This window comes from Ovis canadensis, chromosome 2, assembly GCF_042477335.2.
Source record: "Ovis canadensis isolate MfBH-ARS-UI-01 breed Bighorn chromosome 2, ARS-UI_OviCan_v2, whole genome shotgun sequence".
Taxonomy (NCBI): Eukaryota; Metazoa; Chordata; class Mammalia; order Artiodactyla; family Bovidae; genus Ovis; species Ovis canadensis.
Window position 1 is genome coordinate 35852391 of NC_091246.1, and position 107135 is coordinate 35959525.

A 107135-nucleotide genomic window follows, 5' to 3' on the forward strand; every position below is an offset into this window, starting at 1 on the left:
ATACCTGAAGCTGTAGTAACCACTGTGTGAAGCCAGAGCCCTCCAGTACTTGCCCTGCCTGAGTCAAACTTAGCTCTGGCTTTCATCCCTGAGATGAGGAACACAGCACCTTATTATTGCCATCATTTTGAATTAGTGTTCTGTAGAAAGTATCATAGTTAATAATTTCCAATGAAACCTGCTCTTTTAAGGCTCTAGGAACAACAAGCAAAAGAGTTGCTTAGACCTTGGGACTAACCCAACTCTTCATCCTGTCCCTTCCTACTCCTTTCCTTCTCCTGAGCAATGTGGTACCCTTTTCTTTCTTTCCTGTCTTTCCCCTTTTCTCCTTCCTCCCCACTCTCTTCCTCCAGGTTCAGTCAGCTCTAGACTTCCTGCTTTCCGCATTTACTTCATCATGTAAAAGACAGGGAAGGCAGTTCAGGCACTGTATGGTGCTCTTTCATGTCCAAGACACAGCTGTCTTTTCTCTTGTTCCACTGAGGGTAGCCTGGACTCATGATCTAAGATGTCTGAATTCTAGGCAACAGGATTGAAGAAGATATGAAGTTGAAGAGTGCAAGAGTTGACAGAAAGGCTCTAGCAGCTTTTCCTTTGGCTATCTCAAATCTTACCTATAAGGAGGGCAGACTAGAGCAAGGAAAAGCTGAAATTGGTTAAGAAGCAGCAATCACTCATTTTAACCAAGATAGCAGGTTGTTTGGTACTGTGTGTGTGGCACAGTGGCCTAGGCCAAACTAACAGGTGGCCTTATTTTGCTCACTTTAAGGTCTCCTGAGATTGTGTGTATATATATATACACACATACAGGAGAATACCCTGGCATAGCTGTGAATGCCAGGCCAGCTTGTGTCAGGGGCTGCTTTTGTTCCTTTTTCAACCTTTAACTTTCCCCTGATTAGCACTAAAGAAATGAATGGATTTCATTAATTTCAATCTAGAAATCAGTTAGTGAACTCCTTCACTGGTCCTCTGAAGCTGAATGGGTAGTGGTTTAATAATTTGGTTGAGGAGGTACAGGTTTAATGAGCCACAGTATGTGGACTGAGGCAACTACACCTTCTCCTTCCTTGTAACTCTGGGACCCAGCTGTCTCCCCATGTGTTTAGACCCCTTTTTCCCTTTTTTCTTACTTATTTGGTTGCCCTGATCTCATATGGCATGTGGGATCTAGTTCCCTGACTAGGGATCAAACCTGGGTCCCCTGCATTGGGAGCACAGAGTCTTAACTGCTTGACCACCAGGGAAGTCCCTCTTTTTTTTTTTTTTTTAAATTCTCAACCCTCTGATGGATGTTATTGCCAAAGACAAAACCTGAACAAGTAAGGAAATTGATCTCATCCAATTAATTACAATATGGAGAACACCCCAGATGCCAAGATTAGAGCTTCTTGGCAGGTGGTATTACCCTACTGTTTTATGGGGAGGAGTACACAAGTGAGGGATTCATAGGCGGTTGTTCTGCAGTCATGAGGCATCTCAGTAAATTGGCTGAACAGGAAATGTTTACCTTTGTGTCTAGCTAATTTGAGGCAGACCAACAGTTCTGATCTCAGCTAATCATTCATGAGACAAGGAGGAATTGGAGAGTTTGTGTCTGGCCTTGTCAGCAGGTTTAGGTGAAAGGGGAAAGATCTATGTTTGGTCTTGTCATGGTCAAGTCAACAAGGGAGACATGAGACAGAGTTGCCAGTCCTATCTAAGTCATACAAAGAAGGGTTATCCTGTTGGGTGTACTGTTTCCCAGAACACAAAAGGTAGGGGGTTTCATAAAATAAAGTTCAGGGAGTTTCTTATTGTCATTATTTTTCAAAAGTACAGAGCTCAGCCAAAATTCAACATTTTCATCATCAGCCCTTTCTTGTGCTTGTGCTTGTGTGTTTACTGGGAACAAAAAAGGCTGTCATGGCATAGGTCACATTTTTATTTGCTCTCAAACCGTGGGAGGTAGTCACCCTCAAAGTAAGGAAGTCCAGAATTGTGAGTTCTCAACAGTATAAAATGCCTAGTGTTAAGATCCAGGGTCTGGGCTGTCCTAAGGAGAATCATCATATGCTCATTGTCTTGGTTCTATCATCAACTTTTGAACAAATCACTTAAAATCTTTATGCCTATTTAATTTACATAGGCAGGAGGATAGTCTGAGTCTCTGGTTCTGGTTCTAATTTTATTTTTGTATCGTTTTATGATACATGCATGTCTCTAGTTATTTACCGGTTGAGGTAGGACAACACTGTGGTGGTTAATTTTATGTCAGCTTGATTAGGCAAGGGTGCCCAGCTGGTTGGTCAAACATTAGTCTAGATGTTGCTGTGAAGATATTTTTCAGATATAATTAATAATCAATAGACTTGAGTAAAGCAATTACACTCCATAATGCGGGGGCTTCAACCAATCAGTTGAAGGCCTTCAGGGCAAAGACTGAGCTTTCCAGAGGAAGGAACAACTTTGCCTCAAGGCTAAAACATAGAAACTCTGTCTGCCTCAAGGCTAAAACATAGAAACCCTGTCAAGGCTGAAACATAGAAACCACTGGCTGTTCTGCCCTGAAGATTTTAGATTCAAGACATCAATTCATCTGAAGTTCCGATTTGCTAGTCTGCCCTATGAATTTCAGACTTTTTAGCCCCCACAATCACATGAGCCTATTCTTTAAAATACATCTCTCTCTCTCTGTAGATAGATGAATGGATGGATGAGTGATTGGATGGATGGATGGACAGACAGATATAGATTATAGGTCTAAATTTCTATCTACATCTATCTCTATATATATATCATATTGGCTCTGTTTCTCTGGAGGACCTTAATACAAGCATGAATAAATAATATGGCAAAGTAATTTTTGTCTGACTTAGGGATATCAAATATAAAGTAAGAAATTAATAAAATATAATGAGGCTAAGTAATTTGTATGATTCCTTTCAGGTATAAGACTCACTGACTAAAGCAATTGGAAGTTTGGAGAATTTGTTATAGTGGCATTCATCTAAGTTTCTCTTTTTTCCCATTCACTATACCCCTTCTTTTCCTTTTTATTTTCTTTTCCTTTCTGTTTTGATTTCTCCCATTGGGTTAAGGATGTTTTAGTTTTGAGTGAAAAAAACCAGACTCAAACTAGTTTAATGAAAAAGGAAATGTGATGATTAAAAAAAATAAATAAATCCAGGGAAAGAGCTGGCCTTAGCAATGCCCAGTTAACAGTCAATAGATTAAAATGCACAAAGATTACACATTTTTGCTCTGTTGGAAGAGATGACTCTAATAGCTAGTGATTACAGGCAACAGAGTACAAATCTTTGCCAATAGTCCAGACAAAAAACTCTGTAGCTTGGCTAATTAGCCTGGCTTGAGTCCCAGGTCCCCTGCCTGGGGCCTGGGGTAGGAGCCAAGTGATTGCCTGGCCTGGCAGGTGGAGCAGGGGTACATTCAGTTCAGTTCCATTCAGTCACTCAGTCGTGTCCGACTCTTTGTGACCTCAAGGACTGCAGCACACCAGGCTTCCCTGTGCATCACCAACTCCTGGAGGCTACTTAAACTCATGTCCATCGAGTCAGTGATGCCATCCAAGCAACTCATCCTCTGTTGTCCTCTTCTCCTCCCACCTTCAATCTTTCCCAGCATCAGGGTCTTTTCTAATGAGTCAGTTCTCCGAATCAGGTGGCCAAAGTATTGGAGTTTCAGCTTCAGCATCAGTCCTTCCAATGAATTTGCAGGGGTACATGTGTGTGTGCTAAGTCGCTTCTGTTGTGTCTGACTTTGTGCAACCCTCTGGACTGTAGCTGCCAGGCTCCTCTGTCCATGGGATTCTCCAGGCAAGAGTACTGGAGTGGGTTTCCATGATCTTCTCTAACCCTGGGTCTCCTGTATTGCAGGCAGATTCTTTACCGTCTGAGCCAAGGAATAGGGGTAGTTCTTGAATAAATAAAGGAGATCTGCTTATAGAAAGGAAAAGGGATGGTAGGCAGTCCAAACAACTTTATCTTCTATACCTTTGTGTAATCAGAATTCTTCACCAGGTGGGGATCATTTCAATTTGGGAACCATCGAAGAGCTAGCTGAGTTGGTCTAAGGAAAGAACTGACTGAATTTCCTAATGGAGTTGGAAAAAATCTAGTAACTCTCTCCCTTCCCTTGCCATTTCTATTTCAACATTCTCAGGAAGACTGAGGGTTGGTTGGCATATGAATTAATCAGTATTCTTTGGTTGTAGGAATGGAATTCAATGATTAAAACTTGACAATATTCATGAATCCTGGATTAAAATGAAAAGAAACAGTAAGTCACAGTGGTACTTATAAGTCTAGAAATACTTTGAAGGGTGAAAATGGTATTTGGAAAGCAAATAAAAAGTATAAAATTCTATGAGTTCATAATCACTCCTACTGAATCCAAAAAAAGAAACCCTGTTGTTCAACTTTGATAGGGACCAATTCATTATTCTCAAAATGGATAAATAGAAGAGAAAAAAAAATCAAGCATGGGTCCTCTACTAACTGCATTTTAGGATAATTTAATAGAGGGAAACTTCTTTATAGAACAATTCTAGCTAATAAATGCAAAAAAGAATATTAGAACATTACCATTTTGGAATTCCTAATGAACTCCTAATAATGGATCTGTAAAATAATCATCAATGGTTGTTAAAACCATTAGGTAAAATATTGACGGGGAAATTTTAAATGGATAGATTAGGCTGAAAACACCTGAACTCACTAGTAATCTTAACATCAGCAGAAGTGGGAAACTCAGACATTATATGCTTCCTGGTGTGTTGAATAGGGAATTACACAGCCCTGTCTATGAACTATTCTTGCCAGAAAAATTGAGCCTGAATCTAATCAAGAATCTAGATCTACAGGAAATGTAGTTTACAGAAGATGTAGGAAAGAGAGGAACCTGTTAAATGGTAACACAAAGATGCAATTGCCAAATCTAGAATGTAAGACATTCTAAAGGACAAATGGCACAGTTTCTTCAACAGATAAGTGATTTTTAAAAGTGGGGTGGCAGGGTTGGTGAGGATGTGGAGAAATTGGATCCCTTGTGCACTGTTGATGGGATTGTAAAATGGTAGAGCTGCTATAAAACAATTTGATAGTTCCTCAAAAAATTAAAGATAGGACTACCACACAATCCAGCAATTCCATTCAGAGTGTATACCCCAAAGAACTGAAAGCAGGATCTTGAAGAAATAGTTGTACGTTTTTGTTCTTAGCAGCATTATTTACAATAGCCAAAAACTGGAAGCAACATGTGTCCAACAAGAGATGAATGTATTAACAAAATATGCTACATCCATACAAGGGAATATTAGCCTTAAAAAGGAAAGAAATTCTGACATGTGCTACAACATGGGTAAAGCTTGAGGATATGATGCTAAGTTAATAAGCCAGTCACAAAAGAACAACTACTATAAGATTCCACATATATGAAGTACCTAGGGTAGTCAAATTCATATAGACAGAAGTAGAACGGTGGTTTCCAGAGGCGAAAGGGGTGAATGGGGAATTGTTTACTGGCTATAGCGTTTCAATTTTGCAAGATATAAAGTTCTGGAGATTGTTGAACAACGATGTGAATGGACTTAAGACTACTCAAGTGCATACTTAAAAATGGTCAAGATGATAAATTTTATGTTATTGTGTGAAGAAGTGAAGTTGCTTAGTCATGTGTGACTCTTTGTGATCCCATGGACTGTAGCCTACCAGGCTCCTCCTTCCGTGGAATTTTCCAGGCAAGAGTACTGGAATGGGTTGCCATTTCCGTCTCCAGGGAATCTTCCCAACCCAGGGATCAGACCCAGGTCTCCTGCATTGCAGGCAGACACTTTACCCTGTGAGCCACCAGCGAAGCCCAATGTTATTGTGTATTTTACCATAAGTTTTAAAAAGGTGGCAAATGACTTACTAAAAGAGAATTAAGGAACATGTCAACCAAATACTACATGTGGATCATATTTGGATCCTGATTTGAGTAAATAAGGGGAGAGAGAAAGACACAGAGAGAAAGAGGCGTGCAATGCATTATGCAGAAAGCTCTAGCTGACCTCAGTCTCTGAGGAGGCAGTGATGACTTTATCAACTGACACATATAGACTTCAGTCTCGCTTCTGCCACTTACTGGCCATGTAGCCTTGAGCAAATTAGTTGTTCTCTGTTGTTGTTTTTTTTTTTTAATTCCCATAAATATTTACTGCGTGTCTGAGATGAACTTAGTATTTATTGTGTATTGAATGCTGACTATGCTCAACAAGTAGGAAGTCAAGAAACACCTGGAGTAACAGGCAAATTTGGCCTTGGAATGCGGAATGAAGCAGGGCAAAGACTAATAGAGTTTTGCCAAGAAAATGTACTGGTCATAGCTAACACCCTCTTCCAACAACACAAGAGAAGACTCTACACATGGACATCACCAGATGGTCAATACCGAAATCAGATTGATTATATTCTTTGCAGCCAGAGATGCAGAAGCTCTATACAGTCAATGAAAACAAGACCAGGAACTGACTGTGGCTCAGATCATGAACTCCTTATTGCCAAATTCAGACTTAAATTGAAGAAAGTAGGGAAAACCACTAGACCATTCAGGTATGACCTAAATCAAATCCCTTATGATTATACAGTGGAAGTGAGAAATAGATTTAAGGGCCTAGATCTGATAGATAGAGTGCCTGATGAACTATGGAATGAGGTTCCTGACATTGTACAGGAGACAGGGATCAAAACCATCCCCATGGAAAAGAAATGCAAAAAAGCAAAATGGCTGTCTGGGGAGCCTTACAAATAGCTGTGAAAAGAAGAGAGGCTAAAAGCAAAGGAGAAAAGGAAAGATATAAGTATCTGAATGCAGAGTTCCAAAGAATAGCGAGAAGAGATAAGAAAGCCTTCTTCAGTGATCAATGCAAAGAAATAGAGGAAAACAACAGAATGGGAAAGACTAGAGATCTCTTCAAGAAAATTAGAGATACCAAGGGAACATTTCATGCAAAGATGGGCTCGATAAAGGACAGAAATGGTATGGACCTAACAGAAGCAGAAGATATTAAGAAGAGGTGGCAAGAATACATGGAAGAACTGTACAAAAAAGATCTTCACGACCCAGATAATCATGATGATGTGATCACTAATCTAGAGCCAGACATCTTGGAATGTGAAGTCAAGTGGGTCTTAGAAAGGATCACTATGAACAAAGCTAGTGGAGGTGATGGAATTCCAGTTGAGCTGTTTCAAACCCTGAAAGATGATGCTGTGAAAGTGCTGCACTCAATATGCCAGCAAATTTGGAAAACTCGGCAGTGGCCACAGGACTGGAAAAGGTCAGTTTTCATTCCAATTCCAAAGAAAGGCAATGCCAAAGAATGCTCAAACTACCGCACAATTGCACTCATCTCACATGCTAGTAAAGTAATGCTCAAAATTCTCCAAGCCAGGCTTCAGCAATATGTGAACCATGAACTCCCTGATGTTCAAGCTGGTTTTAGAAAAGGCAGAGGAACCAGAGATCAAATTGCCAAAATCTGCTGGATCATGGAAAAAGCAAGAGAGTTCCAGAAAAACATCTATTTCTGCTTTATTGACTATGCCAAAGCCTTTGATTCTGTGGATCACAATAAACTGTGGAAAATTCTGAAAGAGATGGGAATACCAGACCACCTGACCTGCCTCTTGAGAAATCTGTATGCAGGTCAGGAAGCAACAGTTAGAACTGGACATGGAACAACAGACTGGTTCCAAATAGGAAAAGGAGTACGTCAAGGCTGTGTATTGTCACCCTACTGATTTAACTTATATGCAGAGTACATCATGAGAAACGCTGGACTGGAAGAAACACAAGCTGGAATCAAGATTGCGGGGAAAAATCTCAATAACCTCAGATATGCAGATGACACCATCCTTATGGCAGAAAGTGAGGAGGAGCTAAAAAGCCTCTTGATGAAAGTGAAAGAGGAGAGTGAAAAAGTTGGCTTAAAGCTCAACATTCAGAAAACAAAGATCATGGCATCTGGTCCCATCACTTCATGGGAAATAGATGGGGAAACAGTAGAAACAGTGTCAGACTTTATTTTTTTAGGCTCCAAAATCACTGCAGATGGTGACTGCAGCCATGAAATTAAAAGACGCTTACTCCTTGGAAGAAAAGTTATGACCAACCTAGACAGTATATTCAAAAGCAGAGACATTACTTTGCTGACTAAGGTCCATCTAGTCAAGGCCATGGTTTTTCCTGTGGTCATGTATGGATGTGAGAGTTGGACTGTGAAGAAGGCTGAGCGCCGAAGAATTGATGCTTTTGAACTGTGGTGTTGGAGAAGACTCTTGAGAGTCCCTTGGACTGCAAGGAGATCCAACCAGTCCATTCTGAAGGAGATCAGCCCTGGGTGTTCTTTAGAAGGAATGATGCTAAAGCTGAAGCTCCAGTACTTTGGCCACCTCATGCGACAAGTTGACTCACTGGAAAAGACTCTGATGCTGGGAGGAATTGGGGGCAGGATGAGAAGGGGACGACCAAGGATGAGATGGCTGGATGGCATCACAGACTCGATGGACGTGAGTCTGAGTGAACTGCGGGAGTTGGTGATGGACAGGGAGGCCTGGCGCGCTGCGATTCATGGGGTTGCAAAGAGTCGGACTCGACTGATCGACTGAACTGATGCTCAACAATGATAAAATATAAATAAATGATAAAAATAAAAAATAAATGCCATAGAAATGAATGATATATAGTCTCTGCTGATGCTGGAGAATTAAAATGTGAGGCAAGAAATAGCAGGGGGACTTCCCTGGTGACCCAGTGGTTAAGAATCTACCTTCCAATGAAAGGGATGCAGGTTTGATCCTTGGCTGGGGAACTAAGATCTCACATGCTGAGAGGGAAGTGAGTTCCTGTGCTGCAACTAGAGAAGCCTGAGTGCTACAACAGGAGACCCAGCGCCGCCAAAATTTTAAAAATAAAAATAAATAAGTTACTATATCTTCTTGAAAGAAATTTAGAAATAGCAGGGCATCTAGAAAGGTAAGAAAAAAGTAGATTATGAAAGGCCTTGTATATGATGTCAAGAAGAGTGGACTTTATCATGAGAAGCATTTTATCTTTTCCATAAAGAGCCATTTATAAAAGTAAACTTAGGTTTTTAAAATTTAATTGCAATTCCAATTAAAATCTCGATGGAACTTTCTTCTGGAAATTGTCAAACTGATTCAAAAGTTCTTCTGGAAGAGAAATGCTAAGAATAGTCAAAAAAAGTTAGAATAATGAGGAACAGCTTGCCCTATCAGTAAAGTATAGGGCAAAGCTATAGTAATTAAAGCAGTACAGTATTGGTGCAGAAATAATAAATTAATGCCACAGAATAGAGGCCCTCATGAATATGTAGGAGTATGTTCTATTTTACCAATTCTAAGACTGATTTTTCAGATTTCATTTCAAGTTATATGAACTGAAATATATTTTCTTAGTCAAAATATGACTTGGCATTGCCACTACTTGTAACATAAAGCATTTTAATGATACACTTTTCAATGAAGTCTTTTTTTTATCTTAAGTATTCCAGAATTGGGTTTTGTTCATTGAATAAAGACCCTAGCTGATTAAATTATAAAATGACCTTTAACTCAGTTTTAATGATGGTTATTTTGATGAACTTTGTTGAACATTTTAACTATTTCTTGCTTTTACATATATATATATGTGTGTGTGTGTTTCTCCCCTGAACAAGTTTGAGAAAGATGCCACCATCATTCTAGGTACCTAATAATTTTTGAGTCCTTGCTTTACAATTAGTTCTGCCTTTCAAACTATAACAACTCTATGAAGTAGGGATGACTTCTATTCCAATTCTTCATATGAGAACACTAGATAGTATTTTATATGCTTAATTTGTAGGCATTTTCCTATACCAAATTCTTGTAAAATTGAATTTCAATATGTACATAACATTCTCTTTTATAAATGTACTATTGTTAATTTAGGGATACCTTTCATAGAACATACATGTAACTTCAAAGTTTTGCTGTTACACATAATACCATAATGAATATCCTTCTACATGATTCTTTATTTATATTTTTATTTTCTTTGGAGAGATGACAAGAGGTGGGATTGTGTATAAAAATCCATCTTGGGGACTTCCCTGGTGGTTCAGTGGTTAAGACTGTTCACTGCCAATCCAGGGGACATGGGTTTGATCCTTGGTGGGGAACTAAGATCACACATGTCGAGTGGGGCAGCCATGCGGCATAGACAAAGGTTTAAAAAAAAGTCTGTCTCATTGAATGCTTGCCTGTTACATTATAAAAAGTTGTCACCAATTTTATAGGTAAAATGGTTTATTATTTTAATTTACATTGCTTTGGTTTATTAGTGAAGTAAAACATCATTGACATGTAAGCCAGATTTCAGCTTTCTTCTCTGCCTTCTAGGTTCATGTGGTTTTTGTCCAGCACCAGACTTGACTTAGAGGCTGGCAGATCTTCAAGTTGTTACAAACAATTTGTGTCACAAATACTTTGGTTAGTGATGTAGACTTTACTGAATATTTTGCAGGGGAGAGTGAGGAAGGGGTTATACAACCTAAAGATCCCCTTTAGCTAACATGTCTGTTCTCCCTGGAATTCCTTTATCAGCTAGCCTTTCCTTCCTCTCTGATTCATCCTCTCAGCCTCTTCCTGACACTTCAGGCTTCCTCTGTCTTCCTCATTCCTTCTCAAGAACAGTCAAATAATTCCTCTCTAGGTTCATATGAGCATCACCATCCTCTTCTCTGAAGCCTGAATACCTACCAAGTCACTCTCAGGAGGCTTAACTTCCACCTGGGTGTAGGCTAACAAAGCATCTTCTCAGCAAAATTGTGCCTTTTCATACATGGATTTCTCATTCCAGCTGCTAAGTAGTAATATTCTCCATAACATTGCAAAAACAGTATAGGCAAAAGGCAGATTTGTGGTCAGGTTTGTGTCCTGCATAGCAGATGTACAGGATGGATTTGTGAGGGCAAGATGGAAACCAGGAAAATCACAGGTTCTTACCCTAGCAGATGGTGGTAGTGTAGGCTGTTCCACTGCAGGGCCCTCCCTGTGCTGCCATTCAATTACTTTGTTTCAGGCTAGAGATACAGACAGCTTCCTCCTCCAGTCATGTCCAACCAGAAGGCCGCTTTCCACTTGGTGCCATTTCCCTAGACTCTCTGGGTCACTCTTACAGCCTCTTGAGAGAGAAGGTCGTAAGAGGCCTCTTAAGACCTCACCTCTTATTGTGAGGTCTATACCTTAAAGAACTGAAAAAAAGACATTAAACAGATACCTGTATATCATGTTCATAGAATCATTTATAGTATTCCTGAAGTGGAAATAAACCATGTCTCCATTAATTGATAAATGGATACATAAAATGTAGTATGTCTTCATGATGGGATATTATTCAGCCATAATAAGGAACTAAAGTCCTGTTTATTACAGGAGTAAATCTGGGAATTGTTTTTTAGGAAGAAAAAAAAAAAAAAGCCAGCACAAGTCCACAAATTGTATGATTCTATGACTATGAAATGCCCAAATCAGGTAAATCCTTAGAAAGGTGATTAGTGGTCTCCAGTGGCTGGGGGAGAGAGGAATAGGAGGAATGTTGCTAACCAGTATGGGGTTTCCCTTTTGGAACGATGTAAATGTTTTGGAAATAGGGGTGATGGTTGTACAACACTGTGAATGTCTAAAATGCCATTGAATTGTACACCTTAAAATTGTTCTTTGTGAACTTAATTAACTTCAATAAAAATAAATAGAATTGGTAGCTAAAATACTGAAAGCAATGTGAATCTTTCTCATAATCACTTTACAAACTCGTGGAGGGTTACTTCGGCTGAGCACTACGAGAGGGTTCCGGGGGTTTTACTTTGGAGTGAATCTGGCGGCCGGTTCTGGGCTCCTCCCTCACGGGGCGGGTCCAGGAGCGGACCTTGGCAGGCAGGGGTGGGGCCTGGGAGCCGCCAGACGCCCTGACGGGCGGGGGCACGTCAGCACGAGCTTCGCCGGTTGCCCGGAGAACCCATAACAACAAAAGGCGCGGGCGGCGGCGGTGGCTGCGGCGCGGCGGAGTGAAGTGAAGCCGAGAAGTCCTGCGCTGCGCTGGCCGCCTGTGACGGGCTTTCTCGAACCGGTCTGTGAGTGGCAGGCGGTCCGGGCCGGGCTGGAGGTCCGGGTCTGGTGCGGCGACAGCGCGTCCTCTGCGCCGGCGTCCTCGGCAGGCCGTTGGGAGGAGAGGGTGCGGGCCGGGGGACTGGGACCCGCCGAGGCTTGGCTGGCGGGGTGGGCGGTTGGGGCGTCAGCAGGACGGAGGAGGGAGCCCGAGGGGCCTGAGGTCGTTGCTGGGGTCCCCCGGCGAGTGGCCGGGAAGTTGGGTGCCCCATGAGATAGAGGAGCTTGAGGAATAGGGACGCGCGGGAACCCCGGACCGAGCCGCACGAAGTCGATCTTGTGTATCATCTTGTGTTCATACTTCCAGCTGTGGGATCTGAAGAGGGACGGGAAAGGCCCACCCTCCTTGGGGGTTTCGTTTTGTCACAGGCCTCCTTTTTCCATTGCGGATGTTGGAACTTTGCTGCATTCTAAACTCTGCAGAAGTCTGAAAGCCCTCTCCCTCACAGCAGGAGATAATTGAGAGAGTAAGGGTGCCCAAATTCTTTCTTTGAAACATTTTTTAAAATAAAACTTCGCCCCCTCCCAGTTTGAAAAGCTTCGTAGTTTCCCTATCTTTGCTTCCTGTCTTCTTCGTCTAGTTCTTTATGCATTTGGGGCTCACTACTCGTTTGCCAGAAAGTTTCTTACGAAAATATTTATTACTTACAAACTACAATTTTTAGATAGTCACTACTATTGAAAAGCCAGCGGCCCAAGATGACTTCGGTATTTGGGATACTTTTCTAATCAGTAATGGCATCAGTAATCAAACATTTCTCCTTCCTTTCCTCAGATTTCAAACCTCCTTTGAGTGGGCGTAAATATCACCAACCAATCATATTTTACCTTTCTTCAAATTTATTGGTTAGATAATATATATGCTTCTGATGGCTGTATTTAATCAGTATCTAAAGAAGTATAAGTACTATGGATTAAAAAAAGAGAAAAATAAATTCTTTTATACTGATTTTTTTTTTTGCTAGCTATATGTTTATGGGCCCTTATTGGTTTTTAGTGATTAGAGTAGGTGGATTTCTGTTGCCTTTGTATTCAGATTGTTTATAGATACTCCTATTTTAAAAATCAGTAATGTGAAAACATCTCAATTACACTTGTACCTTTTGTTAGCAATTTTATTGGAAGTAGTTAGGTTTAGCTTAACATAGACTGTTTTGTTTTAATGTGATGGTATTAAAAAAAACTAATCTGTGTGATAGAAACTCCTAATATAGGTGTTCAGGGACGTTTGGAAGAACTAAATCATACTACATCCCTGTGGTTTCTTTGGAAAAGTTTCCAATACCAAATGTTGTATAGTCCTTTATTATCCAAGAAAAGATTCACCAAATTTATGAGTATTTGTTTTTTCAGTGCAGAATTTCACTAGAATGATTAAAACTGCCAAGGTTAAGTGCATCTCTTTGGCCATTAAAGATAGTTTGTTGACTCTGTTTTGGGATTTTACAGCCCAGGGGAGCTGCTATTTTTTTAACTCTCACTGGGCTCTTAGTACAGTGAAGCAAATGTTTTTGTTACTATGATCCTTTTCAGACTGTCCACTCCCCAAATTATAAATGCACAGTACTACTGCAGAGTTCTTTTTAAAGGCTAGTGAATACTAAATGTGTCTTAATTAACATTTTCATTTCATGTAGTGCTGAAAATATTATTTTAGTCCATTAGTCTGCTCAGTTACTAGAGAGCCCTTCTCCATAGGGCTCAGCCCCACCCCAAACTGATTACTTTTCATCTGCATTTACTTGTTACTGATTACTTGTTTGTTACTTCCTTTTTCTCTTAACTTTTATAGGAACAAGACTGTGAACATTCATTTACAACTTTTTATGTCAACATATATTTTTGTTTCTTTGGGAAATATACTTGAGAGTAGCATTGCTGGGTGAAGTGATAACTGTGTTTTTAACATTTTGAGGTACTACCAGCCTGTTCCCAATGGAGGAGGGCATGGCAACCGACTCCAGTATTCTTGCCTGGAGAATCTCATGGACAGAGGAGCCTGGCAGGCTACAGTCCATGGAGTCGAAAAGAGCCAAACACAACTGAAGCAACTTTGCACACGCACACAGGCTGTTCCAAAGTGGCTGTATCATTGTATATTCCCATAAGGGTTCCATATTCTCTACCTTCTTGCCAACACTTATGTGATCTTTTTTATAGCTATGTCAGTGGGTATAAAGTGATATGATTGTGTTTATGTATATATGATTTTATATAAATAAAATTTATTTATTATGGGCTTCCCTGGTCACTGAGATAGTAAAGAATCTGCCCGCAAAACTGGAGACCCAGGTTTGATCCCTGGGTAGGGAAGATCCCCTGGAGAAGAAAACAGCAACCTGCTCCGATATTCTTGCCAGGAAAATGCCATGGACGGAGGAGCCTGGTGGGCTACAGTCCTTGGGGTCACAAAGAGTCGGACACTACTGAGCAACTAACCACTACACTACATGATTTTATTTATTTATTATTTCTTTATTTTTTGCTTGGTCTTTGTAGATTTACCCTGGCTATCTCTAGTTGCGGTGAGCTGGGGCTACTTACTCTTTGTTGTAGTGCACGGGCTTCTCACTGCGGTGGCTTCTCTTGTTGTGGGCTCTAGGCCAAGGGCTCAGTAGTTGTGGCACATGGGCTTAGTTGCCCCGCAGCATGTGGGGTCTTCCTGGACCAGGGATTGAACCTGCGTACCTTGCATTCCAAGGCAGATTCTTAACCACCGGACCACGAGGGAAGCCCCCTGGGCATTTTTATATCATCGTTGAAACTCTCTTTTCAGATCTTTTGCCCACTTAAAAAATTTTTTTTTCCTTCTGAATTGTAGTAGTTCTTTATGTATTCTGGACACAAATCGTTAATAGATGTATGACTTGCAAGTATTTTCTCCTGTGGCTCAGCAGTATAGCATCTCCTGCCAATGCAGGAGATGCAGGTTCGACCCTTGGGTCAGGAAGATCCCTTGGAGAAAGAAATGGCAACTCAATCCAGTATTCTTGCCTGGAGAATCCCAATTCATGGGGTCACAGAAGAGTCAGACATGACTGAGCAACTAAATAACAGTAGCATTCAGTGAATTGTCTTTTCACTTTTTTTCTGTTATCAATATTGTATTTTTTATTTTTTATATTCCTTTAAAAAATTTTTATTGGAGTATAGTTGATTTACAATGTTATGTTAATTTCTGCTATATAGCAAAGTGATTCATATATATATATATATATACACACACACACATTCTTTTCCATTATGATTTATCACAGGATATTGAATACAGTTCCAGTGCTATATACAGTAGGACCTTGTTTATCCATTCTATATATAATAGTTTGCATCTACTAACCCTAAACTCCCACTCTGTTCTTCCGTCATCCTTTCTCCAGCTTGACTTGCAGATCTGTTCTCTATGTCCATGAGTCTTTATCTGTTTTGTAGATGAGTTAATTTGTGTCATATTTTAGATTCCACATACAAGTGATACCATATGTACTTGTATTTGTCTAACTTACTTCATTTTGTATGATAATCTCTAAGTCTATCTATGTTGCTGCAAACGGCATTATTTTCCATTTTTGTGGCTGAGTAGTATTCCATTGTCTATACATACCACATCTTCTTTATCCATTTATCTGTTGATGAACATTTGGGTTATTTCCATGTCTTGATTGTTGTGAATAGTGCCACTATCTTTTCATTTTCTTGGTAGTATCCTTTGCGGTACAAACTTTTAATTTGATTGAGTTCATTTTATCTACTTTTCCTTTTACCGCTTATTGCTTTTGCTTTTGGTGACATAAATGAGAAACCATTGCTAAATTCAATTCAACAATGAATTACCCTTGTGTTTTCTTTTAAGACTTTTGTAGTATATACTTGCTTTACAATGTTATATTAGTTTCTGCTGTATAGCAAAATGAATCAGCTACTTTTTTGTTGAGTCGCTACCTTGTGTCCAACCCTTTCCTGACCCAATGGACTGTAGCCTGCCAAACTCCTCTGCCTGTGGGATTTCCTAGGTGAGAATAGTGGAGTGGGTTGCCAATTCCTTCTCCAGGAGATCTTCTTAACTCAGGGATTGAACCCGCATCTCCTGCATTACAGGCAGATTTTTTACCACTGAGTCATCAAGGAAGCCATATATCCCCTCTTTTTTAGCTTTCCTTCCCATTTTGGTCACCACAGATCATTGAGTAGAGTTCCTTGTGCTGTACAGTAGGGTCTCATTAATTATCTATTTTATACATAGTTTCAGTAGTGTATATATATATGTCAATCACAATCTCAGTCTCCCAATTCATCCCACACACCCCTCTTCCCCCTGGTATCTATATGTTTGTTCTCTTTGTCTGTGTCTCTGTTTCTGCTTTGTAAATAAGATTGTCTATACCAATTTTTTCAGATTCCACATATATGTATTAATATATGATATTTATTTTTCTGACTTGCTTCACTCTATAGGTCTCTAGGTCCATACATGTCTATGGAAATGTCCCAATTTTGTTCCTTTTTATGTCTGAGTAATATTCCATTGTATTTTGTATGTACCATATCTTCTTTATCCATCCCTCTGTTGATGAACATTTAGATTGCTTCCATATCCTGGCTGTTGTAAATAGTGCTGCAGTGAACATAGGGGTGCGTATATCGTTTTGAATTATGGTTTTGTCCAAGTGTATGGGATTGCTGGATCACGTATGGTACTTCTGTTTTTAGTTTTTTAAGAAACCTCCATACTGTGCTCCATAGTGACCATATCAATTTACATTCCCACCAACAGTGCAAAAACATTCTCTTTTTCTTCACACCCTCTCCAGCATTTATTGTTTGTAGATTTTTTGATGATGGCCATTCTGACAGTGTGAGGCACAACAGTGATACCTTGTAGTTTTTGATTTGCACTTCCCTAATTAGCAATGTTTAGCATCCTTTATGTGTTTTTTAGCCATCTGTATATCTTCCTTGGAGAAATGTTTGTTTAGATTTTCTTCCCATTTTTTGGTTGGGTTGTGTGTGTTTTTTAATTGAGCCGCAGGAACTGTTTGTATACAGTTTTGGAGATTAATCCTTTGTCAGTTGCTTCACTTGCAGATACTTTCTCCCTTTCTGCGGGTTGTTTTTTCTGTCTTGTTTATGGTTTCTTTTGCTGTGCAAAAGCTTTTAAGTTTAATTAGGTCTCATTTCTTTATTTTTGTTTTTATTTTCATTACTCTGGGAGGTGAGTCAGAAAAGATCTTATGTCATAGTGTTCTGCCTATGTTTTCCTTTAATAAGAGTTGCATTGTGTCCGACCTTACGTTTAGGTCTTTAATCCATTTTGAGTTTATTTTTGTGTATGGTGTTAGGGAGTGTTCTAATTTCATTCTTTTACATTAGATGTCCAGTTTTCCCCGCACCACTTGTTGAAGAGTCTGTCTTTCTCCATTGTATGTTTTTGCCCTCTTTGTCATGAAATTAGGTGACCATAGGTGGGTGAGTTTATCTCTGAGCAGTCTATCCAGTTATTGATCTATATTTCTGTTTCTGTGCCTGTACCATACTGTCTTGAATACTGTTGCCTGGTTATGAAATTGGGGAAGTATATCCTCCAACTTTGTCCTTTTTCAGTATTTTATTTGCTATTCTGTGTCCCTTGAATTTCCATGTGAATTTTAGAATCAGCTTTTCAATTTCTACAAAGAAGTCAGCTGGGATTTTGATAGGCGTTCTGTTTAATCTTGCGAGCAGTTTGAGGAACATTGCCATTTTAAGCTTTCCAGTCCATGAACATGAGATGTTTTTCCATTTATTTAGATCTTCTTTAGTTTCAACAATATTTTGTAGTTTTCAGAGTGTAAGTTTTACATGTCTTTTGTTAAATATATTCCTGAGCATTTGATTCTTTGTAATGTTATTGTAAATGGAATTGTTTTCTTCATTTATTTTTCAGGTTGTTCATTGTAAATATAGCTACCAATTTAATTTTTAGTGTATTAATCCCACCAGAGAATTTTAGAAAAAGTGCCACATAATTTATGAATGAAACAACAGTTTTTCTGTTAGTTTTGGTTATCTTTGAATAAAAAGTTTCATTTTAAATTTACATTGACTTATAGAAATCCTTTAAACTGTTTTCATGGATTAATTTCTAACATTTGTGACAAATGGGAGATGTTATTTTTCAGTACATAGCTGTAAAGTCTAATATAAGGGCTTGCTTTGTACTACTTGTGTACATATGTACAATTACCAGTTATTTCCTTGCTGTATGTTTCTAACTCCCCAGTTATTCAATATTTAAATAAATGAGCTGGGAAACATATTACCGTTATAGAAAGAATGGCATGATTGAATCCCATTCACTTGTCACTTTGCTTTATCATTTACTAACTCATGGCTCCCACCCCCTAAATTATTTTGCTACAAAGCTGGACATTGTATTGTTTCATCTATAAATTATATAGGTATACTTTTTCTAGACAGATTTACTCTTTGTAGCTATCTTATATTGGAATAAAGCCTGCTCTAATTGACTTCGCTTTAGAAGATGGTAAGTTTATTAGGAAAGAAGAGTCAGTAACTAAATTTTGTTTTTATTTTGATACACAGGGGTCCAGATCTTACGTAAAATGGATGTGTCTCACACTAGATGATGGATATTAAGTAGAAAATCTATTTAGTAAAATCTAAGCTGCCATGGAAGAAATACCAGTTAAAGTTGCTATAAGAATTAGACCTCTGCTGTGCAAAGAAGTTCTTCATAATCATCAAGCTTGTGTGAGAGTTATTCCAAACACCCAACAAATTATCATTGGGAGAGATAGAATCTTTACTTTTGATTTTGTTTTTGGCAAAAATTCCACTCAAGATGAAGTTTATAATACCTGTATAAAGCCATTAGTGTTGTCACTCATTGAGGGCTATAATGCAACCGTTTTTGCCTATGGACAGACTGGATCTGGGAAGACATACACCATCGGAGGAGGCCATGTTGGTAAGATTCTCATACTCTGACTTTTATTTGAGATAATAGAAAGAAGTTGAAATACTACAGTGCCCGACACATAGTAGGTGCTTAGCATATTGATTGAATGAAATAATGAATAGGATAATTAGATGTGTTCATAAGATCATTTTTGAAAGATTTGTTTTTAAATATTGAAGTTTCATTAAACAGTTTAATTTATCATGATGTTTGCTTGAGAAAAGACCTTTAAGACAATATTCAGTGTTCAGCTCTTTGTCATTTTTTCACAGTTCTGAGATATAATTGACTTGTAACATGGTGTTAGTCCAGAGTATATAGCGTAATGATTTGCTATATCTATATATTGCAGAATGATATAGCTTAACATTAGTCACCTCACATAACTGCATGTTTTTCTTGTGATGTGAACTTGTAAATTCTACTGTCTTAACAGTTTTCAAATATACAATACATATTGTTAAGTATAATCACCATGCTGTACATTACATCCCCAGAACTTAATTATCTCATAGCTGAAAGTTTTTACCTTTTGAGCACCTTCACCCATTCTGCCACCTCCCAACCCTGGCCTCTGGCAACACTTTCTCATTTTGAACAGAACTTCAAATAAGAGAGAAATGAGTCAACATGATCAGATTTTGCATCTTTTAGTATTATAAATGTTGAGAGCCCTGCAACTAAGACATAGAGGCAGTAGCAGAAACATATTATGTAAAGTGTTTTTAAACATTTTCTAGCCAGATTTCTATTTTATTTTTCTAGCTTTAATGAGGTGTAATTGACAAATACAGTTGTAAAATATTTAAAGTGTACAAAACTTAGAGGCAGTAGGAGAAATGTATTATGTAAAGTGTTTTTTAAACATTTTCTAGCCAGATTTCTATTTTATTTTTCTAGCTTTATTGAGGTATAATTGACAAATACAGTTGTAAAATATTTAAAGTGTACAGCGTCATTATTAGATAAACGTATACAGTATGAAAGGATTCCTCCCATCCAGTTAACATATCCATCACCTCATGTATAAGCAAATTTTTACTTTTATAACAATATTTTTGGATAGAAATTCTGTTGTTTGTAATTCTAGTTGAGAAAGGCGGGATCATAGGATTTTCTTTAGAGCTGGAAGGACCCTTGAAAGCAGTTTCTCTTCCTTTCTTTGGCTCCAGCCAAAGAGCAATGAAGGGCTTGTTCAGTTAGGTGGCTCGTGATGGAGCTGAGATTGAGAGCTAGGTTCTCTGCTGAGATCGTTTACTGTATTGGTTCCACCCCCCCCCCCCCCCACTAAAAACAAGCTTTGAATGTTGTGCATATGTATCATGGTCTAAAATTATTGTTAATATTCTGTATATGTGTAATGATTCTCAGTGTGTTTGCTTTGATGCTTCTCAAACACTAAATACGTGACTTTCAGGAACATCTCTTTTTATAAGCAGGGATTGGTAGGGAGTTAGAGGGCAGCTGTGTTGTCTGATGCAGCTCTCATTCCAAGATTAAATGGAGGAGTCATAAGTAACCAATATCTCCTACCCCTTCCCGTTTTTTAGAATCACAGTGATAAACAATTAAGAGATTAAAGATACTAGATTATTTTAGGGTCTCATGATAAATAGTTCAGTTTTTTCCTACTACAAGTTGTGGGTTTTCTTGAGCACTTAGCTTTGTTTTTTTGATTGGCAAATGTTTTATGTTCTTTAAGACTCAGTATATGCCTTATACTAATAAGAGTTATAAAATTTTCACAGCTTGGTGACATACAGCTAAATTGTTTTTTAAAAGGCTATGAATCCAATCTTAATTCCTTAAGGGAAAAAGTTATTAAAGTTATCTATTGTCCTGAAACATTTTAATTGGTCTAAATACTTCATTCCAAAAGAAATATCACCATTAGGAATAATTTTTGATTCCCCCCTACCCAGTTAAAAAAATTAATGTGAATTATAAAAAGAATTGCATATGATGCTTAAGAAATAAAATTGAACAAATGAAAGCTTTTTTCATTCCTAGGAAATAACAGCTTGCTGTGTACATTACTGTCTAGAGTCCTCTAGACATTTTCTAGGCTTACTACAAGTATTCACACATGTAGTTTTTGTTTTTTTGTTATTTGTCTATTTAATGAGGTATTTTATACCTGTAATTCTGTAACTTTTTTTTATTTAACAGTATAAAATATCATTTCATTTCTTCCCATTTAGGTCATAGGATCTCACCTTTTTTTTTTTTTTTGACTGCACATATAATATTCCATAGTTTAAATGGATCATAGTTCATTCATTTCAGCATTAAGGGACAGTATTAATGATTAGGTTTGATTTTTACTGTTATAAAAAGTTGCAAGGGGTTTCCTGGTGGTCTAGTGGTTATGATTTGGTGTTTTCACCACCATGGCCTAGGTTCAGTCCCTGGTCAGGGAACTTAGATCCCACAAGCTTCGGAGTGCCCCCCCCCCCCCAAAAAAGTTGCAGTGTGTATCTTGGTACATTTAACTTTGGATCCATGTGCTAGTATTTCTGTAGAATAGATTCCAAAAAGTAAATTTGTTGAGTAATGGGTGTGCTAATTTGCTTCAGTCGTGTCCAATTCTGTGCAACCCTGTGGACTGCATACTGCCAGGCTCCTCTGTCCATGGGATTTTCCAGGCAGGAGTACTAAAGTGGGTTGCCATGCCCTCTTCCAGGGGATCTTCCCAACCCAGGGATCGTCTCTTATGTCTCCTGCATTGGCAGGCCGATTCTTTACCACTAGTGCTACGTGTGTGCACATTTAAAATGTGAATAGATAGTGACAAATTATTCTCCAGAAACAGTGTACCTGTGTATATTTCCACTACCAATATATGAAAGCCATTTATTTGCTCTTATCCTTGCCAGTCACAGGAACTCATAAATTCAAAATATTTCTCTCACCATCTGGTAGGTGAAAAATTACACTTTGTTTGAAGTTGCATTTCTTGATGTATTTGTGAAAATAGCATTTTCAATTTCCCAGGCTACCTATAGAGCACCAATTCTAGGTCAGCCATCTACTGTTTGATTATTGACCATGCAAATAATGTTTTCTTCTCCAGTAAACGATTGCATTTGCAGTGGCTAGGGCTTCCCTGGTGGCTCAGATGGTAAAGAATCCGCTTGCTATGTGGGACACCTGGATTCAATCCCTGGGTTGGGAAGGTCCCCTGGAGGAGGGGATGGCGACTTACTCCAGTATTCTTGTCTGGAGAATCCCCATGGACAGAGGAGCCTGGAGGGCTATATAGTCCATGGGGTAGCAAAGAGTCGGACAGGACTAAGCGACTAAGCACAGCACAAAGCGACTAAGCACAGCACAGGGTACCATGTTAGGCACTGGGGTAAAATGAAAAAAATAATTTTTTTTCAGTGTAATACTTATTGAAAGTCACACTCATTTTCCTTCTTTTCAGAACCTTGAATTTACCAACTTTTACCAAGCATAATGTCTAAAAACTTTCATTTGCATACTCTTTAAATAGTATATAAAAGCTAAATGATGGCTGTTGAAGTATAAAACTTTATAGTTTCTTTCTGAAATAGTCTGTTTCAGGAATATAAGTGTGACATTGATTATGGGTGTTAGGTAAAAGACGACCAGGTACACCAAAAAATGTTTAACAGGCTTTAATGGCAAAGCGCTCCCGGGTGGGGTTCCTGGACCGAACCGGGCAGGTCGAGGAAATCCGCGCGCCGGGCGTGTTGGAAGTTTGGTTATATACGCACGCTGTGAGGGATGGCTGGGCTGGCGGAAGGGGGTTTGGATAGGTTGCCGGTTCGCGGCGTCGGGAGCTGATAAGTTTCTCTATGCGGCTGGGGCGGGGTGGCTTAGGCTTTAGCTGGCGGAGTGTGCTGTCATTGGTCCCCGGGATCTGGGAGGCTCCCTCCGTTAGGGACTTCCCCCACAGGCAGGGGAGAGGAGGGGGCGGCTCGTCATGGCAACCGGCGAAGTGTGCTGTCATTGGTCCCTGGGATCTGGGAGGATCCTCCATTAGGGACTTTCTCGCCGGCGGGAGGGAGAAGAGGGGCGGCCAATCATGGCCCCCGGGGTCCGACCTTACAATGGGATCTTTTGGTTACCAGAATACAGTTTGAAGCTTTAATTATAAATATTATTTGTAATTCAGCTTTTTGTTACATCTTTTGAATTGCTGTGCTTTATCTGTTGAAATGGGAAATGAATGAGCTGTTTCTGATCAGCCTCATATTCTGACTAAGCTAGAATGCATATATAATACTGGAGTGCTATTGGCTAGTTCCTGGAAACTCTAGAAGGCATTTTCACTTTCTTGTACTGGGAAAACCTGCAGCTTCCTTCACTTGCCACACGATGGTGATCTTGCATCTTTTTTGGTTTTTTTTGGTGGTGCCCTGGGCAGTGAAAGTGCAGTCCTAACCACTGAACCACCAGGGAGTTCCCCTGTCTTGCATCTTGAATTAAGTGAATGACTGTCCAGGTTAATAAGGCTCAGGTTTTCAGAATGTCTGTTGCCTAAAATTTGAACTTTGATAATCTTCAACTTGAAAGCGAGTTGTTTTTAAGGTTCATTTGTAAGCCATTTTTTTGTAGCTTGGAATGTATTTTCCATGAAAGTGAAGGTGTTAGTTCCTCAGTTGTGTCCAACTCTTTGCGATCCCATGGACTATAGCATGCCAGGCTCCTCTGTCCATGGAATTCTCCAGGCAAGAATACCGGAGTCGGTTGCCATTTTCCTGCTCCAGGGGATCTTCCCAACCCAGGGATCGAAGCCAGGTCTCCTGCATTGCAGGTGGATTCTGAACCACCAGGGGAAAAAAGCTCAAGCTTTTTTCAAAATGTGCTTTTTGGCTAAGTGTCAAGAAATATGACACCAATATATTTTTTTAAGGGTTCTTGCTAACATAAATGAGTTGCATTCCATTGATTTGGAATACAATAATAGTCTACCTGCATTGTAGTAAATGGTCTAAAGAGAGATATTTTAGTGCATAGGACTGTGAGATAAGTTGACCTAACCTGGGCTCAGTTTCTACTACCTCTCTCTGTTTTGAACTTCATTGGTACCAGTAATGCCTGTTGCATTCCTGGGGCTTTTAGTGTTTCTTTATAAATCTTTTATTTTTGCCTTAAACTGTTTTGTTGTTGTCGTCTTGTCATTTGATTGTCAGCATTTTTTGTTTTGTGCTTTTTCCAATTCTATACAGCATATTTAGTTTATTTTTGTAATCTATATTTAAAACTTTTAGACTATATATGTATTTCTGAAGGTGAAAATTCAAGTATTACAACTGTGAAAGTTTTCCTTTCTTTTCTCTCCCTGTCCTAACTCCCCAGAGGTAACCATTTTTTTGTGAATTTTTTCAGAAGTACCCTTTACATAGATCTATATGTATGTTTTCTTTTACCCAAGTGAAATTTGCTCTGCAGTTTTTTTTTTTTTTCACTTTATGGATCTTAGACATCTGTTTAAAAATAGATGCATGATATACCATTGTTAACCATTCTCCTACTAATGGATTTGTTAGTGTTTGGAATTTTTTCTCAATTACAAGACATCTTCCAGTTCAGTTCAGTTGCTCATTTGTGTCCGACCTTTGTGACCCCATGAACTGCAGCATGCAGGCCTCCCTGTCCATCACCAACTCCCAGAGTTTACCCAAACTCATGTTCATTGAGTCAGTGAAGCCATCCAACCACCTCATCTGCTGTCATCCCCTTCTCCTCCTGCCCTCAGTCTTTCCCAGCATCAGGGTCTTTTCAAATGAGTCAGCTCTTCGCATCAGGTGGCCGAAGTATTGGAGTTACAGCTTCAACATCAGTCCTTCCAATGAACATCCAGGGCTGATCTCCTTAAGGATGGACTGGGTGGATCTTCTTGCAGTCCGAGGGATTCTCAAGAGTCTTCAACACCACAGTTCAAAAGCATCAATTCTTTGGCGCTCAGCTTTCTTTATAGTCCAACTCTCACACCCATACGTGACTACTGGAAAAACCATAGCCTTGACTAGACAGACCTTTGTTGGCAAAGTAATGTCTCTGCTTTTTAATATACTGTCTGCTGCTGCGGCTGCTAAGTCGCTTCAGTCATGTCCGACTCTGTGCGACCCCATAGACGGCAGCCCACCAGGCTCCCCCGTCCCTGGGATTCTCCAGGCAAGAACACTGGAGTGGGTTGCCATTTCCTTCTCCAACGCATGAAAGTGAAAAGTGAAAGTGAAATCGCTTAGTCATGTACGACTCATAGCAACCCCATGGACTGCAGCCTTCCAGGCTCCTTTGTCCATGGGATTTTCCAGGCAAGAGTACTGGAGTGGGTTGCTATTCCCTTCTCTGAATATGCTATTTAGATTGGTCATAACTTTCCTTCCAAGGAATGTCTTTTAATTTCATGGCTGCAGTCACCATCTGCAGTGATTTGGAGCCCCCCAAATAAAGTCTGACACTGTTTCCACTGTTTCTCCATCTATTTCCCATGAAGTGATGGGACCAGATGCCATGATCTTCGTTTTCTGAATGTTGGGCTTTAAGCCAAATTTTTCACTCTCCTCTTTCACTTTCATTAAGAGGCTTTTTACTTCCTCTTCACTTTCTGCCATAAGGGTGGTGTCATCTGCATATCTCAGGTTATTGATATTTCTCCCAACAATCTTGATTCCAGCTTGTGCTTCTTCCAGCCCAGCGTTTCTCATGATGTACTCTGCATAGAAGTTAAATAAGCAGGGTGACAATATACAGCCTTGACGTACTCCTTTTCCTATTTGGAACCAGTCTGTTGTTCCATGTCCAGTTCTAACTGTTGCTTCCTGACCTGCATATAGGTTTCTCTAGAGGCAGGTCGGGTGGTCTGGTATCCCCATCTCTTTCAAAATTTTCCACAGTTTATTGTGATCCCTACATTCAAAGGCTTTGGCATAGTCAGTAAAGCAGAAACAAAACATCTTTGCTGATCCTTATATAACATATTTGGTTGTATGTGCATGTATTTCCATAGAACTATCTCTGAGTCAGAGAGTGATTATGGTTTCAACTTTTGATACTATCGAAACTAATGGTTCTCCAAAAAAGCTGTCCGAGTTTACATTCTCATTGTGTTTTAGAGGACCAATTTGCTCACCTTGAGGAAATGGGGCATAATCAATTTTAAAAATCTTTGCTTACATGGTATTTTAAACAGTGAATAATCATAGTGCTCAGATCATTGTGAACACAGTCTTTCATCAGTTACAACAGTGTGATTTTAATAGTATTTTAGTGTTAATAATTGAGAGAATGCTGGTTAATTCAGTCTTTACTGTATCTTAATTAATAGCATTGCCCACTTCCCCTTTCTCTACCCACTCCACGTGCCATCCACCATCCCACGTCTCTGCTCCTCTCTGTAGCAGAACTTTGAAAGTGTCATTCATCTGTGACTCATGGTGTCAGTTCTCTCCATCTGACACGGCAGTTGTCAAGATATCACAGATGACCTTCACTTTATTAAATGTGTTGGTCATTCCAGTCAAACTGGCCTTTCAGCAAACTTGGTACATACTCTTCACTTGGATTTCAGGTCACCACATTCATAGTTTTCCTCCTACTCTCTTGCTAGTAGTTCCTCTTAAGTGAACCCACAAATGGTTAAATGCCCAGAGCTCACTCTTTGGTGCTCTTCTCTTCTGACTCTTAACGGTTCCTCTTGATCTCAACCAGCCCCATGATATTAAATACTGTTAGGTAAAAGACGACCAGGTACACCCCAAAAATGTTTAACGGGCTTTAATGGCGAAGCGCTCCGGGCGGGGTTCCCGGACCCGACCCGAAAGGGGCAGGTCGAGGAAATCCGGGCGCCCGACCGCGTTGAAAGTTTGTTTATATATGCAAGTTGGGAGGGATGGCTGGGCTAGCGGATGGAGGTTTGGATAGGCTGCTGGTTCCTGGCGTCGCGAGCTGATAGGTTTCTCTATGCGGCTGGGGCGGGGCGGCTTTAGCTGGCAGAGTGTGCTGTCATTGGTCCCTGGCATCTGGGAGGCTCCCTCCGTTAGGGACTGAGGAGGGGGTAGCTCGTCATGGCAACCGGCGAAGTGTGCTGTCATTGGTCCCTGGGATCTGGGAGGATCCTCCGTTAGGGATTTTCTCGCCGCTGGAAGGGAGAGGAGGGGTGGCCCATCATGGCCCCCGGGGTCCGACCTTACAAATACCATCTATATGTAGCTACCTGACTTCCAATTTTTAACCTCCAGTCCAGACTACTGTCTTGAACTCTGATCTCGTATATCCAACCACACCCTCTTAGTTGTATCCTTAGTAGATATCTCACACTTAATAAATCAAAAAATGAACTTCTGCCATTTTTCCCTTAAATTAACTCAACACACACTCTTCCCCTTATCAGTTGATGACAGCTCCACTTGCTCAAAGCAAAACCTTAGAGTTGTCCTTGACTCATCACTTTCCCTCACATTCTGCATCCAGCCTGTCAGGGCATCTTAATGGCTCTCCCTTCAACATAAATCTAGAATCTGGTCACTTGTTATCTTTCTCTGCTGCCAACTTTGTGTCATCATCATGTCCTCTTCTCCCTTGAACTCTCTAGATTCCTGGGTTAGCGGATGGTCTTCTAAGTGGTCTCCCACTTCTACCCCTGCCCTTCTATGATCGATGTAAAACCCAGCAGATAGAGTGGTCTCTTAAATTCCAGCTTACTGCTCTGCTCCAGTGAGACTCATGTCGCTCAGAATATGACCTAAAGCCTATCGTGGTCTACAGGCACCTGCATGCTCTGATTTGTCACCTCTCTGACCTTGTACCCTGCCTCTCTCCCCTTGGCCCCTCTGCTCCAGCTACACTGGCTTCCTTTGTTTCTGGACCACACTATTTTAGCACATTTGCCCTTGCTGTTCTGTCTGGGACACTCAGATATATACATGGCTCCTCTGCCACCTCATTCAAGTTTCTCCTCAAATGTCAGCTTTTCTGTGATGCCCACATTATGACTTTCCAATTTAAAGTTGCAATCGCCTTCCACCCAAATACCCTTACACCTCCAGTCCCCCTTACCTTGCCGTATTTTTTTCTCCAGGCATACCTAATGCCTTTTAATATATGATATAATTCACTTATTCTTCTTTTGCTGTTGTCTGTCTCTCCTAGTACAGTTCCATAAGGGCAGGGATCTTTTCCCTGATTTGTTCACTGATGGTTCCTGGGGTCCTAGAATACTGCCTGGCACATAGTAGGTACTATATAAATATTTAATGAATGCATGAATGAAGTTTGAGTAAGCACACGCATGTGAAAACTTTTGCTCCTGAATTTTATAGTTACGGTTTTTAAAAATTTGTAATAGAAATTTGAGAAAGTAAATTTATTGATGGTAATTTTTTTAATCTTTAAAAATTTATTTTGAATGGGAGGATAATTGCTTTACAGTGTTGTGTTGGTTTCTGCCATACAGCAGTGTGAATCAGCCATAAGTATTCATATGTCCCTTCCCTCTTGAATTTCCCTCCCACTCTCCCCACCCTATTCCCACCCCTCTAGGTTGTTACAGAGCTCTAGATTGAGCTCCCTGATTGTAAATTTATTGCTTGTAGCTTTTCTTATATCTTAAGTTTCAGATGGGCTTTCTTTTTCTAAATTTTCAGCTTCAGTTGTGGAGGGTCAAAAAGGTATCATTCCTCGTGCTATCCAAGAAATATTTCAAAACATCTCTGGAAAGCCTAGCATTGACTTTAATATAAAAGTGTCTTATATAGAAGTATACAAGGAAGACCTAAGAGATCTTCTAGAATTGGAGACATCAGTAAAAGATCTTCACATCCGAGAAGATGAAAAGGGAAACACAGGTGAAGTAGCCTACTTAATTAATAGCCTTCATTAGCAAATGAATATGATCTAGTTCAGTTTCTGGACATTTTCCAAGGATTCTTTAAAAATAGACATAGAAACAAAATGAATTTGTTTTTACTTTTAAATGGAGTAACTTACTGATTACCAGTAACAGCTAATTCACCTAGGTAAAAAGTAGAAGTTCAGACCACTTGGTATGATGAAGTTATTAAGTTGTAATTCAAAATATAGCTGACGCTTGAACAATGTGGAGGGGGTTGGCAGTTAGGGGTGTTGACCCCCAATGCAGTCAGAAATCCAAGCATAACTTACAGTCGGCTTCTGTATCAATGGTACTGCATCAGTGGATTCAACCAGTCTCAGATCGTGTATTACTGTAGTATGTTACTATTGAAAAAAAAAAAAGCCATGTGTAAGTGGACCTGCACGGTTCAAACCCATGTTGCTGAAGGATCAACTGTATTTATTTCCAATAATCTGCCCCCTTCCTGGTCTGACCTTAAGAAAGACTATGACATAGGCTAAATTAGTTTTGCACTCTTTTTTTTCTCGCAGAGTTACCCTGAGATGGGGATGGCTTCTCCCTTTTGTGTTCATCCAAGTTGATCCAGAACTGTCCTTTCTGCCTTTCTGATTTGGTCCCAGCACACCTGTTGCTTCCTCTTTTTTTAAAAGAATTTAATTTAGAGTTTTTGTGTTTGCTCCTTCATACTGACATTTAATATCTGTCCTCTGTTGTGCTTCTCAAGGTTTGACTTTTTGTCCTGTCAACTTGTTAATATCATTAAATGTCTGTTTGGAAATAGGAGAAGGTGAGAATGGGAAGGTCAAAATACAAGTATTTTAAAGAATAACACTTTCCACTTTTTTGTTTTAAAAGATAATAGGTTCAACATAAAACATTTAGAAAACATAGTAAAGTATAAGGAAGAAAGTTAAAGTTCAGAACTCAATTTTGGCGTGTTTTCTTCCAGATTTCTTTCTCTATTTCTTTCTCTGATTTTAAAAAATTAGACTTGCAACTCCACGTATCATATTATATCTTATATTTTTACTTAATATTTATATTGTAAGAATTTCCACATCATTAAATATTTTTCAAATTTATGACTTTATGTGGTAATTTTATCTTCTGAATATATAATCTATTTGACTAACAGTCCGTTGTTGGACCTTACATTTAGGTTTTGGATTTTCCCGATTATTAGTAACAGTGACTGTTATTGCATGTCTTCTGCTAGAAAACTCATTTAGCAGAATCTTGCTGGAGATAAAGGATCCTGCCAGAGGAATGATCATGCCTGAGGCGTTTCCTAGCGGTTAGGAAAATAAGATTGTTAGCTCCTTCATTGGCCTGCAAGGGGCAGTAAAGCTTGTCTCCTTGTAGGCCCTGTCTTTGCATTCCTGAGTGTTCGAAGGAATTGGGTTTTGGGGTTTTTTTTTAGAAAGAAAACATACATGGTACTCTGTGGCCTCATTAGATAATTTTGTATAGTTTATCTTTTCTAGACAAAATTCAGACTGATGTTTTGAGCTTCTGTATCTTATAAAATGTAATTATTGAATGTTTTTATCTTTTATTAAAAGTTACAAAAGTAATACGTTTGTTGTAAAATAGAAAGTACAGAAGTGTACACTGTCACTCCTGATAAGCTTAATGATCAAAATACTTCATAACTGATAGCAATCCTGCAAAAATTTTAGTAGAATGGAAGTCTTAAGACAAATTGCTGCTTACCTTATAAAATGTCCCACTCACAACCCACATGCACTTGTTTGACATATGTATTGAGTTTCTCTGTGTCAAGTGGTAGTTGGTATCCAGCCTGGATGCTACACAATTAGCATCACCTTGGAAGTTTTCTTTTTTTTAAGCATTTTTATTTTTTTGGACTGTGCTGGATCTTCGTTGCAGCATGCAATCTTCTCTAGTCATGGTGCAAGGGTGACATGTGGGATCTAGTTCCCTGCCCAGGGATTGAACCCGGACCCCTTGCATTGGGCATGCAGAGTCTTAGCCACTGGACCACCAGGGAAGTCCCACCTTGGAAGTTTTTAAAGAAATATTGATTTCTGTGCCCCACTTTTCATAAATTCTGATGAAGTAGTATAGGATAGGGCATGGGTGTTGGTACTTTCCCTTTTATAAAGGTCCTAGGTGATTTTCAACTGGGTTTGAGGACCATAGTTAGTGCCAAGCTATAGCCTAGCATTAGAAAACTTTTTAAAAGTCATGCTATGATTTATGTTTACATTGTCATATTTTATAATCACCATAATTTAGCACTCCCTGTTGTAGTACAGGTACTTTAGAAATTTAAATGAACTGGGCTGTTAAGAGTTGTCATGTTGAAAACAAGGCAAAAAAGTGAATATTGTTTCAAGAAAGTGACATGTTAGGATATGATTAAAGAGGAGGCATGATGCTGTAACTTGAGCACAGATTTATTGCTGTGATTCAAATCCCAAATCTACCTACTGCTTTTTGAAATATTTTTGGATATAAATGGATAATGCATGTAGTAAGCTTCAGTTTTTTTTTGTTCTATTCTGCCATTGAAATAGAAGCTTTTTTGCTTTTTTTGAGTTGCCTTGCACTCTGATGTTACATAGGGGAAACCTGTTTTTTGGAATGAATAGCCAGCTTTATTTATACTGAAATATTCATTTATCACTGGGTATGTGGTAAAAAAAACCTTATTAGGATGGCTTGAATATTAAAGAAACTCAAAAGAGGCTAACTTCTTTCAATTAATTTACTACTTACTAATTCTTTTGAGTTATATAGATAATTAATCTATAATCTTTTAATCAGTATGTTAGGCTCTACAAATCAAAATACTGGAATCAAGAATTTTTCTTTTATCAACCATCTTAAAGAATTGAATGTGATTCCAAAAAAAAACCCCTAAATTGTTTAAAACATATATGCATATATTACATCTTTTAGAATTTAAACATCAAAATGAATGCCATCTATTAAAATAATCCTGTTAGAAGGTTATCTAAAATTATTTAATGATGTTGCTGATGTTACTTTTTTCTTTTAATGCTATTGATAGAAAAGCTTTGTATTGGAGTATAACTGATTAATAAACAATGTTACGATAGTTTTAGGTGAACAAGGAAGGAACTCAGCCATACATATACATGTATCTGTTCTCTCCCCTGGATCCCATCCAGGCTGCCATATAAATTGATCAGAGTTCCATCTGCTACAGTAGGTCCTTGTTGATTATCCATTTTAAATACAGATACTGATTTTTTTTTTTTTTCAAAGGGCCTGTCTTAGCTGGGCAGCTTAGCAAATGAAAATTGTTGTGTGGTTAACTTAACTCTACTGTATTTTGATTAAAACTTGTTTTACAAACTTGCCGTTGCTATTTTAAGTGATTGTTGGGGCCAAGGAATGCCAGGTGGAGAGTGCAGATGAAGTGATGAGTCTCCTGGAGATGGGAAATGCAGCCAGGCATACGGGTACGACCCAAATGAATGAGCACTCCAGTAGATCACACGCAATTTTCACCATCAGCCTTTGTCAAGTGGACAAAAATAGAAAGGCAGCTGAAGATGGATCATGGCATTCCCATCGGCATATTGTCTCAAAGTTCCACTTTGTGGATTTGGCTGGATCAGAAAGAGTAACCAAAACGGGAAATACTGGCGAACGTTTCAAAGAATCCATTCAGATCAACAGTGGGTTGCTGGCTTTAGGAAATGTAATAAGTGCTCTTGGAGACCCACGCAAGAAGAGTTCACATATTCCATACAGGGATGCTAAAATTACCCGGCTTCTGAAAGACTCCTTGGGAGGCAGTGCCAAGACTGTCATGATCACTTGTGTGAGTCCATCCTCCTCAGATTTTGACGAGTCCTTAAATTCTCTCAAATATGCTAACAGAGCACGCAACATTAGAAACAAACCCACCTTAAACTTTAGCCCTGAGTCAGACCGTATGGACGAAATGGAATTTGAGATTAAGTTGCTTCGAGAAGCTTTGCAAAGCCAGCAGGCTAGTAGCAGCCAAACTAGCCAGATCCATCAGGAGGGAACTCCTGATAAAAATAAGATCCATTCTCTTGAGGAGCAAGTCACTCAGCTACAAGGAGAATGTCTGGGTTACCAAAACTGTTTAGAGGAAGCCTTTACCTTCCTGGTGGATTTAAAAGATTCTGTGAGACTAAACGAAAAGCAGCAACACAAACTGCAGGAATGGTTTAACATGACCCAGGAGGTCACCTTGTTCAGAGGACACCGGGCCGTTGGAAACCTGGAAGAAGGACCACAGCATATTACAGTTCTCCAGCTGAAGCGAGAGCTTAAGAAATGCCAGGTACTTAGACACCACCTTAGTAGGTAACTTGTTTAAAGACTAAATTTATTTGGGCAAGTAAGAGTCATTTTGGGGTTTCAGAAGTTTTAGTCTTTTTTTTTTAAAGAGTTATATGTAAAATCTCATTTGCCTTTACTGTTTTTTTCTCCCTTTTCTTTTCCTGTTGCTTTTCCTGTTACCCTGTTTTTTTCTCTGTTTTCTTCTCCTCGTTTTCTTAGCTCCTTCTCTTTTCTCCTGATATTTTAATTTGTTGTATTTATTAAGTAGACTCTTGTGAACCTGGTTATTAATTTTAGAGAATGAAAAGAAACACAGTTTCAGAAACAATATTAAGTTAAATTTTATTGTTTTTAATCCCTCTTTAGGTCAGTGCTTTTTGAAAGAAAAATACTTCATCTCTTGAGATTGGAGTTTTGATTCTTTAGAGAAATCATCATGTTTGATAATATTTAAGGAATGTAGCTATGTACATGTATACATATTATATATATGTTAAACTAAGAGTTACATTTCTCTACTTGTCATTCATAAAGACATTTATTATTTAAAGATGATGTGTCATTGGGGAAATAATGGAGAACAGACATACCTATTTATGCTTATGTGGCATTTGCATTCTGGTAGGCAAATGGATCGGAGAAGGCAGTGGCACCCCACTCCAGTACTCTTGCCTGGAAAATCCCATGGACAGAGGAGTCTGGAAGGCTGCAGTCCATGGGGTCGCTGAGGGTTGGACACGACTGAGCGACTTCACTTTTCACTTTCATGCATTGGAGAAGGAAATGGCAACCTACTCCAGTGTTCTTGCCTTGGAGAATCCCAGGGATGGGGGAGCCTGGTGGGCTGCCATCAATGGGGTCGCACAGAGTCGGACACGACTGAAGCAACTTAGCAGCAGCAGCAGCAGGCAAATGGTTATTCCACCATTTTTTTAAACATAGGAAAACATATAGGTAATAAGATAGCTTTCTAGTTAGAAATCTTTCTTCAGTATCTTTTTTAATGTGTATTAGAAAGAAACCTCTATTACAGCAATTCTCAAACTTTTTTCTCACAAGGCTACTTTCTTCAAATTGAGGTCCCCTAAAGATCTTTTGTTGATGTAGTTTGTATCTATTCATATTTACTGTATTAGAATTAAAACAGAAAATGTAAACTGCTAGTTCACTCAGAACTAACAATAATAACCCGATTAATGTTAACATGAGGAGCATTTTTTCATGAAAAATAACTATTTTCCAAAACACAAAATTTAGTAAGGGTGGAATTGTTTTATATTTTTGTGAGTCTTTTCATGTCTGACTTAATAGAAGACAGGTGGATTCTCATATCTCTCAGCATTCAGTTTGTTGCAATATATTTAGTTGAAGTGTGTGAAGAAAATCCAGACTCATCTAGACTTGTAGTTGGAGCGAAGAATATATTAGTGATTTTTTCAGGTAATTGTGAATATCCTTTGATATTACATCAAAACTCAACAAGTAGAAATTTCCTAATGGTTACTTGTGTGGGATTTGAAACCATTTTGTTACATTACAGTTCACTGATTTTTATCTTACATTTTGAATGGATCTTTTATCCACATGTGATTTTTGAATCAGCATGCATTGGATACTTGAGAAATATTTGTTTACTAAGTTATGAAGATTTTTCAGTGTTAACATATTCACAATATAATATTAAAAAATCACATTTATTAATATCACCTCTGATCTCACCTCCTGCAAAATCTTTAAGTATTAGGAGCTGTCAAGTTTATGGTAGCAGAAATGTTTTCCAAAATTCTGATTTTTGTATGAAACTTGAATTTTATCATTTGCAGTAAATACTGTTAGTTGGTTTCCTTGAAATGATGTCACACACCCAAATGTGAATAGCTTATCTGTTGTTCTTTAGAGTAAAAATAGCACCCTATGAAAAATGTGGCTACTTTAGCTTGTAACTCAACAATTGCACAAGATTTTTTGCACCAGGTAACTCTCCTCCTTCAGTATACAGAAGAACTACTTTATGCCTGCCCATTTTGACACATAGAATACTAAAAAGAAATGCTCATGTGCTGAGATTTAATAAAATCATTTTTATTGCTTCATCAGAATATTCTTAAGTGGTTCTCCATCCTCTCATAAATACCTCTTAAGGGACTTTGTTGCTTTTTTCCTCCATGATTTGAACACAGGAGCAGTATGTGAACATGAATATACTCTACAGATAAACACTTTTTAAAAACACTTTTAAATAAAAAATAAACAATAAAGCTGTAGTTTAAAAAGTACATGTAACAACACTATATGCAGCACTGGGAGAACAATCACGTTGTAAGCTCTCAGACTGACAGTTAATTGCCCAGAGCAGAGGATATGGGCTAATGAATATTTTATTTTAAAAAGAGAAAAGTCGTAAAGGTCACGTAGACAGGGTTATAAGGACCATCAGGGTCATGCATCCTGTCCTATGTGGTCATTCAACATCCCAAGCAGAAAAAAGAAGAAACTCTCCCAAAGCCCCAAGGGAAGGCTGTGGCAAAATCAAGGCTGGCCTCAGTCCATGGGTTCCCAGTGGAGAGGCCTGTCCATCTCCATGCCACCACCTGAGGAGTCATGTGCATGCTGTGTTTTTGAGAATGCAATTTTGTTTGCAAATCAGCTACTCATTCTTCTCTTTTCCTGTGTCTTAGTGGAAAGAGCACAGGCTTTGGATCCAGATAGGCCCTGAGGTTGACTGTCAGGAGTTTGGTTTATCCACTGTGTTGTCCTGGAATGGTGTTCACTCACTAAACTTCAGTTTCTTCATGAAAATGTTTAATTTCTTCAATGAGATATTTTTAAAATCCCATGTTACAATCTAGTATAAAGTAAGCCCTTGACCAATGTTGATTTTCTATTTATTTAGCTCAAAATTTAAAAGTATTTGCATATTCCAAGTTTATTTGGTGACAGGAATAATTCACCAGGAACTAAGAAAACTATATGTTTAACCATATTTCCAAACATCTTCAAGATATATCTCTTTGTAGTGAAAGGGTGCAAAGTTAGCAAATGTTCTTCTTTTAAATATCCATTATAAATATAGAGCATTCTTATACTATATAGGTCAATTTGGGAAATGTGACCTTTTTGATTTCTGAAGACCCACATTAAAAAACTCATGGCAGTTCTAGAAAACTTGTAAACACCTTATTGAATGTACTATAGACTTTGAATAACTGGCTTCAGTCTTAAAATACAAGAAATAAAAATAAGGACTGTCTTCCTATCTCTTTGGTGACTAATTATTACATTATACCAGTGATAGGTCCTCTCAGCTGTTTCTGCCTTCCTTATAATAGAGAAACAAGAAAAAAAAGGTAAGAAGATTTTAAGAGTTATTGTCAGGCTATCATTAAACCACAGTTTTTGTGGTATTAGGTAATTTCTCTTGAATATTTTCCATGGTGACTCTCTCTTGTGCTTTCTTTCCCCCCTCCCAGTGTGCTCTTGCTGCTGATGAAGTAGTATTTAATCAGAAGGACTTGGAGGTGAAGGAGCTAAAGAATCAAGTGCAAATGATGGTGCAGGAAAACAAAGGACATGTTGTTTCTTTGAAAGAAGCACAAAAAGTGAATAGATTACAGGTAGAGTTAATGTACCTTGCTCTGTGTATTTCATTGGAACAGTACCTGACTAAAATAGCATTCTAAATGATAAGTAGGAATGTTTGCAAAAATAGGTTTCAGTTGAAGAGTTCTGAACACAAGCACCTGAAAGAGTTATTACAGTTTTCCCCTAAATTGGTGTGAAGGGAAAACATTTTTATTGTTAGCTTGAGTTATATTTCACAAATATAGAGCCTAATACCCAGGAATTTAATTTGCAAGTCATGTTGTAGTTATCCTTTCTTTATACTTTCCCTTCTGTTTTTTGCCAGAGTAATAGGCAGTGGGATATTGTTAAGTGCTGGAAGGTAAATACATCATTTAAAATTTTGATTTGTTAGATTACTGTTTTATTCTCCATCAATGATTTGCTCATTCGATTTGGCCAAATCTTTCAAAGTCTATATCTTAGGTTTTCTGTATTAACATGGATGTGCCTTCAGTGTAACATGGTATGTCCCTAAGTATTGGATTGGCTAGAAATTTAGTTTGGGTTTTTCCATAAGATATTTTGGGCCAACCCAATATTATACACCCTGGCTGTGAACCCTCCCGTCCCCCATACAGTTCATTTAATTTAAAGCCTTTAGCTTCCTATCAGGGAGTAACTACTGTCCTGAATAATGATCTGATCCAGGAAAAATTAGACTTTGATTTTGACATTACTTTCTTCTTTTTTTTAACCATTCTATCTCTGTATTAATGGAAAAACATAGGGAAAGTAGTGTTAGTCTTTCAGTTGTGTCTGACTCTGCAACCCATGTACTAGAGTCTGCCAGGCTCCTCTGTCCATGGGATTCTCCAGGTAAGGATACTGAAGTGGGTTGCCATTCACTTCTCCAGGGGATCTTCCCAACCCAGGGATCAAACCCAAGTGTCCTGCATTGAAGGCGGATTCTTTACTGTCTGAAAACATATATAAAGCAGCCCCAGAAGCCCTTAGTCTCTCCTCGGAGAGATCTGCTCTCCTAACTTTGATAGTGATAATTTCCTTGCTTTACTTTGTATCCTTGAATTCTGCAATCTAAGTTTTGGAATTTTTATAAATTTAATCATTCAATATACATTCTTTAGTATCTGGTTGCTTTTACTGAACATTTTGTCTATTCTGCTTCATCCACGTTTTTGTGTGAAGCTGTAGCTTGGTTAGTTTATAGCTGTATAGGATATCATTGTATGACTATTTCACAATTTATTTTTCTTTTTACTGTTGATAAATTTTTTTTCCTATGAATTTTCTCATACATGTCCCCTGGTGCACACACATGCATTTCTTTTGCATTTGTGCCTGAATTGCTAGGTCATACATAGGGTAGGCAAATCTTCAACTTTAGTAAATAATACCAAACTCGTTTTCCAGTTTAAACTTGCACCAGCACTGTATGAGCATTCCTGCTATTCCACTTGCTTGCCAGCATTTGTTATTGTGAATTTTTTAGATCTTAGGCAATCTGGTATGTATGTAAGGTTATTTTATTGTGTTTTTAAAAATGTATTTCTTGATTTAAAAAATTTATTTATTTATGTATGGCTGGGCTGGGTCTTTTTTGCTGTGCACAGGCTTCTCTAGTTGTGGAGAGTGGGGGCTACTCTCTAGTTGCAGTGTGTGGGCTTCTTATTTGCAGTAGCTTCTCTTTTTGCAGAGCCTGGGCTCTTGGGTGCATGGGCTCAGTAGTTGTGTATGGCAGGTATGTAATGTTATTTTATTGTGGTTTTAATTTTCATTTCCCTGATGGCTAGTGAAGTTGAGCACTTTTTCATGTTTTTTCTTTTTTTTTTTTTTTGGTCTTTGGGTACCTTCTTTTTTTTTAAATTATTTTTGGCCGCACTGGGTCTTTGTTGCTGCACCTGGGCTTTCTCTAGTTGCGGCAGGAGCTACTCTTCATTGCAGTGAGGGCTGTTCTTTGTTGCAGTGAGCAGGCTTCTCATTGCAGTGGCTTCCCTTGTTGCAGAGCATCGGCTCTAGGCACTTGGGATTAGTAGTTGTGGCACACGTTCTTAGTGTGAGATGTGATGTGAGATCTTCCCAGACCAGGGATCGAACCTGTATCCCCTGCGTTATGAAGTGGATTCTTAACCGCTGGACCACCAGGGAAGTCCTTGGGTACCTTCTTTTGTGAAATGCTCTTTCAAGTCTCCTGCTTGTTTTCCTATTGGACTAAGTCTTCCATTATTATGTTTGCCTTTCACATTTAAGCTCTATAGTCCTAAAACTGATTTTTGTATGTGGAAAAAGTAAAGGTCAAATTTCAGTTTTTTTCCAGGTAGATATCCATTTGTTCCAGCATTATTTATTGAAAAGGCCATCTTTTCACCGCTATTCTGAGTGCTGTTTGTCACAAGTCAGGGTTCCTTCATGCATGACTGTATGGTGTATTTCTGGGACTTCTGTTGTACCCCATTGGCTTGCCTGTCTTTGGACCAGTGTCACATTTCTTATTTATTGTAGGTTCCTGATAAGTCTAGGTGTATCAATAACCCATGAACTTGGTATATTCCTCCATTTACTCACGTTTTCTTTGGTTTTTCTCAGTAATGACTTTTTTGGGTTTATGTTTATATATTGAACATCTTTTGTTAGATTCATTCCCAGATGCTGTATTTTTTTATGTGACTATGAATGGAATCTCTTCAGATTTCCATTTTCTTAATTGTTTGTTGGTATGTGTAACTGTATTGGTTTGTGAATATTGATAGCTTATACCAAGCAACTTGATAAAATTCATTTTTAAATTCTGATATTTTATGTAAATTCTTTTGGATTTCCGTTTATGATTATGTCATCTGCAAATGATGACATTTTTATTCCTTCATGATCTTTATGCTGCCTTTTTTTTTTAACCATTCTTCATTGACTTTGATCTTCAATACAGTATTGAATACAAGTGGTGATAGGAAATGTTCTTATCTTGTTTCCAACTATAAAGGAAAAGCTTTCACTGTTTCACTATAAGTATCATGTTTGCTGTAGGTATTTTTTAATTTATTCTTTATCAAACCAAGGAAACATTCTTTGCTGAGAATTTTTATTATGAATGGATATTACATTTTATCAAATGATTTTTCTTTATCATGATTTTCCCACTTTATTCTGTTAATGTGGTGAATTGTACTGATTTTTCCAATTTTTACACCAATCCTATTCCTGAAGTAAACCTTTTTTTGGTGGGGGGGTTATGATGTACTGTTATGCTGTTATACTGTTATACTGTTATGTATGCAGCATACAATTGTGCTCATCAGTTCAGTTCAGTCTCGCAGTCGTGTCCAACTCTTTGTGACCCCATGAACTGTAGCACGCCAGGCTTCCCTGTCTATCACCAACGCCTGGAGTCCATCCCAACCCATGTCCATTGAGTCGGTGATGCCATCCAACCATCTCATCCTCTGCTGTCCCCTTCTCCTCCTGCCATCAATCTTGCCCAGCATCAGGGTCTTTTCAAATGAGTCAGCTCTTCGCATCAGGTGGCCAAAGTATTGGAGTTTCAGCTTCATCATTAGTCCTTCCAATGAATACCCAGGACTGATCTTCTTTAGGATGGACTGGTTGGATCTCCTTGCAGTCCAAGGGACTCCCAAGAATCTTCTCCAATACCACAGTTCAAAAGCATCAGTTCTTCGGTGCTCAGCTTTATTTATGGTCAACTCTCACATCCATACATGACCACTGGAAAAACCATAGCCTTGACTAGACTTACTAGGCATGGACCTAATAAAAGAAAGCAAATGGAACAGGGACATAGAGTGAAGTCCAGAATAAATCAGGCACAGGCTTCCAAGAACTGTCTCCCAGTGGAGTCACCCACATGTACTTAACTCCCCCAGCAAAGGCAACTCATGTGAAGTGTTGTCTACTGAGGAGACTCAGGTTTTATTGAGAACTGGCCATGAAGGCATTCTCTGACCACCATATACCAGAATTCCAGACTAGCAGAAGGAAAGGAAAGTAGGTGTTCAACATAAACCACCTTGTCTGCACAAACACTTTGAGCACAGTGAGCCACTCTTACTTGATAGGGTATTGGGAACCCTGTTAGGATCCGAGTTCCCAGACACCAGCCAATGAACAACCTCGTATGCAGGTCCTTCAAAGGATAGCAGTCAAGTCTTCTGTGTTAATTTACTCTTTTCTACAAATGTCCTTGATTTGGGTTGTAATTATTTTGTTTAGGATTTTAGCATGTCTATTCATGTGTATATTTTCTTTTCTCAAAATACTCTTGTCAGATACTGTAACAAATTAGGTTAACCTAATAATTATTAGTACTCTTGCCTGGAAAACCCCATGGATGGAGGAGCCTGGAAGGCTGCAGTCCATGGGGTCACTAAGTTGGACAGGACCGAGCAACTTCACTTTCACTTTTCACTTCATGCATTGGAGAAGGAAATGGCAACCCACTCTAGTGTTCTTGCCTGGAGGATCCCAGGGACCGGGGAGCCTGGTGGGCTGCCGTCTATGGGGTCACACAGAGTCGGACACGACTGAAGTGACTTAGCAATAGCAATAATTATTAGGTTAACCTAATAATATAGTTTAGGTAGCATTCCTTCTTTTTCTATACTTGGGAAGAGTGTATGAAGAATTGGTATTATTTCTTCCTTAAATATTGGTTGAATTCACTTGAAAAATATTTGGGCCTGGAAAATTTCTCTGTGGAATGTTTAATTATGAATTCAGTCACATTTTCCTTTTGCCCCCTTGTTGGCAAGGTCTGTTTTTCTAAGAATGTAACAGTTGTTTCATATTTCAATAAATATGTTGAAATGTTTATAACAGTCTCACCTCTTTAATGCTTTTAGACATGTAATGATATCCCGTTTTTCATTCCTGGTTATTTGTGCCTTCTCTCTCTCTTTTTTTTTTTTTTTGCTTGATCAACTTCACCAGAGGTTTATCAATTTTTTTTAGTCTCTTCAGAGACTAAATTCTTTTAAAAAAATTATAATTTTGTTTATTTACTTATTTGTGGCTGTGCTGGGTCTTTGTTGCTTTGCTCCAGCATTTCAATCTAGTTGTGGCAAGTGGGGGTTACTCTCTAGTGCACAGACCTCTCATTGCAGTGGCTTCTTTTGTTTTCGAGCATAGGCTGTAGACCACATGGGCTTCAGTAGTTGCAGCACCTGGGCTTAGTAGTTGCAGTTGCCGGGTTCTAGAGCACAGGCTCAGTAGTTACGTTGCATGTGCTTAGTTGCTCCCCAGCATGTGGGATCTTCCCAGATCAGGGATCAAAGCTGTTATCTCCTGCATTGGCTGGCAGATTTGTTCCCATGGAGCCGCTGGGGAAGCCCACAGAGGGCCATTCTTGACTTTGATGATCTTCTCTGGTATATGTTTGTTTATTCTTTAATTAGTTTCCACCCATATCTTTATTATTTAGTTTTTTTCTGCTTTTTTTAGGGGCATAGAATCTTTCTAAATTGTTTAGATGGGTGCCCAGTTCATTGAATTTTAGCCTTTCTATATATTTTTAACCATCTATAATATATGCATTTAAAATTATATGTTTCTTCCTAAGCTTATCTTTGTCTGCATTCCTCATTTGGCTCAAATTTTTCCTGATTTTTATTGTGAGTTTTTTCTTTGACCTGTGGGTTATATAGTTAGTTATTTTATTTCCAACACATGAAGGATTTCTTTTTATTAATTTTTAGCTTAATTGCATTGTTGTCCGTATAACTTCAGTTCTTTGTGTTGAGGCTTGTTTTATGGCTCAGCATAAGGCCAGTTTTTGTAGATATTACAGATATGCTTGAAAAGAATTTGTATTCTGTAATCATTGAGTTCTCCTAATTCTGTTAATCCTCTTATTCAAATCTATATTTTTACTCACTTTTTTGGTCTTTTTTTTTTGTCCTATCAGTATTTTAGAGGGATGTTAAGATCTCTTACTATAATTTTTGGATTTGTCTTGCAAATACAATTTTTGCATTTTATATATATTGAAGTTGGGTTATTAAGTACCTAGAAATGTAGAATTGTTACAGCATCCTGGTGAATTGACCTTTTTTTTTAAAAATCTTTTTTTAACTTCATTTTATCTCCCAACGGTTCTTGTATTTAAGTCTGTTTTATATTAACATAGCTATACCAGCTTTCTTTTGATTAATATTTACATGGTATCTCTTTTTCCATCTTCCCTTTAATCTTTCTTTATTGATTTTAGTTATGTTTCTTGCAATTAGCAGGTTAGACAATTTTATAGTTCTTTCTGGTAGTCTTTATCCTTTAATTGGATTGCGAGTTCATTTCTGAATTTAATATAATTACTATTATATTCTGATTATAATCCCACCATTATGGTTTTTACTTATCCTATCTGCTCTATATTCATTTTTCTCTCCTTCTTACATTTTTTGGATTTAATTGCTTTAAAAGTTGTACTTTCACTGTTTTTAGTGGTTATCCTGGAGAGTATATGCCATGCACTCTTGACTTAAAACAGTTAAACTGGTATTCTTACCCTTTCCCTGGAGAATAAAAGGACTCCATTTAGTATCCCCCTTCAACTTATATGCTATTGTTTTATATTTTAATTATCTTAATATGTGGTTTTTAAAATAAAGTTACATTTTATAGTTCAGCATTAACACAGTGAAACTTTAGGGTTTGCTTTTTTTTCCCCTATCTAAGCATTATAGTACATGTGAAGTATTTAAAATGAATGACCTTTCTTTTTTATATAATTTTGTGCTTATAAAACAAAGCTTATGTACTTCAAATTTTTTCTTTAGAGGATACACAGAAAGCTAAACCACACAGTGTCTCTCTCTCCCCCAAGCACCCATAAACAACACATTCTGCCTTTGATTTCCGAGTTCGTTCTCCCACGGCTCTCAATTGCTTGTCTTCTATCTCTGTGTTTGTGGCTTTCTTTTTCACTGAGTAAAGGCTTTCACTTCACTGCACCTGTTACCACTTTCTATCTCCTTTGCTGTCATCTTAGCTGTTTGCCGTTTTCTATACTTTCCAACTTTCTAGTCTTTTGCTACTTCTTGGATTTCACTCTGAAAGTTCAGACTTCTATAAGGATCAGCTAATCATAGTGCTTCAGGTGGGCAAGCTAACCAATCACAGTGTATGGGGCAGTGTCTTGTACTAACTCATTAGCTGTATTTGTTCCTGCTTACTATTCAAAAGCTTTTAACACTCAGGACAATCCTAAATTCTTGTGAACAGCAGGCTAGTCTTTGGGGTTTCTTTTTGTTTGTTTGTTTGGTTGGTTTTTAGAATTTTTTTTTTTTTTGGCTGCACCTTACAGCATGTGGGATCTTAGTTTATTGACCAGGGATTGAACCCATGCCCTCTGCAGTGGAATTGTGAAATCTTAGCCACTGAACCACCAGGGAAGTCCCAGAAGGCTAGTCTCTGGATAAGTTAGGTTTTATTGTTTTGTTAAGGTAGTTGTGATTTTGTGATCAATGTACAATTTATTTTTAATCCTTAACCCATACTGAGTCTCTCCATTTTTTAAATTCTTCTCTTTCTTCTATAAAGAATGAAAAAATAATAGAACAACAACTTCTTGTGGATCAACTGAGTGACGAACTAACAAAACTTAACCTGTCAATGACTTCTTCAGTAAAGGAAACTTGTGGAGATGGGCCAGATACCAGGATACTTGAAAAGAGACCATACACTGTACCATTTGATACTCGTTTGGGGCATTATATTTATAGTCCAGCAAGATTGGATTCCAGGAAGGTAAAGTCTAAGCATTAGTTTCTTTCTTTTGAGGTTGTATACAATATAATATCACAGTGTATTTATATAGTCTTAGCAGGCTTTTTTTTTTTCTGTTTGGTTTCATAGACTTTTGTGTATACTCTTTTTCTGTTATGTATACCCTCTTTAAAATCATGCTTCTTTTCAATAAAATTAATGACTATGAGAAGGTATAGTTGTATTTGAAAGGAAGAGTTGAAGATAATGCTTAGATTTATCAAGGAGAAAAAAAGCTACTCTTTGCCATCATATTAATATTTTCAGATATGACTCTGATATCTTCATAAATTTTTTCTTTCTTTAATCACACCAAGTTGATGAGGTTGGAGATATTTATTTTGACTTATTTGGTCTATTTTCAAAATGATATCCATGTATTAGTCAATCTTGTCTGATATAATTGCTGCTGCTGCTGCTGCTAAGTCGCTTCAGTTGTATCCGACTCTATGCGACCCCATAGATGGCAGCCCACCAGGCTCCTCTCTCCCTGGGACTCTCCAGGCAAGAATACTGAAGTGGGTTGCCATTTCCTTCTCCCTCTGACAATTAATTAAGACTGTATAAAAATCAGTATGAAGTTTCATTTAATTTTTAAATTTTACTTTATAAATTTTATTTATAAAATGTGTATACATACATGCGGATGCACAGATTTCTCTTGAAAAATCAAAATCAAGGAGTCTCCACCATGGAAAAGACTAATTAACAGACTCATGAATTTTGGTTTCTATTTATTAATTTTAGGAAAGGAAATGATTTATTTGAGATATGTTGGATACAATCCAAGGGATAAGAAATGTGAGAGGTGTCATAGACTTTGCAGTCAGGCAAGCTTGAGTGTGAACACCAGCTCTATGATGTAGGCCTGGAGGGATGACTAAACCTGTGTGAACCCCAGGCTTCTTATCTGTCAGGGGGGACCTGTGAGGGGTATAGGGAGGACTTACATGAGATGGTGACTCCAAAAGTGCCTGGCACACTGAGTCCTGTAACATACATGTTTATGGGATACCTCTCCTGTGTCCCAGGCTCTGTGCCTCAGAGTGAGTAAGACAGATGCTACTATTACTGTATAGTTTTCAGTTTTGACTGGTTGGATTTAAAATTTAAACTTTTGCTGCTATTAATTTCAGTTGAACTTTCTAGAGTTATTGATATTTTCTTTTGGTTGAATGTATGGTAAATTTTCATACAACATTTAAGAAGAAAGATAAGTTCTTTATAGAGTTGAAATTAGATATCTATTAATTCTACTTAATTTTTTTACTCTTGGTTAGTAATGTGAATTTCCGGTTTCTGTGCATTCTCTTTATTTTATAAAAATAACATTTTTTTCTGATCATAAAAGTTAGACATTTACTATCTCTCTCAGTGTCTGTTTCTTTCTCTTTTTTACTAGACTTTCACACACACACACTCGCACACATATTCTTTGAGGAGACAGCTCCACAGGGTATTGAGAAGGAGCTAGGCCCCTCTGTTCTTATCTCTAGTTGTTTGATTAGATCTGAAACAGCCATGATTGGAATAAAGATTTCCACAGTTATTGTTTCAAATTAGCAAATTCTTTTTTTTTTTAATTTTAATTAATTTTATTACCCCTGTTCACTTTCAAGGGTTCTAGTTTGGAAAACATATTATGTGATTACCATAGCTTAGAAGAGGGCAGATACACTATAAGACTTGTAGCTCCTGTGTGGTTACAGGTGATCTCCAAGTTTGCTTGTAACCAAGTGGAATTAAAATGTAACAGGAAGAAAGAACCAGTGAATTTTCCAAAAGATTGCTATGACACAGAAGGAAAAGATCCTGACCGGAGACAGGCCCTTATGTTGATAAAGGGAAACCCTTATTCCCAGTGCTGTTTCCTTCTCTATGGATGGACATATGTATTCAAATGAGCAAATTCTTTGTTTTGCTTTTAAAATTTAGTGGCTTCCAGCCATTAAAAGAAGGGGAAAAGGGAGAAAATGCAAAGGTAATATAACCAGCAGTTTTGAGAGTTCTCTTTCTCCTGTTGTGTATCCAGAACTCTTGGCCCCTCTCTTGCTTAGACTGTTGCAGCAGACACAAAGGCTTGTATGGGAAGATACAAAGCACACCAAGCCTTGTTCAAGTATTGTTTCCTGTTACATTGTTCTAGAGTGAGAGGAGGATTTCATATTAAATACCAAAACTAGCTAAATTAAGCCAAAGAAGACATCTGAAATACCATTTCATTTTTTTCCCCGAATTTCTGTCTCCTTGGCAGAAGGTGGGTTAATATTTTCCAGCTCTTATATTTTATTTTGAAATTCAGCTCTAATATTTTCTCGAAGTAAAAACAATCTAACAAGGGAAATATTTCCTCAACTTAAAATTCTCTCAAAGACAAAGGGGGACAATGGCTTAATCAGTTTTTTAAAAATATTTGGTTTTGGTTATATTGGGTCTTCATTGTTGTACTTGCTGCTGCTGCTGCTGCTGCTGCTAAGTCACTTTCTCTAATTGCGGTGAGCAGGGTTTCTCTTACTGCAGAGCACAGGTTCTTGGCACATGGTCTTCAATAGTTGCAGCGTGCAGGCTCAGTAGCTGAGGTTCGTGGGCTCCAGAGTGTGCGCTCAGTGGTTATGGTGCAGAGGCTTAGTTGCTCCCTGGCATGTGGAGTCTTCCCAGACCAGGGATTAAACCCATATCCCCTGCATTAGCAGGTGGATTCTTATCCACTGTACCGCCAGGGAAGTCCTTGAATAAGTTTTTAAATTGATTACAAAAAAAGTTTGATTTTATTTCCTATGCTTTAGTCGCTAAATTGTGTCCAACTCTTGGATCCCATGGACTGTAGCCCTCCAGGCTCTCCTGTGCATGGGATTCTCCAGGCAAGAATACTGGAGCGGGTTGCCATTTCCTTCTCCAGGGGATCTTTTCGACCCAGGAATCGAACCTGGGTCTACTGTGTTGCAGGGAGATTCTTTTCCAACTGAGCTGTGCTGTGCTGTGCTGTGCTTAGTTGCTCAGTTGTGTCTGACTCTGCGACCCCATGGGATGTAGTTCATCAGGCTCCTCTGTCCATGGGAATTCTCCAGGCAAGAATCCTGGAGTGGATTACCATGCCTTCCTCCAGGGGATCTTCCCAACCCAGGGATCAAACCCAGGTCTCCCTCATTGGAGATGGATTCTTTACTGTCTGAGCCACCAGGGAAGCCTACCGACTGAGCTACAAGGGGTATATTGGAGGGAAACAGTGAAAGGATCTTATTTATTTTAAAAGCATATTACTGAGACTTCCTTGGTGGTCCAGTGGCTAAGATTCTGAGGCCCCCTGGCCTGGGTTCGATCCCTGGTCAGGGAACTAGATCCCACATGCCACATCTAAGACCCAATGCAACCAAATAAATAAATATTTCTTTAAAAAACATACTACTTATGTGTGTATGTATACGTATATATGTACTTTTTACATTTATTTTTAATTGGAGGAAAATTGCTTTACAATGTTGTGTTGGTTTCTGCCGTTCAACAATGCAAAGCAGCCATAACTATACATATATCACCTCCCTCTTAAACCTCCCTCCACTCCCTTGATCCCACCCCTCTTAGGTCATCACAGAGCACCAAGCTGGGCTCTCTGTGTTACGTAGTAATTTCTCACCAGCTATCTATTTTACACATGGCAGTGTATATATGTCAATGCTATTTTATATATATATATATATATATATATATATATATATATATATATACACACACACACATTTTTTGTTTGTTAATACTTAATTGCTATTTAGATCCAGCTACTTTAGACACTTTTTAAATTTTATTTTTTAATTGAAGGATGATTGTATATATACTTTTATAGCTAGCTTTTCTTACCTATTGTATCATGAACACTTGACAATCATTAAATATTCTGGAATATATCATGATTTAGATGGGTAATAACATTCTAAGTGAATGTCATTTTGTACTTTTTCCTGTTGTCACACATTTGTTTTCAACTGTCTCTTAATCTAAAAGGTTTAACACCAAAATGGAATTTTGGGATTTATCTACTTAAGTAGAAATCCTAAAGAAATTGCCCCTCACAACTAAATATAATAATATAACTTATCAAATTAATAGAAAAAAAGAGTAAGGGGCTCATTTGTTTTAACAGATACTGGAAACTCATCTAATGAAATGTAAAATTGACCTTGATTTAAACTTAAGGCAAAAATGTAACAGAGGTTTCTGTTTTCTTAATGTTATAATTAAAGCCAAATGCTACTGTTATACACACCAAAATGGTACTTTGGAAGGAAAAAATTATGAAGCTGGTACCAGTCATTACGTAAGTTTAAAATAACACCACATATGCTGATGATGCTACCATTTTTCATTGATTATAAGCCTCACATTTTTTTTCACATTTTATCAACTATGATGGTAGGATATGTTTTACAGTTGATGGTATTTCATAGATGATAGCTTTTCTTCTTTCTTGATGGTATGGTTAATGACATTTTAGATTTGATGAAATATGGCATTATGAAAAGGAAATAAAAGCAGTAGGTAAATCACTTTCAGTACTTGACATTATTGTATAGTAAGAAAACCAACTGGAATGTTCTTAAGGGATATATTTTTAAAACCTTATGGAATCTTCAAATTCACAAAAGTGGTAATACCTGTATAATCTTTTCTTTTTCCTGAATGAATTACATTTTTATTGAGTCACAAAATTCTTGTGCATTAAATCCCTTACATTGAAGTCAGCTGCCTTTTTAGTTTTCACTAAGATTTTATCTTTCACACAATGGCCATTTCCTCCCCCCCAAATAATTAATTTTGCTTTTTAATCACTTTTTTGCATACATGGTTGCTCATGATGAAGCAGAGCTTTGTGAGATGTGTCTGCAGAGGTTCTCTTGGAAGGTTCCCTTGCCAACCAAACACTCATTCCAACAAAACACACCAACTTCATAGTAGCAAAACGACAAATTGCATCTCATGAACCTTTGTGGAACTTTCAAATTCAACTACAAAATTAAATATGTGAAAGCTACAATCTATGGTAAATGAGTTGCAGCACATCTAATGAAACAAAATCAAATGTATCACTAGTGAGAAGAGATTATCTTAATGTATGATGATTGAGAATATTACCTTCAAGTCTGGGTATAACACCTTAAGTCAAATTAGATGATTTTTGGAAAACAACCAAGTTATTATAGAACCTTGGGGAAAATCTTGAAGTAGCTCTAGATTTAGTCTGAATTATAGGGGACATAATGACTGTGTTTAGGTATTTGAAGGCTTAATCATTATTGTTAGACTTTGTCTCTAGAACTAGGACCAGTGAGAAGCAGTGCTAAGGGAATATAAAGAGGGATTTATTAGTGAAAATTCTCAAAATAATATTAGAGGTCTCAGGGCTTAATAGGGTCCCCACAGTGAATTTGTTTAAGCAGAGGCTAAATGATAATTTGCAGTATTACAGAGAAGAGTTAAACCTGGGATGAGTTGAACTCTAATCTTTAAAGTTCTGTCCAGTCCTCTTGCTATGTAATTCTCAGAAAACACAATTAGAATAAAAAAATTGTTTTTTAGTTGGATACACCTCAATTATCTGAATTATTACCCAGCTTATTGAGTACTTACATTATGACCAGTGTTATTTAGGATATGGTTGAAAATGCAAGCGTATTCTCTGGGGAGCAGGGAGTGCAGAAGCAACTAAAGAAGGCAGGACCCAACACTTAAGGTAGCAAGGGGACAGATTATAGAAGGCTTTATGAGCCAGAAGAGGTTAAAAGCCATTCTTTTGTGTGGAATGACTGCTAAGGAATTAATTTTCTGAATGTTTACTCATTGTGGCAAAACGTGTTTCATTATTAAGCTGGGTCATTTGATTTTCTTTGTAAAAAGAACATTTGAAAGCAAGTTGAAATCCTGGAGAACAAAACTTGATTCTAAACAGAAAGTTTTATTTGCTCCTGAAATAAACCCCTCCTCAGCCCCCTACCCACACCGCCAGCAAAGAGAAACCTTGAATTCTGTTGGTTATAATGCAAATGGCCATGCTTGGTACAATGTGCTTGTTAGATAAATACTTCTTGAGTTGGTTCTTCTGTAAATAAACTCCCTTGCCCTCCCCCATATTCCAGAATTGGGAGGCCACCTAGAAAACTTTACCCTATTCGTCATGGTGCTGATACGACACATGGCCTTATTAGGTGACCAACAGTGGAGGCACAAAAATCAGTTATTGAGAAATATCCAGTATCAGATAGGCTTTTCTGGGAGGGGATGTGAAGAAACCTCCATCAATTGAATCTTGAACACCATATGGTATATACATTTTTACTATATGTTGTAATTTAGTAGCTTATAATAATTTATATTAATAAATTGAATGCTTCCCCTGAGATCTTATTGTTTACCCTTTTCGGTAAATTACCTTGAGGTTTGGTTATAGAGACAGATAGGTGGCTCAGATGGTAAAGAATCTGCCTGCAATGCAGGAGACCTGGGTTTGATCCCTGGGTCAGGAAGATCCCTGGCGAAGGGAATGGCAAACCCATTCCAGTATTCTTGCCTGGAGAATTCCCTGGACAGGAGAGCCTGGTGGGCTACAGTCCATGGTGTCACAAAGAGTCAGACATGACTGAATAACTAACACTTTCCCTTACAGAGACATGGCTAGAAAGGAAACATTTGGTAATAGAAATGAAAATAAAGGCAATTTCTAATTCATAGTTGTTTTCCAAGGTAAATTTTTGAGAACTTAAGGCCAATAGAAGCATGTTATAATATAGAAAGTTTGCAGGCAGCCCATGAAAATCTCCTTATCCCATGATACATATTAAGTATGTTACTAGGGCATTAATCAACTATCCCTGACTACCACAGGTGAAGCCTGAGTTACTTTTGAATTTCCAAATCAGGAATATCTTACCCTGGCAGAGCGAGTGGCAGTGGTTCTGGATTTCTTCATGTGGTGGGATTTTGATTAGGGGAAAATTACAGATCCTTAACAACACTGCAATTCTCCAAGTGTTCAGAACTGGGAAGGCTTGGGGCAGGGCAACAGTTGTGCCCTATTACACTGTGTATGGGCTTCACATGGGTTGGGGAGTGCCTGAGCTATGTTCAAGAGCTGTGATGTTTTCACTCATGATTCTTTTGAGTGCTGTTTTTCTCTGAAGCTATAACTGAAACCAGAAGAGCTTTCTAGAAGAGGGAGAACTGTGTAGATTCTGAAAGAAATGTATATCCATGAGACACAATAGTATTGTGAAATGAGTTTTGACTTTTTTGTAGGCAGTGCGGGGAGGGAAATGTACGTTTTGAGTGATTGGCTCTTTTAAGAGTACCTGTCTAATAACCTCTTAGAAAACACATTTTGAGCAATATGATAAAAATAGACCCTTTAAAAAATCACTTTTTTTTTGTTGTTGTTGGGTGGGGGAATCACTTGTAAGGTCCACACAAGTCCGTCTGTATACTCTCTGGATCGACTAGTTGCGGGATTTCGAACACAAAGTCAGATGCTGCTGGGTCACTTAGAAGAACAGGATGAAGTCCTCCAGTGCCAATTTTCTGATAACAGTGATGATGAAGAGTCAGAAGGCCAAGAGAAATCTGAAATTAGGTATGTTAATATATATATTAATATTGACTGATTTAATAAGCATAATTACATGATACAGTAAATATATACAGAAATAGAGGGGTTTTTACATTAAAAAAATTTTAGTAGAAGAGTTAAGTGGTTTTTGCTACATGTACTATCAACTAATGTGTTACAAAACCAGTATTTGAACACGTCAGTCTAACATCTGTAAAATAATTGTGTTTTTAGAATGTTTATGGTGATTGTAGTTTAATTTTCAGAGAAAAAGATTTTGGATTTCCTAATTCTGCTGCCACAGTGGCAAAAAACATGATGAATTTTCCACTGGGTCCAACATGGTGGGGGGTATCTCTTTACTTGCTGAAATATTAGTAAATTCCATTTATTTTATGTAAGCCATAATTTAAAGAGTAATTTGGAGGAAAACTAATTTGAGGGCAGATTAAAAATGACTAACAGACAAGTTACCTTTGGTCCTGGCCTTTTCCTTTTTTAGACGTAGAAGTTGCTCATGGATTCAGAAGCCAGGCTCTGTTTGTTCACTTGTTGAATTGAATGATATTCAGGATCAAACACAAAAGTCAGGATTGGAGAATGAAGGTACACAGACTCTCTCGAGTACTTTAGATCTAATATTTATAAGACACTTCTCTTTTTCTTCAAGCAATAATTTAAGAAGCATCTAGGGATTCTCAGAGACAGAAACTTGGTTTGGAGTGCCTTCCTGGCTTTTCCTTTATGTTCTCTGCTCTGTGCCCTGATTTCTTGTTCTTTCCTTAGTAAAGCTTTTTCACCAGTCAGTTCTAGATAGAGTTATAGGCTAAATCTCTCAGAATGGGGATTTTATATTCAAACTTGAGTTTGACTTCCCTCTCTTGCTTTCTTTAAAATCCATCTTAAGTAATTTACTGGGTGTTTCTTCACTGCTTCACTGGCACCCATGCCTGCCATTAGTGATGTATTTGACATTAGAGCCAATTAGTCTAGCAGATGCTTGTAATGTTCACAACTGATGAAAATTTTATGCATTAAAAAATGGCATAAAAGATGTTTATGTTGCAAAAATTGTATGAGGAGATTTTAGCTCATTTCTCTTGGCTTATGAGTGGTAAAAACACAGAGTACAGAGAATATAAATAACATGGTAAATAAGTCCTACACTGGAAAATAGCATATTTTTTAAGAGCTTATGAATGTAATATTAAAACATGAAATGAAAATAGATTTTAAAAGTATATAATAGTATAGATAAGTGCCACAGTCACCATCCTTGAACCGTTTGTTACTGGTCTACAACCAGGTAAGAAACTTTTGTCAGAATGTGATTCATCAGTGCACCAGTTCCTTCATTGAGGAAGTCTCACTATGAAAAATGTCTCAGCTGAACTAAAACAGTGAGGTAATCGATTTATATGCTGGTACAAGACAGTAACAAACAGTATGGGGCCATGTTCTGATTAGTCTGGGATAGAATGCATTCTCTGATTACAGTAAAACTACAACTTAGTAGGAAAAAAATGAAAACCTCTACCCATCTGGAGATTTAATAGCTTTTTTAAGTATCTCAGATTAGAGAAAAAGTCAAATTGCAGAATATCTAAGAGCAATGAGAAACTGTGTCAGAACCTGCAGGAAATGACTAGAGCATATACATGTTTTAAGGAAAGGAAAACTCACTGTAAGCTGGAAAACTAAAATCACAGTTGGCATTTTTTTCCTTCTCTGTTTGTCCCTTCCTCTGGTACTTCTAGACTGCTTCTGTGTCTGCTTTTTTTTATTTTTAAACTCTACTTCTGTTAAATGTTTCTGAGCAGATAGTTTTATTTCTCAGCTTTGTTTCTTTTATTTTTCAAGATTTAAAGATTGAATGTCTCCAGGAGAGTCAAGAGTTGAATTTGCAAAAATTAAGAAATTCAGAACTCATACTTACTGAAGCTAAACAAAAAATGAGAGAACTTACTATTAACATCAAGATGAAGGAAGATCTGATTAAAGAATTAATTAAAACAGGTAATAGTATCTTGTGAACCAGCTTATAGGAGAAAGAAAAGGTTCTAAAGGTGCTTATGTTGTAACATTTACTTTAATTTCTGATGCTCAGGACTATCCACGTCAGTCTGGAATTTGGTATAGCAAGGTGTGCTCTAAAGCCAATTTGTGGAGGTTAATTATCAAAAGGACTTTATTATGTTTGCTTTTATCTATGAATTGTCCTAACCAACCTCTGTGGTCTTTAATGGTTTTTGTCACTTTTTAAAGAAACATTATACTTGGCTTCTGGAAATAAGATGTCCGAGATGTTTTCCTAACTCATTTTAGTAAATACCTATTTTAAATTATTGGTCTTTACTTTCTTGAATAATTTGTTTTTAACATTAATTACAAGCTTTGTATTTTAACTGTAGATAACTTTTGTTTTTCTGAAGATGTAAGGATTAGTCCTTGAGAGCTGTCCTCTTGAGTGAGCCAGGCTTTCGGCTCCTCCCCTTAGTCTCAAATTCTACCAGGTTGGGTGTATATACCACCACCTTTCCTCACCATCCAGCTCCATTAGGCTTACTCTAAAATGCACGCCTCAAGTTTTTTGGTTCCCCCAACTAGTATACTCAAAGTATAAGCCTTGACTACTATGAAATTCAGTAAAGAATTGAAGGAATAAGACCACTAACATTTCTTTTCCCCAGTTCCAATTCAGAACAACTCTCTGGTCTCTTGGGGGAACTGAAGGAAATACTGTTAATACCTTCCTCTTCTTCAAGCCCAGGACTATAATCACACTCGGACTACGCAGTTGTGGGTACCAGATCCTCTGCCAGCGAGGAGAAACTTGCCTTCCCTCTCCCACTTCTTTCTTGCAGTCTAGCTTTCTAGCTGTCAGTCTCCTTTCTCAACTTCCTTTCCCCTATAGTCAGACATGACTGAGCACGTGCACACACACACACACACACACACACACACACAGATGCTGTCCAAAGCATTTTCATTTCTCATTCCTGGCAGTGCATCCTTCTAGCTCCAGTTATCCCATGTGTTTGATTTTGATTGTGCTCCTTCCTCGTAGGCAGGATCGATGCCAATAAACCTCCCTTAGGTGAATCTAGGAAACAGTTTAGGGGTTTAAATAGCTTCTGCATTCCCATGATTTCAGGGTAGTGTGCATAGAACTTGAGGATATTTACTGCTCTAAAATAAATGATTTTCTTTCAGATAGGTTATCCCACCATGGGATATCTAGCAAGCACACTTTTGTAGCCTGGTATACCCATCCTGGTTGCCTTAAAATAGAGGATATCTGCACTTAAACTGAGCAGGTTCTCTTCTTGCTCATTAGAATGGAGGACAATTTGGAGCTTACTGAAGACCCTTAGAGATGATGTTTAGCAGAAGGGTCAATGTGTACTTCCTTTTCAAAGCCCTTTCACTGAAGACTTCCCCAAACAGTAGCTACTTCAGCCAAAATGAATAACAATGACAATTATACTGTATTTCATCAGTTTTAATATATACTTTTTTCACATTTTAATATCTCTGAAATCAGAATGCATCTTAAAAATCAGTGGCATTTTAGCATTTTATCATGGTGTAATTGGTACTGTAGTTTTTCTTAGTGGTTCATAAAATATTGGTGTATTAAACAATTTTGGGATCTTAGAGTCACTAAAACATTTACAGTTAGTCAGAATCAGAATTGTAGAGCTAGAAAACAACTTACATGTACTAATTTATAATTAATTAATTGAGATTTTTAAATTAAAAGATTTTTATTAAAAATTTTTACTTTAAAAATAAATTAATAAAAAATTAAAAGATTTTATTAGAAAGTTAAAGAATTTTAAAATTCAGAGATTTTTTAAATTAAAAGATTTTAATTTATTAAAATTAACAAACTTTTATTAAAAATTAAGAGACTTTCAGTATACCAGTATAACAACTGGACCCTATGATTATTCCTCCTATGAGCTCTAGACTCTTACTTTCCACTGCCATGGGTTTGCTAGTCCAGGGATAGCTGACTATTCAGAATAAATCAGAACCAAGTTTTCAGGGTCAGTAGCTGGGCTTAGAATGAAAAGAGATACAGAAACAATATTTATATTCTGTTTTTCTCTATGTTCTAAATATAAGAAAAGCATTTCAAAAAAATTTATCTTTAACAAGTTCAAATATCTCTGATTTCAGAGATATTAAAATGTGAAAAAAGGAGATGAAAAAGGAGAGGGAACCAGCTCTACATTAAAGGCTTCTTAAGAAACATGACAATAAGATATATTGTGACCTTGTTTGGATTGTGATTAAAATAGACTAATTGAAAAAACATAGGCTAATTGTAAGACATTTTGAGACCATTGGGAAAGTCTGAATAGGGACTGGTAGATATTAACATTGTTAGGTATGATAATGACTTTTGGTTATTTCCATATTCTGTATAAATGCTTATTAAAGTATTAATATACATAGGTAATGTTATACATCTGGAATTGTCTTAAAGTTTTTAAGTAAATAAAAGAAGAAAAAAGGCATAGATGAAAAAGCAGTGGCAAAATCTTGGTAACTCTTGAATCTGGGTGATGGAGATTCATTATAAGGATTATTTCCCTACATTTGGTATGTTGAAAAATTTTCATAATAGTGAAAAAAAGAGAATTCAGAGATAGATTATGGGTAGTAGGAAGACAAATTATAGTAAGCCAGGGGCCAGAGAGTCATCCCACATACCTTTCTAACTAGAGTTTGATGCCTGCAAAGGTAAACTGCAAATTCAGAACAAAAGATGAACCAGAAAGAAGACTGAATGACACCAGATGGGGACAGTCATTAAGGATCTCATTCTCAAGAGCCCAGATGACAAGTTGTGTTTGACTGGGATGTGAAGGGACAGCTGGGTTTTTAATGCCATGCCTTAAATAGTTACATGGCCAGCATTTTAAGAGTAGGGAAATTTTATGTTTTTGGTGTTTTACTTACTTTTTAAACATAATTTATAATTGTTATTACTATTATTATTATTATGAAGGTAATGATGCCAAGTCAGTAAGCAAGCAGTATTCTCTGAAAGTAACAAAACTTGAACATGAAGCAGAACAGGCAAAAGTGGAATTAACTGAAACAGAAAAGCAACTACAGGAGCTGGAAAACAAAGATCTTTCTGATGTTGCTTTGAAGGTAAAATTACAGAAGGAATTCCGTAGAAAAATGGACGCCGCTAAGCTAAGAATCCAGGTAATTTAAAAAATGTAATTGAGAAAACTTATATAAGGCTTCCTGCTTTTGAGGATTCTTATACCTAGTTAGGAAAGAAGTAGGATTCAGTTTTTATTAGAAGAACTGGAAGGCAAGTTTTCTTTTCCAGTATGCTGGTGGGTTTGCATGGTTTTAGTCTGTGTAGTATATTTCTTCATTCAAGAAGTGTATTTTAACCTTTTTATCAAAACCATATGATTATAAATGAAGATAACCACAGAAATAGTGTTATTTTCTGAAGGATGAAAGAGTAACTAATGATTAAATAATCATATATAAAACATCTGGTATGTATATAGCACTTTCTTGACGTTCAACAATGATAACTTTCAGATAGTTTTCTGAAATTATAACTGATTGGTTTAAGAAAGGTTAGTAACTGAGCACTACTGCATCTTATTCTTAATTCCCTAATGCTGGACTTCGCTATAACCCCAAATATAGCTAGAGTTAAAAACTTACATTCTATGAGAAATACTCCATTACAGGGAGTTACTGTATATGAAGTTACTCCCAAATGCTTTTGGTATGGTCAGAGTGCTTTGTTAGTCTGCTTATAGTGAATTTGCTAAAATGCCTTTTCCATTTCTTTTGATTCATAATCTTTTGCTTTCATATTGTTTCCACTGTAGGTGGAATGAAATTGTAGTTAACCTAGTCAGCGCATTAGTTGTCTGTTTTTTAACTATGCCACAGTTATTTTCTTTAAACAAGATAAGAGTTCATTGCACACCTCCTGTGTACCAGGTTCTATTCTAGATGGGGATGCAAAAGTGAATAGAGCAAGAGTCCCTCCTTGTAGAGTTTTTAATGCTACCTAAAATATATGGATGTCACCATTAAAGGTTCTTTTTACTTAAGTAGCCCTCAAGTCAACACCAAGTTAAAATAACATGATTTGACACTTTGCACTTTCCTTCTGAATACATATTTTCCCTTAGCAATTCACCTCAGAGAGTCTTGGGATCAATTCTTTTTTATTTCTCAACCATTTAAATTAAGGCTATGATATCTAACAAAGTACTCATTTTAACAAAACATTAGTAGAACAAAACAATTAAGAATTTTCTTTTGTGATTATTATGAAATTAATAATTTCATAGGTTTATATCCTAGTTTTAGTCCTGATAGTAATTCTTATACTCAGAATCAATAAGAACCAGTCTCGTGGTAATCAGTCTGTTCAGATTCTCTTATTTCTTCATGATTCAGTCCTGGAAGATTGTAGGTATGTAGGAATTGATCCATTTCTTCTAGGTTATCCAATTTTTTGGTTTATAATTATTAATCATAGTCCGTTATGATACTTTGTATTTCTGTGGTTCAGATCAGTTCAGTTGCTCAGTCGTATCTGACTCTTTGCGACCCCATGGACTGCAGCATGCCACGCCTCCCTGTCTATCACCAACTCCTGGCATTTACTCAAACTCATGTTCATTGAGTCGGTGATGCTATCCAACCATCTCATCTATTGTCCCCTTCTCCTCCAACCTTCAGTCTTTCCCAGCATCAGGGTCTTTTCCAACGAGTCAGTTCTTCGCATCAGGTAGGCACAGTATTGGAGTTTCAGCTTCAGCATCAGGCCTTCCAATGAATATTCAGGACTGATTGCCTTTAGGATGAACTGCTTGGCTCTCCTTGCTGTCTGAGGGACTCTGAAGACTCTTCACACCACAGCATTTCTGTGGCATCAGAATACAAATCCAGAAACAAATTCTCTTTCATTTCTGATTTTATTTTATCTCTTTTTTTCTTGCTGAGCCTGGCTAACTTGTCAATTTTATTTATCTTTTCAAAGAACCAGCTCTTAGTATTGATCTTTTCTGTTGTGTTCTTTTAGTCTCTATTTTATTTATTTCTACTGTGATCTTTATTGTTTTCTTTCTTCTACTAACTCTGGGCTTTGGTTGCTATTCTTTTCTTAGTTTCTTTAGGTGTAATGTTAGAAGATTGTTTATTTGAGATTTTCTTGTCTCTTGATGTAAGCCTGTATCGCTGTCCACTTTCCTCTTACAACTGCTTTTGCTGTGTCCCATAGATTTTGGACAGTTGTGTTTCCATTTTCATTTGTCTCAAGGTATTTTTGATTCTTTTCTTTGTGAACCCATTGGTTGCTTAGTAGCACATTGTTTAGTCTTCACGTGTCTGTGTTTTTTCCCAATTTCCTTGAGATAGCCAAAATTATTATTTTTCTAAGTAGGTTACAGCCAAAATTATTATTTTTCTATGGAGGTTATTATGTTTGCCATATAAATCTATACCTTAAGCCTTATTTGTGGATTTAGCAAAGATTATTTTTATGATTGAGATTAAAAGATTACATGAAGGATTATTTATAGTGTTTGTGAATTATCATGTCCTTTTTTGTTTTCCATGTTTCTTGCTGTGTAACTTTTTCTGCTGAAAGTACTGATAAGGAAAGGAAAGAATTTACTTAAGTTCAAAAGAAATTCTGATAGGCCAAGGACCTAAATAAGTTTCCCTTGTAGTTTTAGAAATTTCTGTACCTTTGCTATATACATGCATAGCTGGGGATGCTCAAGAGGACAAGGATGGTGGTAGGGAGAAGAAGGATGGTGATAGTTAAGTGTCTACAAAGTGCTCTATACACACAAGATGTTTTGTATATATTATTTAATCCTTTAAAGTGTGTATTTTTACATGCTTACAAATGAGGAAACAGGTTTATGAAGGTAGAATAACTTACTCATAGTCATATAATTGTGATGATAAAAGTGGTTTTTGGTACACTAACAGTTCATACCATTTAAAAATATTGAAATACTAGTTGTTTTATTGGTAAAATGAAGTTATTTTAGTTTTTAAAACTTAAATTTGTTTTAATTAAAAAATCTGAAATCTGTGTTCTTTGCCTTTATATATATATATATAGCATTATATGTTGTATTAATATTTTAATGCTAACAGAGTGCACATTCCACATTTGAGCATCTGTGGAATAAGCACAAGACGATGACAACCTATCTCACTTTTAAATAAGATTATCAGTACTTAGACTGATGTTTTCAATATCATGTGGAAAAGACACTACAGTACTAATATTAACATTTTTGCTCCAATATTGCAATTACTGTCAAAAATAAGTGACAAAACCAGGGTCCAAATTCAGGCTTGGGAAACTGCAGAGTTCTGTGGCATCCAAGCTAGTAGTACTCAAAGTAGTCCACTGCAGATTGTTCATTATTGGTCTACAGCGGGATAAAGGTAAATATGAGCACAGCTTCCCTCATCAAAAAAAGTCTTGTATAGAAACACCATCAGCTGAGTCTAATAATGTCCTTCATGGTGCAGGCTGACAGCAGTCTGTGACTGGTACTGGTCCACAGACCACCCTTTGAATAGCCCTGCTCCTAAGCTACAATGCATCTGTGAATACTTAATTAAAACAAAATTTTTTCCCCCAGCAGTTTATTGCCAAGATAAAGGAAATAATTAATTGTAGTTTGCATAACTTACAAATAACCTCACCTTAACTTTATTTCATGTGAGATATACTTAGTGTAATGCTAAAGTACGTAATACAAATCTATGTTTGTTTGATCAAGATTAAATTGAAACACTGGTATTTTATATTAGTACAGTAAGCTCTTCACAGATGTTCACAGATTTTTAGTGCTGTCTATGGATAACTTTTGCTAGAGAGGAAAACTTTATTTATGATAATTAAAATAATTATAATGGTTACTGTCTGGGAAAATGGTATCATTTCTGATCATTTTAACTCAGGGATTAATGATTTAGGCTATAGCTGGATTTTAAATATGAGTACAATAGAATACTATACAGTCACATAGAAAGAACAAGATAAATTATATAGAAAAAAAGGAGGTGGAGAATAGTCTACCTAGAATATATATACATAAAGTTATTTATATGCATATAAATTATTTCTCAAAGAATACTGTTTCAGGAAGCAGGACAGGTAGATTAGCCATCTGAGATGTGTCTTTTTAAATGTAAGTTCAGTTTTGTATTGTTTTAATTTTTATTATGTACATAAAGTATATTTAAATTAAAACACTCAAAAAAAGAAGCAGCGATGTTGGTTTTGTTCTTTTTGGCTGCCAGCACCAGGAAGGTTCATCATTCTTTACATCTTGTGAAAATTATGATAGTTGACTGATTGTAAAAGTAGAAATATAGAAAACAATTGTGAAACTGTCAAGAATAAATTAAAATCTAGGAAGAAATGCCAACATGTGTAATTAAATGAAAAGTTTTAAGTTCACTGAAAGGATATGAGAAATGCACTTTTTCATTTTTAAATATTCCATGTGATCCAGGTCTTACAGAGAAAGCATCAAAATAGTAAGAAATTGGCATCACTGTCAATCCAAAATGAGAAACGTGCTAATGAACTAGAGCAGAATGTAGATCACATGAAATATCAAAAGGTACAGCTGCAAAAAAGACTTCGAGAAGAAAACGAAAAAAGGAAGCAACTGGATGCAGAAATTAAGCGGGATCAACAAAAAATCAAAGTAATATTGTCATACTTTCCTGCTAAGCATAATATGAAATGTTCAATGGCTCAGAGCTAATGAAACCAAGGTCTTGATTCAGTTGGCTTGTGAAGTATCTAACCTTGGCCTGTCCTTGGCTGCTGTTCCCATTCACCTTAAAACTTTGTTGATCTACATAGTAAAAGCTATTTATTGAATTCTGAGTACTGTCTTGAAGGCTTTGACTTCACGAAAGAAAGTGCAATGATAATTTCTCTAACTAGGACCTTAACTTCAGTTGAGGCTGTCAAAAACATAAATTTATGAAGCTGACTTTCTAAAAAATATCTAACATTTGACTAGGATTTCCCATTTTCAAAGTGCTTTGACATGCCTTGTCCAGGTATCAGCATAGGAAAAAGTACGAGGTAAAAATGATGGTACCATTTCATTCCTAGTGTGCAGAAAAGTGATCAGACCTCTGTGCCTAGCAGTTGTAGGCTGGGAGGAACTAGTGGTATCAGCCCAGGCTCTGGAGCTTGGCTAGTGTGTGTTCAAATCCCAACTCTCTCATTCTTGGCTGGACCATTTATTGGGAAAATCACTTACCCTCTCTGTGTCTGTTAATTCTTAAATATCCTTATCATACTTGCCTCAGTAGGGCTCTTCTGAAGAAAAGGAGGCTGATAATAATCATAATAACAACAATAACGAACACTTATCTAGCACTGTGTACCAGGCTCTGTTCTATTGAAATGTTAAGCCGAACCCAAGGTTTGGGACATAATTGGAGGTTTCCTAGATTTTAAACTTAGGAAAGTAACATATTCTCAGACCTTAGAAAAAAGAATGACAGAATTTAGACATGAAAGGGAACTTAAAGAGCATTTAAGCCAAGTTACTGATTCTTTATTTTTTTTTTTAAACACTATTGAGATATACTTCACATATCATACAGTTTACCAGTGTAAAGTGTATACATAGTTCAGTGAGTTTTGGTATATTACATCATTGATTTTTATAAACTGTGGTAAAATATAATATGAAATTGAACATTTTTACCTTGTTTAAGCATATAATTCAATGGCATTAATTACATTCACAGTGTTGTGCAACCATTGTCTCTATCTTTTTTTAAACTTTTTCATCACCCTCAGTAACCATTAAGCAGTGAGTCCCTTTTCCGCCCTCTTTCCCCCAGCGCCTGGTAATCTTAATCTACTTCTATATTTATGAATTTTCCTATTCTCAACATTTTATAAAAGTGAAATCATGCAATATTTGTCCTGTGTCTGGCTTATTTCATTTTAGCATAAAGTTTTCAAGGTTCAGCCATGTTGTTGTATATATCAGAACTGCATTCCTTTATAAAAAGGACTGGGTAATATTCCATTACATACATACACAACATTTTTTTTCTACATTTATCTGATAGACACTTGGGTTGTTTCCACCTTTTGGCTGTTGAATAGTGCTGTGATAAACATTGGCATAGAAGTAACTGTTCATGTCCCTGCTTTCAATTTGGACTTGAAATACCTTGATGTGGAATCCCTGGGTCATATGCTAATGCTATGCTTAGCTTTTTCAGGAACCACCAACTGTTTCTGATAGTGACAGCACGATTTTACATTCTCACCAACAATGTTTGAGGGGCCTGATTTCTCATCTTCATCCACACTTATTTTCTCTTTCTTTTTTGTTATAGTCACCCAAGTACATGTGAAGTGGAATGTCATTATGATTTTGATTTGTATTTCCATATTGACTAATGATATTGAACATCTTTTCATATGCTTATTGGCCATTTGTGTATCTTGTTTGGAGAAAAGTCTTTTGAAGTTGTCTTTTTAAATTGGATTGTCTTTTGTAACTAGTTGTGGGAATTCACTCTGTTCTGGACATTAAACTTTGATACATGACTTCCAAATAGGTTTCTGCATTCTGTAGATTATCTTTGCATTTTCTTGATAATATTCTTTGATGTGCCAAAGTTTTACATTTTTATGATGTTCCGGTTTATCTATATTTCCTTTTTTTCACTTGTGCTTTTAGTGTCATATCTAAGAATTAATTTCCAGATCTAAGGTCATAAGGACTTAACCACCCCTGTGTTGTCTTCTGGAGTTTTATGGTTTTAGCTCTTGTGTTTAGGTCCTTGGGCCATTTTGAGTTAATTTTTGTATGTGTTGTGAGGTAGGGGACTACCTTCATTCTTTTGCATGTGGAATTCTAGCACCATCTATTGAAAGACAGTTATTTTTCTGTTGAATGGACTTGGTACCCTTGTCAAAAATCAGTTGACTATAGATCTATGAATTTGTTTCTAAACATTTAGTTCTATTCCATTTGTTTCTGTGTCTGTCCTTGTGCCAGTACACACTGTTTTGATTACAGTAGCTTTGCAGTAGATTTTGAAATTGGGAATTAAGTCCTCCAACTTTGTACTTTTCCAGCATTGTTTTGGCTATTCAAGGACCTTTGCAATTCCATATGAATTTAAGGGTCAGCTTTTCCATTTTGGCAAAAAGGTCATTGGAATTTTGATACAGATTGTGTTGACTGTGTAGGTCTCAGATGTATTGGCATACACGATGTATTGGCATCGTGGCAATATTAAGTTTTCTTATCCAGGAGCATGGGGTGTCTTTTTTTATTTTTAATATTTTCTCCATTTTATTTATTTATTTATTTCATTTTCTGGCTATGCTGAGTCTTAATTGGTCTGGAGTTTTTTCTGTAGTTGTGGTAAGTGAAGGGCTACTCGTCATTGCAGTGAGCAGGTGTCTCATTGCAGTGGCTTCTCTTATTGGGGAGCATGGGCTCTTGGCACAAGGGCTTATTAGTTGCAATGTGTGGGCTCAGTTGTTGTAGTTTCTGGGATCTAGAACAAGGGCTCAGTAGCTGTTTTTCAGGGGCTTCATTGCTCCACAGCATGTCAGATCTTCCTGAATCAGGGATTGCACCGGTGTCTACTGCATTGGCAGGTGGACTCTACCACCTAGTCACGGAAGAATCCCTGGGGTGGTCTTTTCATTTCTTCTTTAATTTCTTTCATAGTATTTTAAAATTTTTAGTGTGCTAGTCTTTTACCTTCTTGGCTAAATTTATTCCCAGATATTTTATTCTTTTAGATGTTACTGTAAATGGAATTGCTTTCTTAATATTCTTGAGTTACTCATTCTTAATATTGTGATACTTATTATTATAGAAAATAAATAACATTTATTATTTATCTTCATTCAATACTGTGCTAAGCACTTAGTGCTTTATCTCATTTATGTCTTTTTCTGTTCCTATATTTCCGGCTTTTCTTTTTCTGCTAGATTCTTTCTTTAAACAGCTTAGATTTTTCTCATCCGAAAATTATTCTTCATCAACTTTATACTTCTGTCTCTCTCTTCTTCCCTTTATAACCAAACTGCTTGGAAAAGTTTACTATATTTGATTCTGTTTCTTTTCTTTTCATTTGTTCTCTTGTCTTCTCCAGTCTGATTTCTGGGTCTTGGTGGTGCCATTCACTTCAAGCTCTTGAGAAGTACATCAGTGCTCTCTCTGTGACTGAAGTCCTTAACACTGCATTCAACATAGTTAACCACTTCCTCCATCTTGAGATATTTTCCCCTTTGCATTTGTAAACTTATATTTACCTTGTTATTTTTTCTTCTCTAATTGCTTGTTCTTTGTCTTTGCTAGCTTATCCTACACTATTGTTTCTTTGCTTATGGGAATTACTCCAGACTCTAGCCTATGTCCTCTTTTTCTTCCATACTTTGGCCTGGGTGACATCTCATCTCTTTTCCCATGACTGCAGTTTAACTCTGACAACTCCCAGGTTTAATCCTTAATACCAGATTTGCCGTTAGAGCTATGGATTCACATATCCAACCATTGGCATCTTTATTGGGTTGTCTTATAGGTGATCCACACAGTCAAAGGGTTTGGCATAGTCAATAAAGCAGAAATAGATGTTTTTCTGGAACTCTCTTTCTTTTTCGATGATCCAGTGGATGTTGGCAATTTGATCTCTGGTTCCTCTGCCTTCTCTAAATCCGGCTTGAACATCTGGAAGTTCAAGGTTCACGTACTGTTGAAACCTGGCCTGGAAAATTTTGAGCATTACTTTGCTAGTGTGTGAGATGAGTGCAATTGTGCAGTAGTTTGAGTATTCTTTGGCATTGCCTTTCTTTAGGATTGGAATGAAAACTGACCTTTTCCAGTCCTGTGGCCACTGCTGAGTTTTCCAAATTTGCTGGCATATTGAGTATAGCACTTTCACAGCATCATCTTTTAGGATTTGAAATAGTTCAGCTGGAATTCCATCACCTCCACTAGCTTTGTTCATAGTGATGCTTTGTAAGGCCCACTTGACTTCACATTCCAGGATGTCTGGCTCTAGGTGAGTGATCATACCATTGGGATTATCTGGGTCATGAAGATATTTTTTGTATAGTTCTTGTATATATTCTTCTACCTCTTCTTAATATCTTAATACCAAAGCCTTTGACTGTATGGATCACAACACACTGTGGAAAATTCTTCAAGAGATGGGAATAGCAGACCACCTGACCTGCCTCTTGAGAAATCTGTATGCAGGTCAAGAAGCAAGTAACAACTGCACATGGAACAACAGACTGTTTCCAAATTTGGAAAGGAATATGTCAAGGGTGTATATTGTCACCCTGCTTATTTAACTTATATGCAGAGTACATCTTGAGAAATGCTGGACTGGATGAAGTACAAACTGGAATCAAGATTGCCAGAAGAAATATCAATAATCTCACATATGTAGATGACACCACCCTTATGGCAGAAAGCAAAGAAGAACTAAAGAGCCCCTTGATGAAAGTGAAAGAGGAGAGTGAAAAAGTTGGCTTAAAGCTCAACATTCCGAAAACGAAGATCATGGCATCTGGTCCCATCACTTCATGGCAAATAGATGGGGAAACAGTGGAAACAGTGTCAGACTTTATTTTTTTGGGCTCCAAAATCACTGCAGATGGTGATTGCAGCCATGAAATTAAAAGACACTTACTCCTGGAAGGAAAGTTATGACCAACCTGGACAGCATATTAAAAAGGAGAGACATTACTTCTCCAGCAAAGGTCTGTCTAGTCAAAGCTGTGGTTTTTCCAGTGGTCATGTATGGATGTGAGAGTGGATTACAAAGAAAGCTGAGCACCAAAGAACTGATGCTTTTGAACTGTGGTATTGGAGAGGACTCTTGAGAGTCCCTTGGACAGCAAGGAGATCCAACCAGTCCATCCTAAAGGAAATCAGTCCTAAATATTCATTGGAAGGACCGATGCTGACACTGAAACTCCAATACTTTGGCCACCTGATGTGAAGAACTGACTCATTGGGAAAGACCCTGATGCTGGGAAAGATTGAAGGTGGGAGGAGAAGGGGACGACAGAGGATGAGATGGTTGGATGGTGTCACCAACTCAATGGACGTGAGTTTGAGTAAACTCCAGGAGTTGGTGATAGACAGGGAGGCCTGGTGTGCTGCAGTCTATGGGGTCGCAAAGAGTTGGACACAATGGAGCGACTGAACTGACTGACTTATAGGTGAATTCAGGATCTTTTTTACTTATCTTCTCACTACTCTTCCTCCCTGCTCCCTTAATGGGGGAGAAAGTAAAGTTTTCTTGTGTACTTTACATGACGTTTCAGTGCATTCAGTTGAGTAAACTAGAAATTAATCAATCACTCTTGACTGTGTCCTCTTCTTCCTTACCCGTATCCAGTGAACTAAAAAGTTCCACAGGCTGAATCTTCTGATGGTCAGTTCTCATTCATTGCCAACAGCCTGATCTGTGTGCTGCAGTCCTTCCTCCAATCTGAGGAGCAGGCCTGCCTCTCAGTCCTGTGGTCTTTGCTTCTCAGCTTCTCATCTCTCACGAATCCTGGCTTAAACCAACAAGACATAGCACTCTCTAAATCTTTGTTTAAGGAAAAGAAAGCTTTTGAGTAGAATACATAGTCTGCTGAAATGCAACTCTTCTGGTAACTAAAACTTAACACCTTTATCTAGGGTAATTTTGTTCCTTCTAGCCATCTCTCTCAGTATTTCAGGAAAAGGAACAGTCTGCCCTGAAGATATATTGAAATTTCTATTACTTCATGCAAAAACAGCATCTGCTTAGAGTCCTAAGGGACATCTTGTTCAGAACTAGCTTTCTAACATTTCATTTTTCACTTGACTAAACCATTTCCAGTGAATACTAGGACTTCTGCATAGGTTCTTCTTAGAGCAGCAGTTCTTAACAGAAATAGTAAAGAAGAGGTATGGGAACCCCTGAAATTGTGGATCAGTGTGTGATATGGGACTTTTACTTCTCTAAGCACCAATTTCCTCATCTGTAAAATGGGATTTATAATGGTATCTGTTTCATAGGATTATTGTGAGGATTAAATGGGATAATTAAATAGATGTAAAAAGCATAGCATAGTACCTGGTAGACAGTTATTTTAATATTATGTTAGAGATTACAATATGTGGTAAAGGTAATAATGTCTAGAGCAACATACAGAAGAGGGGAGTAGATCACCTGTTACATACTTTCAAAGCATGTGTAGAAAAACGAATAGCAGAGAGTCAACCCTGGTATAAGATGCCTTTATTTCAGCATCCTAAAGTCGCCGTGACTATGACAGGAGCTGAATTACAACTGTGAACAAGCAATAGGGAAGCATGAAAAATTAATGGTTAGTAAATATAAGAGGGTCTAAATTCACCCATAATTCAACTCAAGTGGGCATAGAAAATTTCTTTATTGAATCTATAGTAGCCTTGTGTTCTTTATGACACTTCTCCCAACCTGACTAGCCCAATCCATGTCATAATAATTGCTGGAAATATCATAGGAACTAACCAAATATCCAATCTGTTCAAACCTTATTCTGATAGTTTAGACATTTTCTTCAAATAATTCTCAGTTCTCTTGAACAAGAATATTCAATTTCCTGCTCTCCACGCTTCTCAAAGGTAGGCTCTAGTGTATGTGGTGTTCCATTGTGCAGCTTTATTGCATCACATGGAGTTGAGGAGGAGGGACTTCTTGAGTTTCATTTGGTTCTTGCATGTGACTGGCTGGAATCTGCTCTCCCTTTCCACCTTTCCCTCCTGGCCCCTGGTGTGAAGCCAATATAGTCTATAGACTGGTCTCACGTTTAGTGTAGAGTGTAGAGGAGCTTTGGCTTCGTCTCTTTTCCCTATTTGTCCTTACCTCGTCGTCCTCATTCTCCAAGTGCAAGGAGTCTAATTAGTTGCTGTTCCCTGATCGTAGTTCTGTTCTTTCAGCAAGACTGCATGGACTTATGTGGGTGTGAAGCCTCTGCACTGCAGTCCCCATTCTCTCTGCCCTCAGTGACACCTTTACTTATTATCCCCTTCCTAGGTCAAAACTCAAGAGGAAAACTGGGACACACATATTTCTTACTCTCTTTTTCCTCCTTTCTGCCATTTCCAGACCTGGAAAATGGTAGACTTCCCTTTTACTTCCTTTTTTTCAGTACTTCCAAAATTCCCTATGGAAAATGTACAATTTGGGGGTCTTCCCTGGTAACTCAGATGGTAAAGAATCTGCCTGCAATGCAGGAGACTCGGATTTGATCACTGGGTGGGGAAGATCCTTTAGAGAAGGAAATGGCAACCCACTCCAGTATTCTTGCCTGGGAAATTCCATGGACAGAGAAGCCTGGTGGGCTATAGTCCATGGGGTCACAAAGAGTTGGACACAACTGAGCAACTAACACACACACACACAAGGTACAATTTTCACTTTATTATGAATTTGTCAGAGCCCAATACCTTTGTAAAACAAGAACTAGTAGAAAAATGAAATAAAAATTAAAATATGCAATAAGTCTATCTTTTAATTATTAGATTCAATAGACATAAAATTATTCTGTTGAATTGTTGTAAAAGGTTCTAAACACTTACTTTTAATTTCTGTACTTATCCATCATGGACCAGTAAGAAATAGCAGTGCGGACCAGCCCACTTTGAGTTCATGGCCTCCTTCCAGATTCCTGCTAAGCTTTGGTGGTGGACAGTAACATCGTCTCTAAACCCCAGTAGAACACATGGGCCCTCTTGACTTGACCCTTAAGATGTGAATGGAAACTGAAGGAATTTGGAAAATACTCTTCAGAGGACCATGATCAGTCTTGAAAGACTATTCTCATGCTGCAAAATCTGAGTTTTGAATGCTGGAACCTGAGTATTACTTTTCTTTTTACATTTCTCCTGTGATAAATTCTAATATCCCTGTTGTATATGGGTACCTTGTGTGGACTCACTGAAGGTAATGAACTCAGAAAGGCAAGAGAAAAGTGGATTTATAATTTTCATACTGTTACCCCTGTTACTATAATTTGTAACAGGCGAAAAATGAAAAAAATACCTAGCTTTCCTAGTAAATGCTGATTTTTGCTGTGAGATTTTATTGCTTGAATGAAGGGCTAACATTATTTTCTTCCTTAATAGCCCCAAGCTTCATCTACTTGTTTTCTTTCTCTTTGCAAGTAGGAAAGTAAGTATTAAATTGATTATCTGCATAAATACTTAATGATGGCCATGTAGTAAAAGCAATAAGGTGATTTAAATTCCTGTTTTCTATAGGAACTGCAGTTAAAAACAGAACAGAAAGATCTAAAACTGAAAGCTGAGGACCTTGATTCATTTAAGATGAAAAGGAGAAAAGGTTCTTTTGGAAGTATAGACCAACTCCAGGTTTGTCAATTCTATTTAGTGTTTCCTGGTTTCTTTTCGATTTGATGATTGTCTAAGTAGACGTAAAAAGAGGTGGACTCTAAATGAAATCTTCAAACACTAGACTTTGCCACTGGAGTACAAAATTTCTAATATTTCTCCTGAAACATTTCTGTTATTAAAAATTAATTTCTCATCCAGAAATTTGCTGTACTTTTGTTTTGTTTTGAATTTGTTTATTTTAAATTGAAAGATAATTGCTTTACAGTATTGTGTTGGTTTCTACCAAACATCAACATGAATGCTGTATTCTTACTTCAGTAGAAATGAGTTTATTTGAATGTTGTGAAATGTAAACATGAAAACTAGATTGTGTTTATCCTTATGTCAAGACTGGTTTATTCCTCTGGAAACAGATATATTTCTAACAAAAAGAGTTCTCTACTCAAACACAACCAAATTGTATATGCACCATATGTCATATATTAAAAAGCTATTGTCTTAATGCCACATTTAAAAAATGAAATTAATAAATTAATATCAAAGTTCAGAGAAACAAAATTTTATGTAAATTAGGAATCACAGTACTAAAAGTCTTAAAAATTACTGTACATAAAACTATAATTACCCTCAAATGCAAATGCATCAACCTAATTCTGAAAATATTATTTGCTCTTCTTAAGTCTTATATATTAATATTTTAACAGTAAGATTTAGGACATGCATGTGTTCTCAGTTTACTAGTGCTTTTTAGAAATTAGTTAAAGAGCTTTCTCTGACATGCCTGGTAATATTATTTCTGGGTGGAAGGGTATGTGGAGGAGTAGCAGAGGTAGGAAAGCATAGCATAGTTAGCGCCGCTTTACAAAATGTTAAGAATCTAAATTTAAATGAATACAATAATAGGTTCTCACAGCTGGCATTGACTTTATTGGGTTAAAATAATAAACAAACCAAAAAAAACCTTCCTGCTTTTTAGTGTTCTAAAACAACATTTTCCAGAATTTGACTCTAAAGATTATAAATTAATCAATATGATTATCCAAAAAGCTTATAATAGGACCTTGTTTTGATATGAAACTCTTTTATAAGAAGAAAGTATTTAAAATCGGCACTGTGTGGTAGGACTATTTACTGTAAGAGAGAAGAGACAAAGTAAGAAATTTTCAGAAAACTTACTAAGATACTGTGAATTGCACAGATCATAACTTTATTATTTCCAGCGCAGGAAAATTCATTCATTTATTATTGTTGCTCTAAAACACCTATTATGTTAGCAGACTGCTACCCAATCCTCAAGGGCTTCCCTGGACCTGGCGGGCTACAGTCCATGGGGACGCAGAGTATCCAACGCGACTGAGTGACTAAGCACAGCACAGCACCCAGTCCTCAAAGCACAGCTAAAGTATTGCCTACTCTGAGGCAGGCATTGATGTTACTTCCATTTCTCAGATAGAACCGATCCCACCCTCCATTTTGGCATACATATACCTAGGAGTTAGCTGTATACAGCATTTATTATCAACAATCATCATTTTTTAGTTTCTCTTTTATTGGAATGGAGCTTACAGAAGATCTCTTACTTAACTTTCAAACCCCACTCAGTCAAGAAATGTTTGTAGAATATGTTTTAGTTGCTAGTCTTCATAGGGTCTCATGTGTGGCGTTTCTAAGATAGAGCTGGATATAATCAAACTAAAGTATTTCTGTCATTGTTCTGGGATATCTTTACTGTTCTAGTAATTGTAGAGCTGCTATTTTAGGGTTTAGTATTATTCACATGTGCTGTTGCTTATAGGACCATACTATCTAGGTCTGGATGAAAAACTACAGAGCCCTGGACTCTGGATCTCACTTTGCCTTGGCCACTTTGCTCATTTTTTCTCATGCATATTCACTGTCTTATTGTCTTAATATAGATTTCTGGGAACAGGTATTTTTTTTAATCAAGTTTGAGAAGAACTGGAAAATAATACTATATTGATTTGTTTTCTTGTTATTTAGGAAGCATTGCTTCATTACTCTGTCCCAGTGCAGATGGGCACTTGGTAGAGTCCATCTTGGACAGTTATTCCACTCACATTTTTGTTTGTACTTATTTCTAGGTACCCTTAGCTCAAGATAATACTGAGATGCTTGTTTTGAAAATCTTTACAGCGCAATTTATTTTATAATTATTTGATGTTGACAGGTTACAATGCAGAGTAGATTTTCATGCCTTATCACCTATGTCTTTCCACTATGGCTATTCATTTAGTCACCTCCTTGGTTAATTGAATCAGAAATTCATTCAGTCATTCATATAACATTTTATTGAGAGTCAATCATAGGCAAGGCAGTATAGCAGGCACTGGGGCTAGAGAGGCAAAAAGCTTTATCCCTGCAGTCAGGCAAGGAGCTCATTCATTAGTGCTGAGATGGAGGTAAGCACCTCTGGAACAGATAAGATTTCCAGCGTGTTCTCAGAACTGACTCTCAGTATATATAAAGAAAATTGACAGCCTTAAAAATCCCAGACTCAAGCATTTTCAAGGAATAAATTTTAACTCCTTATAAAACAACAACGGAAGATGTTAACTTAGAACCACTTCTTGACAGTTTTGGACAGACACTTTTGTTATTCTCACTGTTCATTTACGGTGTTCCAGATAGCTTTTAAATGTTCATTTAAGGTGTTTAGTTAGTCTGAAGTTATATTATTACCATATAAATTTTATGGTGAAGAAAAACAAATTGTAACATTTCTTTGGACTTTTAATGTAGAAATTGGATAAACAAAAGAAATGGTTAGATGAAGAAGTAGAGAAAGTTCTGAACCAACGCCAAGAATTAGAGGAGCTGGAAGAAGACTTAAAGAAACGGGAGGCCATAGTTTCAAAGAAAGAGGCCCTGTTACAGGAGAAGAGCCACCTGGAAAGTAAGAAGTTGCGATCTAGTCAGGTATTCTATTTAATATGCTCTTTGACTCTGGTTGTAAGCCATATAAATTGAGATTTATTTTTCTATAAGGTAAATCAAACCACTGTGAAGTTAGAAACCAAAAGAAAACTTTTCTGGTTTTCAGTGTATTTGGCTTATTAGTGCTTATTTAATGACCATCAGTAAAATCTATTGCAGTTTTGAAGTAAAATGTTCAGTCTTCTACCAAGTATGAGTTATCTATTATTAACTTTTGGTGATATTTTAAAAATTGTAGTGTGTTATACATAACATAAAATTTACCATTTTGACCATTTTTAAAGTGTACAGTTCATCAGCATTAATTATATTCAGTGTTTACAACATCAGTATTATCTATTTCCAAACTTTTTATTATCCCAAACAGAAACTATGAAACCATTTAGAATAACTTGCTTGCCATTTCCTATGGAAGCCTTAGTGGATATTTTAAAAATAATCTGTACCATTAGAGAGTGAACATTGGGTGAAGGTTGAGTGAACATTGGTAATCTGGAAGAACAGACTTGAAAATGATCCAACTATACTACTGCTCCTTGGAAGAAAAGTTATGAGCAACCTAGATAGCATATTCAAAAGCAGAGACATTACTTTGCCGACTAACGTCCGTCTAGTCAAGGCTATGGTTTTTCCTGTTGTCATGTATGGATGTGAGAGTTGGACTGTGAAGAAGGCTGAGCACTGAAGAATTGATGTGTTTGAACTGTGGTGTTGGAGAAGACTCTTGAGAGTCCCTTGGACTGCAAAGAGATCCAACCAGTCCATTCTGAAGGAGATCAGCCCTGGGATTTCTTTGGAAGGAATGATGCTAAAGCTGAAACTCTAGTACTTTGGCCACCTCATGCAAAGAATTGACTCATTGGAAAAGACTTTGATGCTGGGAGGGATTGGGGGCAGGAGGAGAAGGGGACGACAGAGGATGAGATGGCTGGATGGCATCACGGACTCGATGGACGTGAGTCTGAGTGAACTGCAGGAGTTGGTGATGGACAGGGAGGCCTGGCGAGCTGCAATTCATGGGGTTGCAAAGAGTCGGCACGACTGAGTGACTGAACTGAACTGATACTACTACTTACAATTCCTACAAAAGAAAGAAGACTTTGTGTAATACAGATTTGTTTATTTTTCTACTTATAGACTTGAGTATCTTTACAAAAATTTTTGTTGTAGGACTTGGGTTTTATGAGCCATTCAGATAACTGGTTTTATGAAGGACTTTGCCTCAGTTTCAGGTTTTGAAAAATGACTGTAGAAGTATTATAAGGACCAGGAGAAGTTTTTTTAATAATAGCAGTAGCAACAGTAGCATCTGAAAATAAAGCTGACTTGCCCTAGACTTTAAGAAAACTTTCTCTACAAAGAGAAAGACAAATCCCATATAATATCACTTGTATGTGGGATCTAAAATATGGCACAAATGAACCTATTTATAAAACAGAAACAGACTCATAGACCTGTGTTTGCCAAGGGAGAGTGGGGGAGGGATGGACTTGGAGTTTGGGGTTGGTAGATCCCAGCTATTACATTAGAATGGATAAACAACAAGATCCTAATGTATAGCCCAGGGAACTATATTCAATGTCCTGTGATAAACCATTATGGATTATATAAAAAATAATGTATATATGTATATAACTGAGTCACTGTACAGCAGAGATTGGCACGACATTATAAATCAATTATACTTCAATTTTTTTAAATTGTAAAAACTTTCTGCACAAACCTTTGCCTCCAGCTGACCTTGAGTCTGAGGTCAGTCGTGGAATCATGGAATAAGCTCTGCCTCTTTATTTAAAAACCTACCTTTCATCCAGCATAGATGTACCACTAGGTCTGGGGTGATTTTTTGACATGTTCTTAACTTCTCCACCTTAGTGTAACATGTGAACAAGATCTGCACTTAACCTCTGCTCTGTCTTCTGTTTCCCAAACATGTCGAGATAGCTTTTAGCAGCAGGCTATTGGACATTGGGGTAGGGGTAGCCCTTCTATCCAGCCTAGTTGCTGGTGCTCCATCCAGGTAACTTGTCCACACTAGCTGTCAGGGTCAGGTTTTAGAAGCTGCCCGCCTCCCCGCAAAAAAGAAACATGTAATGACAGCAAAGAGGATTTACAAATCAATGTATCAAGTGAATAAACAGAAGAAAATACCTGGGACCTTTATGATACGTTCTGTATCAAAAAAGAAAAAACAGAAAAAGAAAGGAGTGAGAAGGAAACTCTTATTCCTGAAATACATTTACTTTATGATGCAGGAAGAGCAAAGAAAAGAAAGTAGATGTTTTCTAGTTTCAACGAGATGTAATATTTAGGAAGTAAGAACATACTGAGGTAAGCATAGAGTGCAAATAAATGAAACCCACAGTGAAGTGAAGTCAAGTCGCTCAGTCGTGTCCGACTCTTTGTGACCCCGTGGACTGTAGCCCACCAGGCTCCTCTGTCCATGGGATTCTCCAGGAAAGAGTACTGGAGTGGGTTGCCATTTCCTTCTCCAGGGGATCTTCCTGACCCAGGGATCGAACCCAGGTCTCCTGCATCGTAGGCAGATGCTTTAACCTCTGAACCACCAGGGAAGCCAGTAGATCATAGCAAAATGGATTCTTTGAAGATAGTTTTAATTAAACAGAAGAGAAACTTGAGACATATTTCAGGGTTCTTTTTGAACAGAGGATATTACAAAAGATAAAGCATATTACATATTTTTTCAGTATTTAAGAAATACTATAAGATATGATCGTATCCATTTCAGACAAGAAACACAGTATAAAAAAGCCTATATTAAGGCTTCCCTGGTGGCTCATTGGTAAAGAATCCACCTGCGAATGCAGTAGACACAGGTTTGATCCCTGGTCCAGGAAAATCCTACATGCCGTGGAGCAACTAAGCCTGTGTGCCACAACTGTTGAACCTGTACCCCATAGCCCATGAACTTCAACTTCTGAAGCCCACATGCTAAAGCCCATGCTCCACAACAAGAGAAGCCACTGCAATGAGAAACCCTCACTCCACAGCTAGAGTGGCCTGCTCTCACTACAACTAGAGGAAAGTCCACTCAGCAATAAAGACCCAGCACAGCCAAAAGTAAATTTTAAAAAAAATTTATCTTAAAAAGTCTAAATTCATACCATATACAAATAAAATGAATCAAAGACCTAAATGTAAGTGCTAAAACTATAAGCATCTTAGAAAGAAACATAAGTATAACTTTTTGTGACCTTAGGTTAACCAGTGGTTTATTGAATATTACACCTAAAACACAAACAACAGAAAAAATTAGATAAATTGGACTTCATCAATATTAAAAGCATTTGTAATGTAAAGAACACCATCCAGAAACTGAAAAGATAACCCATAGAATGGGAGAAGGTGTTTGTACATCATTAAGTGTGTATTTAGAACAGATGTAGAACTCTTTAAAAGCTCAGTAATAAAAAGGCAACCCAGTTTAAAAATGGACAAAGGATTCAGATAGAAATTTCTCCAAAGATTTGTGAATGGCCAGTAAGCACGTTGAAAGATGCTCAACATCATAGCCATCCGGTAAATGCAAATCAAAATTTAAATGAGATACTGCTTCATACCCACTAGGATGATTATAATCAGAAAAATAATTTCAGTGAGGATGTGAAGGAATTGGAACTCTTACACATTGCTGGTGGGATTGTAAAATGGTGCAGTTACTTTGGATAACATGTTGAACATAGAATTACCAAATGACCTAGCATCCACTCCTAGGTGTACATTCAAATCAAGTGAAGACATAAGTGCACACAAAAACTTGTACATGAATATTCAAAACAGTATTATTTGTAATAGTAAAAAAATGAGAGCAACCCAGTGTCCTTCAACTGACAATGTATAAACGAAATGTGGTACACATTCATATAACGGAATATTATTCAACAGTAGAAAGGAATGAAGCACTGATACGTGCTACAACATGGATGAACTCTGAAAACATTATGTTAAATGAAAGAAGTCAGTCATAGTAGACAGTTTCATAGAGACAGAAAGTAGAATACTGGTTACTTAGAACTGGATCAGGGCTTGGCGAGGAAGTAGAGTGAGTGTTAGTGGGCATAGAGTTTCTTCTGAGAGACTGCTGAAAATGTTCTAAGATTGATTATGGTGATGGTTGCACAAGTTTGCAAATATACTTAAAACCATCGAATTGTACACTTTAAATCGATGTATATGAACTGTATTTTAATAAAGCTATTACTGAAAAAAACCTGTAAACACATAAAGGGAAAAATTAGTAGGGGAGATGACAGAAGACAAAAGGTTACCCAAAAAATGTAAGCTGGAAAGGAGATAGATAAGTGGTTACTGGCTTAGCAGAACAGAAAAAGCTGAAATACAAATGCCTAGATGAGGGATACCAATGAGAGTCAAGCCTTTATCTTTAGCTTTCTTAGTGACAGCTTCACAAGCTATAATTCACATAAACATGAAAAAAAAAAACTCAGAAATGAAGGGACCATGAATTTTAGAAGGGAGGAGTGAGGCTTGAGAATGAAAACAGGGCATGGTCGGGAAACCATCCTTTCCTAATTCTGGACTAAATGATTTATTTTCTGAAGATTGAGCCAAGTACAGCAGAGGGCTGGGGTAAGTCAAAATAAACAGGGAATGAATGAAAGTCTGAATCCTGAGATATCCATTCCCTAACCCCTTCATATATCCCTAAATGCAGGCAGCCAGACTTACACTTCCCAGCAGAAGATTGGTTGATTTTTCTGAAACAGTCCGAGGAAAAAATGCCCTAAAAATTTACATTTGGGAGCCCCCAACTAAGTGTCCAGGTTCTACTGTCATAAATCTTAACCCACCACAGTATCAGCATTTTAATACCTAACTCTTAAGTATGATGGAGATCTCAGGAATGCTACTAACATTAAAGATGGAGGCCAAAACAAAAGAAAAAAAAAAAAGAAGAAGGTGATCAGAGAAATTAGAGATAGAACAAGGAGCTGAAAAAACTTTAAAAATCTTACTATGCTCAAGGTGGTAAAAGCTGATACTCCCATCCATAAAGCAAGAATTGCAGGCTGTAAAAAACATGAAAGAACTTTTAGAAATTAAAAGCTCTGAAGGATAATGTTAAGAAACATCTCAGAAAGTAAATAGAAAATAAGAGGAATAAAATTTAATTGACAGATAAACCCACAAAGTCCATCATCCAAGTAACAGGAATTCCAGAAAGATAAAACAGAGGAAACAGGGGAAGAGGAGATTATCAAAGACATAATACAAAAAATTGCCAACACTGAAGATATGAAACTCTGGGTTGAAATAGTTTATCAAGGGCATAGCAAAGACTACCAAAAGCATATCATTGTATAAATCTTGAGAGTCAGAATGGCACTAGAGTGCTCAACCTTCTTCATTAGAAGACGCGAAGCAGTCTTAAAACTCATAAGGAAAATGGTATCCAAACAAAGATTCTCTGTGTAGATGAATATAAATTAAATGGGGAGGCAGAATACAGACATTTTCAGGTGAAAAAAATTATCTATAACCCAGCCTGTCTCATGAAACTACTAGAGGATGTGCTCCATAAAATGAGGACACAAGCTATGGAAAAGAAAGACTTGGGACCCAGAAAATGTGCTCTAACTGGAAATTTTCAATAGTACCAAAGGAAGTCCAGGAACAACTATAGTCTAGTTTGGAGCAGGAGGATGGAGACTCTAGGCAAAATGTTTCCAGAAGAGAAGAGAATGAAAATATTCCCTGATTAAGTTTTGATCAACTGAAAAAATAATGTTGAGAGGAATTTTATAGTTCTATTGGAAAAGAATTAGTTATAAGGTAACCAAAACAAATTGTTCCAGATGGAAATATGATAATTTTGTCCTAGATAGTTCAGTTATGAATAATATTCACAAAGTCATGTAAACTATTGATTTAAATAAAAACTGTAATATAACTTAAGTTGGGAGAATATAAGGAGGGGAAATATAGACAAGGAGGCATAAGAGTGCTAAATCTTATCTTTTATAGTAGACAACCAGTAGACAGTACCTAAAATTGGTAATGTTATTTAGAAACATGGACATAAACCTGAAGAAATAGCTTGAAAGGTTAAAGATGGTCATTTCTAGGGAGCAGGAATCAGGGAAGGGTGGCGTAGGAGACTACTTTTTTAAAAAATTATAAACCTTATGGTAGTATATACATGTAATTATTTTGATGAAATACCAAGACCAGGCACAGCCAAATAAATAATAAAAACATTTTTTTTAAATCTCCACTTAAAAAAGACATTCAACTTAAGACTTAGAAAATGAAGCCCGCCCCCCCCCCAAAAAAAAAGCCATGGGAGAAAATAATAATGTAAGAGCTAAAAATATGTCCACATAGTAGTTTTCTCTATGTTTTTTCCTAATTTATTTAGGAAAAAGTCTGTATTTCTAATAACTGACCTTAGGGTGTCTGGTTGATTATCTTTTTAGGCTTTGAACACAGACAGTTTAAAAATATCAACTCGCCTGAGCTTGTTGGACCAAGAGTTGTCTGAAAAGAATGTGCAGCTCCAGAGCAGCACAGCTGAGGAGAAAATAAAGATTTCAGAACAAGTACAAGCCCTCCAGAGAGAAAAGGATCAGCTGCAGAGACAGAGAAACAGCGTGGATGAGAAACTTAAAAATGGTACCGTGTTGTCACCTGAAGTAAGTCAGTATGCTTTGGAACTGGAAGTACTCTATGACGGATCACTTGGATGATTTCCTTCACCTTTGCTACCCAAACATAAAAATGATAAACCTGATCAACTTTGTTTCCTTGAGACTTTGTCAGATGTACTGAGTTTCCTTGTCACCTGTTTGGTGCCATAAGCAAGGCTTGACTAGAGACTGTGATGTCCTCTCATGGAGGTCCATGAATGTGGCCCCTTCCTAGAATTGCCAGGGATAGGGAGACTCACAGTTGCCTTGAGTATGGCCTTTCTCAGCTGAGGTTTTCACAGAACACAGAAAATGATTTGAGGGACTCTTTTTCTCATTTCTTCTAAAGAAGATACCTTTTCTTTATGCATCTTTCTTGGGTGATACTTGGTAATTCATCGTCTATAACAAAGGCCTAGAGCATAAGGGTTAATTGTTTTAGAAAGTATGGGAGCATTGTTCCACACTAAGTCCTAGCCAAGTAAATATGCAAAATTCAGCCCCCAATAGAAATACCTTTTAGGAGTGTTCATTTAGGGGAACATGTGGCTTCTCTTCATCATTATTTTTTTAACTATGTAAAAGATGTTGCATTTATTGGCTACCAAATTGTCCCAGACTTTGTCTTTTTTCAAAATTTTATTTCAGTTGGCAGTGGTAACCATAACTTATTATTTTATCAGACAAAGATGAACTTTTGAGCCTGGATTTTCTCTGCAAATATTTATGGTCAATGTCCAAAGTAAGGGAAAGTTACTAACAAAAAGTAAGTGGCTGGGAATCACCTTGCTGTATCTCTGTAGTGTTTTAGATTTGAGCAAGTATGAGAAGAAGTTGAAGGGCTGATTAAGAAGGAACAAGGGAGAGGATTTAATAACACTATTGTTCATTGAGTTGATGAAAGAAAGACAAACTTGACTGGAGGTTATGTGACATCATGAGCTTCTACTGCCCTATTTTATAACTTAACTTGGGTAGCTTTGCCAAGGGCCACAGAATGAGGTTTTCCCCTCAAGGCTGTCAAAGTCAACCCCCAGCCCTGCAGATCTAAAGGTCTGAGAGGCTAAAATTCAGCAAAACGTTTGAGTATTTAAGGAATTCTTGAGTGCCCAGGACAGTTCCTGGGCCCTATGGAAGAAACAAAAAAGTGGAAAACATTTTGCTTCTCTTGAGGAATTCTACTCCATCTGAGGAGAAGAGACAGAGAGTTGATAAAACTCTAAATCTTGATGAATATAAAAATCAAGTTATAGATAATGTAATAAAGCTATGTTGTTGTTGTTGTTTAGTACTAAGTCATGCCTGAATCTTTTGCAACCCCATAGCCTGTGGCCCGCCAGACTCCTCTGTCCGTGGAATTTCCCAGGCAAGAATACTGGAGTGGGTTGCCACTTCCTTCTCCAGGGAGTCTTCCTCACCCAGGGATCAAACCCATGTCTCCTCATTGGCAGGCAGATTCTGTATCACTGAGCCACCAGGGAAACCTAATAAAGCTATACTTAATACATTATTTATCCAAAGCAATGCAGTGATCATTTGGTGGAAGATTGAATTAAGGCAGCATTGGTGAATCAGAATCTTGAGCTGGATTATGAAAAACATGGTATGTATTGATAGATATAAGAAAGAAGGTCATTTTAGATAGAACACTGTTAAATAAGGCATAGAGATAGGAGTGAGCAAATCATGTTTGCAGAGTGGTAGAGTGTCCATTTTTAATTTTTATTTATTTTTTAATACAATTTTTAAAGGTACAGTTACTATAAAATATTGGCTATATTCCCTGTGTAGTATAATATATCCTTGTAGCCTGTCTTACTCCCAGTTGATTGTACCTCCCACTCCCCGACCCCTATAATGTGCCCTGCCACTGGTAACCACTATGTTGTTCTCTGTATCTGTGAGTCTGCTTCTTTTTTTGCTGTTATATTCACTAGTTTGTTGTAAGTTTTAGATTCTACGTATAAGTGATACAGCATTTGTCTTTCTCTGTCTGACTCACTCACTATAATGCCCTCCAGGTCCATTCTTGTTGCTGCTGCAAATGGCAAAATTTTGTTTTTATGACCAAGTAGTATTCCACCACCCCACTCCAGTACTCTTGCCTGGAGAATCCCACGGATGGAGGAGCCTGGTAGGCTGAAGTCCGTGGGGTCGCTAAGAGTTGGACATGACTGAGCGACTTCCCTTTCACTTTTCACTTTCATGCATTGGAGAAGGAAATGGCAACCCACTCCAGTGTTCTTGCCTGGAGAATCCCAGGGACGGGGGAGCCTGGTGGGCTGCTGTCTGTGGGGTCTCACAGAGTTGGACACGACTGAAGCAACTTAGCAGCAGCAGTATTTCTTTGTGTATATATACCACATCTTTATCCATTCATCTATTGATGGACACTTAGGTCGCTTCCATACCTTGGCAGCTGTAAATAAAGCTGCTATGGACATTGAGGTGCATGTATCTTTGCAAATTAGTTTTTCTTCCCAGATATGTACCCAGGAGTAGAATTGTTGGGTCATATAGTAGTTCTTTTTTAGTGTTTTGAGAACCCTCCGTACTGTTTTCCACAGTGGCTGTAACCAATTTACATTCCCACCAACCGTGTATGAGAATTCACTTTTCTCCGTATCCTCACCAACATTTGTTATTTGATGATGGCCATTCTGACAGGTGTGTATCACACTGTGGTTTTTTATTTGCATTTCCCTGATGATTAGCGATGTTGAATATCTATCTTCTCATATACCTGTTGGCCATATGCAGTTCTAGAGGGTCAGTTCTTATCTTCAAGAAACATTTGAGTTTCTATTTTATGAGGAATTCTGTAACTAAAAACGCTGTAATGTTTTGTGGTGAAAATGCAAGATACTTATTTGGCAGCCACCATGGATTGGTTTGAGGGAAGCGTAGAAGAATGATAATGTCCATTAGACCCAAGAGCTAGTAAGATCTTAGAATATGACAAAGTCCAAGTTATACTATTTCATTTAAAATGAGTGATTTCTATTGTATTATATCTAGGAAGAACATGTTCTTTTCCAACTTGAAGAAGGGATTGAAGCTTTGGAAGCCGCAATTGAATACAAGAATGAAAGTATCCAGAGTCGCCAGAACTTGCTCAGAGCTTCATTTCAAAACCTCTCTCATAGTGAAGCAAATGTCTTAGAAAGACTAATTTGCCTGAGTCCTGTTGAGATTAGAGCTGTTCTTTTCAGATATTTCAATAAGGTTTGTTTTTCAGGGACAGAGGGTTTTCTTATAAATAGGGATCAAGATGGGTATACAGCTCACATACATGCAGACTTTACAGTACTGAATGTTGTCATCTGAAATCTTTGTGCTTATCCAAGTATTGTAGACCTAAATTTTAGTGAGGTTCTTAAAATTGAAGGGTTGCTTAAAAGGAGGATGCTTTTTGAAATAGTTTTAAAATCCAAAGAATTTAATCCATATATTCTTCAGGCACTATTAGTTGGATGTTTTCTAGATTTGGTTGTTCCTACTTAGCATTCATGAAAAATCAAGGGACCCTCCAGGTTTGGATTCCCTTTCCTTCATTGCTGGGTAGGGGTACCTATACTTTCTCATCATATTGTATGAACTGAAATAGAGATGAAATGGTACATCAGTGACAAAGGTAGTGATCGATTTTAGCATTAACCTGGGTGTGCTTAATATAAATTAAGGTATTTTATACAGATTTGACAGTTTACTGATAGAGATTTCATAACATTGAAAATTCATAACATTGAAAATTATATCTGTCTTTTCTCCAGTGTCTTCTCTTAATATATATATTATGAAATGTTAAGCAAGTAGATTACTTTTTTCTCTGAAAAATATATTCAGTTTAAGATAATATACAATTAATGAAAAATAAAACACTGAAGTTTTAAAATAAAGTTCTAATTCTGTGAGACAAGTGAAATAAAGATGAACAAATTAATAGAAGTGTTATACACAGCCCTCCTCTTGGATAATGATTATCAGAATGATTATACTTCTATCATTGATGTGAGTGCATCCCATCACTGGGTGTTTGGAGGGCAGAAATAATGGTACATATTGTCTGAGGCTTTGATACAGATAACTCTTTTGTGGTGGTCTTAGTGCAAGGGCCAAGGTCAGTGGATTTTTCTAATCTTAAGAACCCTTGTTAGAAATTAGTATTTTTCTAGAGAGAAGGTCTTTACATTATTAAGAAGTACTGTGACACAGATATTGTCTGAAGTGTTTTTACTTTATATCAGTGCAGAGAGGAACCCACTGGACTAAAAAGTACAGTCTCAGGCCAAACTCTATTTACAGCTGAAAAAATTCTGTCTCTTATTTATAACATTCACTTTGGAGTTAAAAATGAGAATAATCTAGATGTTACAAGAGTCTTTAGAATTCTTAGATATTTTTTTAGACTGGGAAAATAGTTACAGGATTACAAAGGTAAACTACAAAGATTATGTCTAAGAAATGATGGAGGGGTGATGGTTAGACCAACATTACATTTATTTATTTATTTATTTTGGGAATTTATTTATTTATTTTAATTGGAGGTTAATTACTTTACAATATTGTATTGGTTTTGCCATACATCAACATGAATTCACCACAGGTATATATTTAAAATGAAGTTGTTACCAGTTCAGAATCCCAACAAATTAAAAAGGCTGTTAGGTTATTTTGTGGGTTTGTTACAAAGCATTTGCCTAGTTATACCATGGTGATTAAGGGCGTTCATCTTTATGAAGTCTAAGGAAAAGTAAATTAATCTATTATATTAGGCTGTCTAAGATAGTTAAAAGGTCAAAAACTGTCTTTGCTAGGTGGTTAATTTGCGAGAAGTTGAACGGAAACTAAAGTTACAGAATGAAGAAATTAAAATGAAAGTTCTGGAACGGGATAATGTGGTTCGTGAGTTAGAATCTGCACTGGAACATCTGAAATTTCAGTGTGACCGGAGATTGATCCTCCAGCAAAAAGAACACGAGCAAAAAATGCAGCTGCTGTTACATCATTTCAAAGGTAACTGCCCCTTCTCATCAGCTGTGTGAAGATGATGTAGAGGAGGGGGATCAGGAAAGGAACTGGGTCCGTTAAAGCCTAACATGCATAAATAATTACTACTAACACATGTTTTGTGCTTTGTGTGTTTGGGTCCACATACTGGGATACCCCTGTGGATGTAAGGCACTTCATGCCTGAAATGCCATCTCCTCTGCCTGTCTCCAGCAACACACAGAGAACTGCTGCCATCCTGTTAGTTATTTGTCTAGTTACTATGTAGGAATGTGGGATGACATCTGGCTTGGTGATATATAGCTGCAAAGTTCCCCATTTCTAAGATATTGAACCTTGATATTTAAATCACTTTACCTTTATAAAATTAAAGTAATAGGTTCTGTAAGATTTCTGGTTATAGTTCTCCTTTTAGTTATATCAGTTGTAAATTTTATGCATTAAAGATTATAGCTTAGGTCAAAATTAGTCTACCATTGATGGGCGCATACTGTTTCTTAGCACATAGTAGTTTAGTTCAGCTATCAACTGTGGTGTGGAAAGACTTGCCATAGCAGTTGGTCTTCACAATACCTGGGCTTATGACTGGTACACACACAGTTCTTATGGCAACAAAATCACTGCCTGGCAATACTTCAGTGCCTGGAATACTTCAGTTCAAGCAGCTTAGCTGTTGAGTCTTCATTCTTGTGAATCTAGAGCTGGAAATGTGGTAAAAGGGATCCGGAAGAAGCAACCCAAGTAAGCAGAAAATTGGAAAATCTATGTATTGGAGTGTTGAGGCAATCTGCCTGTAAGTTAAATTTTATAACCAATTAATTAGCAACTAGTTGCCTGATGACAGGACTTCCTTGACTGGATTCCGTACGTTATTTCATTCAAACACATTCTCTTTACATCATGTTATTCTGTCTTACGTCTCTAAAAGTGCTCTTTTAATAGAATTTTTAATATGTTTTTTCAAGTGATTGGCATTTTACAAAACAGCTCATGCTTTAGCCAAATGAGAACATTTTAAAAATCATTCATTACTATAGCTGGGACAAGTTTTTCATAACTAAGTTGTAACTAAAAATATTTATGTAGGAAACATTCTGTGCAAAATTCTTAAAGAGATGGGAATACCAGGCCACATTACTGGTCTCCTAAGAAACCTATATGGAGGTCAAGAAGCAACAATTAGAAGTGGACATGGAACAACAGACTGGTTCAAATTGGGAAAGGAGTACGTCAAGGCTGTATATTGTCACCCTGCTTATTTAACTTATATGCAGAGTACATCATGCAAAATTCTGGGTTGGATGAAGCACAAGCTGGAATCAAGATTGCTGGGAGAAATATCAACAACCTCAGATATGCAGATGATACCACTCTAATGGCAGAAAGTGAAGAGGAACTAAAGAGCCTCTTGATGAGGATGAAAGAGGAGAGTGAAAAAGCTGGCTTAAAATGCAACATTCTGAAAACTAAGATCATGGCATCTGGTCCATCACTTCATGGCAGATAGGTGGGGAAACAATGGAAACAGTGACAGACTTTATTTTCTTGGGCTGCAAAATCACTGTGGATGGTGACTGCAGCCATGAAATTAAAAGATGCTCCTTGGAAGATAAGCTATGACAAACCTAAACAGGGTATTGAAAAGCGGAGATAATTGCTTTGCCGACAAAGGGGTGGGTCCGTATAATCAAAGCTATGATTTTTCCAGTAGTCACGTATGGATGTGTGAGTTGGACCATAAAGAAGGCTGAGTGCCAAAGAATTGATGCTTTTGAATTGTGGTGCTGGCAAAGATTCTCAAGAGTCCCTTGGACAGCAAGATCAATCCTAAAGGAAATCAGCCCTGAATATTCATTGTAAGAAATGATGCTGAAGCTGAAGCTCCAATACTTTGGCCACCTGATGCAGAGCTGACTCATTGGAAAAGACCCTGACACTGGGAAAGATTGAAGGCAAAAAAAAGAAGGGGGTGACAGAGGATGAGGTGGTTTGATGGCATCACTGATTTAACAGACATAACTTTGAGCAAACTCTAGGAGATAGTAAAGGACAGGAAGCCTGCATGCTACAGTTTATAGTGTCGCAAAGAGTCAGACACAACTGAGCAACTGAGCACAGGACCATTTTCTAGATTTACCAGCAGGAGAGAGTAGGTCTGAAAGTGTATTTCTGAAGATGAGTAAACTGAATTTTACTGGTTGTAGAACATAACTCAAAGGGGGCTATCGTAAACATGCCTAAATATTAGAAGTTTTAAGTTATATTGTGGCATAAACTAGAGGTTTACTTATGGCTTTTCCCCCTCTTCTCTTTTCCTGGTGGTTTTTCCTTTGTAATTTAATCTTTCAGCCTCTTCTGACAGGTTTCTGGTTTTTCTGGTTGTATATTTCTTTTTTATTTTCAAGTTTCTTGGCCACGCCACAAAGCATGTGGGATCTTAGTTCCATTCCATAGTTCCATTCTTAGATCCATTCTTAGTTCCATTCCTTAGTTCCAGGAATGGAACCCACGCCCAGTCTTTTTTTTCTTAAGCTGCTGCTGCTGCTAAGTCACTTCAGTCGTGTCCGACTCTGTGCGACCCCATAGATGGCAGCCCACCAGGCTCTCCCGTCCCTGGGATTCTCCAGGCAAGAACACTGGAGTGGGCTGCCATTTCCTTCTCTGATGCATGAAAGTGAAAAGTGAAAGTGAAGTCGCTCAGTCGGGTCCAACCCTTAGCGACCCCATGGACTGCAGCCTACCAGGCTCTTCCGTCCATAGGATTTGCCAGGCAAGAGTACTGGAGTGGGGTGCCATTGCCTTCTCCATTTTTTTCTTAAAGCATTACATTTATTTTTAAAATTAATCTGTTTATTTATTTTTGGTTGCACTGGGTTTTTGTTGCTGCACAGGCTTTCTCTAGTTGCGGAGATTAGGGGCTACTCTTCATTGCGATGTGGCAGGCTTCTCATCACGATGGCTTCTGTTGTTGTGGAGCACAGACTCTAGGTGCAGGGGCTTCAGTAGTTGCAGCACACCAGCTCAGTAGTGGCAGCTGACAGGCTCTAGAGCACCTGCTCAGAAGTTGTGGCGCATGGTGTTAGTTGCTTCTCGGCATGTGAAATCTTCCTGGACCAAAGATCAAACCCATGTTCCCTGCATTGGCAGATGGATTCCTGTCTACTGTGCTACCAGGGAAGTTCCCTGGTCGTATATTTCTTGGGCCTATAAACCTTAGGCTTATGACTTTTATATATCCACAGTTCCTGATATAAACCTTTAAGACACTGATGCAGCTGGACAGAGTTCCAAATGTAGACCTTACTTCTGATGTTCTGAGGATAAATTTAGTTAGTAACTACTCAAAAAGTGCTTATGAATTATGAAAAATATGTAGTTTTAAGGGTTAGGATGGGGAAGGGCTCATCCTACTTTGAAAACATTTTACAGGTAGTAGAATCCATATTGTAGCTGAAAACAAATCCATTCAAGGAACAGATAAACATGTAACATACTTCTCATCCTTTAAATAGAGTCTGGGAGCTCTGTTAGGATTTTCAGTCATTTATTTTAAACTGATTTTAAATGTAAATTTCTGTTTTATAGAGCGAGATGGGGAAGGCATTGTGGAAACTTTAAAAAATTATGAAGATAAAATCCAGCAGCTGGAGAGAGATCTATATTTCTATAAGAAAACCAGCAGAGATCTGAAGAAGAAACTCAAGGAACTGATAGGGGAAGCATTTCGGCGGCAACTAGTACCATCAGAAAGTAAGAAATTTAGCATTACCTATTGCACCAACACCATAGCACGATTTGCCATGGAGCCTCTCTCAACTGATTGGATTATTTAGAATCCTGTCTCTGTAACAAAAATAGTTGTCTAGTCTATGTGTAAGACAGAACCACTGGATAAAAGAATAAAAGAACAAATGTATATGTGTGTAGGAAATGATCATTTATTGGATTGTCTACCATGTACCAGGGATTCCTATATTTTCTAACTCACTAAAATTCTTAGTTCAGTTCAGTTCAGTCGGTCAGTTGTGTCCGACTCTTTGCCACCCCATGAATCGCAGCACGCCAGGCCTCCCTGTCCATCACCAACTCCCGCAGTTCACTCAGACTCACGTCCATCGAGTCCGTGATGCCATCCAGCCATCTCATCCTGGGTCGTCCCCTTCTCCTCCTGCCCCCAATCCCTCCCAGCATCAGAGTCTTTTCCAATGAGTCAACTGTTCGCATGAGGTGGGCCAAAGTACTGGAGCTTCAGCTTTAGCATCATTCCTTCCAAAGAAATCCCAGGGCTGATCTCCTTCAGAATGGACTGGTTGGATCTCCTTGCAGTCCAAGGGACTCTCAAGAGTCTTCTCCAACACCACAGTTCAAAAGCATCAATTCTTCAGTGCTCAGCCTTCTTCACAGTCCAACTCTCACATCCATACATGACCACAGGAAAAACCATAGCCTTGACTAGACGGACCTTAGTCGGCAAAGTAATATTTCTGCTTTTGAATATACTATCTAGGTTGGTCATAACTTTTCTTCCAAGGAGTAAGCGTCTTTTAATTTCATGGCTGCAGTCACCATCTGCAGTGATTTTGGAGCCCCCAAAAATAAAGTCTGCCACTCTTTCCACTGTTTCCCCATCTATTTCCCATGAAGTGATGGGACCGGATGCCATGATCTTCGTTTTCTGAATGTTGAGCTTTAAGCCAACTTTTTCGCTCTCCTCTCTCACTAACCCTAAATATAGGATAGCTGTTGTTTTCCTGTTTTGTAGGAAATGAAGCCTTCTGATTATCATAAAAAGTAAAATAAATAGAGAATAATGAAGATAAAATAATACTGTATGTATTTCTAAGATCACTCAGGTTTTTCCATATTGTAACCTCTGGAAATTCAAAAATATAATAAAACCATTGTTTAGACTAGGATGTTTTCTTGCATAATTTTATGTAGATATGTAGAAATACCACCTTCCTCAATGAAATGATAAAACATGACAAAGAACTTTGCAAAAGCAAAAACTGCCATGAAGGTGATATATCTATGATTAAAACATATTGTCTTTAAGCCCACCAGTAGAAAGCAACCAATATCTCTAAAATAATACATTCTCTTTTTATAAAAAAATTTAGCCTTCCTTTAGAGAAAGTATTCTTCTAATAAGTTAAGAATGGTTTTGAAAGTTGACTTTACAGTCTTTTTTAGAAACACAACTACTTTGTACCTGTAAAGAAAACTATTGGGTTGTTAAAAAAATTTATTCAGGATTTTCTGTACCAGCTTATGAAAAAACCTGAATGAACTTTTTGCCCAACCCAGTACTTAAAGATGATTACAAGAGGTAAACAGTACACCTGAAACTAATATAATGTTACATATCAATTATATTTCAACTTAAAAGATAATTATAAAAACTGAAACCATAAAAAAGAGTCCAGTAGAGAATGATATATGTGTATAATGAAAAGATGTGTGCTGAATATATAATGTAAGCAGAATTAACATAGTTTTAAATCTTAAAACTCAGTAATATTTTATTTTTCTGTTGCTGTTATTTTGTTTTTTAATTAATTTATTTTAATTGGAGGCTACTTACTTTATAATATTGTAGTGGTTTTTGCCATACACTGACATGAATTAGCCATGGGTGTACATGTGTTCCCCATCCTGAACCCACCTCCCACCTCCCTCCCCATCCCATGCAGTGCACCAGCCCAGAGCACCTTGTCTCATGCATGGAACCTGGACTGGAGATCTATTTCACATATGATAATATACGTGGTGCTGTATATTCCGTGCTGTTCTCTCAGATTATCTTACCCTCACCTTCTCCCACAGAGTCTAAAAGTCTGTTCTTTACATCTGTGTCTCTTATGCTGTCTTGCATATAGGGTCATCATTACCATCTTTCTAAATTCCATATATATGCATTAATATACTGGATTAGTGTTTTTCTTTCTGACTTACTTCACTCTGTATAATAGGCTCCAGTTTCATCCATCTCATTAGAACTGATTCAAATGCATTCTTTTTAATAGCTGAGTAATACTCCATTGTGTATATGTACCACAGCTTTCTTATCCATTAATCTGCCAGTGGACATCTAGGTTGCTTCCGTTTCCTGGCTATTGTAAACAGTGCTGTGATGAACATTGGGGGACATGTGCCTCTTTCAGTTCTGGTTTCCTCGGTGTGTATGCCCAGCAGTGGGATTGCTGGGTCATATGGCAGTTCTATTTCCAGTTTTTTAAGGAATCTCCACACTGTTCTCCATAGTGGCTGCACTAGTTTGCATTTCCACCAACAGTGTAAGAGGGTGCCCTTTTCTCCACACCCTCTCCAGCATTTATTGTTTGTAGACTTTTTGATAGCAGTCATTCTGACCAGCGTGAGATGGCACCTCATTGTGGTTAAAACTGAGTAATATTTTAGAAAAGTAGTTCTAATGCTACTTTATATTTATTGTATGTATCATTTATAGGCATTTTCCCAAACAGTTCTATTTAGTCCTAAACTCGGTAAACTGGTATATGCTAACCCCATTTTTAGATGTGGGAATTAAAGCTTAGCGTGGCCCAGTGACTCAAAATCAGACCAGTAAATAGAACATGGTCTAAGGTCCCTGGTTTTCTAACTCCTGGTTCTGTGTTCTAGTAAAAAGTCATTTTAGGATAGAGATGTGATCAAACATACTGATTCTGCCAAAGAGACCAACCTTTCTGATTTCAGTGTAGTAATACAGAGGTATTTACTCATATAAGTAAAACATTTACTTGAAATTCTTCCTGTGACATATAGCTGAACCTTTTACTTGAAATGCTATCTGCAAAAAATTAAAGTGTAAACAGGTATTAAGTAGGGAACAAAGCAATTAGCGTAAAGCCATTTTTGCTTTAAAAATACACTTTCAAATTTGAGATATCTGAAATTAGCTGTTTACTATTTAAAAGGCCCATTTTTATACTCCTGAGTCCACTAGACATCTCTTAAAATGACAGTGTGGTGTATGGTGGTAAACAGGCTTAAAAAACCTAGATCTTCATCATGCTCTTTAATGAAACAAACACAAAAAGCTAAAAAAAATGTTAAATAATCTTGGAGATGTGTAAAGTGAGGATAACTCATATCTTACCAACTTACCTGGGAAGTCTAGTCTTTTTTTTTGACCTTGTAACTTGCAGGATCCTAGTTCCCTGACCAGGGATGAAACCCAGGCCCCTGGCATTGAAAACTCAAAGTCCTAACCACTGGACTACCAGGGAATTCCTGGAGGTAGACGTCTTAATGATGTTGAAGATGTTATCTCAGCTAATTTGCTATTTCCCCTAGAACCATCTTAAATATCTTTATTTTTAGCTATAAAAAGTAATATATATAAAAAGTAAATTAAAAAAAATAAAGAAAAGAGGGAAAAAAGTAATATATAGTCCTTATAGAACTTTGAAAATATAGAAAAAAAATCAGAAAAAATTACCCACAATTCTACCCACAACTATTAATATTTCAGCGTAATTCTTTTCAGTGATCTCTTTATGCTTTAAAAAAATTCATTCAGATTCATATTGGTGAAATAGCTTATACTATATCGTATTTCAAAATGCTGCTCTAATATAATGGAACCCTTCTCCACGTTCCAACATGCTAGAGGCTGTTCACTTTGGAGACCTGCTGCGGATATGGGAATGGCCTGGCATGAGATTTTTTTAAATGAAACCATTTGAATTATAAAATATAGCTGTGTAAGTATATAAAATTTTGAGTTCCCTAAGCTATAGAGAGTTGTTTTTTAAGCTCTTTTTTAAAAAATAAATATTTATTTTAATTGGAGGCTAATTACTTTACAATATTTTATTGGTTTTGCCATACATTGACATGAATCCACCACGGGTGTACATATGTTCCCCATCCTGAACCCCCCACCTCCCTCCCCATCCCATGCCTCTGGGTCATCCCAGTGCACCAGCCCTGAGAATCCTGTATCATGCATTGAACCTGGACTGGCGATTCATTTCACATATGATAATAAACATGTTTCAGTGACATTCTCCCAAATCATCCCACCCTCGCCCTCTCCTACAGAGTCCAAAAGACTGTTCTATACATCTGTGTCTCTTTTGCTGTCTCACATACAGGGTTATTATTACCATCTTTCTAAATTCCATATATATGTGTTATTATACTGTTTTGGTATTTTTCTTTCTGGCTTACTTCACTCTGTATAATAGGCTCCAGTTTCATCCACCTCATTAGAACTGATCTAAATGTATTCTTTTTAATGGCTGAGTAATACTCCATTGTGTATTTGTACCACAGCTTTCTTATCTATTCATCTGCTGATGGACATCTAGGTTGTTTCGATGTCCTGGCTATTATAAACAGTGCTGCGATGAACATTGGGGGACACATGTCTCTTTCAATTCTGGTTTCCTTGGTGTGTATGCCCAGCAATGGGTCATATGGCACTTCTATTTCCAGTTTTTTAAGGAATCTCCACACTGCTCTCCATAGTGGCTATACTAATTTGCATTCCCACCAACAGTGTAAGAGGGTTCCCTTTTCTCCACACCTTCTCCAGCATTTATTGCTTGTAGACTTTTGGATTGCACCTATTCTGACTGGAGTGAAATGGTACCTCATTGTGGTTTTGATTTGCATTTCTCTGATAATGAGTGATGTTGAACATCTTTTCATGTGTTTGTTAGCCATCTGTATGTCTTCTTTGGAGAAATGTCTGTTTAGTTCTTTGGCCCACTTTATGATTGGGTCGTTTATTTTTCTGGAATTGAGCTGCAGGTGTTGCTTGTATATTTTTGAGATTAATTCTTTGTCAGTTGTTTCATTTGGTATTATTTTCTCCCATTCTGAAGGCTGTCTTTTCACATTGCTTATAGTTTCCTTTGTTGTGCAGAAGCTTTTAATTTTAATTAGGTCCCATTTGTTTATTTTTGCTTTTATTTCCAATATTCTGGGAGGTGGATCGTAGAGGATCCTACTGTGATTTATGTCAGAGAGTGTTTTGCCTATGTGCTCCTCTAGGAGTTTTATAGTTTCTGGTCTTACGTTTAGGTCTTTAGTCCATTTTGAGTTTATTTTTGTGTATGGTGTTAAAAAGTGTTCTAGTTTCATTCTTTTACAAGTGGTTGACCAGTTTTCCCAGCACCACTTGTATATTCTTGCCTCCTTTGTCAAAGATAAGGTGTCCATAGGTGCGTGGATTTATCTCTGGGCTTTCTTTTTTGTTCCATTGATCTATATTTCTGTCTTTGTGCCAGTACCACACTGTCTTGATGACTGTGGCTTTGTAATAGAGCCTGAAGTCAGGCAGGTTGATTCCTCCAGTTCCATTCTTCTTTCTCAAGATTGCTTTGGCTATTTGAGGTTTTTTTGTATTTCCATACAAATTATGAAGTTATTTGTTCTAGCTCTGTGAAAAATACTGTTGGTAGCTTGATAGGCATTACATTGAATCTATAGATTGCTTTGGGTAGTATACTCATTTTCACTATATTGATTCTTCCAATCCACGAACACGGTATATTTCTCCATCTATTAGTGTCCTCTTTGATTTCTTTCACCAGTGTTTTATAGTTTTCTATATATAGGTCTTTTGTTTCTTTAGGTAGATATATTCCTAAGTATTTTATTCTGTTTGTTGCAATGGTGATTGGAATTGTTTCCTTAATTTCTCTATTTTCTCCTTATTAGTGTATAGGAATGCAAGGAATTTCTGTGTGTTGATTTTATATCCTACAACTTTACTATATTCATTGATTAGCTCTAGTAATTTTCTGGTGGAGTCTTTAGGGTTTTCTATGTAGAGGATTATGTCATTTGCAAACAGTGAGAGTTTTACTTCTTCTTTTCCAATTTGGATTCCTTTTATTTCTTTTTCTGCTCTGATTGCTGTGGCCAAAACTATGTTGACTAGTAGTGGTGAGAGTGGGCACCCTTGTCTTGTTCCTGACTTTAGGAGAAATGCTTTCAGTTTTTCACCATTGAGGATAATGTTTGCTGTGGGTTTGTCATGTATAGCTTTTATTATGTTGAGGTATGTTCCTTCTATTCCTGCTTTCTGGAGGGTTTTTATCATAAATGGATGTTGAATTTTGTCAAAGGTTTTCTCTGGATCTATTGAGATACTCATATGGCTTTTATTTTTCAATTTGTTAATGTGGTGTATTACATTGATTGATTTGTGGATATTGAAGAATCCTTGCATCCCTCTGATAAAGCCCACTTGGTCATGATGTATTTAATGTGTTGTTGGATTCTGATTGCTAGAATTTTGTTAAGGATTTTTGCATCTATGTTCATCAGTGATATTGGCCTGTAGTTTTCTTTTTTTGTGTCATTTTTGTCAGGTTTTGGTATCACAGAAGAAATCAAAAAAGAAATCAAAATATGCATAGAAATGAATGAAATGAAAACACAACAACCCAAAACATGTGGGACACTGTAAAAGCAGTGCTAAGGGGAAGGTTCATAGCAATTCAGGCATACCTCAAGAAACAAGAAAAAAGTCAAATAAATAACCTAACTCTACACCTAAAGCAGCTAGAAAAGGAAGAAATGAAGAACCCCAGGGTTAGTAGAAGGAAAGAAATCTTAAAAATTAGGGCAGAAATAAATGCAAAAGAAACAAAAGAGACCATAGCAAAGATCAACAAAGCCAAAAGCTGGTTCTTTGAGAGGATAAATAAAATTGACAAACTGTTAGCCAGACTCATCAAGAAACAAAGGGAGAAAAATCAAATCAATAAAACTAGAAATGAAAATGGAGAGATCACAACAGACAACACAGAAATACAAAGGATCATAAGAGACTACTATCAGCAATTATATGCCAATAAAATGGACAACTTGGAAAAAATGGACAAATTCTTAGAAAAGTACAATTTTCCAAAACTGAACCAAAAAGAAATAGAAAATCTCAACAGACCCATCACAAGCACAGAAATTGAAACTATGATCAGAAATCTTCCAGCAAACAAAAGCCCAGGTCCAGATGGCTTCACAGCTGAATTCTACCAAAAATAAACTCTTCCAGAAAAATTGCAGAGGAAGGTAAACTTCCAAACTCATTCTATGAGGCCACCATCACCCTAATAATTCCAAAACCTGACGAAGATACCACAAAAAAGAGAGTTTTATATATATAACTCTCTCTTTATATATATAAACTATATGAATGAAGTATTATATGCTTAATAATCAGTATCCTAGTTAACACATAACAGTTTTAGTATTCAGTTGATTGGGTTTCAGTGGTCATCTTTTCATTGCCTGCCTGCCAGACTTTATATGCTTTGAATATTTTTAGTATTTCCAAGTAGCAAAGAATTACTCTTTTGACTAAAATATCTTGGTCACTTCTTGATCATGCTTCCAGCCCAGTGCATCTGTTTTCTAGCATTTTGTGAGGATAAAATCAGTTAATATGGACATGCAATCCATGTACTTGTTTAACTATTTAAAACTATCCTTGTATCAATTAATTTATTTAAATGTCACCCATTAATTAAAAATCTAATAGACTTAGCTATGAGTGATGGAGGACCTAAAGCTGAATAGAACTCAGGTCCTTGTCAGGGAGCTGACAGTCTCATGGTGGGGTCAGTTGTAAACCAGAGCAGAGCCAGTAAATGATCTATCAGAGGTTAAAATCTAAGGACCATAGTCTTCCTCAGTAGGCCTGAGGTAGGCTTCATGGAAGAGATGGCCACCCTGGTGCAACTGATATTGACAGAGTATCCTCATATCAATTTAAGTCACTTATGAAACTATGTGTTAGGATATTAAAGTCAGAAGATCTGGTTGGGATCCTAATTTTTACTGCCAGTGTAATCATAGATGAATTAAATCTTTTTTTAGTCTGTTCCATTAGTGGTGAAATTCTGGAAAAGGGAAACTGTATTGTGAGGAATTTAAGTGGGCTTGGGAGTGAACCTTTCCATTGAGCCCATCCCTGCCCTTTCTCTTATGATCTTTAAAAACTAAGATGCCTGGCTTCCTCCCCCAGACACTATGACCTCTGGGCATCAGGATTTCTTTTTTCATTGAAATATAGTTGATTTACAATATTGTGTTAGTTTCAGATGTACAGTAAAGTGATCCAGACACACACACACACACATACACACACACACACACACACACTCAGTTGGTAAAGAATCCATCTGTAATGCAGGAGACCCCAGTTTGATTCCTGGATCGGGGCGATCTGCTGGAGAAGGAATAGGCTACCCACTCCAGTATTCTGACCTGGAGAATTCCATGGACTGTATAGTCCATGGGGTTGCAAAGAGTCGGACACAACTGAGTGACTTTCACTTATCACTTATATACACACACACTCTGTTTCATATTCCTTCCTGTTATAGGTTACTAGGCATCAGGAGTTTTAAAAGTTTCCAGGTGACACTAATGTGCAGCAAACTTTGGAAGCCACTGTGATCGACTTTGTACCTGCTAATTCCATTTGAGGATCTATGTCATTTGCCAGTTCAGGTTTTTTGTTTTTGAGAATTTTAAAAACTAGAAAATCAATCCCTTTTTTTTTTTTATTGAGGTAGAGTTGATGTATGATGTTATGTAAGTTTCAGGTGTACAACAGAGTTATTCTCAATTTTTAAAGGTTATATAGAAAATCAATTATATTTTAAACCAGGTTCACAAACTGAAACGGCTGCAGGAGCCAGGAAGCCAGAGTGAGCAATGGGGCTACAACGGCCGTCCACACTGGCAGGGGCAGCTCTTCTCTGGCTGCTGTTGCCAGGCAGAAATTGTTAGTTTCTCTCCTTTTCCTATAAAATCCAGAAATCTGTATTTTTATGTGAAACTTTTCACTTTTTAAGTTTTGCATCACATATTATTTTATAGGCTAAGTAAAACAAATCTGTGGGCCAGATTTGGCTTTGGAGCTGCCAGTGTGCACCTTCTGTTTTTAAGCTTGATATACGCAGGACCAGAAGTGTACTAATTGCCTCATCAACATATGTTAAAGTTGGCATTTTTCTTTGCGTTAGGTCTAGTACCTATATGGACTTTCTTTAAGTTTTGTCTTTGATATTAGATGTTTCTATGATTTGACGGCCTCAAGCTTTGCTGTCTTCACTCACTCCTATCAGTCATTCCAGCGGGATGGTCCCTTCTGAGGGGTATGCTGTCATTTCCATTTTGATGGTGAGAGCTGTGGTATGTACCCCAGAGTATGCTCAGATGGAAGAACCCTGCTCTCTTGCTTGGAGTCCCAACCAAGACTAGATTTTCACACATACCGCTACCCTGGTGGCTCAAAGGTTAAAGCGTCTGCCTGGAATGCGGGAGACCCGGGTTCGATCCCTGGGTAGGGAAGATCCCCTGGAGAAGGAAATGGCAACCCATTCCAGTACTCTTGCCTGGAGAATCCCATGGAGGGAGAAGCCTGGTAGGTAGGCTACAGTCCATGGGGTCGAAAAGAGTCGGACATGACTGAGTGACTTCACTCACTCATGCCAAGTCAGAAGATTCCCTGGAAATATGACCAGGATTTGGGCCGTAATTCACCAGTGGCAAGCCCAGCAGAGGCAGGTGTGAAAGCTCCACAGAGGCCGAAAGGACTCCTATGTTTCTATGGGTGCCAAAATCGCTAGAAAATTTCAATTTTGTTCCATTAATAAAGAATTCTGAGTTATTCACATGCAAATGCCTCTAAGTGAAATAATTCATTTTTACACTTAAGTCACTTAACAACACAAGCTGGAAGACATAATTTATATTGCATGATACTATGATTAAAACACCTGTTTTTAAGGAAACCTCTAATTATTTTTCTGCTTTTTTGATTACTTTTAGATCATGATGCTGGAGATGGAGTTCAGAACCCAGAAAAAGCCGGCCTGGCTTCAGAAGAATTAAAATGGGCATCCAGAACTGAAAGTATGAAATTAAGTGGAAGGGAAAGACAATTAGACAGTTCCACAAGCAGTTTAAGAACACAGCCAAATCCTCAGAAGCTCTGGGAAGATGGCCCAGAATTACCTCCAATGTATAGCTCTGTAGCACCCACTAGTGGGCATTTGTTAAGCAATGAGGACAAAACCGAAATAGATGAAAATCAGTTTACAAAATCTAACAGTCGACCATCATCCCAAATTCAGCCAGTCAGAAATGTGGGACAGCTGCATGGTGTCACACCTGTAAAGTTGTGTCGCAAAGAGTTACGCCAAATTTCTGCCTTGGAACTATCATTACGACGTTCCAATCTTGGGGCTGGGGTTGGATCTATGACTGCTGATTCCCTTGAAGTAGCTAGGAAAGTGAGTGACTTAAAAACCTAGGCATTTAATAAGAAAAACTTTAATTTAGAAGATGTGTAAGATTCCTTTTTCTAACCTGTTAAAAATTAAATTTTAAGTTCACTAGCTCTTCCCTCAGGATGAAGAAGGAGAGGAAGGAATCCTTTTGTATACTGTGAATGTGTGTTTTCTTCCAAGATTGTTTTGCTCTAATTATTATATAAACTTCAGTTTGGAATTAAGAACTAAATACTGATTTGCCCAACAAATACAGCTTGTACATTTTCATAGTTTTCAATCACAGAAAATATCCCGTTTTATTATTTTGTTACTTATGTTATTTTTGTTAGTTTTTCAAACTTTCACTTGTAAAATAAAGCTTTTTCTTTAACTAACTAATGTTTGAGTGGAACAGCAGCAAAATCACCCTGATTTATGGAAGTCTGCTCCATTAGAGTAACCCACTTTCTTACTGACTCCAATTTTTCTTATCTGATGCTGCTAATGTTTTCTTTTGTTCTTTCTTCTGTTGCTATTGACCCTGACCATCTTACCTGGCACCCAAACTGTTGTCCTGTGCTCAAAGACTTCTAATTTCTAGCCCCTAGGGAGTAGGATTCCTTGGTCCCACTGGTAAAAACTAGTTCCTATAGGAAAAGAAAATCAAACCAAAACTAACTTCTAAATTGGTGAATAGTTTTTATATCTCTAAAGTATGGTATTAAAAATAATTTAAATTATGGATTAAATAGACTTCTGTGGACTTAACTGGGAATGGAACCATAATATATAATGTTGGCCAATTAGAAACTGCTTCATCCAGCAAATTTACAAACGAAGTTAGAAATTTAATTTGTAACAGAGCCTATTTGAAGCCAGACTGGTTTTAAGCCAGGTTTGTATTTTTTTTTTTTGTCTTTGGTTTATATGATATATACTTAATGTATACCATATATAATGTGTGATATATGTGTATTGTTTTGCTAAGTCATATCCAACTCTTTTGTGACCCCATGGACTGTAGCCCACCAGGTTCCTTTGTCCATGCGATTTCCAGGCAAGAATATTGGAGGGGTTGCCATTTCCTTCTCCAGGAGATCTTCCTGACCCAGGGATTGAACCCACATCTCCTGCACTGGCAGGCAGAATCTTTACCACTGAGCCACAGGGAAGACTGCTATGTGTATAAAATGGCACAAGGCCAGTGTCTTAAAAAAGCATATCAATCATATGTTTAATAAGTACAGGTTTATTAATGAAGGTCCTAATTTTAAATTCCTTATAAGATTAAGTACTATTTAGAAATAATTCATATAAGAATATATTTTAACTTTGGAATTCTGCTGCCTGCCCAAGAAATTGACACATACTTGTTTTATCTGTGGAAATACAAATGCATTTTCTAAAAGTCAGCTCACTAACAAAACAATAAAATTTATATTAAACCAACAATGAGTAGATTTAATAATGCAAATGTGAACTGACTTCTAAATAACAAATATATAATTTTTCCCCTTTTTGGTTAAACATATATCCTTTATGTGCTATGATGGATTTCATGTACATACTCAAACACACATGTTAAGAATGACCTGAATAATATATTCTAGGAATGAAACTTTTGTCTTTCTATTTAGTCAGTGCAGTTACAAAGGAAACAAAATTTTAAGGCACCTCTCCAAAAGCAAGTACATTTTTCTTACATATACCACTAATAAATTTTACTCTTATTTCACATGCTGTCCTTAAGTCTGAACATTTTGTCGTTGTGTTTGCCTTTTTGCATGTATGAAATATGTGGGGGTTTTTTGTTCATTATATTTTTTCCACCTATAACAGCATTTGGAAAGAAAGATTATTTGCCTCCATAAAGTACTAGTTCCTTCCCTACCTCCAGAGTGTTGTAGATAACGGGTTGGAGAACTCTGAATATGGGAACCGAGAGTAGCAAGAACATCAGTGAAGGTGCTTTTGTGCTTTAATGTTTGTTTTCTTTTGCTAATGTTTTTTTCCCCCTCAGTTCTTCATATCTTCATGAAGTCAGGGTCCAAGAAGTCAGCAAAAAATATATATATATATGATCTTCCGTAATGTGGACTTGATTGCCATTGGCTTGTTTGTAACAGCCCAGGTCAATAAAGTGATAAATGCTAATTTAAGGATGGGCGTCTTATATTTTAAAACAAAAGGTCTTATACAGAGTCTTAGAATGAATTGCTAAGGAGTCGAGTCCTTAATGGGATTTAGGTTCTGTAGGCACAAATTCTTACACATTAAATGACATGACATATGTCATTAAAGTATGACATGTTTTGCTCTTTGATTTATTTCCTTAGGCACATACTTAAGATTTTTATAAAACACTAGAGTATTAATAATTAAAGTTCATTGCCCACTCATGTACATAATTCCTCTCTCAACTGGAAACTTTTAAAGTACTCATGTGTATTTTACATTATAAGTTATAGCTGGCTCCCTTGACTAATACTGATAAAACATTTCTATTTTCAAAAATTGAGAGTGAAGCTGAGTGAGATCCTTCCATGATAAATGCATTGGGTATGCAGTATTTTGAGCTCATCTGGGCAGTAGTGTTCAAAGAGTGTGTATGGGAGCATCGGTCTAATGGGAGAAGTATTTTATCACTGTCATTGTTTCCCTGATGCTGATAATAAAAAAGTAGACTGACTTTTCATAAGTTTTATTGGTTTTAAATTCTCTCCAAATAATGCACCCCTCAGTGCTTGCAGCAGGGGTGCCTACTTCCATTCCTTGCTTTGGAATACAGAGCATGCATGACACCACATACTGGAGTAGTGTTTGATTTTTATAATGCTATTTTCATTTTGACCCAAAAATACCCCAATGTGGCAGTAATTAGAATGAGAAATTATAGAAAGAAAGCTCGGGAAAACTTGATGTTTAGCATTGGCTTTTGATATTTTACATAGTTCTTATTTGTCCCTTTTTAATCTCTCTTTTCCTAGAAATTTCCACAATGCATCAACAGAATAGCCACTATTTGAAATGCTAGCAGTGTGATTTAATTGAACCCAAATATATTGACTTAGATTTAGGTATTGGTTTCTGTTGGTAAATTATTATACAACACACTACTACTGAGTTACCTCTGTACTACCTGAAGAGAAAAACACAACAATCTCACACTTGGTTATAACAAGCAAGATCCTTATATGCCCAAGGAACAAAACCATTCATAACAGAAGACTAGAAAACTAAACATTTAAAAATACTTGTGCTTAAAGCAGAACAAAAGCAATATATCAGTGAAGTGAAATAATATTTTCACACTGTATTATTGGGTTTTCAAGCTTATTACAGTATATGTTGTTTAGTCACTAAGTCATGTCCCACTCTTGTGATCCTATGGACTACAGCCTTCCAGGCTCCTCTGTCCATGGGATTTCCCAGGAAAAAATACTGGAGTGGATTGCCATTTCTTTCTCCAGCAGATCTTCCCAACCCAAGGATGCATCTCCTGCATTGCAGGCAGATTCTTTTGCCACTGAGCCACCAGGGAAAGCAAAATAGATTTTTCAAGTCCAAAGTGGTAAATATTGTTCGAAATTATTTGATCTGAGAGATATCTTAAAAGAAATACTTCTTGGGAATTCCCTGGCAGTCCAGTGATTGGGACTCTATGCTCTCACTGCCAAGGACCTGGATTTGATCCCTAGTCAAGGAACTAAGATCTCACAAGCCTTTCAACGTGGCAAAAAAACCCCACCACTTTTTGAACCTTGCCCCAAGTAACAACAACAAAATATAGGTAAATTATGGCTTACTTACCCCTCACTCCCCAGAGTTCCAGGATTCAAAAAGCTCTGATAAAAACAGGAGAAAAAAAGAGCTTTATTTTAAAGCATTCCATAGGCCAGCAAGGAATTTTCAAAAATATTTTGAAAGAATATATTTTATCTCTCTTGCAACAACACAAACTTAACTTCAATCATGGGCTGTCTCTAAACCCTGAAGAATACTCAAGTTGGTACTGAATTCGCCATTTGAAAATAGACACATCCCAGTTTTTACACCAATTCCTCCTCTTATGAATATTGTTTATTCAGGATTATGTGAAAAGACACTCTAGACTGAACATGGAAATTGTGAAGCCATTCAGTAGAGAATTATAAGAAAGTATTTTGGATAAATTTTGTCGGCCATAACAAACTGAAGAATAAAACTTAGATGGTTACCACCAAAGAACCACAAATAGTATCCCAAAGCACGCACTGTAGGCAGAATTTACAGAATTTATCTTCGTAAAACAATACTTACCTATTTTGCTTAATTTTTCTTTACAAAATATCCCTAAATTTTTCTACTGAAAAAAAGTCTTCCATTCGTGATTACAAACCATCAGCTATTAGCCTTCCTTGAGAGGCTGAACTTACTTTTGTTTGTGGCCTGCAGTGGAGCATCACTGTCCACCAAGAAAAGGAGTGAGGAGTTAATCTGAACTCAACTGACTGATAATTTTGGTAATTTGTAAGTATTAAAATTGTCGGATTAGGCAGCATTTGAATTGTTCCATTAGAACCCTGGGAATAAGCCTGTTTTACAGGAATTTCCCAGCCAGCACTGGGAGACCCTTGGCTGTAAAATGACCAGAACATGATCAGAGTGATCCAGGTTATAATCTTATTAATGGAGTACATTAAATAATTATATCTTCTAAAGCACCAAATAGACATTTTTTTTAGAAAAAGCAATTTATGAGCCACTCCTTATATTTAAAATCAAAATCTTATTTTTCAAATGCAACTCTATTTAATAAGTGGGCAGCAAAACTACTATTTTTACTATATGTAAATAGCCTGTTTATCCATTAAATATATAAAAGCACTTTGAAGACTAAAGCATCATATATGTTTATGGTAGAATTATTAAGTTTTCCATAGAGCTGACTGTCAAAATGGAATAACTGTAGGACAAATGTGGTTGCTTAATTTATATTAAACATTTTAAACTCTCAGAGGTTTAATTATATATGTTAGCAATAGCAGAAATAACTATTCTGTGGCAAATTGCATGTGAATTCTATTCTCACAAGAAAATATTTTAAAGATTTGGCTGTCTATTTTTATAGGCCTAAGAAGTAGTTCTTACGGGCTCTGCTGATAGCTGAGACAGTAAAGAATCCACCTGCAATGTGGGAGACCTGGGTTCAATCCCTGAATTGAGAAGATCCCCTGCATGGCAACCCACTCCAGTATTCTTGCCTGGAGAATCCCCATGGACAGAGGATCCTGACAGGCTACAGTTCATGGGGTTGCAAAGAATCGGACACAACTGAGTGACTAAGCGCAGCACAAGAAGTAGTTCATGACTATTTGATTTATGAACAAAAAATATGTTTTTCTCTGGGTTTTTAGCCACCAGTTTTGGGCTATTTGTTACTTATTTCTTTAGTAACAATTACATTTTTGAGTTATTGATGATCCCTCTGGCTAGAAAATAACTTCCTTAAACTGAAAAGTCTGCCTTCCATTTGGTAAATATTTTAAGCTTAATTTTTTACTCTGGGAAACTGAAGAAGTTAATTTTTTGGTACGTGAATAAGTATGTGATCAAATTAACAGCAAAGTCAGGCTTTTGAGGGTTTGATACTCTTAGCTACTATATACGAAAAGTATATTAAAATTATATCTGACATTACCAATGGTGAACTTCTCTGTTAATATCCTGAGGAAAGTTCATTTCCCTTAGTTTGAAAGTATCTGCCAATGTTAAGGAATATTTTGTCTCTAATTTGATCAAAGCACCCATAACCTGTACAGCCAAGTAGTCAAAGAGAAGGCCAAGACTTTGAGAGTAATGGAACATACAATCAGAAGTATTCCAGTGGATTGTGAACAAATAAATCGGAGGGTAAGAATACTAATGTATGCTTTTCCTGAAAGAGTTACCTTCAGTGGGTACTGAGGTCCTCTTCAGTTCAGTTCAGTCACTCAGTCGTATCCGACTCTATGTGACCCCATGAATTGCAGCACACCAGGCCTCCCTGTCCATCACTAACTCCCAGAGTTCACCCAAACTCATGTCCATCGAGTCGGTGATGCCATCCAGCCATCTCATCCTCTGTCGTCCCCTTCTCCTCCTGCCCCCAATCCCTCCCAGCCTCAGAGTCTTTTCCAATGAGTCAACCCTTCGCATGAGGTGGCCAAAGTACTGGAGTTTCAGCTTCAGCATCAGTCCTTCCAAAGAACACCCAGGACAGATCTCCTCTAGAACGGACTGGTTGGATCTCCTTGCAGTCCAAGGGACTCTCAAGAGTCTTCTCCAACACCACAGTTCAAAAGCATCAATTCTTCGGCACTCAGCTTTCTTCACAGTTCAACTCTCACACCCATACATGACCACTGGAAAAGCCATAGCCTTGACTAGACGGATCTTTGTTGGCAAAGTAATGTCTCTGCTTTTGAATATGCTATATAGATTGGTCATAACTTTTCTTCCAAGGAGTAAAGTGTCTTTTAATTTCATGGCTGCAGTCACCATCTGCAGTAATTTTGGAGCCCCCCAAAATAAAGTCTGACACTATTTCCACTGTTTCTCCATCTATTTCCCATGAAGTGATGGGACCGGATGCCATGATCTTCGTTTTCTGAATGTTGAGCTTTAAGCCAACTTTTTCACTCTGTTTCACTTTCATCAAGAGGCTTTTTAGTTCTTCACTTTCTGCCATAAGGGTGGTGTCATCTGCATATCTGAGGTTATTGATATTTCTCCTGGCAATCTTGATTCCAGCTTGTGCTTCTTCCAGCCCAGCGTTTCTCATGATGTACTCTGCATAGAAGTTAAATAAGCAGGGTGACAATATACAGCCTTGACGTACTCCTTTTCCTATTTGGAACCAGTCTGTTGTTCCATGTCCAGTTCTAACTGTTGCTTCCTGACCTGCACATAGGTTTCTCAAGAGGCAGGTCAGGTGGTCTACTATTCGCATCTCTCAGTAAGGTTTATTACAAAGTTCACTATCTCACTAGTCACGGAGAAAGGAAACTAGATGTAAGGACCTGAATATGTGAGTTTAATTGGCCAGGCTTGTGCTTAGTCGGTCAGTTGAGTCCTACTCTCTTGCGCCAGGCTACGCAAACCAAAAGACCCTTCAGAACCAGGCCAGTACCCCAGGATTTAGTTCTCTTGTTGGGGAAGAATCTATGCCTATCTCAAAGGGTGGGTGAGCTGATAAAGTGACTCATAAATTCTGAAAACATCACAAAAGCATCTACAGACAACAGAGGGAAATTTTCTATAGATATTTAATTTATAAGCATTTTCCCTGCTATATGTTTTCTATTAACCTTTTATTATTGAGGATAGAACCGGGAACTAAAAGCTCTATCACTCAACGTAGTTACATTCTGGTGCTAACATTCTGTGGAGGAATAATGCAGAGTAATGGAACAGATTATCAAGAATGATTTTTTTTTTAGTATGGAAATTGTTTCTGAGTTAGGGAAACACACACAAAGTTGTGAAAACTAGATGTAAGCTCACTGACTTAAAGGTTGCTTTTCAATTGACCTAATTCAT

At 37.4% G+C, this 107135-nt stretch overlaps 1 protein-coding gene across 12 annotated transcripts; it reads left to right on the forward strand.

The window, feature by feature from the left end:
• The first annotated feature begins 11952 nt into the window (after positions 1 to 11952).
• Positions 11953 to 101729, forward strand: KIF27 (kinesin family member 27). Of its 12 annotated transcripts, XM_069573914.1 has the most exons (19): positions 11983 to 12150; positions 12496 to 12655; positions 18768 to 19152; positions 28764 to 28964; positions 32359 to 33302; positions 36772 to 36915; positions 44432 to 44638; positions 52102 to 52271; positions 52750 to 52853; positions 54108 to 54263; positions 57268 to 57473; positions 61799 to 61996; positions 70586 to 70696; positions 73439 to 73615; positions 80092 to 80307; positions 83320 to 83526; positions 85119 to 85317; positions 88897 to 89061; positions 99133 to 101729. In XM_069573914.1, the coding sequence occupies exons 3-19, from the start codon at positions 18855 to 18857 to the stop codon at positions 99615 to 99617; spliced, it is 4188 nt and encodes a 1395-aa protein (XP_069430015.1). In that variant the 5' UTR covers positions 11983 to 12150; positions 12496 to 12655; positions 18768 to 18854; the 3' UTR covers positions 99618 to 101729. The 12 variants fall into 12 exon arrangements, with proteins under 12 accessions (XP_069430013.1, XP_069430018.1, XP_069430019.1 ...); XM_069573912.1 differs by lacking the exon at positions 12496 to 12655 and having other exon boundaries at positions 11953 to 12150; XM_069573913.1 differs by lacking the exon at positions 12496 to 12655 and having other exon boundaries at positions 11966 to 12154.
• Positions 101730 to 107135: the final 5406 nt, after the last annotated feature.

What these genes read in the sequence shown, in the direction of transcription:
- KIF27 (XM_069573912.1), top strand. Translation starts at nt 18,855, where the DNA reads ATGGAAGAAATACCAGTTAAAGTTGCTATAAGAATTAGACCTCTGCTG. An exon ending in AGATGAAAAGGGAAACACAG is followed by an intron (nt 28,965 to 32,358) that starts GTGAAGTAGCCT and finishes TGCTATTTTAAG; the next exon opens with TGATTGTTGGGGCCAAGGAA. An exon ending in AGAAGTTGCGATCTAGTCAG is followed by an intron (nt 73,616 to 80,091) that starts GTATTCTATTTA and finishes TTATCTTTTTAG; the next exon opens with GCTTTGAACACAGACAGTTT.